This window comes from Ostrinia nubilalis, chromosome 19, assembly GCF_963855985.1.
Source record: "Ostrinia nubilalis chromosome 19, ilOstNubi1.1, whole genome shotgun sequence".
Lineage (NCBI taxonomy): Eukaryota > Metazoa > Arthropoda > Insecta > Lepidoptera > Crambidae > Ostrinia > Ostrinia nubilalis.
The window spans coordinates 7450005-7560938 of NC_087106.1; the positions used below are offsets into that span (position 1 = coordinate 7450005).

At 36.5% G+C, this 110934-nt stretch overlaps 2 protein-coding genes across 3 annotated transcripts; one reads left to right on the plus strand and one right to left on the minus strand.

Moving 5' to 3' along the window:
* Positions 1-520: 520 nt before the first annotated feature.
* On the plus strand, positions 521-79524 carry LOC135081128 (mucin-2-like). The gene is made up of 9 exons (XM_063975869.1): positions 521-602; positions 58425-58477; positions 64672-64952; positions 65543-65702; positions 68610-68783; positions 69327-69505; positions 69847-69982; positions 70096-78610; positions 78721-79524. Exons 2-9 carry the CDS (start codon positions 58445-58447, stop codon positions 78942-78944), a joined length of 9702 nt encoding a protein of 3233 aa, XP_063831939.1. The 5' UTR covers positions 521-602; positions 58425-58444; the 3' UTR covers positions 78945-79524.
* Positions 79525-80008: 484 nt separating this feature from the next.
* Positions 80009-110587, minus strand: LOC135081134 (probable cytochrome P450 49a1). 2 transcript variants are annotated; one of them, XM_063975876.1, is made up of 13 exons: positions 110493-110587; positions 105130-105251; positions 102299-102475; positions 91814-91979; positions 89516-89605; positions 89103-89219; positions 88946-89022; positions 88389-88584; positions 87570-87714; positions 86840-87003; positions 86492-86570; positions 86032-86235; positions 80009-84065 (listed from the first exon to the last, which is right to left on the minus strand). In XM_063975876.1, exons 2-13 carry the CDS (start codon positions 105236-105238, stop codon positions 83958-83960), a joined length of 1632 nt encoding a protein of 543 aa, XP_063831946.1. In that variant the 5' UTR covers positions 105239-105251; positions 110493-110587; the 3' UTR covers positions 80009-83957. The 2 variants fall into 2 exon arrangements, with proteins under 2 accessions (XP_063831946.1, XP_063831945.1); XM_063975875.1 differs by having other exon boundaries at positions 105130-105254; positions 110492-110587.
* Between the last annotated feature and the right edge of the window lie 347 nt (positions 110588-110934).

The window sequence follows — 110934 nt, forward strand, 5'->3', positions numbered from 1 at the left end:
GCCATTTATGAATGTTGATCCATTTTGCTACAGTTCAGTGATAGCTCGGCTTGGTTTTCAGTAAATGTATGATAATTGGAATAATCATACCAGATTCACAGAGTTTATGTAAAATTATTATCTGTGTTAAATGTAGCTTTGAGAATATTATTTTCAGTTGTTTTCAATTATAGTATGCCTAACAATCCAGTTTTTTCAGAGTGTTAAAAATGATAAAATTGAATAAATAATTTTAGTTCGACCTAATAATTATTATTAAGCCTTCGATTGTTATTTTAAAACAGTGTGAGTTATGTATAAAAACTTGAGAAGGCTTTCAATACTGTCATCGTGTTTAAGAAGTTCTTTGGCCAAGGGCCAATGTATACTAAGGGACTCTCCGGCAGACGCTGCGACTGCAATTCCGACCTTGACTGACTCATCCTAGCTTTCAGTTTCAATAGTTATTCAAGGGTCATCAGGACGGCCGCCCCTAAGCGCGCTGCAGAGGCTATATAAGCACTTTCTCTCTCGATGCGCACGAGTCGCGTTCGCGAGCGAACTCTAACCTCGCGTGTTACAGTGCTGTGAGACGTAGTGTCGTGTTTTTTTTCGTGCGTAAGGTGAGTTTTTTTTTTTGGAAATTTAAGGAATTGGGATGCCTTGTTTTGGTAATTATGAGAAAAATTAAAATATTTTTTTGTAAATTATTTTGAATAGTTAAAATTTTCAGTAAATATTTTGGTAAACAATAAAATTTATAAATATTTATAAATAATAATTACATAAAATATTTTAGAATCGATTACATTTTTCATAATTACCATGAAAAAACTTTTAGTAATTAATGATTTGGTTTGAAATTAAAAATTACGCAAAAATACAAATGATTATTACGAATTTAAAAACACATAATATTTTTTTTACATTTTATATTATTCTAATATTACTTTAAGTCATCGTAAATATTCTGTAAAACATTTTAAAGTCCTAAATTAAGTGTAAAACAAAATTGTACACCCATAGCAGTCCAATTTAACCGCAAACTGCGCGGGCGCATCAAAAAGACATCAACGACAATGCGTGGGAAGCGCGATGAGAACTAAGCTTGTGGGTCACCGTAGTACTACGATCATTTGATTCATTTTTAACCTTTAGGGTTCATTTTTTTACATATAAAAATTCTTTTTACATTTAGTTTTTTTATTAAAAAATATTTTTTAACTTGTTTGGTTGAATCCACCCTTAATAAATAATAGTTTTTAAATTAAGGGTGGGTTCGACCAAACAAGAGAAAATATTAATCTCAGAATAAATTGTCAGTTTAGACAAAATTCCCAAACTGAAACTGTCAATGTACCAGTTATATCAGAAGTTATTCTCGGATAAAAGTTTGGTCGAATCGGGCCTAAAGCTTCTAAACAATCTCTAAAAGCTTGGTTAAACAGTTTAATTAGTTACCTATCGTATAAAGATTACGATAAATAATAAATACATTTATATTTACAATAATGAGTATTTATATTCAATATCTAGAAATAACGATTGCATCTTACATTTGAATGTATGCAAAATATTGGAACGTCCTCTAATGGCATCGAACTTTAATATCTTTTGTTCGAACTTTGAATAAATTGCTTGGAAACCTTAACCTAAAATAAGCCCTAATACGAGGCAATAAGATAAGTTGTCAATCTTCTTGGAAACTAAATAATCGATTGGAAATAAGGTCTTATGTCGAGTGCAACAAGATGCAGCCTCTTGATGCGTTTTCCTTCTAAAGCCTCGTTCACACTTTGGATTATGTTTTAGGTTCAAGTTTGGCTTCCAATAGATAATAAAATATCAAAGCTTGTAACAATATTGGCCCCAACACTATTTATACTAGCACTTCCCCACTACCCCGACGCGATCTTAATTTCCCTTTTGTTCTAGACAAAGTGCACATTATAATTTGCAAACCAGTCGAAAAATGGTCGAAAGGCCTTATTTTGTACGGAGTTTTGATGGATTCGATTTTCGATTTGATCAAAAAGTGCAACTTGTCTAGGGGGGACAAAAATACACTATTGGCCTAAGCTACTAGAGGGTTGGGCCATGTGTGTCTCCAATGTTTGTCATAAACCGATACACACATTGGCGTATTGGCTCCAACATATCTCGGTGCAAATGTAATCAATGTATGAACACGGCTGATGTTGAACTTTACGTATCATATTCATGCCAATAGCTTGTGTACCATGAATACTAAATAGTTGTACACATACACACTAAAAGGGTTTTGCGAAATAAACACAAACACTTGCATTAAAACTGCATTAGATATCTGTTGTACAATTTTAAAATTAGTTTCGGCCGTTATTTCGTAATCACGTGAAAATTGGTTCAAGTAATCCAGGAATTCCAAATATTTAGAGACAAATTGAGCTATTGTAGCTTTCAATTGCAATTAATTACCTAAAGCATAAATCGGAATAGTAAATAAAACATCTTTATCGAAATTATTACAATTTTCGCAAATTGTCCACTATATTTTACGTAACCGTATTTATTCTCAGTTAAATGATGTCCACTAAGATTCAAGGTTAGAAGGTCAGGTTGACCTAAAAAATTAAAAGAAGACCATAGAGTGAACCTAACTGTGAGATTGTCAGATTGTCCATTACTCTACCACGCGTTATCTACATAATGAGTAGATACTTGTAACATACGAGTAAATCTTAAGTAGTCAAGCAGATCTAGAAACAATAAGTATCTAAAAACTTCATTCCCGAAAAATTTTGCTAATTTTAGAAGCGACACATCTCAACATTTGCGGGTTAGTAATGGTAGAGTCGTCAGTGAATGAGCAAGCTCAGACTTTCTATAAAACCTAAGACCGATGGCACAGCCACCGATGCCCGCCCCGAGTATCCTTAAAACCCCGAAAAATACTTAATAACATAAATATCTTTATACTAAATCATTTCTAAAAGGAGCAATAATACAAACACAGTCCAAAATGTATTCATTCTTAGTTGTTGCCAATATTTGGTAGAAATATACATGTTAGTAATCGGTAGAATCGTCAGTGAATGAGCAAGCTCAAGCAAATTCCTATAAGACCTAAGATCGATGGCACAGCCACCGAAGCCCGCCTTGTCCCTTGACCTTTAGGCCCCAGCCAGTCAGGCGCGCATCGCTTTCGATTTCTACCTCTGGAAACTTCTTCGGTTAGGTATTTATGTTATACCTAGGTTGTTTAATTGTAACCGGTCAAGTTCGAGGTATACTCGCGAGAACGGATTAGGGTGAAGTTGTTTAATTTAATGAAACCGCGAGTTGGGATTTCGTAAATTTTTGACGCATCGCAAGGTTAAATAGCGAATTGAATGCATCCTAAAATAATTTTATAGGTTTACTAAGTTTAGTTAAATTAGACTTAGGGGTCACACATAAAATTTAAGGTATTCAATTCAATTGTTTACTGCTTAAAACTAGGTATGATAAATAATATTATTATGTACTAAAGATTATTCATAAAGATTATAAACGTCATTCTATCGATAATGCTATATTACACTGGTTATAAGTTACTATAATATGTCAGTGCATTTAACATTTGAACTGCGTTTATTTATGTTTCTATTGCCTTTCGATATTGGCTTATTAACTTAAGAGACATCTGCAGATTATTATAATAATATGATTAACATAAGACTCATATTTGATGAATAGTGCAGTTAATTAGATAACTCATTAGCAAATAATATGAATACTATAGTACACCGCATTGCTAACGTAGTACATCTCTATTACTACTCGTACTACCTCATCATAACTCATTCACAGGTGCTCCATCATTCTGTGATTAACCGACCCCCTGTGGCACTCTAACTACCTTCATACACCCTATTCTAATGCCTCAAAGTCCACATTCGCGTAGCATTACTATAAAGGTAGTTCTTACTATAAACTATTGTCAGTTTTCGCTCCTTAAGTTCGAGGAAGAAGGTTGATTTTAGCGTGATTTTTGGTGTGCTACGAGGTATTGTTAACAGTATCTCGATCATACCTAATGTACGTAGCGCATCCGTAGTCGGTAGCTGGAATCCAGGCCAATCGCGTACTTAACTAGGTCTAGATTTTAGATGCTACTTACGAGTACATTCCGTCCGTTAATAAGTAAAGCACAAGTAAACAAGCATCTTGTGTAGTTGAAATAAGATCCTATTTTGCATCAAAATAATGCTGGTGTGCTGTTTGCAAGCTTTTTTTTTATTTGGGCAAAAATCTTGAGGTAATGACTGGAAAAGGCGATTTTGTTATTTGATTAATTTGATTTGCATCTGAGACTTGTATTATAAAATGACACACAAAACTGGATTCAAATTAACTTTGTAGTTGGTTGAATTTAGGTAGGTACATTTGGACAATCATAGGCTTAATAAATTGATGAGTGTATGCTTGAGATTGAATCTAGTTTTAATAAATTAATTCAAAATTAAAAGAAAATTGCAAAACGAGATAAACTCTGTAATTATCCATGTCTTCCTTTCTCTAAGTAAGAAATGGGAGGGGATGAGAAATGTAAAGGAAAACTTTAATGTATCTTTACATTCTCATTTCCCAATCCGTAGAGGGCTTATTAAAAATACTGTAAATTCTCACAGAGCGATGCATGTCTTTCATACAACAATATTTTATTGTTACGTCAAATCCGTAGGAAACATAGAAAAAACAAAACAATGTAAAAGGGCCCATTGTGATAGCTTGTTAGTTACTACCTAACTTTATTCTTACTGGGATTATTTTATTAAAATTAAATCCTAAAACATTTTGCTAGCCATTTATAATAGCCAGTTTAATGCCCGTTTTCAATATAATTTCCTATTTTTAAGTGACCCCTAAACAAAATGCCTGTTATGTGTTAACATAGGGGTCACTTAAAAATTATTGATTGATGGTGAAAACGGGCATTAGGCTCTTAAACTAAGAGAAACATGTAGGTACAGTCAAGTATTTCATAACACCCAAAGTAGCCAAAAATTTCGCAACACGTCTTTGTTACAATTTTATTGGCATAATATGGTTGTTGTCAATTTTTTGGCCACTTCGGGTGTCAAGAACTTGAAACTGACTGTACCTACTAGAAAATGAAATATCAACTATTTTTGTAAATACTTGGGTGGTTCTACTTTTAGAGTCCATCACAAAAATAAGGTTGTCCCCACAATAACGAAGGTTAATACTTAATACAAAATGAAGAAACTATCATTCATCTATACTTATAATAAATCTGTAGAGAGGTCAATTCTGTACATGAAATATATTTTCAAAATAACTATCAGGGGGTGATTAGTGATCGATACTGATGCCAAAAATGCAATCAGTAAAATTTTTGTCTGTCTGTCTGTCTGTCTGTCTGTCTGTCTGTCTGTATGTTCCTTATAGAAACAAAAACTACTTGACGGATTTTAACGAAACTTGGTACAATTATTCTTCGTACTCCTGGGCAGGTTATAGGATACTTAGGAATTCCCACGGGCACGGGAATTAGCGGGAAAATCCTTTTGTATGAAAAATCTAAACTGCTTAAGTTAGACGCTTGAAATTTGTCATGCAGGTACCTTAGTAAACTTAAAGCTTAGTTACAACAGGATATTTCAAAATTCCCACGGGAACGGGAGTTAGCGGGAAAAGACATTTGTATGAAAAATCTAAACCGGTTAAGTTAGACGCTTGAAATTTGGCGTGCAGGTACCTTAGTAAACTTAAAGCTTAGTTACAACAGGATATTGCAAAATTCCCACGGGAACGGGAGTTAGCGGGAAAAAACATTTGTATGAAAAAATCTAAACCGCGTAAGATAGATGAAGGGGTAAAACGGGATCCACGCGTACGAAGTCGCGGGCGGCCGCTAGTTTTATTTAAATAAAGTTAACAACACCTGTTTAGATTATCTAGTTACACTAAGTTTCAATTACAATTTAACTGTGTTAAAAAAATGACTTTAAACTTTTATAACAAAGCTAAAACGGCATGTCCCCATTAGGTGTTGCTTAGAACTATTACGTTTTTTAGAAATAATTTGTTGAAGCCACACAATTATTTTTAAATAAAAAGAGATATACATTGTTAAACATGGTAACTACAAAGTTTAATTTTATTTATCTGTAAAAATATATTTTTTTGGTGTGACGAAAGATTGTCCCGAAAATTGGAGTATCCATCGTCACGAAAAGTCAAATATTAAAATAAGTTCTTAAAAAATACGTGAGTAGATCACGTTTTTTAGTAAAACGAAAGGCCATAGACCATAGAGTATAGAACGAAACTCAAATCAAGTGTTTAACATAGCCAGCTTGTCACTTCTTTTACATCAAGCACGAAAACGGGCGGCGTGTGTTTATTGGGCGTATCCTTAGTCACAGCGGTTTTTGGTATTTATTTAACGAATTTTAAATTGTGTTACTGTAAACATGATTTGTTTTTATGTAATCTTTAAGATAAACTATAGTTTTCGATCCAAATTATCGTTATTTACGATTATTATTGATCTTTTTGGAAAATTGTATACTTCGTCACACGTATCCTTCGTAACAGGTGATCCTACATCTAAACGATGTGTCCTTTGTGCAGTTAGATAATATGCTAAGAATACTAAAAACACCTCAGAAAAAGGTATACGAATTTTGTATTCGTTTAGTAAAGCAGTTGAAGCAGTTTTTGAAATGATTTTTTTTTCCTTAATACTCTTAGTTTCAGTTCCTATTTGTGTAGGTTTTTGCTGATTTTCCTCATATTTTTCATTATCTATTTTAGTAATAAGCAAAGATATGCCTGTGCTTAGTGAAAAATGGCTGAGACACTCATTAGTTTTCAAGTTAGATTGATTATTAATTGTTAGATGTCTACTTCATCACATTTATGTCTCCTTCGTAACGAAGAGTTTGATCTCGTCCCCTAATAAATATTATCTCTTAAACAACAAAAATGAGAGTGTTAACTCTTTTTGTAACTCATTTTAAGTCGTGTAATACTTGGTTTTTAATGTGTAATACTACTTTTTCAATATAATTTTATAAAAGAGAAAAAATATTGATTTTTGTTAAGTTTTAAAGGTGTAAATGTGACGAAAGGGACAAACTGTTGATTTTTATGGAATTGTTACCTGATTAAATAACGATTAACTACCAATTGTCCAAGACTGATTTAAGCTGAGATTTTGTAATAATAAATGCAAATATCTATTGAAATTTCTTTTAATTTATCGAGTTTTAAACAACTGAATTTCGTGACGAAGGATACATTTTTTTCCATCTTAGTCTAGTAAAACGCAAAAAAATATAAGTTTTGATAAAAAACTGAGCTGCTGGTCTACAGATACCGAATCTATGGTAATTTTCCTACATTTGAGTCGTATGAAATGTACTAAATAGCTTTCTTTATTTTTTTTCATGGTTAAGACCTTAAAAGTAGAACGACCCACTTGCTGCAATGATAATGCTCTTAAACCAGCTTCCGCTTCCTCTAGTAAATTTGACTAAAGTTGGTATCTACAAGTACACTCTACACTTCTCTTAAAATAGTTTTTTCTTAAACCACTATTACGACATATCCGTTATAAGTTCATAGCACAAAGGAACACACTTATAAAATTAGCGAATTCTCTACCAAGTTGGAGTGCTTCTTAAAATCTCATTGAAGCATCGTAAATACCGAAGGCTGTAGAGCATAGTATTTTGAAGTAGATACTCAAAGTATTTATTTATTTATTCACGTAAATACAACTGCGGGAACTGTATAAGAATTTAAATAACATAATGTCTTGTTTTTTTTACAACGGACGAATTTTTGTATCCTTATAGGTATTAATATTTTAAATAGCACAATTTTGCTAAAAGTACATTTATTTCTAAATCGACCAAATAAGAGGTTGAGAGAAAATGTATAATGTGCTGTTGCCGTTCGCATAGCTACAATTCTAAACGAAAACGGAAAGTGTTGACATTGTACCATCAGAATGGGTAAAAATCAGCGAAACAAATGTAAATGAAACGAACAAACCGAAATTAACATTAATTTATAGTAATTTATATTCACTATTACAGAGCTATTACTGTTTTGCATACACGAGAGTTGTACATCGAAACATCCACCTTTTGACCCTACAATACAGTTTGAATTTGCATGTCTGGGTATTTGAGATCTACTGATTCGTTTGTTTTACAATTGTAGACCTTATTACAATGGAGGTTAGATTAATTATTCGTATAGTTCTATTTTGCATGCATGCATAACATGCATATGTATTTAATCGGCGAACTTTCATTGCTATCTCTGAAGAATATAAGATTTAGAGCAGAAATATAACCTCGCATAAAATAGATATCAAAATAGCTGTAATTAATTACTATAGACATAACCATAGGACCCATAACCATCATTACATAAAAATTTAATTGTACTTAACTGATTATATCTACGCACACAATACAACATAACTACTACCTAATGTTACATTATTTATAATTATTTATTATACGCGTACATAACATCACATCAAACGTAAAACTGACCTTAAGAACACCCTTTTATTTTCCATAGTTAGACCTAATTTTGCAGAGCAACTTTCAGGACTATTCCCACCTCTCGTTCCCACCGCTGCAACTCATGAGTAGTCAGGATCTACAGCTTGACCGCCATAAGAACCCAACCAGTGAAGATCAAGTAATTATGTCCCGGGGGAAAGTTAAACTGTCATTGGACCTGCAACGAAATTAATCAGAAGAACATAGGAGCAGTTCGAAGTTTTTTCTAGAGCAACTGTCACGTCTCTAGGCTAATTATATCTGACTTAAAATTTTAAAATAGTAGGTATTCGGTTTTTTGGCTCAACCGGTAAAATCCAAGCCTTATATGCTCGGTTTTTTGACTCAACCGGTAAAATCTACGCCGTATATGCCATTCATTCATACGACCTTTTCCACTGTTGACCACTGCGTAACATTGGTAACATTAAGTAACTTGCGGTCAACAGTGGTCATCCACAGTCTATCAAACATGCCCACAAAAGTGTGTCACAACCAAAAAGAGGTTTATTGATTTATCACACTCGAAGTGATGAATGTGTCAAATCTAAATACACTCAGTAGCAAAAGATAAATGAATATAAGATAGAGTTGAAAAGAGCAGGCAATGCATAAGCATCGCAGATGTTTAGTAAAAGCACAGAATAATAGTAAGTACTGTAAAAGTTTTGATTGTTATTTAATCGTGTGGTGGCAATAACGCTTAGGCTGGGTTGAACCATCTTACTTTAACTTTGAAAAACGTCAAAAATCTGTCAAACTAAAAACACCGGTTATCGTTATAGTTACGGTCAAAGTTACGTGGTGCAACTGAGCCTTAGAAAGTATACTTTCCGCAAAAAGTTTCCGAATTTTTATTATTTTTGTAAAATTTTAATCACTTGTTTTCTGCTGTACTGTACTATGCTTTACATTGTTTAGAAAGAAAAATAGAAGGCATTTCATTTCAAAATAAAATACGATACAATGTATTTGCCATATTTGCCAAACAAATAAATTAAAATTAATTTCTTCGTTCCTCTGTATACGTAGACACAATCATAGTGGTAGGTATCTAATCTAGATAGGAAATCCTCTATCTATAACAAGAACTGATCTGAAAGATCGTCAAGATTGTATCAATATTAAATTTCTAGATTAAAGACTTCTTATGTGTCCCATTATGGTAAATCATTATTAAATTTTTCATAATGATCACGACCCTGAGTATGGTGACCACGCTACATGACTAAGATATGGCTGAAAGGTGAACATAACTGCATCTTCATTCACGCATTGCAAAATCCATTGAATACCTCCGGGACTGGTTCTCGCTTGCATTTCCTTTTTCTGATAAACTTGTATGGTAAGGTAACCTTCAAAGTCTACGAAAATTACGTTTTAAACATTTTTATTTTTAGAGAAATCTTTCAAAATCTCCTAAAATTACCTATTTATTTATGACAATGCATTATGAGCATTCAGAACCGTCCACTAGGTAACAAATACATAAATAAAGAATAAACATAAAAAACTAAATAAATAAAGTTTCTAAACAAGTGACTTAGCAATGAGGGTTTTCGCGATTGAAAAATCCGCCAGATGGCAATACGTAGACGCGAGGTCCAAATGTTGCATGATTGGTTATTTTTGACATGACATTGACAGATATGTCAAAATCCACCAATTACGCAGCAGTCAGACCCCACATCCACGTCACGCCATCTGGCGGATTTTTCAATCGCGAAAACCCTCATTGTACGAAGTAGGTAATTTCTGGAACCAAAATTAACGCGGACAAGCCGCTGGCAAAAGCTAGTGTTGTATAATTCAAACAACAAAGATTAATTAACGATAACAGTCATTTAACTGCCAAAGTAATCGACCCCACTATAGTATGCGATAATATAATTTACATAACGTACATACAATCCTTCTCATTTGACTGTAAAGATTTGATAATAATTTTATATGCAAATCAATTATGATAAAATTTTAATTATTCATTCTGAAAAATAGGCTAATGATTTTATAATGGGCTTGAAGATAAAGCTATTAAAAGCTCATAAAAGTTATAACTATACAAAGGAAGTCATAATTTGCTAAATATAATTAAAAGGATATCCTTGCATTGCGATTGGGGCTAATTTTGTTTTGTTACTTGGTCAAGTTAATATAAGCACAGCCTACTTAAAGCACAAGTTCAAGTGAAAAGCTGTAAGTGGGAGCTTTTGCATTTACATGCATACAACAAGACCACACATAAAATTATTATTCATATAGAGTTCATGTCGTGACCTAGTGACGCATTTCCCCTTTTCAATCCAAAATCGAGCGTCAAGAGTCGAGAGTCGCGTTTTGACAGTTCGTTGATTCCCCTCTGACAGTTCATAAAACCTGCTAAAGATGATCTACACTGAACCGTCCCAGCTGTGACATTAACAGGAGGGCGCTACTATCGATACTGGATTTAGTTCCGGTTTTTGGGCGCTATACTATCAAACTAGGTTGTTACTTTTTGATTTTTTTTTCCACTTGACGTTTCAAAATACCTATTTTTTTAGTTATCAAATCTCTTTAACACCAATTTTCTAATTTCCTCGTCACAAAACTCTCTCATAAACACGTGTAATGGATACGCAGGCTTCATAGTAAACATGTATTGATATTGCACTACGCGTCTGATATTGGTGTTAGATAAGAAACTCCACGGTTATTACTATTCGCTAATTGAATTTATTCGCATATATTACTACTACGGACCTAGGTGTAGTAAGTAATACGATAGTAGTGGCTAGAAGATTTAATCAATTCAGGAATAGTTTATTGACAATATAAATTAATTAGAAATTATATAATATTCATATAATGTGATATCATTTTGTTTTTATGCCTTGACATTGAAAAACTAGAATATTTTTTAATTTTTTATATATGTTATTCAATAATTATAAATTATCATTTTGTATGTATCTGATGATGTTCCTTAAAATTATGCAATTTTTTTTTAAGTTTATCGTTGGTATTGCTTAAACACCATGATTAACTAAAACTAGCAACATAATAAACACATTAAAAATGAATGCTTTACAAAATTACTTAGCAGTTAACAATAACAGATTATGCTAAATGATACAACATACATCTTCAAAAATCCCATCGGCTTTAACAAAGGTATAAAATAAAGCTTTAGGGCAGAGTTTTACAATTTAAAATACATTAACGCAACTTGAGTACTTGAAAAAATATGATTGCATTTACATAATTCTCACACATTGCCCAAGAAAGGCCATGAACTAAGAGCATTTATTCTGTAAATCTCAACATTCGCGATGCTCGTGCTAATCAACGTTTACCACCTACCTGTCAATCGTGACATATCGTGACCTACAGATGATATACACATTTAGCGCAAATTAAAAAATATAGGTCAATCGGTAAGCTCAAATTGATTGATGTCGTCGTAAAATTGTGCAAATTTTGATTTACGGTGCAGTAAACGATGCTCTCTTGTTTTTTACGTTGCGATCGACTGAGTCATAAAGTTTAATTATATTACTTTTGCGATTTTTTTGCTAAAGCGTGCGTGTGAATCCAATGCGGCCCCTGCAAGGGCCCCATAATGCCCTACAGCAGAAAAGATCTGTTGTTTGGTCAAATCTCGGAAAAGGCAAACATTGGCCTAGAACTATGATAGTAAAAAAGGAAGATAACTTTTCAGATATGTGTTATGAGATAAGACATTTCAAACAACTGACAAAAACTTTAACTCTCCCTTTAAAATTCAGAACTAAGCTGAAAAAAACATTTTTAAGTGCCAAGCTTTTAGAATGGTACTTCATATCGAACCAAAACTGAACAGAACATCTTATTCCAAAGTTTTCTAACTTTCATCTACTCATCATAAAACCGTTTCATCTTTGACTGACGTCCAAAACAACCGACGCCACTTTTGCAACAAATCACAAAGCAAACACAGCTGACAAGTTAATCTAAAGAATAAATTGACTTCCTCAAAGGAAGACAAATAATTATTTCTCAATGCATCACTCATAAGGTCGCGCACCTAAGTTACTGAGCTTATGTAATGTGTCATCTACAATAACATTTTCGTATGCCCCAGCGACCATGTTGAGTTTATTTCCCAAACTTGAAGATCAGACACTATCAGTAAATGATTACATTATTTTAAGTCATTACTTACTAATGACATTACAGTGTGACACTGATTGTGTGGTTGGGAATGAAGGAATGACGGTTATAGTAAGGAATCTTTCCAGTTTTTTGAATGATCCCGTTGAGTAGTATACAGTCATGTTTTATTATTAACAATCCCTTGCGGTGTCCCGCAAAAAACGGATGCGTTTGAATTTGTAATTCCAATTTCAAACATATACTTGTAGGTATGTTCGCATGAGATGTTGAATGTTGCGAGAGATTTCGAATGACATTACCGAAAGAAGGAATGACATAGTTATAGTTCCAAAATACTGAACTGTCCTATCCATGACATTGACAGCGGGGCGCCACTGTCAATACCGGCGGATCGCTAGTTCCGATTTTTGCCATGTTGGAAACCATATAGTTGAACGATGGTAGCGCCCCCCCGCGTGGGTCATCTATGGAAGATTTGAAACGTCAAATGCAAAGATCGGAAATAGTAACCCGGCATTGATGACAGCAGCCTGCCATATAGAAAGAAAGAAAGAAACATTTATTACGATGAACATCACTTAGTTATGGACAGAGAACATATACAGAAAAAGACAGTAATAGCACATAAATAATAAAAAGTGAACTGAGCAGTGCTATCCTGTTGCAACAGCGATTCCCATCGCAATGGGACTCCACTCAGCATATGCCGTGGGCCACGGTGGGGATAGCCACGACCCTGGTTTTCAGTGTGCCCCATGATGACATATGACATTTCAGTGTTTTCCAACGTGGCAAATATCGGAACCAGCGATCCGGTATTGACGGTGGCGCCCCCTGTCAATGTCACGGGTGGGACGGTACAGTGTAGTTTATTAGTCTGGGTCGTGAAGTGACATTTTATTTGAATTTCATCACCTTAGGGTCGGTGAAAACTAGTTTGAAAAGGTCAAATGCAATCCCAATTTTAAATAAAACGCCGATCTGAATCAGTATTCTTAATTACCATTTGTTTTTTACGCATTTAGTATTCAATGAAGTTGAATTATGTAAATAAGGCTAAAAAATTCCAATAAAATGGTGTGACAACTCAATATCAAACTTAGATTTAACAAAAAATGTTCAACATAATATTTTTTTAAGAAGCACATGAAAATCTCACAAAAAAGTGTTATTTAGTGAAATATCTATAACGCAATCCTGCTTTTGAGTTATTTTTTTTTTACGGACCTACCACATTCTAATGGTAGAGGAATAATTTTGATGTTATATAAATCGTATTTAAAAACTTTCTGCATTACACTTGTTTTTTTCTACCTGTTGTCTGTCTGGAAATAATCTGACCATAAAATCGACTCTATGTATAATGCAAGTCTCTTATGCTTCATTTAAAATTTTGTGACTTTTATTGCGCAATAAAATCTTACATCTAAATCATTGCCATTATGACCTAATATACAACGACATATCAACTGAACACTAGCTCTTATTCAGTTGCAATAAGTTCTATATTGCAACAAATATGTGTAACCTGACGTGCTGTTACAGTACATCGATTTACCAGGTCATCCAAAACCATAAATTGTCTGATCTAGACAGTATCTTCTAAATAGAATTTTTAAGTGTCGCGGCATAAATCACTAGAAAAAAGGGTACTATTCTGAACGCTAGCGAATGTCAGAGGTCGAGCGACAGAAAGCGAAGACGTTACGTGGGGGTTACGTAACGTTGTGTCACGCAGAACTTTGATTACAAAGATAGACAGGTCAGTGTAGAGAGCCTATGTTTTAATTAGTTTGGTTACTGTGGTCAGTGTGTGATAGTTCTTGACTGGACTAACGACTTTTACACAAATAAATGAGAGCGAATAGTTTATAATTTGATTTTTGTCTATACGCTACAACAACATAGCCCTGTATCAGTCTCCTATCTGTTTACTGAAAATTTAGGTAAATTAGAAAGACCACATTTATAAAAAGAGGAAGAATTTAAAAAATAAATTTTAGTCGTTACGACATTATTAAAAACAATTAGTAATTGTAAGTAGATACAGTGTACCTGCCTACAAAATAATTTATGCTATCGCATTAGGTTATTGACCTGTAAAGATAGTTTAAGTTGGTGAAAATAAATAAATAAAAAATAAATAAATTAAAGATAGTCATCCACTTAAAGAATTTATTGAGGTCAATGACCTTTACTTCAGAAAAAGCTCAACGTAAATATTTCTTTTCAAATGAAAGCAGAAGATGAAATCAATAGATCTTAAATTAAAAAAAAACAGAAGAAACTGTTTCACAGTAAAATGTTTCTTATATTATTATGTCTACTAAATGCCATAACATAATGGATTTAGCTGGTGACATCAAAACCTTCTAAGTGTCACAGCGCCGTAACCTATGGGTCAGTAGGTAGACGCCCAAAACGTAGGCATTTCTAACTATCGTTTTCCACGTAACTCGTTTTGTAAGATGGTTCAAGGCTACCAACTTTGTGGAAATTCTTTGACAGACATAATGTATTGATAATGTAACGTTTCGGATCTTGAGTTACTGAGTTATTCGTTTATGAATTGTGTAATAGACGGATCTTTTTTTGAATAGAATGCGGTTGTTTTGAACTTTTACGGTTGTTGCGGTTTTAAGTTAGGCATTGTACGTTTAAAAGAAACATCTGTTTTATGCTAATCATTGTGAAAAGTTTTTTACGTGAATTTTTGCGCGCGCGCACTGCATCCTACAAATTATTAGGATGCGGTCTCATAGCTGTCAATGTCAACTAAGTGTACAGTAACCGTCAAATAGTTCCTGACATCCAAATTGGAAAAAAAGTTGATAACAAGAATAAGAATAAGAAATTTATTCATAGTGTTCATTACATGTCAAATTTTCAATATATTTTCTTATTAATAATAAACAATTGCAGTATTAATAATAACTAATAACACTACTGCAGTATTAATAACACTACGAGTATCAACTTTTTTGCTTTGGATGTCACGAACTATTTGACGCTGACCTACATAAATATTTTTATATGACTGAAAGATATTATGTGAAAAGACACCCAGACTATTTAAGAAGCTCAAACATAATTGAAGTCTGTAAAAAAATTAAAAACATCTCATTTTTGTTGCAGGTACTGCTGACATTACTGGCTACAATTTTTTGTAAGAAATAATGCGTAGGTACTAGAACTTACGCCCATATTCACAAACGATGCTTGCTTAAGTGACGCGCAGCAAATCGAACGCACAGCGTTGAATTCAGCTCTGTGATTGGTTCGTGTGTCACCCTGTGCGTCCACGCGCACTGTGAGACCTCATAGTTATGTTCGTGAATACGGACGTTAGACTCAAAGATTCGAATAGAAAAAAAAAGGAAAAAAACGATGTATGTGCTTACTCCTTTTTGATTACACCTCCCATAAATACTCATTAGGACCACACGGCTTATTAACCAACTTTATGGATGCTGTACATAAATTTACATCTGTTACTGTATATTTATTACATTCGCAACGTAACGTAATCTGGGTAACTGTGCCGAGCGAATCTTCCGTGAGAGCTCTACCAGATCCGAATGAGGCATTGTTTTTTCTATACGAGTATATTCGCTAAAATTCGGTATGTTAAGTACAAATTGGTTTCATCCGTTCTTTTTAGAAGTTGTTTAAGTACTTTAACCCTTTCGAATCGAATGGCACGCACTTGTGTCCCACGCAACTTATGAAGGAACAAAGTTTTTTGAAGTAAGATAGAAGACGGATGACTCAAACCCATTCTAGGTTATCACTTTATAAACTTCTGGATATTATATTAGCAAAATGAACTAAATGTTCTTGTAATTGAGTGGTAAATATGTATTATTATTAAATAAGTAAATTGGTAACCCTTATCGTACAAACAAAATGACATACATAAATTTCAACATTTTAATTCTTTTTAATCAATGGTGTCAAAATCCACATATCAAAATTCAATAAAAGTTAAAGATCTGACGTTACATACTGACATTTTTAATAATCTTAACCAATTTTACAAAAACATCTCTTAGTACCTATATTTTCCGATGACGCAATATTCTTTAGCTTTTTGCCGCCAAACCGTTGACATTTGATTCAAAAGCGAACAATCAATCAGTCTGCGGTCAGGATCGTTATTAACGGACTCAATTACGCCAACAATGCGCTAAGTTACTTAACGCTTCGGATCAGCTGATTCTACTCCCACGCCGCATCTTTCGTTAGACTAACCTAACTAATTCGCCATTGTCTTGTTACAAATTACAGATGGGCACACCATTTTGAATTATTGATACGGAAATGAACTTAAATAATTTAGATTTAGATACGGAAACAAATTGGTGAAGTACAATAAGGGTTATCTAAATTGTGATCGAATACGGACTTTGTTTACAAATCGCTTTGTCCGGTGCCTACAGTAACTACGTTTTAGTTGTAAGGTTATTCTTAAGTAGGTACTTACCTAAGTACATCTGTTTTTTTTTTTAAACAATTTGATGCTGACTGTACCTACCTACAAATAATCTTAGCACACAAAAGACAAATAGCTCCAAGATATTCAAAATGGCACTTGCGAGCTAAAATTGAAATTGGTTAACATTAAACGTTAACAGAAATAATTGCATTACATAGCTAATCCGGCATTTACCTGCACAATAATGAGATAAACCAAAATATTTGTTACAAAAACCCTAAATGTGAAGGTTCTTACGAAGAGTTGAGCCTCCATGATAATTATAGTTTAATCGCATGGAATAACAGAACGAAACATGTAATTTAATCGATTGAGAAATCAATCGATGTGCGTTTAATCGGTTGCGATCGTATCGATATCTTAACCTATCTATTGACACAACAGAGTAGTTATTAGGCAAATATTTGGAATGCTATCTGTCATCTTTCGAAACAAAAGGGCCACCCACCTTGATGAGCCTATATTACGATAATTTCAGTGCAGCAGAAGACTTAAAAGGCATAATTGATTACATTTAACGTCTCTTACTTACAAAAATGAATAATGATCGCGTAGATGATTCATGTTGATCATCATGAACATTTACTCTAGCTTATTCCCGTGACTCCGCCCGCTTTTTTGGCGCTTCATAGAATCTATAGCGCTCCTGAGGTCAATACTCGTACCGTAGTAAGATCTAAAGGTGATTATACCTAGTACCTACTTAGCTCTTTATTTCTCCTATTGTAAATAAATATGTTACAGCAAAACGTATACAGAATAGAGTTATATTTACTTAACCTACTAGGTATAGTAAGTAAGGATCGCATATGCAAAAATCATCAATTAGTACTTTCTTTTTAACATTCAAAGTAAAAGTAATATAAAGAAGAACGGTCACGCCCCATACAAAAAAAACCCAGACCCGACAGAAACGAGACATACCTCAGTTTTATTGTCTTGTCTTAATTAGTTAAATTATATATTTTTTATATTCAAAATCTATGTATAACACCAAAATATTACCCTTTGTATTTGTTCAGGCGATATACAAAACTAATACAAAATGCCTATTTATCACCAAAATTGGTAAATGTATGTACCTTAATGTCTATTACAGCTGCTAAGGAATGTATCTAGGTGACCTAGAGATATAGCCGGATTATACAGGGTGGTTATACATATGAAACGATAAGTGATCTCACTCGATTATTTCTAAACTATACAAGATATCAAAAACTATTTACTGATTCTGAAAGTGCTTCACGAGCTCTTTCAAATGGTACCAATAATAGGTTACAGATTATGGAAGCTGGTAACATTGAATTTTTGGATTTTGTAACTTCTCGTTTCCACCCTGTATACTCCGGCTGTATCTCCAGGTCACCTAGATACATTCCATACCAGCTGTAATAGACATTAAGGTACATACATTTACCAATTTTGGTGATAAATAGAAGAGAATGTCTCCAACTTCCTCATTGGCCCTAGAGCAATTCCAAGTATACCATCAATAAAAGCCTAATTAGAGTCATCAAACCTCTCAGTCATTCAATTAGAGCCATTAGAACTTCATAACTATGAGTTGTTTTCTATGTGTAAGCTGAGGACACGTGTCTCCAGCTGACACATCTGTATCTTCGTAAATATTTATGCTACGATAATGTATTATACCTCAAAAATTACAGTCGAATCCAAATAGTAGGCTTTCCACTTTTCAAGACTTTAGCTCAAATACTGTTAAAACCACGATCAAAAAACTATGTGCGAGCTGGAGTACCGTGTCTCCAGCTTACACATCTGTATCTTCGTAAATATTTAAGCTACATCAATGTTTTATATCTCATAAATTAAAGTCGAATAAAAAAACCCGACTTCAATTCTTTCAAAGCTTTATTTCGAACCGTTTTCGAACTACGAACCGATACGTATGTGTAAGCTGGTGACACGTAACACACGGTGAATTATTAAAACCGTATAAGTTAGAGTTGCGTTTTAAAGATCAAATAATTCGTTATAATTGAAGTACACACGAGACATAATTTCAAATCTCTAGGCCTCTTAGTTTCAGAATTAAAAGCCAAAAACTATTTTCCCGCCAAATAATTCAAATAATATGGGTCGACTGCGACGTTGCCGTTCCGTGCGTCCACTAGAGCAGTCGAATTTGAACCTAAAAACTAGTACTGTTTGAATCATTTTTATTTGTAGTTTAAATCATTTAATTTCGATTATAAGAATTTTAGACTAGGAGCCGGCTGATTTCTGTATTGAGTACTTAATAACCTATATTTTATTAATAAGAAAAAGCTAGGTAAAACAAAATTATATTTTAATATACAAGTATAATAACGAACTTGTTTTCAAAGACTCAAATATTTGTGGCGTTTCTAAACGCAACCACTTTAATTTTTATTTAAATACCGTGAAGTCCCACGATTCTGCCACGTCAAGTGGCAAAAATGGGCAACAACTATACAGGGTGGAAACGTTAAGTGATCTCACTCGATTATTTCTTAACTATACAAGATATTAAAAAACTGGTTACTGATCCTGAAAGTGCTTAATGAGCTCTTTCAAACGGTACCAATAATAAGTTACAGAATAAACTGGATCTATCTGAAAATTCAATGTTTCCAGCTTCCATACTAAATGTATGCCAGACACACAATATTAGAAGTGTAATTTTTTTAATTTAATAATAAATACTTAAAATAAACTCGTAAATTGTATTCTTATTTTAAATTATTAATGAAAAACATTGGTTTTAGGCTTTACTTGCTATAATATTGTCAAGAGATGAGTGTCATGACTGTGGTAGTACTAAATGTATGGAAGAAGGAAACATTGAATTTTTGGTTAGATCCAGTTTATTCTGTAACCTATTATTGATACCATACCATTGGATAGAGCTTGTGAAGCACTTTTAGAATCAGTAATCAGTTTTACGATATCATATGTAGTTTTTAAAATAATGTGACTTTACCAAATGTATGGAAGCTGGAAACATTGAAGTTTCGGATAGATCCAGTTTATTCTGTAACCTATTATTAATACCGTTTGAACCGTTTGATAGAGCTCATGAAGCACTTTCAGGATTTTCCAATCGCGAAAGCCCTCATTGAATTCTTCTTCTTTTGTTGAAAAAAAAAAAATTAACAATATTAACATCACAAATCACAATCACTACTAAGACATCACAAAATAGACGAAACACAGCATTTTGCACAGAATTGGCCGTAAGGATCTATATCCATAGCCGTAAAACTTGTATTAAAAAAAAAGATGACAGTTGACTGCAATATTGAGAAACAGTCAGTGTTGCCAGAAGGTTACTTTTGTAACCTTTTAGCTGATTTTTGAACTGCTTTGGTTACTTTTAGGTTACACTAATGAAAAGGTTACTTTTAGGTGATTTTTCGGAATTTGTAGAATTAACTTTTACAGGTTATTCAGTAAAAAAATATTAATAGTGTCAATTTACAAATTATTTAAATTGAAACGTGACACTCAAAATGTTGATGATTTCCAATTAATTTTAACACTTTGTATGAATTTTGGCTGATTGGTAAGATAAGAGTCGAAGATGAAAGTTGTTAGTACGAATCAGCTTTATGAATCAATATGATAATAATATCAATCGCACGTGTGAGGGTTACTTTTTTTTCTATTTCTGGTAATTTCTGACAAGACCCTACTGGCAACACTGGAAACAGTTTAAGTTTAGTTAGTAAAATATGATCTGTGGTAATTAAATAGATTAATTAGATTTACGAATCTCTGATGGATGAGTGATACCCGACCCGAGGTTTCCGCCAACTGGGACCGCAATCAACTAGGACCGCGGTCCCAATCGCCAGATCAGTAAAAATTAAATACTTTTCTGGGACCATTCATAAAGGACAATGATCAAAAATGTATGGAGTGTGGTCCAAATGTCAACCACCACCTATGTAGTAAAATAGTCTACTAAATACTGATTCATTATAACCAAACCGCAATCAAAAATATGCTGTCAGTAAAAAGTTTAAGACTGAATGAAAAGTCATGTTTTTACCTTTTCATCTGAAAATTAATGTTCTTGATATCATTCTATCCATCGCACATTTCGGATTAATCTATGCATATTATGTCATGTCGCTTAGTGTGCCGTGTTAGATTCTCGCTAAAATAAAAAAAAACTCAGAAGAAAGACAACAATATTGGAATTATGGTCGGGTGGTCGCTGCTCCGCCCCTATTGGTTGTAGGGTGATGTTATATAACCTAAAACCATCCTTGATAAATGGGCTATCCATAACAAAAAGAATTTTTCAAATCGGACCAGTAGTTCCTGAGATTAGCGCGTAAACTACTACAATTTTTCATACAGTCATAACTTTTTACTGACAGTTTATTTATTTTTCGTCCCATACTGAAAGTTAATCTCTATTTAATGGACCATAAGCCAATATAGGTCTCATTAGTGGTGGACATTTGGACCACTTTTGGTCATTGTCCTTTTAGTACGATACCGATTTTGGAATGAATAATATATTTTTTTAAGTTATCTATGAGTGAACCTAGTCGCTGGAAGAAAAATATTTAATTTTTATCGATCCAGCGACTGGGACCACTGTCCCAGTTAATTGCGGTCCCAGTAGCCGGAATCTACGGCCCGATCGCGAACGTCTTCGCTTTCGCTTCGCGAAGCCCACACTCGGCCTCGTCGGCACGCGCACCGACGATCGCCAAACGGCTAGAGTACCTTCTGTACTCGCCACTCTGCCCGGTGAAGCTGGAAAAGCTCCTCCAGCTACCAGCGCGCGTCCCTTCAAAAAAAAAAAAAAAAGCCGGAAACCTCCCCGACCCGACCGTGGATCACCAGTATTCTACTACACAGTAAAGTATAGGGTAAGGTGGGGCACAATGTTACAATGCATATTTCTCCGTCCCTTTCTATTAGTTGTATGATGTTCAGCGGCTCAGTTCAGCAGCTCTTATGAGCTTGACAAACGTGTATACCAACATCATACAACTAATAGAAAGGGACGGAGAAATATGCATTGTAACATTGTACCCCGTGTAACATTGTGCCCCACCTTACCCTACCTAGGTTATTAAAAGTTGATCGATCTGTGATAAATAATTTACCTGATTAATTAGTTTTATGAAGTAGGAATTTTATTTCATTAGTGATACCCGACAAGAACGTAGATCATCGGATTTCTAGTAAAGTGTATCTACCTTAATTATTAAAAATGTTAATTGATCTGTGATAATAATCGAGCTGAATAAAAACGTTTTTGATTGTTATTTTAGTATTTCATTCTAGCTATTATATTTCCAAGAATAACCTGGTTTTGCCATGTCTGAATACAGTTTTTTTTTCGGTTTCGGTAAAACCGGTTTTGTGACCCCCTAAATCCCACCCTTACGTTCATATAAAAAGAATGTGCGTAATCTATACGTACATAAGGCACCTAAAATAATAGAGAGGAAAGAATTGATTGTATTGAACAATGAACCGTCTCAGCTATAAAAGACCCACTAAACTGAACTGTCCCACCAAACACATTGATAGGGGGCGCCACCATTGTTCACCTGTACAAGGTTTCCCAAAAAGTACTGTCAAGCCGAAGCCCAGAGGTAGAGTATCACTAGGGCTACCCGAATACTCGATTTTTTCAAGTTATTTATAATTTTCAGATGATATGATAATGATGAAAATCTTTATCATTTTTCAAAAACTGGGATAAAATCTATCCTACGTCCTTTCCCGGGACTCAACCATTTCTATGCCAAATTTCATCAAAATCGGTTCAGTGGTTTAGGCGTGAAAGCAAGACAAAGTTACTTTCACATTTATAATATTAGTATAGATGCAATGTTTTTGCCTCGATTAAATAAAACATTGTGATCAAAATAAAAACTTATTATCAAAATATTTTATAGGTTATTAGGTACTCAATACACAAATCAGCCGGCTCCTAGTCTAAAATTCTTATAATCGAAATTAAATGATTTAAACTACAAATAAAAATGATTCAAACAGTACTAGTTTTTAGGTTCAAATTCGACTGCTCTAGTGGACGCACGGAACGGCAACGTCGCAGTCGACCCATATTATTTGAATTATTTGGCGGGATAATAGTTTTTGCCTTTTAATTCTGAAACTAAGAGGCCTAGAGATTTGAAATTATGTCTCGTGTGTACTTCAATTATAACGAATTATTTGATCTTTAAAACGCAACTCTAACTTATACGGTTTTAATAATCCACCGTGTGTTACGTGTCACCAGCTTACACATACGTATCGGTTCGTAGTTCGAAAACGGTTCGAAATAAAGCTTTGAAAGAATTGAAGTCGGGTTTTTTTATTCGACTTTAATTTATGAGATATAAAACATTGATGTAGCTTAAATATTTACGAAGATACAGATGTGTAAGCTGGAGACACGGTACTCCAGCTCGCACATAGTTTTTTGATCGTGGTTTTAACAGTATTTGAGCTAAAGTCTTGAAAAGTGGAAAGCCTACTATTTGGATTCGACTGTAATTTTTGAGGTATAATACATTATCGTAGCATAAATATTTACGAAGATACAGATGTGTCAGCTGGAGACACGTGTCCTCAGCTTACATATAGAAAACAACTCATAGTTATGAAGTTCTAATGGCTCTAATTGAATGACTGAGAGGTTTGATGACTCTAATTAGGCTTTTATTGATGGTATACTTGGAATTGCTCTAGGGCCAATGAGGAAGTTGGAGACATTCTCTTGATAAATAGGCATTTTGTATTAGTTTTTATAATATAACGCCTGAACAAAAACAAAGGGTAATATTTTGGTGTTATACATAGATTTCGAATATAAAAAATATATAATTTAACTAATTAAGACATGACAAAAAAACTGAGGTATGTCTCGTTTCTGTCGGGTCTGGGTCACAGATGACCGTTCTTCTTTAGTTTCAAATCATTTCAGATTTGTTATGCTTTCGTCGACACCGATCGTAGTTTGGAAGATTAAAATAAATCCTAGATTCAATGACTAAAAATGATGCTGCTATATCTATCCTAGGTGTGAAAGAAGTGATACAAACGGCGCCGCGAAAAAATAATATATTGTGAAGGCTATAAACATTAACATCCGTCTCGAAATACAACACTTATGTACAAAGCTTTAAATAGTTTTTTTAAAACATTTTAAGTGTGTCCTCAATATAAAATTTTGACATTTGACTTTGTTGTACTTAGCACATGCCATAAAAAGCAATCACCAATCAAATGCTAATCAATCCATCATGTGAGGATATCGATGTTGTTTAAAAATTAATTAGCTAATAAATACCAAAAGCCGCTCATTGAGTCATCAATACGCCCATACAAAGTTTTTCATTGTAGCTTTTTGTCACACCGAATAATTATAATATTGATTTCTGATTATTGATTGAGAATAAATGGTTAATAGGTCTTACACCTACTCGTACATACAATTAATATTTCGCTTATAACTACAGGAAACCATATTGAAAAACACACATCTAATTACAAAGGCTTATTTTAATTCGAAGCTTTCAAAGGCTTTTTTTTCTTCTTTTTTTCAAGGCAAGAGCTTCCTCGTTGTGGATAAAAAAAAATAGTTTCAGTATTATTGAAATGAAATATGAATAAAATTGATAACATAAAAATAAAATTCAAATTATAACGTTCTCACAGTAAATCTCATTATTGTAATCCTCAAATAGACTCAAAAACTACACGTTGCGAGTATTTACCAAAAGATGTGCCCATCAACATAATGCAATCGAAATTCTCATAATTATAGCTCTACCATAGACCAAAATGATGTTTAGACATGGCTGATTAAATAGGTCAGTAGCGACCTCTACAATTTGCCACAAAACAATCAGTGTCTTAGAAATGTCAGAATTAGTTTTAGACTTTAGTTACTAATTATACGGTATCAAATTTCATGCTAAATGCTGATCAGGAAGTCATAATTAATTAAATATTATGCAAGTTTATCATAGAAATAGATTGATTAAAATATAATTTTGATCTAATAACATTTAATAATGACAAAACCTGCAGAGAATGAGATATTTTCCACGAAATAAAAGTCATAGTGTCATTATTTTCCTTCATTCAAAGATATTTTTAATATCAGACCCATTGGAAGAAGTCGCATCCTGTTTTGGCTATTATAGCGTTTTAAGAAGGCTATTTAGTTAATGTCACTAATATGTTATATTATTGCGGTTAAATATGTACTCAGGATATTTAAAATGCAATACAAGCAAAGGTCATCTGTGTGATGATTGGAATAATAATAAGTTTCGACGCATTATGAGTGTCATAAAATTATATGCGTAGGCGTACGTTGACATAATATTCGCGATACGTAACAAAGTATTGGATTTCGTTTTGCAATATTCGGCAGTTTTTGACAATTTTATGGCGATTTGTTTTGACATGATTTATTGGAAAAGAGAGTCAATTAAATTAAGGACATCATTCATTTGAATATGGTATTGGGTCAAGATATGAATATTCAGTAAACTGGACCTTATTAGTTTGTAATTAATTGTTTTTGTTTTGATTTGTGGTACCATTTTAAATGTTAACAGTTCCAAACATAACAAGGTAAAAGATTGAGTTCTACAGCCATGAGAAATATAGCTGATATTTTGCAAACAATAAAACAGTAATGAAAGTTAATATGAAGCCATTAAGGCTAAACAATTAAGTCTATAAACAGAAAATGTCTAGTCTAGACCATCGCTATTTGGTGTTGAAACTCCAAACATTGCAGTGAGTCTCCATGTAAGAGCCAATACGCCCACACCCTTAGCTACATATGAGACAGCTTATTAATACTTCCATTTATTTTTAACTTAATAGGTTTTGAATAAACAAATATTAACACATTATACTTCGAGTATTGTTTTGCAACATCCTGAATTTACACGTCCACAAACAACCGGTAAAACTAAACAAAATAAAAGAGTTTAGCAAAATTGCAGTTGCGTGTTTATCTAAAATATTTAGTTTACTTATCAGAAAGCACGAGGTATTAATTAATATAAGAAATATTTACAATTTGATACACATCCGCAATGAGTTTAAAATTTAATTTAATTAACTAAGTGCGACAAAAAATATTACTTTCTTCTTTCTATACCGCACTATCTGACACTTAACACTTTAACAGCCGTGTCAAATCGGAGCTGCGCTTGCACATGTCTCGGTGCGTCACATAACGTCAAGTGTGTATCGTAGCCAAAACAAACATCGACAGATTCGTCTCACACTCGGCAAAAGCGAAAGTAACTACGTAACATTACCTACTAATACCTCTTGTATACATTTTGTTAAAAACGGCTAGTTTTGCATCTGTTAAAGAACTGGTAACTCTATGTTTTCGTGACTAACAAAAATTTTGCACGCAAGTCAATGTAAGTAAGTCCAAGTCAAAACTAATGTAGGTATTTAGACTGTTTAGAACTTTAGACAGTGGCTACAAATCATCAAATACTTTAAAGTTGCAGTCGCAGTTTGCAAGTCTAAAATAACCTGCTTATTCCAAATCACGAATTTCTGATTGAAACATGGTCCAGTCTTCCCCACATTTTACAGCTCTCAGATAGAAGAAGAAAATGAAAAGTTTGAATCGATTGATAATAATAAATTGGACTTAATCCTTTACTAACCAGCTCTTCAATGATCTGGTGTAATATCAATTATACCATCATCAATCATCTGTGAATCACTCTTGATGTAGTCAAAAAGTCATTAAGTACTTTTGTTGCATCATTATTTTCGCCAGTCATGATGGTTTCCATATGTTATATTGATTATTACAACTGTTTTGTTTGTGCTACCGGAAATGTACGCAAAAGTGTTAATTATTTCTTTAAACCATTCTATTTTCTACACAAATCACATTATAATATACGAGTAGTCACATAGTCCTACATATAGGACATAGTGAAAAACCATTTTCCAGATGTAGGATGTTTACAGTTACGGTCAAAGTTAGGTGGGGCAATTCAGCCTAAGCATCCAATCATATTACGTAATACTCATACTTATTGTTAATTGCTTTTCTAATAATAAACAACAATTTGATTAACACCACGTCCATCAAGCTACTGACATTTCATACGAAGGCATTAACTTATTGCAAAACTGTAGAAATACAAAACAGCTATTTATCACAAATTGCTGGCCGTACTATTGACTACTTAAACTTAACAATGAAGTTTACAAAATTACCGATTTCCAAGCGGTTTCATGGCAACAATACACATTGTATTATCACAATATGCGAAACCTATGATTGATCTTTAATAGCTTCAATTAGTATTATGGCTGTATTTTATCATTCTGAAATAAATAAACATTTATTTGCTGATTAAGTTTGTAAGCTTCACACTTCTTTTTGATCCTTTGGGCAGAAAACAGGTTAAGAAACAATTTGACAAACGATTAAAAAAGCAATCAAATATCAAGGTTTTCTTCATAATATGAGAAGTCTTACCATTTTATTTTTTCAAAATGTACGTATCTTCAGCAATATTTAAATGAATAAACACCAAAATGAAGACAACATTTGTAAATTTGTAGAACAATATTGATTATTTTTTTTTATCAACTTATAATATTTCCAAAATATCTAATCATTCTAAGCTCTATTATTTACCTTTTAGGAAAAAATGCTTTTTAAAAGTCGGATCCGCGGTTGTAAAATACAATTTAATTGCTCTATTTCATTAAATTAAGACTTAAATAAATAAATTTAGGTCGACATTTAAAGTTCAAGCGTGATTTATAAATAATACAGCAACAAAAAGTTTAAAGTTCATGCTGATTAACTAAGTAACACCAGTTCTAGTATTATTAAACAAACGATATAATTTAGTATCGCACGGGTCATGCCATTTACATAGGCCTGTATTTTATTATTAATGTATTTGCTTTAGTAAAAAAATTATAGATTTTAATAAGCTTGATCTTCTCTTCTACCTTTATTTTTTTAAGAGTAAAAATCATCGAGCGTTATTTATTTTTCAATCATCGTATTTAAAGAAAATAATGAACCGTTAGCCTTATTTATTAGCCGATCGATATATAATGTAAACCTTGACCCGCGATTAGCATAGAAATCATTTCCTGTAATTACAAAATAGCGATAATGCCACATAATGCACACAGTTTTATTATTTAATTAAATAAAGAAATAAATGTGATTATGCAAAAAAAAGTATAAATACTTATGCCTATTTTTCTCGCAATTCCTAGGGCATAAGTAGTTCATAGGTGTGCCTTCTAAAGATTTCCTAATCATAAAATGAATAATGCGATTCGTGTGAATTACACCGCATGCATATGCATTGATTGTGGGAGATTACAATCAGCACGTGCAATATGCAAATTAGTGGGACATTTTCCAAAGATAGTTGAGACAACAAGTTAGTAATATACTCCCAGCAGTCTTGTTATTAGAAGTCGCTTACCTACCTACTTAAATCTCAACTCACGGCTGTAAAAGCAGTCATTTATGACTCCCCTCATATCCTGTCATTAATTGTTAACAATAAAGCTCTTTCATACCAAAGCCTTAAGCTTGAGTCATCATCATCATAAGGTCATTTAGTCTCCCATGCAGGAGCTTGACCCTCTCTAATTTACCAGAGGCATATGAAGTATTTGGCCTACACTCCCTATGTTCACATATTTTTATCTTAGTCGCCTCTTACGACGTCCACGGGAAAAGCTTGGTGTTCCGATTCTTCTGTACCAGAAGTACACTGCTAAAGCCCCAAAACTTGAGTAAAATAAATAACACAAAGTATAGGCATTGAATCTACATTATTTATTACTGTTCACGGTAAACGGATCGCGTCCGACCTTGCAAGACCCGAGAGCGAACAGCTTCCAATTTTTGCACAATGTTTACTAAGTCCGCTTAGTGCGCTGCACACGCAACCAATTCTCGCTAGTTGGGACGGAAAATAAGTTAAATATTTGACGAACTACTGATTTGCAAATGTTACCAACTATTGGATAAGCTTTGGATGGCCTTCTTAGTACCTTCAAATCACGGAAAAGTTGTGTAAACAAGAAAAACAAAATTTTATCGGCCATTATAAAACTCGTCCGATCACGAGCGAAAAAAAAGCTAGAAAAAGCCTGAGAAACGGGAGTCGGAAAATCCTTCAATAGCTAATATACTTGCTTTAATCATGATAATTGAAATATAAGTAAGTAAATACATAGATTATTAAAATAAATTGACTAATCCTTTTATCAAATACCACGATCAGATAGCAAACCTAAATTAATTGTTCGTTTAGAAACGACAGACAGATCGTGATATTATTTTGGCAAATTATCTTTTCGCACTTCTTATGAACATTTCTTATGTCATGATGTCACCTAAAAAAGGTAAAAAAGGTAAAAAATATCTTGATGATAATAATGTTTAATACCAAAATTAGCATATTTTCGATCTACAAAATTATGCCTATAGCTCATATCACGGTCACAAGTACCGGTATAAAAATGAAGAGCCATAATGTATTGTGGTTGACCTTATGATGTTACTTTACTGGTCTTACTATGTGTCCGAAAAAAGCATGGAAGAAACCCTTTTACTACTGTAACTTTACACGTGGACTGTACTCTTTTACTTGTGAAAGAAGATTCAATTTGAACATCTAAATACTTTACGATCTATTCAAAGTGCCTAGTCTATGTATAGTAGGTATACGTACTAGGTATAAATTAATAATTATTTGTGAACGTTTATTATTCTGTGATTCAAATCCTATTTTATGGGCTATATTTTGTGTTTAAGTTAGCCAATTCACGTGGTCATTTTGTAGGTAATGTTCTTCTATGATGTATCGTTCACTAGCAATAGCTTTTAACACATACAAAAAACCTAGAGTCTTTTTAATTGATGAGTCGGTTTATCACCTACAATCTTTAGAATGCTAATTTTCAAGGTCGTCTCTTGTCCAGTATTAATGTATGGATTCTGTAATTTATTGTCTCAAACTTTAAAATATAATTTATTTTAATCTTAATTTATGCATAATATCAGATATCAGGTACATATCTAAAAAGTATAGGTATTAAATCATCATTTATTAAGATGCACAATGATCTAAACTAATATTAAAAAGCAGCACGATTTGATTGTTGTTTTTGTATTGAATAAGCTTCGGAACTACTGGACCGATTTGAAAAATTCTTTCAGTTTTAGAATCCTAAATTTTCCCTGAAGAACATAGGCTATAGAATATTTTTAAATAGGAAGTTCACTGGGTCAGTTAGTACGTAATAAAGAGAATGATAACATGAGTTGATTGATTCTGAAGACTGAACTCTCAAAGTAGCTGAAGGGCAGAATGATAAATTATACCCTGGGACCACCTTTATTGATTGGGTTTCATTAACAGTCACGCTGTACGTCCTACGGGATCTACTGTCAACAATCAACAATCCTGGATACAGGAGTTTAAGGCCAGGAGTAGACCCGTAATCCAGATGTTTTTTTGTTATAATTGGTCTTTTTACTGGTCGGAATAATATAATATTAGAATATTAGGTCATAAATCTGACTAAAACCAATACTAAAATCGTGAAAGCTTTACCGATATAACTTAGAACCGAGCATACAATCATAGTAGACAAAGTGGCTAAGTATTGTTTCAAATGAGTATTGATGTATATTATAAGTATTTCCTATCTGTCATTAGATGGATCTTACCAATCATTAGTCAGTAATCGTTGATAAGTGGAAGTGAAATATCGGAACTGCAGTGCACGATGCATCTCCACTCTTAGGGGCGATTCACAGTGAAATACATCGTTATGTTTATTGTTATCATCGTTATTAGCTGCAGTAAGCATGCTGAGACTTTGTTAAGAGCATTTAGGTATTAGGTATACAAATAATAAAGCAGACTTATTGGTTTACATACCTATGCCAAATATTGGTCTAAATTGAATAAAATAAATATATTTCATTTTTATAAGAATATCAGCATTATAGCGTGTATAAATTCATGGTTCATTGCTTTAAAATCCTTATCTCAATATGTTTACTTATCAAATACCTACGTTGACACTTACAAACGTATAAACTTGACCTTCACTGATTAGTTTATTCGCGGTCAAGCTGTAGATCCTACACAGGAGTTGCAGCGGTGAGAACAAGTTAGAGGTGAGAATAGTCCCTTTTCAAGTACGTTTTATGCATTGTAGCGTCTTCATGACTGTAGAAACACTAGCAAATAGTACTTTACACGATTTTATAATATTTTTCAACGATAACAATTCACTGTGAATCTCCCCTACACCGGTCGATCACGAGAGAGAAAGTACTTCTGTGGGAAATGGGCATTAAACCGATGTCCCATTGTTCGCGCTGCATTTGCGACATCTGTTATGTTGTATTGCGTGAGCGCAGCTTTTAGTGCATTTGTGGTTACTTCAATTTCAATAATGTAAACGGTGGGTTTGCGTAGATTTGGAAAATTGTTCGGATGGAATTTCAATTTTATCTTTATTAGTACTAAACGCTTAAACGAGTGTAACAACATATTTGAGAGAACTAATGAAACTGTAAAAGAAAACATACGGCTGCAGGATGATTTATTTATTTATTTTATTGACAAAGATCTACCAACAATTATTGGATAAATGGAGCGATTAATGGAGCATTTTTATCCAACAATACATAATTTAGGTATGTCAAAGATCATAGAAACGATTTACAAAGAATCCTACAATATTAGTTCACAATACAACCACAACCGTATTTGGCCTAAACAATTTTCTAATCGAAACATCAAAAGCTAGAAAGTTTCGAATAAAATCTGCAGACGGAATGACGTAAATATACGGATCCGATGTCTCTACACAATCTCGATTTAAAAAGATTGGCCATCGATACCTGCTGGCTCATGCACCATACCGTATTATATCATACAATAGCAACCAGTGTTCATATTGCATAACTTGATGGATGATCATCTGACAATACCAGCATTCAATAGAACAATCAGTGGTGGTCATAAGTACCATCCCACTTTCGGTTCTGACATTTGTGAGAATGTGGGCTTTAACGAATTCGGAAAGCGAGAATTTTAAGGACACAAAACTGTCAGTAATCAATAAAGTTGTGGAATTAATTAAACTGTAAGTTAAGGCAGATGCAACAGACCTGATTAACATTTTTAAGACGTAGAAGGTGCTTTATTCTTGAATATTGGAAATAGGTCAGAAGCCACAGCTGTTAATCGTCCAATCTTTGCATCGCAGACTCGTAATTATGACCTTAAAGTTTTCAAAGATTTAAAAGCTATGATCATTTAAAACATCGTGTTTAAAGCGATCACAGCAATCACGAACAATAACATCTGAATAGCTATAAATCATTTCCTGAACATTACTGTGATAATATAATGTTTAAAAATCATTTACAAAAAGTTATGAAGCTAAATTATTAAATTTTTCTAGTTAACACGCTAATGACTGTCAAGATGACACTTGGCAAAATAAATTAAACTGTTCATTGCCACCAAAACTGCAAATTGATCCAAAATAGAACTTGGTCGTTTATTGTAGCCTTAACCAGTTAGCATTTGATTTTTTATCGAAAACACACGAGCATCCTAAGTGACTTGCGGTTAGTTGAAAGATAATTTCTTAACTCTTTTGCAATGTTTACTAACACGATCTTTACGAGTACGGTGTAATTCTTAGGATCCATTTTAACAGCATCAACTTAGATTTGCAATAGTTGAAATGTTAAACTCGATTTAGAAGTTACAACATGTGCTCAACTATTTGCAGATTTGATAAACGTGATGATTCAGTTTTTATTAACGACTATTTTGTTAGAATAGATAGCTGCTTCTTCTCAGCACTGGCCCATTTATTGTCCCGAAGCAGTGGTGTACTGGGACGCGTAAAAGTGCTTTTTAAAAGCCTGTTTGCAAAAATAAATGACTTGTATGAGTTTTTAAGAGTTTTTTATTATTAAATTCTCACAAGATATTTATAACGATGAATATATTGTAATATGAGCTTGGGCAAATTTTAATAGGGCTAATCATATCATAACAAAACAAGTTTAAAATGTATTCCTAATTTAACTAAAAGGTTACAAACGATGACCTAAGCAAATGATTATAGAAATGTGGTAAAATTTAAATTTAATCAAAACTTGACGAAAGAATACCTATTATGGCCATAAATTAGTAACATAATAATATTAGCTCATCCCATAACTATCAACATCATGTAGAAATGATACCATAGAAACAACTTCATCATTAACATAATTTAATCATCAAGTTTTTCCAACCTGTTGTCACAAGTATTTACTTAGTGACCTGTCAAGGCCATACATTCTTTTGCATAAATACGACCAGTTTAAAAACGTTCTGACATGATTTTTTATTATTCTTATTTACAACGATTTGGTCACGGTTTGGCGATAATTTACCTGTTACCTGATTTTATCATTAGTGGGCATTAAATTGGGATTTTATATCTTTAAAAACCATTTGAAAAATGTATATTAAAATAAGTAGCGCATCCTTTTAGAAGATCTAATCATTATTTGCCATTATCTTACATTATTGGCCGTATTTTGTTGAAATCTTAACAAATATGTGCTTTTGCGAATTTTTATTAATAAACAGTGTAGGTACATAACGTTGTGGATTTCATCCTTTTCGTTTACTACGTCCATTTGTAAAACAAATTGGCCTCATAAAAATCAGATATACTTTTCGACCTCCAACCTCTCCGGCTATCATAGACAATGGTCGTACATTACCATCCTCGTTATATTTCAATAAACATTGTTTCCCATAGATAACATGTTGCAACATAGTTCAAAGCGTAAAATTGTTTGAAGACGCTGCCCTTTTGCGCGCGCGCATCGAATGCGGTTCGGCGAGCCGTCACTGTGTCAACGTAACGTGTGGTAACATAAACATGCTTATGTGGATGATAATTGCTAATAACGATTTAATTAACGCTTTTAAGGTTTATAACATGACATAAGTAAGTAATGACGTTATTTATTCGCGATTGATGACTTTAATCACTTTGACAATAATAATCACGTTACGCAGTCGTATAATGTAGTATTAGAAGCAGGTAGGTTCTTTATAGGGTGTAGACATCCACTAAGAACGGATTTTACGAAACTCCACCCCTAAGGGGGTAAAGCGAGGTCGAAGTCTGAACTGCTGATGGAAGACTGTTTAAGTTCTTCTTAGTTTGGGACTAAGTGATTGGTAGGATAATAATAAAAACAATTTACTTATAAATCCAACCGGACTAAGATCGTTGATTTATTATTATCAATTGTAGATTCGGATGATTTATCATTTTATAGGCCAATAAATTTTAACGCTACATTTGCATTAAAAATTTAATCAACTATTTTTTTCCAATAATCAAAATGTAATTCCTTTTTTTAAACTGAATTAGGTAGAGGTAATCCATGAATATTAACATATTATTTTTGGCATGTTTATGTTAAAAACATAGAGACTTGGCTAATCGTATGCGATATACTAGTTGACCCAACTACCCAATCCAGTTTATTGGGTATAAAGTATAGGTAATTAAATTAAATTTTTTGACCTCATCTAAAGCAATTCTATTTCTTCTCAATCGTAACATTTTGGATAGAGTTATTGTAGTCGTCATGTATTGTCTTTGGTTATTATTTTATCGCCATCTCTCTCTGTAATTAGGCTTATAGTAAACAAAACGGAAAAGGGATTAATCTCACCTCTCTTTCCCACCACTGTGCAACTCCTGTATAGCCAGAATCTACAGCTTGGCCTCCAATTAAATCCAACCAGTAAAGGTTGAGTAGTCCGAGGGTATAACTATCCACGTAATCAAAAATTTACGGATGGACCGAATAATATTGTACCTACAAGATACAACAATTTTGTAAAGCCAAGTACCAAGTGACCATAATAAAATGTCGTAAGTAACGCAAACTTTTTAGCGATACCCCGTGGGAATCCCCACCTTCTATTGTCCGAGATTTATGAAATGACACCCACAATGTTGCCCAACATCGCATTGTTTTACTCACTCAGTTATAACTTAACGCCCTTGAAACACCTAAAGTAATAATTAAAAGTCGAAATAGTCCAGTTTCTGTGAGACTGAGTTTTTTTACCCACAACGGAGAATCTCTGCCTACATCTCACTACAAGATCTCACCTGATGGAAAGTGATGATCACGCCTAAGGCTTGAAGTGACCTTCACTAGAAAACCTCAATCACAGAGGAACTGGATATCTTACCTCCAACTGCAGGAACACAACAATACTGTTAATATTGTTGCTATGGCGACAGACTTAGGTATAATAGTGGCTATTCAGTGGACTTAGATCAAGCTCTACCACCAACCAAACCTAGTAGAAAATGCCCACACTGGAAATCGAACTCGAGACTTCTAAATCCAACAGACTTCGGTAAGGTGGTGCTAGCTAGCGAGGCGGGCTTACATCAAGCCCTACCACCAACGAAACTGAGCAGAAAATTTTGCCCCATGGGAATCGAACCCGGGACCTCTGAATCTGAAGCAGGTGGATACCACTAGACCACAGAGGCGGTTTAAGACTACATTGATGATCTCTGATCTTCAGGAGCTTGTGTAATAAAATGACATTTCAAAAGAATCTCGGTCGTGAGGCTATCGCAAAAAATCGAAGAACAAACATTTGCACGCATACATATTCGGCATTGTACGATCCGATAAACAACGTAGTAAACAGATCAGTACAGATCTACAATGAGTATTGCGACAGAAATGGAGAGATATTTACTATGGCATTGCAATAAAATGTTTCATCTTGTAGCTATTTATCATATTCATGTGTTGACTTATTGCTTATCTTACTATTTTATAAGAATTTTTCAATCTTGCAAAAGTTGTGAGTACACCATAACTTACCAATAGTTTTAAGTTTTAAGTAATTTTGGACAATAATCACTTTTTACTTGACTGCCAGAAAGGAGGATCTTTTATCTTCACATTTGGCACATTGTATTGTATCCTATGTAAAAGGGTTATGTTACGATATAATTGTAAAAATATAAATGTAGGTTCTTAGGCTGAGTTGCATCAAGTAAGTTTAACCGTAACAAATAATAACTAATAACTTTAACCGTAATAATATTGTTATCAATATCGAGTGTTTTTTGTATGGTGATTGACAGACTTTTGACGTTTGTTAATAGTTAAAGTAAGATGGTGCAACCCAGCCTAAACGTTACTACGAAGCTTCTAATGGCCAACTATTGTCAATCCGGAATCATAATTTTGTGCCATAAACCTTCCTATCTCACGAATTATCAACCAAGCCCAATAATCATTGCGTCATCGAAGTATTACCATAATATCATCTGTAAGCTCAAACCTAGGCACTTATCGAAGCCATTGCGATCTTTCTTGTCTACAAAATATACCTTTACAGCTCTACAAATCACAGATCTAGAAAAATGACCTTAGAAAGAAGAACGGTCATCTGTGACCCAGACCCGACAGAAACGAGACATACCTCAGTTTTTTGTCATGTCTTAATTAGTTAAATATATATTTTTTATATTCGAAATCTATGTATAACACCAAATTATTACCCTTTGTTTTTGTTCAGGCGTCATACAAAAACTAATACAAAATGCCTATTTATCACCAAAATTGGTAAATGTATGTACCTACCTAAATAGCTGCTATGGAATGTATCTAGGTGACTTGGAGATACAGCCGGATTATACAGGGTGGAAACGAGAAGTTACAAAATCCAAAAATTCAATGTTACCAGCTTCCATAATCTGTAACCTATTATTGGTGCCGTTTGAAAGAGCTCATGAAGCACTTTCAGAATCAGTAACTAGTTTTTCGATATCTTGTATCGTTTAGAAATAATTGAGTGAGATCACTTATCGTTCCATATGTATAACCACCCTGTATAATCCGGCTGTATCTCCAGGTCACCTAGATACATTCTATAGCAGCTGTAATAGACATTTAGGTACATACATTTACCAATTTTGGTGATAAATAGGCATTTTGTATTAGTTTTTGTATAACGCCTGAACAAAAACAAAGGGTAATATTTTGGTGTTATACATAGATTTCGAATATAAAAAATATATAATTTAACTAATTAAGACATGACAAAAAAACTGAGGTATATCTCGTTTCTGTCGGGTCTGGGTTTTTTTTTGTATGGGGCGTGACCGTTCTTCTTTTACATGCAAAAAAACGGTCAAGTTCGAGTCGGATTCGCGCACGAAGGGTTCCGTACGATGCTTTTGTTGTTGTATGGGAGCTCTCCTTTAATTTTGATTTTATTTTATTTATTTTTATAATTATTTATAAGTACAATTTAATATTCTGTGAACATTTTAGTCCTGTTGCCGTTATTAATATTGAGCAAAAAACGGCAAAACATGTTTGCTGTATGGGAGCCAACAAATAATTTTATTCTGTGAATCATTTTTGAATATTTCAACTGTCTACCTATCATTGTTCATGTAATACAGTGACAGATAACGAAGTCTTAGTAATTTTAATAGGGTCCCATCACCCTTTGGGTACGGAACCGTAAAAACGATCTTAGAGTCGTTACATGCAAAAATAGATAACTTTAATGAGTCGTGAGAACTAACTTAAGAAATCCGCAATTTGTGCATCACATTTAACACTTAAACGCTATGGATATAAAGATTAAACTTGATTAATAGGGCTGGGTTTGACCGTATCATGCAAGGATGAAGCGCCGTGACCTATCCGCGGATATAATGTAGGATTCTAAATGTTATAGTGTCATGTGGTAGGGTATTTGAAAGTCTGTTTCAACGGGTAGGGACGTGACAAATAGTTTTGGAATCCACACGTGGTGTATAATAGGCTAGTTTCCTAAAAGAATTTTTTAGTCCGTCAATTTTAATATCAATAAATATTGGACACGTATATTTTTAATTAACAATCAAACAAATAATTACAAAGTTATGGTGCGTTAAAGTTCCGCGCGAAGTCACAAAGTGCTGCACTTTTAAGCACTCATTGACGTCACAGGCCTCTTCTTTTAAACTTTGGCGCGCTTTATCTCTTTATATTTTCATTAGTTTGAAAAAGTGAATTTGATAAGTTAACTGACGGATTAATTAAAACTCTTGCTTTTTACCCAGGAAACATCATATGATTTAATATTTGGTTACGGTCCCATCTATGGTATTACCTTGAGAAACTCTTTAATTACTTCTTAATAAAGCTGTGATTCTAATATAAGATTAAGTTTAGACTTTTCAGAAAAAACTCCTAAAAATAAAATTAGAGCTTTTGCATGTACGTAAATAAAGTGTCAACAAATCGATTTGTAACAAACACGACACAATCTGAAAATGCTTTACGATTAATTTTATAAATTTTTAGCACTATTTTTACACCTCGAGTGTAAAAGCTATCAATATTTAGACTACAACTTAATTATAACATTATAGATAACATTTAGTGGCTCTAAAATATTTACCCTGCCTAACTTCCTCAGCCTACAATGATATCATCAGAGAAATGATGAATACTCGTAGAGCCGGCATAACGTAATTGTTTTACGGAATACCGCCTCAGGCCTAAGCATTCTCTTAGCTCATCCCATATGGCGATCATTTATCAACGATCTTTAGCTCCTGACCGCTCGTTTGTCAGTAAAAGGTCAGATCGTCCATTCAGAACCTGATAAGAAATGTCACTACATATTTTATCACGTCATGCACGTGATTGTTCTATTTTTTTAAATTGTGTAATGCTCGTACCTACTATCTTCTTCTTCTTTTCGTGTCGACAACAAACCTACACAGTGTCAGCCCAAAACTCCGCCACACTACCTACTATGTGGGGCTTCGTTAACACTTTAAACCTAATTAAGCTTTAAATCCAAGAAAAGTTGTATTTCTAATTATAATGTAACGTAGGTACAGTTGTGCTGAGAGTAATTAAAAAAAAATAGATGTCAAATACATACTTATGTAGGTGTACAATATCGTTCTTTTTAAGCTTAAGAAACTTCCTCAAAGTTACTATTATGCTTTCGTGTTTAACCAATAAGACGATTATATTATTATCATGTAATACCTCATTAAACAACAATAACTAATGATTACATACACCTATACGGGGATTGGAGTCGTAAATACACGCCTTATAAATATTCTGCAGTTGATCCCTAACATTTGTCATCAACGGTTTGAATAATGGCATTCCGTAGTGCTTGTATCACACAATCTTTATTACTATTGAATACTACAATAAAATGTTCATTTAAAGATAGGTATTGCACAGTAAATTAGAAGTTTAATAGGTTCCCAAAACGAGGTCAAGAAAACTTTTAAAGAAGGCTTTATTCCTTTTTCGGTGATATCTAAAACTGACCGAATAAGATCCCATAATTTTACCCTTTTTTTAGCGATAAAATTCACCTAAAATCTTCCATGTTTTTCAAAGCAAAACCATAAATGAGATCCTAAAATTCTTAGTAAATGTTCAGAGATATATCTTGACGACACAGGTAGGGGGTATTATCCATTTAATACGTTTGTCCGTGCCATCATTTGCATAATTAAATGTATTATTTGAACTTGTTGAGAATTTAAAAATATCTTCTTGTCGAACTGATTTTTAGATGGAAGACCTAAGTCATAAAGCTTGCACGTAAATTAAAACACAGACTCTGCCTGTGTTACCTTTTCTAGATTTTTTAGTCCTGTGATTTTGTCGTTCTAATTGAGTTTCTTGGAATAAACAATAAAGAGTTTATAACCTTCCACTGTTTATTAAGATAATATTTTTATTCTTCCTTACTTAATCCTGCTTCAACTAATTCTATAAATATCTTACGGTAGCGTCTTCATTTCTCTCGCTCTCTCTCTGGTGTATTTTTTAAAGCAATTGTAGAGCATGCCTGTTTAATTAACCTTATTTAGGAAACCTTATCTTACCGAGTACACTTAAAATAAACTAGCAAGCTATAGTTATTAAATAACATTATATTTATAAAGACTCTACGTAAAGGCGTTAAGCTTTACCGAAGGATAAAGCAATATCCGATCCGACAATTTTTTCAATTACATCGATTTCACGGATATCTTCCGATGGAATCAATCATTCGGTAACGATTTAATCGCTCGAAAGTCGTGCTCGCTGCGGCCCTTTTCACAGCCTTGACAGATTCGTGTGTGGATTTTGGATATCGATTCGTGGTATATTATTTTTAAATAGCCACATCTTTCGGATATTTTATTATACTATTGACGATAATGACATGGAAATATAGTCACGTTTATAATCTCATAAATAATTTTAATGCCTATGATTATTTTAATAGAATTAGAAAAAAATAAAATCATTCAAATTTTAATCGTATTTTGATTCGATCGAAATGTACCTATTTTGTTTTAAAGGTTAATAAATTTAAAAAAAAGAAAAATAAACGAGATAGATTTATCGGAATTGCCTCAGATGGCTTCACTTATCTTATTATCAACTTTCTGGATTACTAACAAAATAACTCCAATAACAACATGTTAAATTGTTTAACACTAGCAAGAGTTGTAGTATTAGGAACATACCTACTACTTTTTCTTCCAACTTATGCCTATCTAAATTAAATTAAGTAATTACGCATCTAATAAAACGATCATCTCTTGTTTCAGGTACGTTTCATCTTCAGTTCCTGATTGGTTAATAGCTTAATGACCAGCAATTAACAGCTGACAGACGGAAAAGTTTGACAAGCGGATACCGTGAGCAAAACAAGCTTATTATTATAAAATAGTTTCGTATTATTAGTATTTTTTGTAATTATATTCTTGGCATTGGAATTTTTTGCATACATATTTTATTAATCATATAAAATACATATGTAAATTGTAAATGTATACAATATAAACAAAATTGAAGATCTAGACTTTCGTTTCGGGGGTCATTGCACCGACAAAATATTATGAATCATATTTCTATATACTATCAGGCTGATGTCCAGCTAGGACATTGCTATTTATTTATTTGCGAGGACATTGATATTTAGCTAAAATTTAAATATCAATGTCCTCACAAATTGATTTTATGTGCGTATTATGAAACGAAACTCAAAAAAGTCTTGATTTAGGCCTATAATAATATTGAATATTTAGACCAAAAATACAGTTTTGAATGTTGTTTTGCAACACTGACCTTAGAATTTGTGTGTCCCAACCAGGAATCGCCCGGAGAACCCCTAAGTCAAGAGTGTTCAATATTCGAGCCACTAAAATACGAGGCATTTCACAAAGTAGTACAAGAACACACTCGATAGTGTAAAAAGTTGGGACACTTTAAATTCCGAACTAGAGATTTTCAATTTTGGAACAGATAAAAAAGAAGAACTTCCGATGCTTCGAATCGGGTCTAACCTCGTTGAAAGTTGAACAAGAGATTTTAAATTCCGAATCAAGATTTAAAAATAGAACTTCCGATACTTCAAATCGTACTTATTTAACCTCATTGGAAGTCAAATGCCCGTTTTCACCATCAATCCCTAATTTTTAAGTGGCCCCTATGTAAACAAAATTCATATTATGTGTCATCATAGGGGTCACTTAAAAATTAGGGACTGATGGTGAAAACGGGCATAAGGCTCATAAAAACCCATCTATAAACGTCTTTACGACCAGCATTGTTCTGCTGTCGGTACAAACAAAGCGCTCATGAATGGAGTTGCCCAACGTCTATTAGCTGCGTTCACTATCGTTAAAAGGTGTATGTAATATGTCATAGTATAGCGCGGGTCGCGACCTCTAGCGCATCCGCATCATCTGTTCCCCATGATGGTGGTTATACTATGAGGAGGGGTAGAAGGACCAGTCTTACAACCACCTAGTCTAGGAATTGGCGTACAGGATAACTATGCCAGGGGTTGCAAATTGAAATCTAACACAATTTTTTTTTGTTCACTCCTTTGAGATTTATTGTATATTTACAAGAAGAGTATTCAAGTATGATGAATAGAAACGTTTAAACTTTGTAAATATTACAGCAAAGGTATCTATCTATCTTTTGGGAGAAGCCTAACTCTTCTGCCCGCGGCTTGCATTAAAATGTATTTATTTATTTATTTATTCATTTTTTACTATGGCATACACAACAGTAAAAACATGTAAAAAGAAAGACCCCTTAATCCTTCAAGGCCCGCGAATCTAGACACAATAGATAATCAATTGTTATGACATTAATGAATGCCGTCTGGGACTCAAGCGGTTAATAGACAATTTGTTTACAGAGTTCAGTATCAGCACAATTTTTAGCGTTAAAAGTCGCATCTCAATCTAATTTGATAATTAATAATAATCTGTTTGTTCCCCGTAAAAAAAAGTTCCCCAATTCACTCACGAAAACTTTAATTTTCACGAGAAAGTCCTATACTATCGATCTATGTAGGTATACTAAAAATTATCAAAATCAGGCTTGAAAAACAAACAATATTAGTTTCACGGTGTATTAGTGTATAGCAAGGCACTACTGTACCCATCTACCACAAAATATAACAGAAGACAAACTCCATACTAAACGCGCTCGAGCCACGCACACATAGACACCGCTCTAGCAAGACTGTCTTGGACGAATGCGAGCGCGACGTGGCGCGACAGACGTTCGCCACACGTTCGCTGTGGTTCGCTTGAGTCACGCGCCGGTCAACCGCCTGTGATATTATTTTGTTTTGCGAAATTGACGAAAATGAGTGAACAGAAAAAGTCGTATTATAATTGTTCGGTATTTGGTTGCTTAAACTCATCATTAAATACCGAATTTTCATTTTTTAAATTACCAGTTGATTCGGGGAGGTAAGTAAGTTATTTATTTGAATTTCAATTGAAATTGAAAGCCAACTCAATTATTAGGAATATCGAATTGTTTTAGAGAGGTTTAGGAATTATTGGATAACTAGCTTTTGCCCGCGGCTTCATCCGCGTGAAATTTAGTTTGTCACAGATCGTCATAAATTATAGCCTATATGTTATTCAGGGTTATAAACAATAATACTGTAAAGTTACATCAAAATCCGTTCAGTAGTTTTTGCGTGAAAGAGCAACAAACATCCAGACATCCAAACTTTCGCATTTATAATATTAGTTGGATATAATATTAGTTGGATAATAGTGTCAACCACTCAACTAAATACTACTTCCTTCTCGTGTATTTGTTTGCAAACTATTACTATAATAACGTACTAAATATAAATAAGTATACGTGGATATCTGTTATTGTCTTTCTTGCATAGTATTAAGAGTAACATTTTTCTATCATAACGAAATAAACGCAACACATGACAAGACAACCCTAGCGCGACGGCCGAGCGTGCGAGCGAGAGAGGTATGCAAAGCGAGGTACATACATGAGTTTACCTTCTGTTATATTTTGTGCATCTACAGTGTAACAGACGTCAAGAAAAGCTAGATCCGAATTACTTTCACACATTTGCACGGCGGCGAGTGCAATACGTTTTTGTTGTCATCACATCAAGCGATACTTTTGTTGTAAAATTACTTCTTTTACCACTACATAAGATATATGCCATAGTACATGATGATGAAGCTTGATGTGCCGCCGTCAGTACAATAAGGCTGGATTGCACCACCTTACTTTGACTATAACAGATGTCAAAAGTCTGTCGAATTCCATGCAAAAAACACGGGTTATGGTTAAAGTTACTGTTAATGTAAGATGGTGCAACTCAGCCTTAATACCTACGCATTTACAGCATCCCAACTAATATTATAAATGCGAAAGTAACTCTGTCTGTCTGTCTGTCTGTCTGTCTGTCTGTCTGTCTGTCGGTTACGCTTTCCCGCTTAAACCTCGCAACCGATTTGGCATAGAGATAGTTTGAGTCCCGGGAAAGAACATAGGATAGTTTTTATCCCGGTTTTTGAAACAGGGACGCGCGCGATAAAGTTTTTCTGTGACAGACAAAATTCCACGCGGGCGAAGCCGCGGGCGGAAAGCTAGTTATAATATAAAAGTATTAAGCAATGGTAGAGAATTTAAATCCAATACATTCACAGATGTCTAATATTCAAAAGAATATTATTTAACTCAAAAAGATGCATTATGGAGTAAGTCTCACTTAGCAGAAGAAATCAATGCAAAGGTAATTCATCATACTTATGTAGAGTGTGTAATGTAATCCCCCATCAATAAACCGAAACGTTTCCTAATTGACGTAAAACCATAGCTCCACCATGACCCATTAACTCTGACATTTAACACAACAATTTATTAACACTTATAACGCATTTAATTTCTTGTTAAGCTCAACTGGGCATCCGCGGGATTGTGCAAGATGGCCAAATTGCCCGATGGACGGACGGACAGAAGGGCAATTAAGGGACTGGGTTCATGCCCAAACACGCCCCTCTTTGCGCAACTGTTGAGGAAAATTCTGATTTTGTTGTAGTTTTAACGTTTATTAAGTTTTTAAATTATATTTTAGTTATGTTTATTATTTGGACTCCTCCATGGTACAGTACATTATCTACCTACTAGTACCCAAAGCACAACTATTTATTAATGTGGGACTGGATGGCGCAGTGTAAAAATGGAATGATATTTTAAGGCTGAGTTGCATCATCTTATTTTAACTTTGACAAACGTCAAAAATCTGTCAAACTCCATACAAAAAGCACCGGTTATTGTCATTGTTACGGTTAAAATAAGGTGGTGCAACTCAGCCTTAATCTATGAATGTAGCTAAACACTCAACTACAACAATCTGTGGCACAAAGTTTTACTTATAAAATAACACTATCTTAATCAGAAAATTTGATGCCGCAGCCATACACTAAAACACAAGTTACTTACATGTAACTTTGTGAACAACTGGCAATTTACTAACCCTAAACCTACAAACATTTAGTTAGACATGGGTACAAGCGTGTTGAATGCTCCTCCGAGCCTTTAATTAAGATTCTCGTTGCGAAAACCCATCAATTTTGACATTTGATTAAAATATAATTCCAGAACTTGTACATTGTATATTATAGTACCGATAAGCTTTATACCATTTTATCCAACTAAACAACCAACTTATATCAGACTCTACGTCTACACTGATAGTCTTTAATAATTATATTTAACATCATACTGCATTCATCATCATTGGTCATCATCAGGTCGTCATCAGGTCATTTAGTCTCCACTGCAGGAGCATGACTCTCTAATTACCAGATCAAGGATTGCTCATACTGCATTAGGAAAAACAATTTATTAAATTATGTACCTATTTGTCAACGTGAAATTATTGTGAGCTCAGTCAGTTTAATTAAATAACATCACGCGTAATATTGTAATTTAATAGTGGGTTAAATTAGCTTACATTGTAATTTTACTACGTCAGATTATAATCTGAAGGAATTCACAATTCTACATCTCTTTTATTGACAAAGAAAATTCGAGAGAAACTGCTTCAATAAACGTTTTAGCTCCTTATAAATAAACCTGTAACCTCCATAGCAGCATACAGAAAAAGACACAAATTATGCGACCATTTACACAATGTAACAAGTACATTATTACACAGTATCGGTCTTCTTCATGTTATCCAAACGAACCATCTACGGAGGGTCGTTCATTATCATATCCATTCGCAAATATTGTTGCCTCTCAATTCGTAAACTCAAATCTCGCAACAGCTTTCGATAGCATCAAAATGCTGATACTAAACGAAACTGTCGTGTAAATTACGATAATAAGAACACAATGGTTGGGAGTTTGCCGATCATCGCGAAGTCTGGACACTTTAAATTTCCAGTTTGGGGAAAGCCACAGTCTGTACAAAAACAGCTAACCAAGATGAGCCGATAAATCTTTAAAAGTAGCATTACTTAAACAAAAAACTAATTAAAACTTAGATACTTCCTACACTGAGTGGACTTTTAAAGCCTTAAAATTATGCATCACATTTCTAAAAAAATATTTAGGTGAAGTATTAATTGAACCACTGGTGTAACCCTTCTGTTGAAATTGTTCCTTATGAACATGACCGAGGAATCTCTGTGCAGATTCTGCCATACAGAAGAAGAAACGGCCATGCATGTTCTTTGCTCATGCTTCCCGCTTATGAGCAAAAGAAGTATCCATCTCGGGCGACACATCATGCACCCGGATGAGATAGCAGATATCACGCTCCAAAGAATCTGGAAATTTATAGACTCAACGGGACTAAGCAGTGAATTTTAAAGACAAGGGCTGCCACAATAGATCAAACCTGGTCGAGTTGGCGCAAATAAAGGCCCAAAAACCAATAATAATAACCCTTCTGTTAGATTTCGAATGCAATTCATTTCATGTGAGCGTAGGCTAAAACGGACTTCTACTGACACGCTTGCTACTCAAATTTTCCTTTCACTCAATCATATGAAGGTATAAAACGCCTGAAAACGATGGTTGATGGATCCCAGGTCTTAATTCACACCGAAATGGGCAGGCTGATCTTCCTTCACCTGTACCCAAAGCTTTACAAAACGGTGTCAACTGATCCACCGTTTATCGGCAGCAACTCATGCGCATGTAATTACAGCGTGCTGTAATAATTCCCCTCGATATTTATAGTGTGCCACATCCATATTATGTCTGTTACAGTCAAAACTCATAATCGGTCAAAACCACTTTTGACTGCAAAAAACAGTCAAAAGTGGTTTTGACTGATGCCTTTGGTCAATATCACTTTAGCCTGATTTATAATTTTATCAATCAGTCAAAATTCATACATAGTGTAAATTACTTGGAAATCATAAAAATGTGTTATAAAACCATTTTAAAGTGTAACATTTTTGTGATTTGTGCATACAAAATTATCACAAAATTATCATTTTAAGAAGTTAGGGTATTCTTATTTATTTTTATTATTTTTTTAAATCAGGCAAAAGTGATATTGACCAAGGGCATCAGTCAAAACCACTTTTGACTAATTTTTGCAGGCAAAAGTGGTTTTAACCGATTATGAGTTTTGACTGTAACATATCGATGCCCAATTCGATACTCGATGAATCAGTGAACTGCAACCACTTAATAGTGCAGGTCGAAAAGTTAATGCTTGGTTAATTTTGGTTTAAGATTATGAGACATGTAGAGGCTCCTTAAGAGCAAAATATTTGACGATTTGTAAGCACTATTTAGTAGTCTATACAAATAAAGAAATTTGAATTTGACTTTGATGAGTCAAAATAAATAGTGATGTCTCAAAATAAAACCACAGTTCAAACTTAATTACCTATAATAAAATATTTTGACATTTTTGCACTGCGCCATCTAACCCCAAACTAAGCTAAGCTTTGTGCTATGGATAACGGATAAACTTAAAAAAAAAATTGTACACTTAAATACACATTAGCACGTGAGTGTACATACATAACACATAGTAACACCCAGTCCAGTGCAAACAAATACAAACATGCGGTGCAATAAATAACAAACAAAATCAAAAATAACATAAAAATATATTTAAAACAATACAATAACGTCTCAATGTCAAAAATGGCACCTCTACACTTCTATTTTAATTCGTATTTATTTCTAACAATCCTAATATCGCCAATAAAGTTTAGGATATAAGAATAAATAACATATTTATGCATAACATCTAAGAATAAATAATAGAACCAGACTCATAAAACATTTTTTGTTGAAAAAACGTTGTATTATTATGACACCATATTATATCATTATTAAAATTAAGTTTCTTTCTGCATTATGTCAATGAACTCGCGTGGAATATTTTATTATTGCAGATTATTACTATTTAATAATTATTTTACATAACAGGTATATTCTATTTTACTATATTTCGAATATTTTACTATATATAAAAAAATACTATACAATAGAGGAAATTTGTATATTATTAACTAATAATCTGCTTCCAAACATCTGCTCTAGCGGTCTTTTTCATAATAATATGAATTCGTCATCAATGAACGTCATTCTATGTTCAGATATATTTTGCCTTCACTTTGTGCTTTTAAATAAATATATCAGTGTCGATTACAATCTCATTTCATACAGTGCTTACATAAAGCCATCTCTCTCCTTCTCCCACCTATCACCTAGTGAACCGATGATCTAGTAAAGGTTGTTAGAAGCTTCCCAATACGCCAAGCGAGAGAGAGAGCTTTTGAGAGCTCTCTCGTTCTCACCACTGCAACTCCTGTGTAGCCAGGATCTACAGCTTGACCGCCATAAAAACCCAACCAATGAAGGTCAAGTTTGTCCCGGAGGAAAGTTAAACTGTCATTGGACCCGCAACGAAATTAATCAGAAGAACATAGGAGGAGTTCGAAATTAAGGTTCGACTTCCCTCCATTGCAAAGCGGATGACAGGTGACAAACAAAGGTTTTTATTATACAGCAGTAGACTTAAAGATACTGATGATGATTATCAGGGTGTTATTATAACTTCACGATATTGTATCGTAGAACTGAGATATTTGTCTCTATATCTAGCATACCAAGGTCATGAAAAAAAACATGACAGTGACATTTAATTATGTATCATAACAATTCACGTCTTAATTCATAAATAATTCCAAAAATAAGTTGTCCTTGCGATCCACGAATCGTATAAACATAAAATATCGTCGCGGGCGCAACTAGTTTACCGTATTCTTACATAATTTCTGGGCGGATCCTCAATCGGTACAGATCACCGGTCCGACTGGTATCGTAGGGGGACCACGTTTGCCTAATCTTTACGGAATAAACAAAAAGATTATTCTTTCATTAATATTCTGCAATAAATAGTCACTAATAGGTTTGATGAAATGATATTTTTGTGGGTAGGCTATTTTGAATAATTTATACGAAATTGTTTTTTGTTGATTTTATTATCTTTTTTTTTTTTTGAAGAACACATTTTGCTTTTGAAGAAGATTTTTAATAAATTAACTCATTATTTTGTGATCTTGTCATTCGCTTAAGTCAACGGTTTATTTATCTTTCTGTTTCCAACTTAAGAGCTTTTTTTACATGCTTTTTTAGATCCGCAATACATATTTTATCTAGTGTATATGTTACGGTCAAAGTGATAAATGTGAAAATTATGAACAATCGCCGGTTATTATGAATAATTACCGCATGATTTGGTAAATGTGATTAATATGAGGTCATTTATGTGTGTATAAAACTAAATAGGCGGCTTAGGGGTGGCCCAAGGGCCACCCCCGCCGCACCTTAACCTATTTTTCACTTTAAATCAAAACATTATGTTATAGGTATCATGGAAAAGTAATATTATGCAAGAAACATTCCAAACTCATTATGCCAAATTATATTAATATATGATATCAAAACGTTCAAAAGTTTGGCTGTACACGAGCACGTACACAAGATGTTGTTCTCTTTTATGAAATTTGTTAGTACTAAGGTTGAATTATTAAATAATCACTGTTAAATGTGATACATTTATCACTTTTACCGCGACTGTCGGTAATTATTCATAATAACCGGCGATTATTCATAATTGTCACATTTATCACATTGACCGTAACATATACATACGGTTTAGATGTTCAATTGCTAAGGCCCCAAAAAACAGCAATATTTTTTCAATCTTTTTTGGGCCATGATGGGATTGAATCAGAAGCCTGGTCGCCCTACATCCAGGGCATAGGGTTTTCGGATGACGTCACAATGGCCATGGCACACATGAGGACCCGCATCGGCTAAAGTTACGCATTTAATACTGCACCTTATTGTAAGGTCGCCCAGTTAACGCGATTGGAGTAAATTAATGTCAAAAGAAGACGATGCTTGAATTCTCATTACAACTAATTCTTTATAGTATAATTATGTGTGATCGAAATGTTTGTGGTAGTCCCTAACGCAGTAGTAATTGAAACTAAGAAGATTAGCGGCCGCCCGCGACTTCGTACGCATGGATCCCGTTTTACCCCCTTAGGGGTGGAGTTTCATAAAATCTTTTCTTAGCGGATACCTACGTCATAACATCTACCTGCATGCCAAATTTTAGCCCGATCCGTCCAGTGGTTTGGGCAGTGCGTTGTTAGATCACGTCAGTCAGTCAGTCAGTCGCCTTTGAGTTATATGTCTGTGAGGTGAAAGAATATTTCAAATCGGTCCAGTAGTAGTCTCGGAGCCTGTTTAATACAAACAAACAATTAAATTATTAGTGTAGAAAGTGACAATCAGATTTTCACTGTACAGATTTAAGACTAAGTTACTTAAGTCTGGATAGTTATATAGAGAAACGCTAGGAGATTGGGCGAAGATTGGAATTGAAAGTTTTAATATCCTCTTTAATGTACAGGTTGCAGGATTCTATTACGAATAAGTTGACTTTGTTACCCAGAACAAACCATCTGCAAAGACAGACGAGCGAAAAATAGCTGTTTTTGTAGATGGGTATGATTAAGTATGGATAAAAACATTACGAGTAACTATTCCAAGAGTTATTTTAACCTCACATTCTGACCTAAAATTTCGGAAGGCACTTCACAAGTAGCATCTTACAAGTTAATTACGACCACGACTTGAGCTTAACCTTTGAATAAATTAATGAAACCTCGTGTTTTCATAGTTAATCCCCGCCCTTAGACCTTCGATCTAAAACTGTTGATTTATCATCATTTAATTGAGATTTTGTCATCAATGCTGATCTAATAAATTTATTTATTTACGGTCTACAATAAAACTCAGCAGTTTTATGATATTTATTGATTTATTTTGATTGATCGAAATGTTTCCATAGAAATATTATGTGTACGCCATATTTGAGATGCGGATCTTTTATGTCTTCATTCAAGTCTATAAATAATGCTTTTCTTGCCTAAACTTCTGAACATTAGAAATACAGAGTCCAGTCTAGAATACACGAAAAATAAGTGATGTGTGTGAATGTAAGTGAAAATGTAGGTTTACTAATCCCTGAAGATCTCAACTTTAGATCTTTTATATTGGACTTTAAGATATGATTGCTTAGTTTACGCCTGCTTAATTGAAGCGATTGTTGAAGAAACATCACATTTTACTTACTTTTGGATTGACAAACAAAGAGGCCGATAACTATGGGTTTTATTTGAGCAAAACCTTATTAACCATAGAAGCTTGCCATTATCAATGTCTATAGGCAAGAACAATGGCTTCTATGGTTGTGCATTCAATCGTGAGGGCAAAAACATGGGAAATGTGCTAAAATGCACCTCAATCTACGCAAAGATGTAATCGCTGTTCAGGTTTTTAAAAACTAATTAAAATATTTTAATTTACTTGTTTTATTTACATATTTGTTTTCCTTCTCACATTGTGCACTGTCGCATTTAGCTAGCTTGTTAAAGTGCTAGCTAGATGTTAAAGTGTTTAATTCGATCATTGATTTTTATTATCCACAACGAGGAAGCAGCTCTTGGCTTGTATCTGATCCTGATGGTTTGTGATGATCAGGCCGAAGGTGGACGCGAGCTTTACCCGGAATCCTCAACCACGGAGGAACTGGCTATCTTACCTCTAACTGTCGGATTAAACGCTAGTATGTAGGTACTTAACTACGACTCGATGCGCTTTTGTCCTTTTACAGCTGAAATTGTTAGACTACGAAAAGCTGCTTTTAATCATTCTAATGTTTCTTTAATGTATAATTAAGTTAATGATTTAAATTACTAGTAACAAGTGATACGTAAAGTTTTTAATACTTTTTAAATAATTATTGTTAAATGTAAAGTACATCCATAACAATCACTTACGAATATGTTTTATTAAAATACTTCAGTTAAACTAAACGCACCCGTTTTGTAAACTTACGTAAAGTAAGGCTGAGTTGCACCTACTTACTTTGACCGTAACTATTAACGACAACCGGTATTTTTTGTATGGATTTTGACACTTTTGACGTTTATTAAAGTCAAAGTAAGATGGTGCAACCCAGCTTAAGGATCATTAATGGTCCTCTGTCAATAGTTCACCGATAGTTAGCTGACCTTTCGATTAAATTTAGTTTATGTCCCATTGTCGTGTGTGTGCTAACGACCGCCTAAAACAAAGCATCGACGAAAGGCGGTCGCCGACTTGACCTGTCACCTTCAAGGATTTGACAATCCGTCAAGAGGACGACTCTGATGAATGGTCTACTTATGTTTAAATACAGGGTGGTACAATACAATAATGAACAGAAACAATGCATTGTCTGACGATTAAATAAGAATAACGAAATAAATAGTGTAATAATGTGTCTGTTCACACATAGCTATCATTTCGATGACACGTTTTATGAGTTTTATGACTTTCAAAAAGCCTAGCAACATTGCACTGATGGTTTGTCATTCATCGTCATCATTTCAGCCATAGGACGTCTACTTTCATTATGTACAGTCACAGAACGAAAAGGTTCGTCAGTTTTCAAATTGATTCCTTCAACGAATCGCGAGCACATATTACCTTTTGAAACTATGTTACAGAATAATCTCGAGTTAGAGAAAATAATCTTTAACTGTTCGTCAGTAAAGTTCAAAATTATTCAGATCAAAGTTGTTTGACGATTTTTCTTGTCAAGATTATTATGATTGATAAACTAAAACCTTCTTGTTGGTTCAACCTGCCATTATTATTTCTATTAAATAAAAAAACTATTAATTGTCAATTGGTCAATGTCATCATTGCATTGCACTGATGGGATAGAAAAATAAACAAGCAAAACCTTATTCGTTAGCAAACGTCATATTTATTTAAATGTTAGCAGCACTGCTTCTTGCACTGTTATGTTGGCAGATTTGACTCTTACAGTACCTAGTGCAAGCGAAAACCGACACTAAGGTGACGAACCTTTTCATTCCGCGACTGTACTTCGCTCTAAACATACAGGATATGCATTGGCCTATTCAGCTACCGGAAGTTCACTGCTGAACATTTAGCAGCTGATGGTTATAGTAACAATTAAATGAAATCCACTTGGGTGAAGCAGGTGAAGACAAAAATAGTAAAAATCTAACATTATATCTTACAACATAACTACAAAATAATTACATTTATTAATTTTGGAAGTCCAGTCATTTAAAAATTCATTTAGAAGTGGCATCTCTAATTCAATTTTAAAAAAATTGAAAAAATCCTATTCAGCCTGTATAATTTAACTTTGAAGTTTACTTCTCACGCTAATTAAGACGTGAAATAACATCATTGTGTTACGTTACAAGCGTGAGCGAGTCAGATTATGTTAAATGTCAAAAGATCGTACAACTTTACGATTATGATTATGAGATGACTGGCCCTTCGCGTAACAATTGACGAACGTTACAGTGAGCTCACTTGTTACAGTGAATTCACTTGTTTTAAATTCAACGTAAAGCTTACAGTAGAGAATGTGTGTGTGCCCTAAAATTGCAGGATTTTGTAGTACTATAATTTGTATTGCTAGAATTCAATAATTACAATTCCCTTTTCGGTGCACATTAATTTGGGTAAAATTAGTACCTCTTTTTTTAATCCGGTTTTTGTGGAAATCCTTGGGGGAGGCCTTTGTCTAGCAGTGGACGTCTTTCGGCTGAAACGAACGAACCTCTTTTCTATATTCGTAAATGTGAATGCACATAGACCCAGGAAAAATAAAGAGCAGAATGATATTTCTATCGGAAAATCAGTTTTCAAAATACGTTTATTCTCTGACTTTCAAATTCTTACCTCAGACCTTATTAGAATTGAGTTGAGGTCACTATTAGTGTCAGGCTTGATCCCTCGAAAAAACAGAACCAACTTCTTTTCAGGACGATCAGATTCATTTAAGTCTGTAAAGTCCTTTCTAAATGGCGAACAAAACTTAAATAGAGTGATTTTGAAATTGTCCATCTGAGAACTGAACTCACGGCCTCTATTATGAGAAAGCTCAACATTTGTTTCTAGACCACGGCACAGCATTATGTATTAGTATAATAGTATAATGTTACAATGCTTCCTATTAGCTACCAGTTCATCTTTTCTACGATGATTGATGAATCTCAAAATCAATTCATATAATCAATTAACGCACCGTTTTTGTAACATTGATTCATTGTACCTACCTGACCCTTATACAATACAGAGGTCAATCTCGATACGCCAAAAACCATAAATCAAAATAGTACAGTCAGCATTAAATAGTCCGTGACACCCAAAGTGGCCAAAAAGTTTAGAACACAACCTTTTATTTTAACAAAGAAGCGTGCTGCGAACTTGTGGCTACTTTGGGTGTTACGAACTATATGACGTTGACTGTACTATGTATGATAGACAAGCACACGAAGCTAAACACCAGCACCTTTAGTAGTGGTATTAAGCTCTAGTTTGCAACAAATATGCATAGTTTAATGTGCTCTGTACTCTGAATTTCCTTTTATGACGAAATCATTTTAATTGTAAGATGACACGGACCCGGAAAAGCAGGGGTCATCACCTGACCTCACGGTCCGACCTGAGGTTCTCATAAAGGTTGCCGCTCACGTGTCGAATCGGCTACGTATTAGTCATCTCGTCACCTCCTTTTTGAAATGAAAAGTGTCACGAATTGACTTTGTCTGGAGAGTCTGGTCTACGTACTTTGGGTTGTACTCCTAAAATGCATTTTGTAACAATTTATTTCTTCTTGATTCTTGGAGTAATGACAAAAATATCGCCAGAAATCGCCAAAAAGGAGACCTAATTTTTTATGCATAACAAGGCCGGTATTTGACCACAATCGCACCTGGTGTTAAGTGAGATGCGGTCTAGGATGCTGCCCTGTAAGTGCCTATTCACTTGAAAAGGCTCGGATTATAAATAATGTTTTAAATTTTAACAATATCTATACCTAAAGTAATAATAATAATAAATAAAATAAAAAATAAAAATCATTTATTTTCAGACAAAAGCAGTCCATAGTTCACATAATATCTAATACAAAATATTTTGAAAATAATCATATATTTAGAATGAAGCATTGCTATATTATTATAGCTGAACTTGAAACCCTCACGTTCGTTCGCAATAACAATTCGGCACGCTTCGAGCTCATCCGAACCTGAGTTAGTGTGCGGTAACCTTAACCGGTCGTGATCCGACATTTGGCTATCAATATTATAATGGCTAGTGTGCGTCACGCCTAATTTAGGAAGCACTTGAAAATATTTTTGTTTACATGCGTTTATCGTAGCTTTAAGCTGTGAGATTAAATCAGTTCCGAATGCAATAAAATTTATTGCCTTTTATAGCCTCGTTTTTTTTAGCATTCTGATTATGTAAGTTATTATGTGCTTTAATAAAATGTTAATATAGACGGAGAGATAGTGAATCCTTGTTTGAAGCGTAAAAATTATTTTGCTAGGCGACATCTCTGTTTACAGGTTCGTATCAAATTAATATCTAAGTGAAATGACCACGAGCGGACACACCCATAATAATAATGGGTATAGACATTATCCATAAGTATGTTTATCCAAACCCCATAGTACAAGCTTAATTTGGAGCTGCACAATTAGTGTCATAATTAGAATAATAATTTATTTACAAGATCCTATTCTGAAACTTACAAAACAAAGCCTTGTAAGAATAGTAAAATTTGCAACACAAAAAATAAGCTCTCACGTTAACCTACTTGCCTAATCCGAGTTAGTTCGTGCCCATGTAGGTTTCAAAACTGCCTGAAGCTCTTTAAAAGTCAGCTCTATCTCACGGGCTAGCTTATCCATCAAGATTTTCCTTACAGATCCACAAAAACCAATAAACATGCTAGCTCACATTTAGGACTCAAGCGCAAATTGAGTCTAGACCAAGGGCCTTTCTATTTTCTTTAGCGATAGAAAAGCGCCTGAAACTTATGAATCAAATTGGTTTTAATCTGTGATAGAATAAGGTCCGTGTTAGGTATATCTACAAGGTGATACAAGCATATTTAGCTTAGTACGAGGGGCTAACGGGACTATTAGTAATTAATTTGTGTAATATTTATCTTAAAAAAAATATTTGAAAACTCGATATAAACTCGATTAAGTTCATAATAAAAAAAAGTCTGTGAACCTCAATATTTACCTACACCAATCATAGACATAAAACTGGTCTTGAGTTTAAATTATGTTTCAGAGTCGTTTCTTGATACGATCTTGAAACATTTTGTATTCCCGGTTACAATTTCCAGTTAATCAATTCAGTTTCTATGGGACTCTGTTCGCAACATCATAGTCATTTTTAATAATTAAAAAAACTATGATGTTGCGTGAATTTCAAAAAATATGGAAACAATGCATAATTTTAGTTTTATTGTCAACAAAACAAATAAATCCTTTTTTATTAAAAGCTTTTCTCTCCATTGTGATAGAAATATACCGTGATATTTATAGAGTCGACCTCCAGATTACCCATCAGAATAATGACCCGATAAATGCCAACTAACTTAACAATGACCTGTGTCTAATCTTTAAGTTTATTTAACTGACAGCTACCAAAATAGTTTTATCATTTGTAGCATCTGTAAATACAGAATGATAATTTATTTAAAAGTTACTTGATCGAGTAGTTTTTGTACTGTATTTATATTAAATGATTTTTTTATAATATCTTTAAATGGCAGTTTTAGAATACTTAATCATGACTTATATGTATTATAATTGATTGCTTGTTTGTATTGAATAGGTTCCGAAACTACTGGACCGATTCGAAAAAATATTTCACCATTAGAATCCTATATAATTTCTGATGAAAATTGGTTTTTGGAAAATTTGCCAAGGCAGCTTGTTTTTAATATGACTGTTAAAAAATTGTAATTGAAAATACATTCTGAAAAATCCTTAAATCGTAGTTCCTATCATTAGGTACTCTAAGCTAATAAGCAATAACTATCCGCTCATCGACCCTTCACACCTTTCAAAAGGGCGTCACAACTATCACTTAAAAGCGATATTGAATATCGTTTCTATATAGTTTCCTTAGAAATCATCCAAATATTACGCCACGCTTCGCGAACGCTTGTTTACTTACACATTCGCATCTTGACACTATTGTGCTGAATATTGCGTACATTTTATCACCTTTGAGCGTTGGACACAGTTATGAAAGCATTGAACAAAAAGTGACCTTTTCATGACTGATTGAGATATTGTCATAATTGACATCTATTTCAGGTGTTATAATGAGACTAGTTTTTGCCAGCGGCTTTGTCTGCTATATTTTCAACAGAAAGTTGATATAACTTTAATTTTCTTAACTCGCGAAAACTGAAACTAATATGACAGAAGCACAAAAAATGGACTGTCAAATTTTTTCCCCTTATAGGTAAACTATTCTTTTTTTTTTGGCGAAAAGGTAGGCATTAGACTAGTGCTTGCTTATGTGAAGCAGGAAATCTAACGCACAGCGTTGAATAGAGCTCTGTGATTGGTTCGTGTGCTGGATTGTGTTACTTTTGCAACTGTAATATTGGCTGTATTGATGTACAACTTGTATGAGACAAGTGACCTTTAGGCTATAGATAATTATATCATTACAAGTTGTAATGTCTGATGAGTTGTATGATCAATAGGGATGTCTTATTATATCGATTGAATAGCTTAATATTTCATCAACATCATAATGTACATACAGTCTAACATCTGACTAATATTATCATACATTTTTATTGCAAAATTGCAGTTATGACAACTCTACATATGACTGCACGTTGTAAAAGTTTAGGTATAGGTAGAGTCAGCATCAAGGTTCGTTAAACCCAAAGTAGTCAAAAAGTTTGCAATACATCTTTGAAATGACTGTTAACTTTTTGCCCACTTTGGGTGTCACAAATTCGTTCGTTCGCCTCCCCCAAGGATTTCCACAAAGACCGGTCCTGCGCCGCTCGCATCCAGGCACCTCCCGCGAACTTCACCAGATCGTCGGTCCACCTAGTGGGAAGCCTGCCCACTGACTGATCGAATGAGAAATTAGGAGATCCGTAGGAGAACCAGAGTGACTGACATAGCCCGCAGAATCGCTACAATCAAGTGGCAGTGGGCGGGGCACATAGCTCGTAGAGCTGATGGCCGCTGGGGCAGGAAAGTTCTTGAGTGGCGACCACGAGCCGGAAGACGTCACAAATTATTTGACGATAACTGTACATAGCTTTCAGAGAAAGCATCGATTTTGATGATTGAATTATACTTTACTTAAATTTTGCTAATAAGTTTTTTTCTTTCTATTCCAGGGCCCCATGAAGCGGCTGTCATGCGCATAGCGGCACTGATCGCACTCGTGCAGGTAAACATTCACAAGTTTTTCCCGCTTTTCCACGCAGTAGCAGGTTCGAAACCCGCTAGTGGCAACAGCAACTACCATGAGCATACCCGGAGTAATGAACAGATTTAGTATCCATATCAGCTGCTATGAATTACATAATATACCTGCTAAGCGACAAACCAACATCCTAATCGTGAAGGGAAACGTCCTAAACGTAGTAAACCCTAAAATTACAAAATATTTAACTTCATTGGTCTAATTAATAACTTTTTCTTCTTATTACTAGCAGACCAATATTTAACCAGTAAGAGAACCATTTCAAATCAAATCATTTATTTGCATTACATGTGTGGTTCATGCAACTCACGAAGGCGAGTGAGCTTTACTTGTGTGTGTATGTGTACATGCACATAACGATAGTGTAGTGTCTATCAAAACTTTTGAAAAACGAACAGTAGCGAGCCACCACACATGTAAAGCTCACTCGCCTTCGTGAATTATTGCAACAACTATATTTCAAACTATTAAACAATAAATAAAATAATTGCTTCAACACATTTAAACAAAATAGTGCAACCCTCATTATTCAAAACTAACCAAATATGGTAGCAAGTGCCATAGCACTCACGTATTGAACCCGATCGTGAGGAATGATTTATCGGCGATCATCAACGCGCATGCGCCCGAGATTTATGCAGCACGTGATAGGGCTTTTAGATTGATATATCTTTGTCTTAATGCTATTTTATTGCTGCTATTACTAGGAAGATATTTGAAATCTCTAAAGTTATTTCTTAATAGTAATAAGGCTGTCTTGATAGACAGATCTTACTTTACTATCAAGATAATTAGTAAAATATCATCATCAAGTCATTTATTAACAGCAAGCATGTAGCATGAAGGCGCTGGATGCAGGCCGCTACCAACCTATGAGATACTAGCTTTTGCCCGCGGCTTCACCCGCGTGAAATTTCGTTTGTCACATATCGTCATATAGCCTATTATGTTGTTCTGGGGTATAAACAATAATACTGTAAAGTTTCATCAAAATCCGTTCAGTAGTTTTTGCGTGAAAGAGTAACAAACATCCAGACATCCACACAAACTTTCACATTTATAATATTAAGTAAGATAAGATGAGGCTTAGGAGGCCTATGTTCAGCAGTGGACGTCCTATGGCTTTTATGATGATGATTAAGTCGTTATTGTCCATGAAGCATAAACTGTTACTTAATTAATTTCGTTCGTTCGTTTCAGCCAAATGACGTCCACTGCTGGACAAAGGCCTCCTCCAAGGTTTTCCACAATGCACGGTCCTGCGCTGCCCGCATCCAGGCTCTTCCCGCGACCCTTACCAGATCTTTCTTTACTTTTTAGATATTCCTTTTCAACCCTTTCAAGATTTAGTGAAATATAATCATCAAGTCATTTATTAAAACAGCAAGCAGGTATCAGGAAGGAGCTGGATGCAGGCCGCTACAATTGGTCATTGTGGAAATTATTGGGGAAGGCCTATGTTCAGCAGTAGACGTCTTATGACTGAAATGATGATGATGAAGTCATAGCATAACAGTGTTGCCAGAAGGTTACTTTTGTATTGGATTGGTTACTTTTAGGTTACACTAATGAAAAGGTTACTTTTAGGTGATTTTTCAGAAATTGTAGAATTAACTTTTACAGGTTATTCAGTAAAAAATATTAATAGTGACAATTTAAAAATTATGTCATAAACTGCATTTAAACATGAATTTGATTTATTATTTGTTAAAAAAAATGAGTTTTACCGAATGTTTTTCGATAATAAAACGCAAATCCATGAAACGGTTTTATACGACCGGTCACTTTTCGGTCTTCATGGAATGGTCAAAATTTCGAATTTAGGTAAACGATTGATGATCAATTGTATTCATTTTTTATTCTATTCATGAACAACCTTACCTACACAATCGCTCCGCAAATATGAAGGTTACTTTTTATTCAAAAAGGTTACATTTTTTTAAATTTCTGGTAATTTCTGACAAGACCCAACTGGCAACACTGTAGCATGATCTGAAATTAATTTACCAGGTTCAAACTTCCAAAAAGGGCCCGATGTTCTCATATTTATTTTTACCTTAGTGGCCTTTTACTACATCCATGGGTAGAGTAGAGAAGCCTTCTACTCTCTCTTTCTACCTTCAGTCTGCCTGAAGTACACGGTCAGTCACTTTGGCTTGGTTGCACCATCTTATTTTAACTTTGACTAACGTCAAAAATCTGTCAAAATCCAGACAAAATACACCGGTTATCGTTATAGTCACGGTTAAAGTTAGATGGTGCAACTCAACCTTTGTAAACAAAACAAATGAAAGCTAAAATATCATAATGTTATGTTATTCAAGTAAATTTAAAAGTAGTTAACAATTTTTGCACGTTTCTTCCAACGAAAGTAACGAGTAATGTCACGATCGTAGAGATCTTGAGAAAATTATAGTTTTCATAATGATTTAAAAGTAATAATATAGTATTAAAGTAAAGAAGCAGAATGAAACGCTATTTAAGTACACATTGTATTCAGTTCCTTCTAAATTATTAACCCTGGGCTGCACCATCTAATTTTAAAACATAAAAAGTCTATCAAACTCCATTCAAAGACACGGTTAAAGTTATGGTTACGGTTAAAGTTAAGGTGATGCAACTAAGGCTTAGCCACAAAGTAGAGATTCTTTTAACAACCTAGAATCTGTGATCGTTGTTAACATTCCATTAATCCAATGGGACCTACATCGCCGACCTTTGTTCATGCTAATCGCCTAGAGCCACGTAATAATGCAGGTGAACTCCAGCCAATATGCTTATAGTACAGTCATGTACAAATATCAGATAGATACGAGAAAAACGTGAATAAAACAGTCTCAGTAAGCCCTAATGGTGGACTTTCTAATGGTCATTGGAGGAGAATGTCTGGCATTAAGTTCGCCTTTTGTACTATATACAGTGTGCAAATAAGTATTAAATAAATACTTAACACGATGATGAAAATCTATTTACTGAAATCGAAAGTGAGTAAGTATCTCGAACAATGATTAAATAATGAATTATGAGTCAATATTGGGAATGGATATAATGTTATGCTGTAATTATAATGTAAGGTAAAACGGCCCAAGGGTTTTGGCTTCGGATTCACGATTCGTAAAAACATTTATTCAGTTCCAAGTCCTCGTTGATTATGTTTAACAATCTAGAAATATTATACGCCATAAAAACTTAATTCTATTACTTATTAAAAATAAACTATTATTTCAAGTGTCAAAATGTCAAATTTCATATAATGGAACCTCAGTGACCATCTATGGTAGCCTGTAAGATCCATTGGCCCATAAAATCGCACAGCCATTATGCACTTGCCTGTACGGGCAAGGGCATGACTTATTGTTGCCATTAAACCCGCCATGTGCTTCTGCCGTGAGAATCATATTGCAAAGTGATAGATAGATGACATACGTGATTTATTGAAAGTACAGTCAACACACCAAACTACACATTTTGTTGCAAAATAACTCTTATTACAATAACATAAAATGTCACAGTGCTTTAATTGAACTTCTGTTGTCTGTAAAATTTTAATTTGTCGTAAGTTAAGTACAACATAAATTCCCGAAAAGAAGCGAAAAATTCACGAAGATAGCGCGCCTAAATGTGTGCGTTTACGAATGTAGTTAGATGTTCTAAATTCAAATTCAAATAACAGAACTTGGCTGTACCTATATCTTTTATGCCTTTGCGTTCCCCCAAGATAAGTAAAAATAAATGTGTGCGTTTTCGAATATAGTTAGATGTTCTAAATTCAAATTCTTTTATGCCTTTGCGTTTCCCCAAGATAAGTAAAAAAAGAAAAAACCATACGGCCATGTTTCTTTTCAAATAATATTATTTTTGACTTTTGAAGTTCCAAATTCAAATTGCCTATCAAATAGCAAAGTACCAGCAATGGGTGCCATCTCTAGCCGCTCCTACAGCCTTGAAGCTCACCGCCACATACCGGCACGTCTCCAAGTCAGCTCGATTTACACAATATTTTAAAGTATAGAATGTAGAAAAATAAAGAGACAATGTTAACAAAACTTAGGAACAGATTTTAATGTAAAATGTTGCTAAAACGAACCGTATGGCTTGCACTGTGAAAAAGTTATCAGAACCCATGTAGAGTCAAACTTTTAATTTTACAACTTAGACAAAATATGTGTGACATTAGCGTTTCATTTCTACCTATTAAGTATTCAAAGGCTCTCTAAGCTGATGAAATATTATGATAAAACTATAAGTAGGTACTTACTTATTTAACACTTAGCAGTTAATAATTTGAACCACAACTCAAAAAGGTGTCTAAAGAAAGAACCTTCACACACAAATAAATATGCAAAATATCTCACAATAATAGACTTAATATCCACACTATGAACTAATCAGCAATATTCCATCGTTTACATAATGTTATGTGAGCTAAAAGGCCTATAAACTTTTACTGCTTTGACGTAATCAAAATAAAACTTTGTACATGTCGGGTCAGAGTTGAATATTCTATGCATAATTAATTAATACATTTTAAGAGCTTTAGCAAAATGGACGATCAGCTAATGAAAGTAGTAACAGTATGTAATTATTACATAAATGATTGCGCGTGAGCATATGTCTAGGGCGAGGTAAAATTGGAGAATTTAAAAATTATTAAAAGCATCGATTAATATTTGGAATGCGAAAGTTGGTGAGAATGTATATTATGTATTATTAATTTACTCACCTTTACATAGAAAACAAAGTCACTCTCACTATCTGTGTGCATAAGTCTTTTAAACTGCGCAACGAATTTTCATGCAATTTGAGTGATCCAAGAGGAAGGTTTATTTCTTTAATACATTGCACCCATGCGAAGCCGGGGCGGGTTGCTAGTTTACGAATAAACTACATAAAAATGTTTGATAAAACTTTACTTTATTGTAATACATTGCACCCATGCGAAGCCGGGGCGGGTTGCCAGTTTACGAATAAATTTTTAAACAAATGTTGATAAAACTTTACTTTAAGATACATGAGACAGAAATTAGAGTTTTTAGGCTTATCTTTAACCGGAATAGCTTTAACCACTTTAACTGAGAAGACCTCAGGTTAATTGCTCAATAAGGCGATGCGTCACAAAGACCAAAGAAGTGTGGGAGGTGGTGGGAACCATCTCATAACCTGCACCATACATGGCATTACAGTAATAAATTAGAAACGATTAGCTAAACTATGAACTAAATACCAAGACCAATAGAAAAATAATAATAACAGAAGGTAGCAGGAAGGCGCTGGATGCAGGCCGCTATCAACCGTGCGATGTGGAAGTCATTAGGGGAGGTCTATGTTCAGCAGTGGACGTCCTGTGGCTGAAATGATGATGATGATGATGAATGATAACAGCCGTTTTTAAACATCCCGTTAGCCGTGACTCTCTTATCTGAATTTAGATAATTTCCCTTTCCTCACTCTATCCTCTCTTTCTTGAGGAGTAGAATTTAGTATGAATGCTAATGAAATAATTACAAATACCTGTAATATATTACTAATAATGTTGTCATTCCCCAGTTAAGTTGTAACTATTTTGTCATAGAACAATATAGAGTATGTTTCAAATTCACAAGGCCCACAGAATATAAAGTGCGTGTGAGTGGAAAAAAATCCCATTGTCTGCACCTAGAACAATAAATTATAGATATCATTAATTACCCCGTTGCCCCGATATGGGGGAAGATAAACTTGTTACTAAATCTGAACTAATTGATATGTTTTTGTGTGAAGTTCAATTAAATTACGACCGTGAATAATGGCTTAATTTAACTATGACGTAAATAATTATAGGGTGCCAAGAAAACAAGAAATACTTACTTAAATCTATTTTAAGAACACTTTTTTGTAATATTATTTTACTAACCTTGAGTTATTTTTATCGTAAATATAAATAGATTTGTTGTAGAAGTAGAAATAGCTTTATTGAAACCTAAATTAGCATTCATTCACAGTACTTATTCACTTGACTATTATTACGTAGAGCTATCTAACTCTATGCACAGCTCTATGTAAGCGCTAACAAATAACAAATCAAAGTACCTACTTACTAAAATTATGCCACACATACAATTTCTCTAACTCCTAACTCACTTCCAAACTATTGTCTCATACTCCGTTTTCCTCTGTAGCTGTCGCTAGCTACAGCTGTTTCAGATGACATCAACACGCTCACAGCTGCTGAGCTGAACCTCCAGCTCTCAGGAGAGAATGCCCTCTCTCCTTTCTTCTCCTACGAGAGCGATGAGGAGGCAGGAGTCACCTTCGTGAGGGGAGCCAGGGCGGCCAGTGCCCTTGCTCCGGAGATCGAGGTTCAATGTTCTGGAGACTTCATCGATGTGACGGTGGAGTTCCAAGACATTTACGATGGCATTATCTACAGTAAAGGATTCTTGAGTGACCCGAAGTGCAAGTAAGTTGAGCTAAGCTACCCAATACTATAAGTCTTGGCGCAGACCACCGATTTTTTGTCGGCCGATAGTTTAGTCGGGCTCGGGCAGTTAATCAGTACAAGCATGCATGGGAGTGCGCACATTGAATCGGCCGATTCTTCATACAAATTAAAATCGGGCCCAATTACTGTCGACCAACTAAAAATCGCTGGTCTGCGACTATGCTAAAAGAAACTACTCTCTTCTTTTATTATACCAGAAGTTGCTTGAATGCTCCTTCTTGAATGATCTTCTTTGTTGTGTTGTGCCCATTTGGCATTCTAGACATTTAGAGTCGAAACTTGAAAAGTTGAATACACAGAAAATGAATACAATAGGCAATTCGAAATAAAATTTTGAAACTGAAATATTTTTGCTTGCGTCTACAGCTGTAGCAATACAGCCAAAATATCAAGCTGTAAATTCTCATGTATTACCAAATAAATAACGCAAGATCCGATAACACAGTTTCAAATGAAAACGGAATTTGCGTTACATCATTATAATAGCCTTTAACCCTTAAAACGCTATTTCTTTTGCTATCTTCTTCATGAACAACATACCTTTCCAGATACGTATCCCTCGGTGGAAGCCAGTCCCGGTACTCCTTCAGGGTGCCCCTGAACGGCTGCGGGTCGCGCCCCCTCTGCAACGCTTGTGGGACCATCGACAATGTGCTCGTCTTCCAGGCTGATGACTTCGTGCAGGGCCCCTTGGACTTCGCCAGAAAGGTACTTTTAGGACACTTGAAAAAGACAAAGGCGCTGCTGTTGCGAATGTCCTGATAATTCAGCGGTCAATTTGAGCCGCCTTCTAGCTAAGTATTATGAAAATGTTTCTAGGTGCTTCCATGAAAAGTTATTTAAATACGCTATTGAGTTCAGTCTAGTCTAGTCTATTAAGCCCTTTTAAAAAGAAGATTATTCTAGAATCAAAAAGAAAACCCAATAATTTATTCTAATAATCTGATTTGATAAATAGTGCCAACATTTAAAAATATACACAGATAACTCTATTCAGAATCTCCACTGTCTACGCAATATGATTTCCCATTTTTCCTAAAATTTTCTAATTAACCCTTTTCTTGGCATTGTGCATTTAGAGATACGTTGACCAAAACAAAAATATGGGGGAGAAACCAAAAACTATCTTTAAATGTTTTTTTAATATAACGTTAGCCCAAATACTACAGATTGTATTACACAGTATAGAATCGCTACAGGCTGCACAGATTTAACAGTAATATTCAAAATGTCAGACCGTTGACAGGCGCCTACGCACCGGCTAATAATTTTAATTATTTTCGGTGTTTTTTTTAAAGAATATTGGTGATTATCTGTAGTAATATAGATAGTAAATAAAGGTTTCTTGATGATAATGCTGTTTTTTCATCCCAAAACTTGTATAATTATTCTTGTACGATGCGGATTGTCTGAATGTATCTCTAAATGCACACTGTCAGATACGTAATAATTTACATTCAATTTTGAATGTATCTTTAAAGACACATTGCCAGGTTCTCATTGAATTTATTTTATGATTTTTGTCATAGATTTTATCGCATAAAAAGGGATCATGTTATTAGTTAGTAATATTTAAAGCTGTAAATTATAAGCCGATGTGAGTTTTAATTCAAGTAATAAAAAATGTTGTTTTTTGGACAACTTTGTGCTGCAGCAACAAAATCAGGCGCGCAAAATGCTGGTTCTGGTTCCAAAATCTGGAACCAGGTCGAAAGTCAGTGGCGGTGACACTTCAGATGATGAATTAGAAGTCGCACTTAGCCTCCTGATTCTCTTGGGTGGTTATCTTCCTACTCCAAACAACCCAGATCACCCCCAAAAAGCGAGCTGCCTATTCAGGCTGCTGCATGCTTCTGGTTATAAAGCTGGTGATTGAAGAATTTCAGCCAGTTCGACTGCTGCATAGTTTCCCAGAGAGTTCTAGAGATCCATTTCCGCTATCTTGCGTTTCCACTGTAAGTTGGGTATCAAATTATCTTCAATCGAAGACGTGAACGCAGTTCGGTACCAGTTGGCGTCAATATCCCTCGTATTTTTTTAATGGTCTTGCAGGATTCCTATGTGTCCTATCTACATTTGCTTCTACTGGATGGTAAGAGGGGTGTGAGGTTCAGGAGGTACTCCAACGACGCTGATGGAGTGGTTCTCATACATCCAAATGCAGCTATACTTGCAAGGCGTTATAGACTTTAAAGTGGGTTTTTTACTTTGTTTTCAGTTTTTTGTAAAATATACTTATTTTTTATTTCTCAAATAAGGAATAGCTTAAGGTTTTGTAGTAATTTTCATTTAAATAACTATTTTTTACTAACAAATAAACCATGTTTTAATTTACTACAAAGCTGGCAATGTGCACTTAAAGATACATACTATATTTCCAAAACTACATACCTAAGATTTTTTTTCGTATTTTTTACATGATTTTTACTCGTCCTAAATCCAATATTTATAGTGTAAATCACAAATATTAACCAAAACCGTCTTTGCCAAGTATAGGGTTAAATAAGATCCATCTAAAGCTTTTGAACGCTTGCGAATAGCAATAACTATGCAGACTTCCTTCATTATTTACTCAATAACTTTATTGTGCGTATCTTTTAAGATTCTCACAATGATTACAATTTGAAATAGTTGCTGACATTATTTTGTAATAGGACAGAAAGTGTAGATCTTGCCCATTAGACGGATGGAAGGTCAAGAAGTTACGACACCAGTGTCATCGTGGATTGGTGTTTGGGGGACATGAATAATCAGGTTTATTATGATTAGTTCAGTAGTACTACCACTAGTACAGTCAGCGTCAAATAATTCGTGACACCCAAACTAGCCCAAAAGTTCGCAACACGTCTTTGTTAGAAATGGAATAAGGTGGTGTTGTCAACTTTTTGGCCACTTTGGGTGTCACGAACTATTTGATGCTGTCTGTACGCATGTTATGTTGACACAAAGTTACTAATAAAGGCGATTTCGTTATAGCCTTTTGTGTCTCTTTCACCAGCATTAGTTCTGACAAAGCGAAAAAGGCCAATAAATACATTGTTGAATCGCTTTACAGTGTTGACCTACAGATAATTAGCAAATAAAAAAAATATATTTTATAAAAATCCGTAAAACATATTCAAGTTAGGTACTCGTAATGTCACCGGAACTTTTTACGGACACAAACTTACTAACAAATGTCAGACATGACAGCCAGATAATTTACTAATAATTTGTATATTTCGAGATTTATTAAGGTTAACCGCAGGTAGGCTCGGCCTCAGCGAGCAATGAACTGGACAAATAATACTCAAGTCTTTAATTTTAATCAATTTTTAATAAAATACACAGGGGTGTGCTGGCTCTACCACAAGATTCAAAACCTCAAAATAACAAAAATGGAGATACGAGATATGTTTTTCGTAAATTCCGGAGGTTTAATATGTTAACAACTGTATTCATTAGTTACCCAGATTATTTCTAAAATTATGAAAATTACAAAATGAGGAATACCAACCTTTATCAATCTAAGAATGTAGTTGTCGTCTATCTTGCAACATGATCGTCATAACGAGATTAATACTTTGTATTATGGATCTACGAACGAGTTTTAACATTCCATACCTCTTCCCCCAGGTATCATGCGCCAGAACTTCCCTCGAGGTGTCCACAGGCGTGGGCAGACGCGAGGAGTCCCACACCCTCAAGCTGAAGCCCTTCATGGTGGACATGTTAGAAGTGGTTGCTGTGGAAGGACCAGCTGGAGGCGTGGAGTGCTGGATGGACATTCAGAAGGGTGTCTTCCCCAATGTAAGTATTTACTGGACTATTCCCACCTCTCGTTCCCACCGCTGCAACTCCTGTGTAGCCAGGATCTACAGCTTGACCGTCAATAAAAACCCAACCAGTGAAGGTCAAGTTTGTCCCGGAGGAAAGTAAAAGTGTCATTGGACCCGGAACAAAATTAATGAATTGAAAAACGTAGGTGGAGTTCGAAGATAATTTCGACTTCTATCTATTGCAAAACAAATATTTAGCAACCTTTAAGCAAAGATGCCCATCCATCATTATTGTCGTTATTCTTAACTGCAAGAATTAGACCCTCTCCAAGTTTACCAGATACCAGCGAATATAGTATTTGGCCTACACTCATCACCCAGGCCATTTTATAGACGAATAGAAGGAACATTTTACACTCCTTAATAATTATTAATATTCGTGACTACTGCTGCAGCATAGATTCACCATTACAGACCTATCTGATCCTGCAATGAAACATAAATAACAACAGCCTTCTTAATTATGAAAATACTTATTCGTCCGGTGACTTTAACCCTTTCTTCTTCGTTGCAGACTTCTCCACTGACTGGCTCTATCAAGATTGGAGAGTTCCTGACCATCCTGGTGTACCTGAAGGATTCGAGGAAACAGTTCAACCTGAAGATCCACGATTGCTGGGCGTACGACAGCGAGAATTATGACAGCCCTAGCACCAATAAGATCCAGCTTACTGACAAAGAAGGATGCCCTCAGTAAGTTGAGAAAAAACTGTTACCCTGGTTCTTCAGATCCTCGTTCTCCAAAATCGACTACACCAGCACCACCGAATTGCTATCCTGGATCCACTGATCCTCGTTGCAAAATCAACTATTCCTGCACCGCCTAACCTAAATTCGAGAGACCTTTTTGACGCATGCTGCTAAATATCTTTACATACTCGTTGCAGTTCTTTTACAATTTTATTCTTAATTTGGATCATTAGTTTATTAACAGCAACAGCAACATAAGAGAAAGCAAAGCTACTAGTAACTCATCTATTTCTTCCAAGTAAAGAGTCACTAGTTATTACTTGTAACTGTTAAAAAAATTCCAGGAAAAAGAAGCTCATCGACTTCTGGCAGAAGTCAACCAACACGGGAAAGAGTGGCGCTACATTGATTGCATACAGCAAAGTCAGCGCTTTCCGCTTCCCAGAGACTGATCAAGTGTACCTGACTTGTAACGTTGAGGTAAGCATTTACTTTACATATACTAAAACTTTTTGTGGCGGATACCATAAATTCTGCTATTTATACCGTGCTTCACTTTGATAGATTACTAAAGGCATTTAACTCTTTTTCAGTTATGTACAAATAACTGCGAAGCGAACTGCGGAACGACACAAGAGATAACGACAACATTCAGACCTAGGTGTTACCCAGGCTCAACAGACCCCAGCTGTGGGGGAGTCACAGCGCCACCACAGATTAAGTGCTACCCTGGATCTACCGACCCCAGGTGCCCGAGCGTGACAGCACCGCCTACAGCGCCTAACTGCTACCCAGGCAGTACCGACCCTCGCTGTCCACGACCCACCACCCCTTCAGCTCCCAACTGCTATCCAGGAAACACCGACCCACGCTGCCCTAGGCCTACCACGCCATCCGCACCGAACTGCTACCCTGGCAGTAATGATCCTCGCTGCCCACGGCCTACAACATCGGCTCCTAGCTGCTACCCGGGCAGTACTGACCCACGTTGTCCTCAGCCCACGACACAAGCACAGCCCAACTGCTATCCTGGCAGCACGGATCCTCGATGCCCTAAACCTACGACACCTGCACCGCCTAGGTGTTTCCCGGGCAGTAACGATCCTAGATGCCCATCACCCACTACATCTGGCCCAAGCTGTTACCCAGGGAGCACAGATCCTCGTTGCCCGAGACCTACGACACCTAAACCAGTCTGCTACCCAGGATCTCCGGACCCAAGCTGTCCTCAGCCGACACGTCAAACAACATTAACACCACCAACATATTTACCACCATCAACAGCAGCTCCGTCTTGTTACCCTGGTAGCACTGATCCTCGGTGCCCCAAACCAACTACGCCTGCGGCTGCTAACTGTTACCCTGGCAGCACAGATCCTCGTTGTCCTAAGCCGACTACGCCAGCACCACCTAACTGCTACCCTGGATCTACGGATCCTCGTTGCCCCAAACCAACGACACCTTCAGCGCCTAACTGCTACCCTGGTAGCACTGATCCTCGTTGCCCCAAACCAACAACACCTTCAGCGCCTAACTGCTACCCTGGCAGCACAGATCCTCGCTGTCCGAAGCCGACTACGCCAGCACCACCTAACTGCTATCCTGGATCCACAGATCCTCGTTGCCCCAAACCAACTACGCCTGCGCCTCCTAACTGCTACCCTGGTAGCAGTGATCCTCGTTGCCCCAAACCAACGACACCTTCAGCGCCTAACTGCTACCCTGGCAGCACAGATCCTCGCTGTCCGAAGCCGACTACGCCAGCACCACCTAACTGCTATCCTGGATCCACAGATCCTCGTTGCCCCAAACCAACTACGCCTGCGCCTCCTAACTGCTACCCTGGTAGCAGTGATCCTCGTTGCCCCAAACCAACGACACCTTCAGCGCCTAACTGCTACCCTGGCAGCACGGATCCTCGTTGCCCCAAACCAACTACGCCTGCGCCTCCTAACTGCTACCCTGGTAGCACTGATCCTCGTTGCCCCAAACCAACGACACCTTCAGCGCCTAACTGCTACCCTGGCAGCACGGATCCTCGTTGCCCTAAACCAACTACGCCTGCGCCTCCTAACTGCTACCCTGGTAGCAGTGATCCTCGTTGCCCCAAACCAACGACACCTTCAGCGCCTAACTGCTACCCTGGCAGCACGGATCCTCGTTGCCCCAAACCGACGACACCTTCAGCGCCTAATTGCTACCCTGGCAGCACGGACCCACGTTGTCCTAAACCTACTACGCCAGCACCACCTAACTGCTACCCTGGATCTACGGATCCTCGTTGCCCCAAATCAACTACGCCTGCTGCTCCTAAATGCTACCCTGGTAGCACAGACCCACGGTGTCCACGACCAACCTCGCCTAAACCAGTCTGCTATCCTGGCTCACCAGACCCTAGCTGCCCTCAACCACCTCGCCCAACAACGCTTACCCCTCCTACATATTTACCACCTTCCACTACGCCTGAAGCACCTAAATGCTACCCAGGCAGCACTGATGCACGATGCCCGAGACCAACTACACCAGCTCCGCCAAGATGTTACCCTGGAAGTACAGATCCTCGCTGCCCTCGACCAACAACACCTGAAGCTCCTAAATGCTACCCAGGTAGCAATGATGCTCGTTGTCCAAGACCAACAACACCTGCACCTCCAAACTGCTACCCTGGAAGCAATGATCCACGGTGTCCGAAACCAACTACGCCGTCAGCTCCTAACTGCTACCCTGGATCTACTGATCCTCGGTGCCCAAAACCAACTACGCCTGCACCGCCTAACTGTTACCCCGGTTCTTCAGATCCTCGTTGTCCAAAACCGACTACACCAGCACCACCGAATTGCTATCCTGGATCCACTGATCCTCGTTGCCCTAAACCAACTACTCCTGCACCGCCTAACTGTTACCCTGGCAGCACAGACCCACGCTGCCCTAAACCAACGACACCTGCGCCACCAAGATGCTTCCCAGGATCGAATGACCCACGGTGTCCTAAACCAACTACACCATCACAACCTAATTGCTATCCAGGTAGCACCGATCCTAGGTGTCCAAAGCCAACTACGCCTGCCCCACCAAATTGCTATCCTGGCAGCACTGATGCACGTTGTCCTAAACCAACAAGTCCTAAACCAGTCTGCTATCCAGGATCACCTGACCCAAGCTGTCCTCAACCACCAAGGCCAACTACCTTAACGCCTCCTACTTACTTGCCTCCATCCACAGCTACACCAAAATGCTACCCTGGTAGTACTGACCCTCGGTGTCCAAAGCCCACTACACCAGCCCCACCGAACTGCTATCCTGGAAGCAACGATCCTCGTTGCCCTAAGCCTACCACTCCTGGCCCGCCAAGGTGCTTCCCAGGCAGTACCGACCCTCGTTGCCAGAAACCTACCACACCAGCACCTCCAAACTGCTACCCTGGATCCACAGATCCTCGTTGCCCTAAACCAACCACTCCTGCACCACCAAACTGTTACCCAGGAAATACTGACCCAAGATGCCCTAAACCTACTACCCCAGCACCTCCTAACTGTTACCCCGGAAGCAATGATCCTCGTTGCCCTAAACCTACAACTCCAGCCCCACCTAGATGCTTCCCTGGCAGCACGGACCCACGTTGTCCTCAACCTACAACACCAGCTCCACCAAGGTGCTACCCTGGCAGCACTGATCCTCGTTGCCCTAAACCAACAACACCCGCTCCTCCTAACTGCTTCCCTGGCAACAACGACCCACGATGCCCTAAGCCAACGACACCGGCTCCACCAAATTGCTACCCTGGCAATAATGATCCTCGTTGTCCAAAACCTACTACTCCCGCACCGCCAAATTGTTACCCCGGAAACACAGACCAACGTTGCCCTAAACCCACTACACCTCAACCTTTGAAATGCTATCCAGGTAGCACAGACTCTAGATGTCCCCGGCCTACGACACCAGCGCCACCTAATTGTTTCCCTGGCAGCACTGATGCACGTTGTCCTAAACCAACAAGTCCTAAACCAGTCTGCTATCCAGGATCACCTGACCCAAGCTGTCCTCAACCACCAAGGCCAACTACCTTAACACCTCCTACTTACTTGCCTCCATCCACAGCTACACCAAAATGCTATCCAGGCAGCACTGACCCTCGCTGCCCCAAGCCTACTACTCCTGCACCTCCTAACTGTTACCCCGGAAGCAATGATCCTCGTTGCCCTAAACCTACAACTCCGGCCCCTCCCAGGTGCTTCCCAGGAAGTACTGACCCCCGTTGTCCCAAGCCTACTACACCAGCTCCACCAAACTGTTATCCTGGAAGCACTGATGCAAGGTGTCCCAAACCAACTACTCCTGCACCACCAAACTGCTACCCCGGTAGCAATGATCCTCGCTGCCCTAAGCCTACGACTCCAGCCCCTCCTCGTTGCTTCCCAGGCAGCACAGACCCTCGCTGCCCACAGCCAACGACCCCGGCCCCACCTAGGTGCTTCCCTGGCAGCACGGATCCTCGCTGCCCTCAACCTACTACACCAGCCCCGCCTAGATGCTACCCTGGCAGCACGGACCCCCGCTGTCCCAAGCCTACAACTCAAGCGCCTCCTAACTGTTACCCTGGTAGCAATGATCCACGATGCCCTAAGCCTACTACCCAGGCGCCTCCAAATTGCTACCCAGGCAACAATGATCCGCGTTGTCCTAGACCCACCACGCCAGCCCCACCTAAATGCTATCCCGGCTCGACAGATTCTCGCTGTCCTAAAACAACAACCCCCAAACCGGTTTGTTACCCAGGTTCGCCCGACCCTAGTTGCCCTCAACCACCAAGGCCAACTACCTTAACACCTCCTACTTACTTGCCTCCATCCACAGCTACACCAAAATGCTACCCTGGTAGTACTGATCCTCGTTGTCCAAAACCAACGACACCGTCCCAGCCAAACTGCTATCCTGGAAGCTCAGACCCTCGATGCCCCAAACCAACCACTCCGGCTCCACCTAGATGCTTCCCTGGCAGCACAGATCCTCGTTGCCCTCAGCCTACGACACCAGCTCCACCTAGGTGCTTCCCTGGATCTACTGACCCTCGCTGTCCCAAACCAACTACTCCTGCGCCTCCTAACTGCTTCCCTGGTAGTACGGACCCACGTTGCCCCAAACCTACAACGCCCGCGCCTCCTAACTGTTTCCCAGGAAATAATGACCCTCGTTGCCCCAAGCCCACAACTCCCGCGCCTCCTAACTGTTATCCAGGAAACAATGATCCTAGATGTCCCAAACCAACAACCCCCGCACCACCAAGATGTTATCCTGGCAGCAAAGATTCCCGCTGCCCAAAACCAACTACTCCAGCTCCACCGAACTGCTATCCTGGAAACACTGACCCCAGATGCCCAAAACCGACAACGCCTGCCCCACCCAATTGTTTCCCAGGAAATAACGACCCACGTTGCCCAAGGCCTACGACACCTGCGCCCCCGAATTGTTTCCCTGGAAGCACAGACCCTCGCTGCCCTAAGCCTACAACTCCTGCTCCACCAAGGTGCTACCCAGGCAGCACGGACCCACGTTGTCCGAAACCTACAACTCCTCAGCCGACAAAACCAGTCTGCTACCCAGGCTCACCTGATCCCAGCTGTCCCCAACCACCAAGACCCACAACTTTGACTCCTCCCACATACCTACCACCTTCGACAGCTTCACCTAAGTGCTTCCCAGGTAGCACAGACCCTCGCTGTCCAAAGCCTACGACACCAGCACCACCAAATTGCTACCCTGGCAACACAGATCCTCGATGCCCAAAACCAACTACTCCAGCTCCGCCTAGATGCTTCCCTGGCAGCACAGATCCTCGCTGCCCTCAGCCTACCACTCCTGCTCCACCCAGGTGCTTCCCTGGATCTACTGACCCTCGTTGTCCCAAACCAACTACTCCTGCGCCTCCTAACTGTTACCCAGGCAACACCGATCCCCGTTGTCCTAAACCCACTACTCCATCTGCACCAAACTGTTACCCAGGCAACACTGATCCGCGGTGCCCCAAGCCTACTACTCCTGCGCCTCCTAACTGCTTCCCTGGTAACAACGACCCTAGATGTCCAAAGCCTACCACACCGGCTGCTCCTAATTGTTACCCAGGCAACACCGATCCTCGTTGCCCCAAACCAACAACCCCCGCACCACCAAGATGCTATCCTGGCAGCACAGATTCACGATGCCCCAAGCCTACTACCCCGGCTCCACCTAAATGCTTCCCTGGGTCAACAGATCCACGTTGTCCTAAACCAACTACTCCTAAACCCGTCTGCTATCCAGGCTCACCTGACCCTAACTGTCCTCAACCACCAAGGCCTACCACATTGACACCTCCAACATATTTGCCACCGTCTACGGCTACACCAAAATGCTTCCCTGGTAGTACGGACCCACGTTGCCCCAAGCCTACAACGCCCGCGCCTCCTAACTGTTTCCCAGGAAATAATGACCCTCGTTGCCCCAAGCCTACAACTCCAGCTCCCCCTAACTGTTATCCAGGAAACAATGATCCTAGATGTCCAAAACCAACGACACCAGCTCCACCCAGATGCTACCCAGGTTCTACTGATCCTCGCTGCCCTAAACCAACAACCCCTGCACCTCCTAACTGCTTCCCCGGTAATAATGACCCTCGTTGCCCCAAGCCTATAACACCCGCGCCTCCTAACTGTTATCCAGGAAGCAATGATCCTCGTTGTCCAAAACCAACGACACCAGCTCCACCCAGATGCTACCCAGGTTCTACTGATCCTCGCTGCCCTAAACCAACAACCCCTGCACCTCCTAACTGCTTCCCCGGTAATAATGACCCTCGTTGCCCCAAGCCTACAACGCCCGCGCCTCCTAACTGTTATCCAGGAAGCAATGATCCTCGTTGTCCAAAACCAACGACACCAGCTCCACCCAGATGCTACCCAGGATCTACTGATCCTCGTTGCCCCAAACCAACAACCCCTGCACCTCCTAACTGCTTCCCCGGTAATAATGACCCCAGATGCCCCAAACCAACGACTCCAGCACCACCAAGGTGTTATCCAGGATCAAGTGACCCACGCTGTCCGAAACCTACAACTCCTCAGCCGACAAAACCAGTCTGCTACCCAGGTTCACCTGACCCCAACTGCCCACAACCTTCAAGACCAACTACATTGACACCTCCCACTTACTTACCACCTGCGTCTCCTGAGCCTAAATGCTACCCTGGCAGCAATGATCCTCGTTGCCCCAAACCCACTACACAAGCTCCTCCTAGATGCTACCCTGGATCTACAGATCCTCGTTGCCCGAAAGTAACTACACAAGCACCACCTAACTGCTACCCAGGAAGCACTGATCCTCGTTGTCCTAAACCAACAACGCAAGCCCCACCTAGATGCTACCCTGGCTCAGACGATCCTCGTTGTCCAAAACCGACAACCCAGGCTCCACCTAACTGCTACCCCGGTAGCAATGACCCACGGTGCCCCCGGCCAACCACCCAGGCACCACCTAACTGCTACCCAGGAAGCACAGATCCTCGTTGCCCGAAACCAACTACACAAGCGCCACCTAACTGCTACCCCGGCAGCAACGACCCTCGATGCCCCAGGCCTACCACTCAGGCCCCGCCTAACTGCTACCCTGGCAGCAATGACCCTCGATGCCCCAGGCCTACCACTCAAGCCCCGCCTAGATGCTACCCAGGAAGCACAGATCCTCGTTGTCCTAAACCAACAACGCAAGCCCCACCTAGATGCTACCCTGGTTCAGACGATCCTCGCTGTCCAAAACCGACAACCCAGGCTCCACCTAACTGCTACCCCGGAAGCAATGACCCACGGTGCCCCCGGCCAACCACCCAGGCACCACCTAACTGCTACCCAGGAAGCACAGACCCTCGTTGTCCAAAACCGACAACCCAGGCTCCACCTAACTGCTACCCAGGTAGCAATGACCCACGGTGCCCCCGGCCAACCACCCAGGCACCACCTAACTGCTACCCAGGAAGCACAGATCCTCGTTGCCCGAAACCAACTACACAAGCGCCACCTAACTGCTACCCCGGTAGCAATGACCCTCGCTGTCCCAAGCCCACTACCCAGGCCCCGCCTAGATGCTATCCAGGCTCAACTGACCCACGTTGTCCTAAACCCACAACACCTCAACCAACTAAACCCGTCTGCTACCCAGGTTCACCTAACCCTAACTGTCCTCAACCATCAAGACCAACTACATTAACTCCTCCCACTTACTTGCCACCTGCATCTCCTGAGCCTAAATGCTATCCAGGAAGCACAGATCCTCGTTGCCCGAAACCAACTACACAAGCTCCTCCTAGATGCTACCCTGGCTCTAACGATCCTCGCTGTCCAAAACCGACAACCCAGGCCTCACCTAACTGCTACCCCGGCAGCAATGATCCTCGATGCCCCAGGCCTACCACTCAAGCTCCTCCTAACTGCTACCCAGGCAGTAATGACCCTAGGTGCCCCAGGCCAACAACTCAGGCCCCACCTAACTGCTACCCTGGCAGCAATGACCCACGATGCCCCAGGCCAACCACTCAGGCCCCACCTAACTGCTACCCCGGCAGTAATGACCCTCGGTGCCCCAGGCCAACCACTCAGGCCCCACCTAACTGCTACCCCGGCAGCAATGACCCTAGGTGCCCAAGGCCAACCACTCAGGCCCCACCTAACTGCTACCCCGGCAGCAATGATCCTCGATGCCCCAGGCCTACCACTCAAGCTCCTCCTAACTGCTACCCAGGCAGTAATGACCCTAGGTGCCCCAGGCCAACAACTCAGGCCCCACCTAACTGCTACCCTGGCAGCAATGACCCACGATGCCCCAGGCCAACCACTCAGGCACCTCCAAGGTGTTACCCTGGCTCCACTGACCCTCGCTGTCCAAAACCGACAACACCTAGCTCTTGTTACCCAGGCTCTAAAGACCCTAAATGCCCACAGCCCTACGCTCCTAGCAGTACAAATCCACCTTCCACCTATCTGCCACCGTTCCCCGTTGATAACGAGATAAGGTCGTCTAGAACTGGCAGATTAGCTTCCAATGATGTAGATTTCTATGAAGATGGCGCTCAAACTGACGCAGGTACGTTGTTTTCATTTTTGCATTCCAACTAAGTTTGAAACACACATTTTGTTTTTTCGCCAGTATCTTTTACATATGAAATCATACTAAATTATCGCTTTCTTTTTCAGACAACTTTGAATTCGCCAGAACTAAGCCCAGAAGTAGAAAAGCGAGAGACGTCAGTCATCTCAGCAACGACATTGCACAGCCTGCCAGTGGGTCGTCAGTCGTCTACCTGACTGTTGGCTCAGCAGTCTTCATGATGCTAGCAGTATCCCTTGCCATTTACGCATTCAACAAACGCAGGCATATGTCAGTCAAACCAGCTGTCAACGCTCAAACTCTTTGTTAAATATTTGTACAGTAACGTTAAGGTTATGGTTAATATTGTGATATTATAATAATGAACCTTTTATTTGCAATACATGCTTGCAAACTTTTTTGTGAAAAGGTTTACTATCACTGCCTTATTAGCTTTATAAATCCAGGCGCTTTTTATTCGCATGCCTATTTTATATATGTATAAAATAGTGCCATAATATAACTTGATGCAGTCTCGAAATTATATTGATATGTAATTATATTCCCTAGTCAAAATAAATATTTATGTACATATAAACAGAAATGTATAAACCTGTATTCGGTGAATAATATGTATAAATCATACTTGTTTGTGATATTTTTGTAAATATATTTGCCAGTACGCTATGTGGCCATTCAATGACTAGAGTTACTATGTAATGACGTGAATTATATTCGTTTTGTTTTGTTACAATGATATTTTTAAAGATACGTTTTATATTTTAGTATGCCTATCGTGTAGTTACCATACAAAACAGAACGTGTATAATGGGTCACTTTGAATTTTGACTTATGTATGTTAGTAAGATTGCTTGTGGAGTCAATCTAAGTAAAACATTCTATGAATGTCACTCGTTGTTTCATTTATTTCATAAGATAAGTTATTACTTACTATACCTACCTAGTTCATAAGATCCCAAAATCTTAAAAAAAATAATTCAATATTCAGAATTATTGTTCACATTAAAAACAGTTAACTGCTTATTACACAGATTACCAGATAATTGATACTTAATACACCTACCTACACATTACACAGGTGATTCTCTACCTCTGGGCTTCGGCTTGACACAATTTTTTGGGACACTCTGTACATAGGACCTACACAATATTTTTACCACTCTATTGCCTTTATGGTACAGTAATTCAGAGTTTTAATCGATTCCTACAATTATCTAGAGCTATAAATACCTAGTAAGTACGTAGAATATTGTAGATTTTCAGTAGCTAATATTTAACAACTGTAATGTACTGAGTTGGTTGTAAACCAGTAACATAATTACGTTTTAAGCTTTCGGAATAAATAAAAATCACCTTTATAAAATACACCATATTTAATTCACACAAGTAAAAATATTTCTTAAATAATTTTACACAGAAATATTTTACTTATTCATTAAAATAAAGATAGGTACGTCTGCAGTTCTTGTCTCAAAATATGATATCTTGTACAAAGACTGTATTAACGCTATTTTTACATTATTATTGAAATATGTAGTTACAGTAAAATTATTTTTAGTAACTAATTAGGTACAAGTTGAAAAACTGTAAATATATTAAATCAGATACTTTTAGAAAACTTATATTTCTGTACCCCCAGTGAAAAGGGAGCTAAGTCGAAAATGGTGATTTTTGGGAAATCGCATTTGAAGTTAAAAAAAATCCTGCTTCGTCGCTATTAGAGATAACTGGGTGAAATATTTTTTAGGTGAAAGGTAATATTAGATATGATTAGGCAGTGTGCCAGTTTGGGAAATATAGCATGTGGTTTTTTCGTAATTAAATAAAAACCTAGTTATATCACCATGCACGACAACTTTACATTCGTGTAAAGTGATATAATGGGACATAAATCATTTTACACCACACTGAAATGACCACTCGCTAACAAGTGTAAAGTGATACATTTTACGCCATTTCTGTTGATATTTTTTTGTTTCTTCAATTTTAGAAAAAGTTGTAAAACAAACATAAGTAATTACACTATGAGGAATCATTATTTCAGGTCATTTAGGGTAAATAGTCCAAAAAACATTACTTATATCAATAAACACCAATTTTGTGGTGAGAAATAAAAGTGTAAACTGATCTAACTTACATAATAGCGATCTAAGTATCCTAATAATTTTGTGTAAAGTGATATAAGTGGCGACTGTAAAGGAATAAGGCTAGAATTTGAGACTGAATTCTAATTATTTACTCCTTAAATGTTTATTCTGATCTGAAACTACTATTTTATTAATTATTACACCATATACCATGAATGATATCGGCCTAAATCACATACATTATCTCCTATTTTAAAGTAAGTATAGCTGAAGCAATTGTGTAGTAAAGACCAGAAACAACAATGGTTTCACATCAACTAATTAGACAGGAGACAGAGAAAAGTTTGTTTTCTACAATTACCCTAATAAGAATCAAACCCTGGACCAGAGATGGTGATGTCAAGCAATATTGATTGCCTTTTGGCTACAGAAGGATAATATAAAAGTAAAGTCATAAAATGCATTTGTTTTCAACAAAGAGGCTTTTAAAAAGCCCTTTAACACGTCCTAGTATAACTTGAACCCTACAATTATTTTGGGACATAAATTTAGCCACCCTTGTCAGCCTATTCTTAAATCATAAATAACTTGAAAATATCGAACTGCCTACGGCGGGAATCTTCTTAAATCAATAGAGACATGAATTAACAAGACATGTTATACTTGCGAACTAAGCAGATAAAGTCCAGCAACACATGCCATTTACATAATTATTTACTTTATACATAGTATCCATTCATAAGGACTTTCGTAGTTAGTTTTTCAGGGCAATCGAATATTGCACTTAGCCTCTTGATTAGACCATTGTGCGCTATTTGTAGTTTATCTTCCTATTCCAACCGCTCCAGATCCCTCCAGGTAGCAGCAGCCTATCTAGGTCGCTACAGGCCTTCTGCAGCAACCCTGGTGATTGGAGAATTTGAGCCTGTTGATTGCTACGCTTGTGCACTCCTTGTGCACGTGCTGCGGTTTTTCTTCTGCCTCCATGCATCTTCTGCACAGTAGACTGTCTGTAACAGCTATATTGTGTAGGTGTTTGTTTAACATACCTGTTATTACACTTAGGACCTTGCGGATGTTGTCCATGTTTAGTTTTATGAGGCTGCGGGAAAACTTTTTCGATATATCTGCATCTTTTGTTTGCCTGCATCTTTCACAATCTTTCCATTCTGTGAGGTGTTATTTTTCTATTTTGGAGCGCAGCCAGGTCTTGATCTGTGCTTATGGTATCGGCATTATAATTGTTCCGGACCAAATACCGTCCTGTACGATCCCCTTCTGGCCAGTTCATCTGCTGCGTCGTTGCTCAAGGAGTTACTGTGCCCTTTGATCCACTTCAGGAGTGCAGGGTAACGCCATTTGCGTCTGCAATAACTTAGAAGCGCGTCATGGCATTCCAATATAAGTATTATAATGTAGTATATTAAGTTGCTTTGTATTGCTTGCACTATCTGAGATTATTTTTATATTCAGACCTCGGATATCTATGGTTGCAATCGCCTGTGCTGCTCTGATTGCATTCTGCTTGGAAAATTGTATTGTGTGTATCTAGTGTTGTAGATATTCTTAGTATATTTAGGTAATTCGAGAAGACACCAGCTCCCGTACCTTTTTGGGTTTTGGAGCCGTCAGTGTATATCCTAACTTCATTGATTCCAGAGCAATCTTGCGTTTCCGTTGTAAGCTGGATATTATATCTCCAGTCGAAGATGTGAACACAGGGAATTCTGTCGATGGGTGCCTCGGTGAGAGGTATTTCTTTTATTAGGGTTTTGTGCAGGATCGTGGAATGTCCTGTCTCCTTGTTTTGCTTTTATATGCCGTTCTTACCTTTAAGTCTTAGGGCGGCTGCTTGCGCTTCCTCCTGAATAAAGAGGTCTAAAGATCTAAGATTCAGAAGGTACTCAAGTGATGTCGATGGAGTGGTTCTCATACAACTAGTGCCCGCTATGCTTACTAGGCGTTGCAGGTTTTGGAGTTTTGATCTTGCTGTGGATAGTTGTGTTCTGTGCCACCACACAAGTGATCCATAATAATATGTGTAAGAGGGCCATACAATGAGTCTCTTGCACTGATGGAATGCTATACAGGCCATTTTTATTTTGTTCTCGACATGACTCGCCCAGTTCAATTTGTTGTCAAAGGTGATGAGTTTTGTTTATAAAGATTTCTGTTAGTTGGAGCTCTTGTAAATTCGATAATGCACTTATTAAGTACTTTTATTGACAACGTTAGGCACTATGAATTCAATTATATGTTTTACTAGTAGATTTATTAAAACTATTAACTAAAGTTCTTTGATTTATAAACTACGACATTATTTTTTCCTTTAATCTGACGTTTGGGCTAAGTTGTATCATTTTACACCAAATAATTAACCAAATTATTAGTTGCGATTTTCAAATGTTTTTGATCTAAGTAACTTACAACATTTTACACGTCATCTTATATTGTTAATCACAAATTCAATCTGCACAACTTCAATCGTGTAAAAAGTAGTAACACGAGTCATACCTCTTGACACAACAAAAAAGTGAAAGAAGCCTCCGGTACACTTTGTTAAAAGTAGACATGTATCAATATACACGAAAGAAAAGTTCACAAAGCCTTACTTGTATCATTTGGCACAAAATTATTTTCTTTTCTATACGTCGTAGAAACATACCGATTAGATACAAAAATAGCTAATTTTTCAGAGATTCACATTATGTTATAAAGTCGATTTTGATCTAAGTCGAGTTAGATCCCTTTTCACTGGGGGTACAGATTTCAACTAATTAATTAATTATACTAAAGTACAATGGTAGAGGCATAGATTCAAAAACAAATAGTAAAATAAAAACTAACTCCTTAATCGGAAATCAGTGAATTTTCCCAAAAAAACACAAGATTTTCACACGTTAAATTTTTTGTAATTAAAATTTAACAACATCTCATTTTAAGAAAAAAAAAATATTAACCAAGTCACTGAACTCGGTAATTTAACACCACTCTGGCACTACGAAATCATTCATGTCTGTGATGTACATTATATTTTATAGGTACCTACGACCATACATCGGAATAGATAGATAAGTAAATATTAAATAATGTAGAGCTTTTATAGTAAAACATCCCCCATCGGGATTCAAACCCGCGACTAAGCTACAAAGAGCTTTAAATAATTATGAAAACACAAACCCTCTACCTATTCTGACCTGCGGTCATAATATTGTTAAAGTTATGAGTAATTAATTTTATCGTTCAATCAGCTTCAACCGTATCGGGCCGTTGGGTGTGTACATGGGGTGAATGTGGTACTCCAGAGGCTCGTGGTGGTACTCCATCTTGAAGGCTTGCACCATCTGCAGACAAGAAACAGAATTACAAATTATTATGGCAATATAATGAAGAAGGGGGAGGCCTTTGTCCAGCAGTGAACGTCTTTCGGCTGAAACGAACGAACGAACGAATGAAGAATGAAATAACAATTAGAGCATCAAAGTTTAAGAGTCATTCATAAGGAGCTCGGTATTACTCAGCGTTTGACCGCCGCTGTACATTTGCGCATACTACAATACTTAGACGTTTGCCTCAACTCCATAGGGCAACTGGTCGTACCGGGAACAAGGTACTAGCATCGCGCTACAGGTCATCTATGCGCTGGACTGATCCAGTGAAATCCAAGCGTCTGCCACCAGGAGAGATGGCAGGAGATCGTGCAGAGCTGTAGCCGCCTCTACCATCTACTAAAGAAGACGCCTCAACGTGGTCACCACCGTTCTGGCAAAGAAAGAGGAAAAAGGACAGAGAAGAAGACCCTTACCTTGCAAATAATAGTATGTATCTCCAACTCAGCGAAGCGCCTGCCGAGACACATGCGCTTTCCAAACCCGAACGGCAGCGACGCGAAGGCGCTGTGCGTCTGACCAGGCGTCCGCCGCAGCCAGCGCTCCGGTATGAAGTCGGACGCGTGTGAGAAGTGGTATCTTGATTGAAATTATTGGTTGTTGCTGTCAACTACCCTTACCTTACTCTTGTTTCACCATTTTTCAACAGAGAGAGACGTGGACAATACACGAAAAAGAAAGATACTTAGATGGACGGAGTTCCGAACCAATGTGTCCATACTCCAGGAGCTCGGCATCACGCAGCGTTTATCATCTGAACAGTCGTGGACTGATCCAGTGAAATCCGGATGGAAAACCGAGTCTGACTACGCGAAGCAGTCTGCCACCAGGGAAAGTTGGCGGGAGATCGTGCAGAGATGTATCCTCTACCACCTAGTTAAGTAGACTCCTCAACGTGGTCACCACCGTTCTGGCAAAGAAAGAGGAAAAAGGACAGAGAAGAAGACCATTACCTTGCAAATAATAGTATGTATCTCCAACTCAGCGAAGCGCCTGCCGAGACACATGCGCTTTCCAAACCCGAACGGCAGCGACGCGAAGGCGCTGTGCGGCAGACCAGGCGTCCGCCGCAGCCAGCGCTCCGGTATGAAGTCGGACGCATGGGTGAAGTTGTGACTTGATTGAATTAATGGTTGTTGCCATCAACTACCCTTACCTTACGCTTGTAATCCCCATTTTTGTTTACACAACAGAGAGAGACGTGGACAATATATGAATAAGTAAGAAAAAAGAACAAGAGTTCAGAACCAATGTGTCCATACTCCAGAAGCTAGCCATCACGCAGCATTTGTCAGCTGCAGAATAGACTGATCCAGTGAAATCCGGAGAAATGGCGGGAGATCGTGCAAAGCTGTATCCGCCTCTACCGTCTACTTTAGTAGACGCCTCGACGTTATCACCACCGTTCTGGCAAAGAAAGAGAAAAAAGGACAGAGAAGAAGACTCTTATCTTGCAAATAATAGTATGTATGTATCTCGAGCTCAGCGAAGTGCCTGCCGAGACACATGCGCTTTCCGAACCCGAACGCGCGTCTGACCAGGCGTCCGCCGCAGCCAGCACTCCGGCATGAAGCTTACCTTACCTTACGCTTGTATTCCCCATTTTTCTTTACGCAACAGAGAGAGACGTGGACAATACACGAAAAAGAAAGATACTTAGATGGACGGAGTTCCAAACCAATGTGTCCATACTCCAGGAGCTCGGCATCACACAGCGTTTATCATCTGAACAGTCATAGACTGATCCACTGAAATCCGGAGTGGGAAACCGAGTCTGACTGCGCGAAGCGTCTGCTACCAGGGAAAGTTGGCGGGAGATCGTGCAGAGATGTATCCTCTACCACCTAGTTAAGTAGACTCCTCAACGTGGTCACCACCGTTCTGGCAAAGAAAGAGGAAAAAGGACAGAGAAGATCATTACCTTGCATATAATAGTATGTATCTCGAGCTCAGCGAAGCGCCTGCCGAGACACATGCGCTTCCCAAACCCGAACGGCAGCGACGCGAAGGCGCTGTGCGTCTGACCAGGCGTCCGCCGCATCCAGCGCTCGGGCATGAAATCGGACGCGCGGGTGAAGTTCTCGTCGCTGTTGCCCATGACGTAGTGTTGGAATATCACTTGGGTCTGGAACGGATGAAAAAGACTTTATATTCTTTCATTTTTAGCTGTCTGTTATATAAAAATATCGCAAAAGGCGGCTAAAGGACAAATTATGTGAGGGGAGGTGGCCCAACCCGTCTGACCAGGGTAGGGGCGTGGACTTTATTTCTCTTTAATTTACCTCGCTCGTTGCAGGCTTGTTTATCTACAATATAAAACTAATGCATACTGTTAACTAATATGTAAGTATCAGGATAATAACTAGGTATCAAATACTTACGCCTTTTGGTATGTTGTAGCCACAAATAACTGTATCTTTGGTGAGTTGCCGACCATTTCCAATTACAACTGGATACATTCTGAAATTAAGAGTAGTTTTAAACTTTACATGACTACATTGTGAAATTTTTAAGATTGATAGAGATTATGTAGAGAGAGAAAGATAAATTATATAGATGCTGTAGTTACGATGTTTATCACATAAGCAGCGCCTAAAAATCATTGCCAAAGACACCCTCAAGATCGAGTGTGTCTTGCTCGATCAACATTCATACTTCAATCTTTATTTCTAGAACCTTTGATTTTGCTTGGGTCTATGGTGAAGGAAGTTGGTTTATTTATTATCTACCTTAAAACCTCTTTAACACAAGCCTTCAGGTAAGGCATCTGGTTAATGTCTCCAGGTTTCATGGGCCTGCCCTGCAGAGCCTTGGTGACTTCCTCGTGGATTCTGTCCTGGACTTCCGGCCTTAATGCCAGCTGGTATAACGTTGAAGCCACCGCATTGGATGTCTGGAAATGAAAAATTGATTGTTATTAAAATTGTTGAACAATTGAATTATTTAAAAACAATAAATGAGGTAAGTAAACTAATTTTTTTTCAGTCTCAATGAAATGAACTAAGTTTAATTCTAGCTGGTTTTATGGGTAGGTACCTCAATAAAGTTTTTTTTCTGTATCGATTCTTGAACCTACAATAAAAACTAGTTTTTACCAGTAACTAAACTATGTATGTAATTATGTAGAAATATATTTTCTAGGTCTTAACAAAAGTCCAGCGCAAGTAACATTGACTATGAAAACTTCTACAGGCGCGTATATCAAGCAACTAATCCTAATAACTTCCCTTATACTTGAATCATTGGACATTATTATTGGTCTCTAACTATAAGAAGTAACTTGTATGTTCGTGTTATAAGAACCTTCAACTTTCAAGTAAGTAAGATACAACACTTCTAATCAATCCCTAATTTTTAAGTGACCCCTATGACAACAAAATTCCTGTTATGTGTTACCATAGGGGCCACTTAAAAAAAATTAGGGATTGATGGTGAAAACGGGCATTAGTGTGTCATTACCGTGTCAATTCCCACAAGGAACATGTCGAGAGCAGCCACGGCAGCCACCTTGGGCCCGGCGGCCGCGACCAGATCCTGCAGTAGCGACTTGTTGGTGGCGGTCTTCAGCTCCTCCAGCGCCCTCTCCACGTGTCTCAGAGTTACACTGGAAAAGAAGATGCAAATGCTGCTTAAACCATTGTATCTTCTTTGTATTAAGCGTTAGGGCACACTTAAAATCTGCAACTGTGCGACACCTCGCGGCATGTTGCAGAGTGAATACCGTTTGGTGATACGCACATTTCTTGATTTTCTTGATGTCGTTTTATGACGATGAATAAAACATTTCATTTTCATTTTTCGAATAGCTATTTAAGACCTTGGTTTCTGAAATTACTCTAAAAGACTAGTGTGAAATTTGTTCTAGGTACGGTGTCCATCAGTATAAACTCTCAGTGGATTTGACAGTGGCAGAAGTTAACAAAGCTACTTTTCTTATAGATCTACAACAATCTCAATCTGAATGTTTTATTTACTGAAATGATTGTTAGAATGTTGAACTATTCTGATAGAAGCATCTGAATGAGCCATTGTCATTAAGCATAAATTACATTAGCAAACATTTAAACACAATCCCATAGAGGAGAAGAAGAAGAAGCACTAACGTAAACTATAAACCGACCGACGATCTGGTGAAGGTCGCGGGAGGTGCCTGGATGCGGGCGGCGCAGGACCGGTCTTTGTGGAAATCCTTGGGGGAGGCCTTTGTCCAGCAATGGACGTCTTTCGGCTTAAACGAACGAACGAACGAAACGATAAACACCTATAGTCAAAAATTACCTGAGGATGGTGTCCAAAGCAGCGATGTATCTCCTAAACATAGCAGTGGGGTATATCCTCCACCACGGGGCTCTTAGCTCCAGCTCTCCCACGCACAGAAAGAACGTGTTGACAGCATCTATTAACTGCTGACTCTCCGAGCCAGAACGAGCTTCGAAGCAGCCTAGTCTTGTGTCAAGAGCTATTAAGCTTAGAGCTGAAATAATAAAATGGTGTTTTTTTATTATTTAGGGACCTGGGACAGCCATGAAAGTTTCATTTTGGATCTAATTCAAAAGAGTCTCTAATTCAAGAGAGAGACAAGGGGAGAGTGATTCAGCTTTTGAAGAATTATGGTTTTAATACACTGGTTGGCTACTTGATTTGCCTAATAACTCTAGAAGCAAGATAAGATAGAAAACATGTTTATTCAGTATCACACATACATAGTTTACAACAATTTAGAGTAGTATACACTGATACTGAAAAGATAAATTCAAATCGCGTGAAAACCAATAGCTTTAACTACGTTAACTCAGTTAAATAATGGTTTGTCAGAAGTAACAACGACTACTTACACTCTAGAGACCATTTGTGAATTTCATTCAAAAAGTCGTCTGGAGTTTCCAAATTTTTGTTTCTAATTTTTCGTACTCTGAAACGTAAACGTCAAATATGAAGAAAGGAAATAACTCCAAATACTTTATAAATAAAAGTTTTAAATCGAAGATATACCTATCGATAAAGGCATCTGCCACCTGTGCCACAGGTTCTGTGTACTGTGCTGCAGCCACTGTGCTCAGCGCCACTCGGGACACTTTAGTTCTGAAAGCTGACCAGGAGTCACCATGTCTGGAATTTGAAACAATTCATCGGTTTTGTCATCATTTATATTATTCACTAGCGGCCGCCCGCGACTTCGTACGCGTGTATCCCGTTTTATCACCTTAGTGGTTGAATTTTGCAAAATCGCGTCTCAGTGAGCACCTACGTTCTAAAAGGAACCCCCATGCAAAATTTGAGACTCCTAGCACTTGTAGTTTCTGAGATTTTGTGAAGAGTGAGTGAGTCAGTCAGTCAGTCAATCAGTGACCTAGTTCGCTTTTATAAATTAATATTGATTAGATATATTATTGTTCAAAACTTACACCGCTATAACGCCTGCGCAATTCTCTTCGGCACCAAAGAAATCTTTCCTCAAGACGTGTTTGTAGTAGTTCAGAGACGGCATTGATGGTCTGCAAGTTAAAATTGTTTTCAGTCAACTGTTTTACTAACAAAGAACAAAACGCATCTATTTTGTTAAGAAAAAGATCAATAATTATTAATTCTAGCTACAAAGTTGAAGAAATATGTAAATTAAATAATCTTTTAAGTAAAAACTTCCAGATGGGGCCATACGAAACTGAAACTTCGCAAATTACTAAAACTCACTCGTAAACCTTTGCCTTTGGAGCAGAAAAGTTCTCGAGTGGCGACCATTTAATAGAAAACGTAGTACAGACTTACTCGGCGGACCGACGATTTGGTTTAGGTAGCGAAGTTTAAAAGTTTCGGGCAGCCTCAGACCGGTCGTAATGGAAATCCTTAAAGAGGTCTTTGTCCAGCAGTGGACGTCTTACGGTTTTTTTTGTCTTCAGCACTTTTGCGATTTTGGTTAAAGTATTTATTTATTTATTTATACTTCAATGCCAAAAATATTAACATTAGGCGTACTTAATGTCATAAGGCAATCTCATCCAGTTTACCTTCGGGTTATGCAGAAAAATTAGTTACCTATAAAGTACCTAATAATGTGCTCACAGTTTATTGAACTTCGAAAATTCTGAGCTCAAAGGGCGTCTGGTTGCAGTCTGCTAATGGATACAGTCTGCTACCAAACGTGAAAAAAGAAAGATCCAACAATACGTAGCTTACAAGCTATGTTTTGTTGATCCCCTTGATAGTCCAGTCAATGAATGCCTTAACGACGGTGTAGAGAGAAATCCGTGGAACACAATTTCTGACCTCGGGACTTTATTTAGCCTAGTTAGGTGGTGAACATAGCAAAAGTCCCCGCCCTTAGCCCTTGAGCCGGCGGGGAGAGGGGGGTTTAAAGGTACCACTTTTCGGTTTTTCGCTTAATCCTCGGAAACTATGCGTCCTAGTGACATGACTACTATGAACCAAAAAAAGCTTATTCAATTTGCTACAGGTGAGACAGTCAAGTTTTTCTATATCTTGTATAGTTTTTGCGGCATCTGCTCTAGAAGGTCTGTAAAATTGGAAATTTTATTTTTGTCTTACATGTTCCCATCAGGAGAAAATCGACTAAATCAACATTGAGCAAACACTATAGACATGCGGGAGCATGTTAAGCTTAGTTCCATGGAGGGGACTGCACCGTGCGTATATTTAGACGAACCAATTAGAGCCACTTTTGACTCCTCATCATTCAAAAACTACTGTGCATTAACACTTCAAATTTGGCTCATGTATTGAGACTTGCAAGATATACATCAGCTTCAAATTTCATAAATATACCTCAAACGGTTATTTAGGTATTGACGTTCAAAAATCGATATTTAGAGCACTACTATCTATCTATCACATGTGAAATGTTAAAATTTACTGGTTTTTTATTTGTTCCTTTGTATTTACATAACTACCTTTCTGGATGCCAAATTTGAACCTTCGAGGTCATCTGGAAGTGGTTAGAATTTGGTCTATAGGTCAGACATGTAGATTTTTGGACGTCAATATCTAAAGAACCGTTTGAGGCATATTTATGAAATTTGAAACTGATGCATATCTTGCAAGTCTCAACACATGAGCCAAATTTGAAGTGTTAATGCACAGTAGTTTTTGAGTGATGAGGAGTCAAAAGTGGCTCAAAGTGATTCGTCTAAATATACGCACGGTGTAGTCCCCTCGCTGGAACTAGGCTTAACATGCTCCTGCATGTCTAGAATGATTGCTCAATGTTGATTTAGTCGATTTTCTCCTGATGGGAACAAGTAAGACAAAAATAAAATTTCCAATATTACAGACCTTCTAGAGCAGATGCCGCAAAAACTATACAATTCATAGAAAAACTTGTCTATCTCATCTGTAGCAAATTGAATATGCTTTTTTTGGTTCAAAGTAGTCATGTCACTAGGTCGCATAGTTTCCGAGGATTAAGCGAAAAACCGAAAAGTGGCACCTTTAAACCCCCCTCTCCCCGCCGGCTCAAGGGCTAAGGGCGGGGACTTGTGCTATGTTCACCTCCTAACTAGTCTAAATAAAGTCCTGAAGTCAGAAATTGTGTTCTACAGTTTTCCATCTATAATGCTTTATTGACTGGACTATGAGTTGATGGACTATTGAGTTGATGGCTATGAATGAGACGATTGGTTGGGATTTAGTTATGTGGTTTATAGGGGTCAATCCGTAAATTGTTGCATGTCATCTCGTGGAATTGTTACCTGTGAGGGGCAGCATCCTCTCCCCTGAAGACTCTCTCCACCTCTCCCGCGTCGAACACAAACAGCATGTCAGGCCGGCCTAACAGGCCAGCTACCTTCACGCACTTGCCGTACTGCTCTCGCAACGATAGGCACACCTTATCAATGTGTTCTACGGAGTAGTTACCTGGAAATTAAAACGGAGACGATTAGATTTACTTTTTAACAGGGTTCGAAAGGATAATAATTATCAATGATAATTATCACGATAATTATCATGACAATTATCTTGATAATAACACATGGATAATTATCGGTTGATAATAACAAAAAATGCACTCGTGAAAATGAACCGTATTCAAGGTTTTCGAATGTGTATTTCCGCACTTGCGTCTAGTGGTGGGTGTTAATCAACATAGATAGTTACAAAACCTATCTATTTAGCTCCACAATGATCACTAGTTATCTAGCGTCAAAATATTTATTTATTTTCCAAGTTTTATGCGACTAGCGATGGATAACTTGACAACAATCAGCAACTAAAAACATAAAGCAACATTCGCAATCAGAATTTCTTATGAAACAATATGACAAATGTATCTTATACTGTTGATAATTATCATGAAGCGTAATTATCTTGATAATTTCGAACCCTCCTTTTTAAAGGCGGTGTTTTAGCGTTATTTTTTTATCAGGGTCCAAAAACAATGAAATTTACTTTAAAATGGTATACGCTCGTTAAACTGTTTGATCTGATCATGTCTACAACTTGCAAAAGTCAACTTGGTCTTGGTAACTGAAAGAAATCATCATTATCATTTCAGCCATAGGACGTCCACTGCTGAATATAGGCCTCCCCCAATGCTTTCCATGTTGATCGATTGGTAGCAGCCTGCGTCCAGCGCTTCCCTACTACCTTTACGATGTCGTCGGTCCACCTTGTAGGTGGACTGAAAGAAATGCGCTATCCAAACTCTAACCCACAACGTAAGTCGCTTTTGGGTTGTATTTAGCCCGCATTGGGCAAATGACAATATATGTGTGCTTTACTGCATAGTAAAAAAAAATTATACAATATCATTGGGCGTAATCTGACCCGGTTTTCTTTTTTATCTTGATGTGCCTAAACCTCATACGATTTATCATTTACAATGTGGCTTACAAAGTACCTTAGCGGTTTTAAAACAAACGTCACCAGGGATTCTTCATCGCAATCGGTATAACTTGCAGTAAGGCCTACGCTTTCGATACTGACGCCCGTATTCACAAACATTACTATGAGGTCTGCCAGTGCACGTAAACGCACAGGGTGACCAATCACAGAGCTCTATTCGACGCTGTGCGTTCAATTTGCTGCTTCACTTAAGCAAACATCATTTGTGAATACGGGCGTAAATTTAATTAAAACTAAATAGGCAAAGAATTTTCGAAACCGGCGCCTACTCAAATGCCTCTGGGCTCTGCCTATCTTGCCATCTCGAAGGTAGAGACGGTACATCAAGCTAAACACTGTGGCATCTTACGTAGTGGTAATAAGGCATAATTTGGAACGAAAATGTATAGTCTAATGTGCTGTTTGCACTAGGCCGCTTTCATCGGTCACGACACGACACCATGATCTTTCCTATGAAAGTGAGAGGTAGTTTGTGGTCCCTTGATGAGGGATTAGGGTTATAATGCTGTAGTTATAGTCAGAGTATCAAAACACATAGGCTGTTAAACACATTACCACTCCTTTGCGTCGCGCAATCGGGTAAATAGGTATCAAATAAGTAGAACTTTCTACTGAAACTGTGAACCTTCACAGGAAGATTTTTTGACAGTACTAATCTCGTTTCAAAAAAAGGTCATCAATAGATGCCACCCGCATTAAGTAGTGACTTCGACTGAGCATCAATAAATGCCTTCCGTACAGAATAGTGTGATGATTTAATTTTCAGTTACACCATTTATAACTCGAGAACGACTGGATCGATTTCAATGATCTCCGATTTGTTAGATTAAGATTTTCGCAATCCGGATCTTACTTTTCATTTCTAAATTCCAAAATCGCTTACGCAATAATGATATTAGATGGTTGAATGTCACGCATAACTCAAAAACCAAGATCAAAACAGCTTGCAAAAGCTTTACATTCTTATCATAAAGCAACAAGGTACAAAGTCCTTTGAATCTGTAATCTGAGCTTCTATTTCAAAATGAAAGGCATCGCATATTTTGCTGATTTTTTGTGACCTTACATCATCACAAATAGTATCACAGGTGAAATACGATTTTAATGATTAAAATAATTATAAGTAATATAAATATTAAATGTAGTTAATAATTGAACTACTACAATATTTACTAGTACAACAACATTAATAAAATAAATTGTTTCGCTCTTACTGATTTCTTGTTTATTTGCTATCCAATGCAAGCATACTAAAAATTTCAATTCCAATTTTTTGTAGTAACTTATTACAAAACAATCTAACTTTTCTTTGCAACTTATTTTATTGTATCTTAATTCGTGTTCTTGCTGGTTGTCCTAACAAATAAAATAAAAATAAATAAAGGGTAGACTTAGGCTGAGTTGCAACATCTAACTTTAACAGTAAATATAACGTTAACCGGTGTTTTTTGTATGGAGTTTGACAGACTTTTGACGTTTGTCAGTTAGAGTAAGATGGTGTAATCTACCCTTAGATTTCAATCTATGAATCAAGATTTAACATAGTTTTTGCCAGAAAAGACAGAAGCCAAGGTAATTCAACGGAAATTGCTTATGCACACAGCAAGCTTTCCCTACGTCAATGTCATCATGCAGCTGCAGCATAGAGTCATTATGGCAGTCATTTCCTTCAAAAAATCTTTTCTAACTCATCGCATAGTTTGTGGCTTTCTGTCTTTTTATCTTAGGAGTCTACAAATAAAATATGTACTCTATTTGATACTTTTAAACTATTTTAAACCTCAGATATTTTTCACGTTCAGCTAATGAGTGATAATGAACACAAAGTTATGACACGGCGCCTATTTTGACTATTCGCTGTTTGGTAATTTTGCGACAATACATCATACTCTCAAAATTGTAGAACTACATTGTGTCGAAAATTTTGCTCGTCTTTTAGGACTCTTGCACCCCGTTACTATGACGTCGACGTTATAGACGTTGTTTTTAAAGTATTTCATAGTGTTTGTATCCGTATCGTAAGTGCTGTTAAACTGACGTTATAATACGGCACTGTAAGTAGGTACTAGTACTATTACTATGCTCTTACTTAATTGAGCGTCAGTCATGTTAGTTTAAAAAAATATCTGCGTCAGAACATCGTGATACTCGTATGGCATGGTGTTCACTTGAACGTGTTAATTGGGGCGAATTTAGACCAAAAAATAGCCTACGACGTTACTATAACTAAATTACCCCCAATACAAGCAGACCCAGTTTTCGGCGTTGCGTGTGTTTACTCGGGCGATGCGCGCACGCAACACGTTTCCTAGTGACGTAACGCTGCAGCGGCGGTGCATGCGGTGACAATGTCGGAAGAAAATGTCGGACATTTTCTTTCTTTTTAATTTGATTTGGGACGTGTCGGACGTCTTTAATGTAAAGTGTGACGGCTGGGCATTAGAACACGAAAAGGAGCAAATATTACAAATATGTTTTTCCGTCAGGAAACGATTTATCAACACATAAGAAGTTGCGAATAAGGCTTGCGAAATCGTATAAAGGATTGTTAAGCTTATTCTAATTTTACAGCGTTCACATACTAGCTCTATTATTACTTACTCTCTATGAATGCATTTTATGAGTTCTAATCTTAAGGCTAAGTTAAGTACTTTCAGTTTTTTTTAACCATAACCTAAATTTTAAGACTTGAAAATGATGGTCACCCTGCAAACCACTACATACTTGCAGTTCGTTAGGAAATCGATCAAATGGGTTTCCTACAGGCGTGTTTCCTTTTAAATGATAGTTTTGCTAATTGACTACGATACAACGAGTACCTATTAACGATAATAATATCGTGCAAATTAATAACATAAACACTGGCTTTTAGCTATACGTAATATAATGCCGAAATAAGCCTGTTTATTTATTACTTCAAGCCGCAGCACAGCCGAACGCACAGCGTTGAATAAAGCCTCAAATCAAATCAAATCAAATCATTTATTTTGCGAAAATGGGTTTACATCAGTAGGTGTTACAATTTTTCAAGTAGGTATCTCCATCTTCCACCTTTAGGCATGCAAAATTATTACTGTTATTGTCACTTACATTCATTAATAAAATATAATTCACATTTATAATAACTAATGTCAGACAACTCAGGGTCAATAATTACATTAATGTCAATTCAAAAATAATAAAATAAAAATACTCAAATTACATAATGTCTCATTGATAAAGGAAGAATAAAATTTAAAAATTACATACTTATGATAAGGGCATCGGTCCATCAGGTATCAGATACGCTTGGCAAGCCGGCGAGCCTTCAAGGTTATTCGGCCAGTCACCGGTAGTATGACTTCCGCCATTCATAATTTATGTTGAGTTTTTACTGTTAGGAGAGAGTTTTTCGCAATAAATAACTCTTCCCCTTTATCGAATTAATCTTTATTAATATTTAAAGGCTGTATTTTTATCCCCAAAGTGTCTGGCCAGCAGGCGAAATCATCCTTTTACCGCCTCTGTGGTCTAGTGGTAAGACCACCTTCTTCAGACGCAGAGGTCCCGGGTTCGATTCCCTGTGGGGGCAGATTTTTCTATTCGGTTTGGTTGGTGGTAGCCTTGTTCTAAGTCCGCCTGGCTAGCTACCACCATCTTACCTAAGTCTGTCGCCATAACAACAATGTTAACAGCATTGTTGTGTTCCGGCAGTTAAGAGGTAAGATAGCCAGTTCCTCCGTGGTTGAGGATTCCGGGTTAAGCTCGCTTCCACCTTCGGCCTGATCATCCCTTACCATCAGGTGAGATACAGGCCAAGGGCTTCCTCGTTGTGGATAAAAAAAACCTTTTGAATCTGGTAAGAGGATCGTGCTAATGAGTCTAATGACCCGTTGATGATGATGATGATGATGATCGTAATTTGACGGTTAAATGTTTCTTCAATTTAAGTTTAGTCGAGGTTTATGTGTAGTTCTGGAATTGCTTTATGCGCTATAAAATAAATGACACAACTCTAACTATAGTTGGAAAATTTCGAAATACTGTTATTTTAGTGCTTTGTATAACTATTAATCATTAAATGGCTGGCTATTTATGGCTCTAAATAAGTAAATCTAAGTTTATATTTCACTAGTTGACCCGGCGAACTTTGTTCCGCCTTAATGGCAATAAATAAGCAGACTTTTTTTAAAATTTCGAACGGGATAAAAAGTATCCTATGTCCTTCTCCTGGCTCTAAACTACCTCCCTGACAATTTTCAGCTAAATCGGTTCAGCCGTTCTTGAGTTATAAGTGGAGTAACTAACACGACTTTTTTTATATATATAGATTTTAAAGCCCTTCTACTGATTTATTCATGATTGTGACACTAACGACTCTACATAATTTTCGTCTTATCTTCAGTGTTTTTTAATTATTTAACTAATTAGTCATTAAGTTGCTAATTCGTGGCGTCAAATAAATTTTAGTTTTGTGACATTTGAAAGCCCTTCGAAAAATTTCTTCATAATTTTGTCACAAAGACTTTACATTATTCATGATTATGTTAATCCAACTTAATAAATCTTGTGTTCTATTATGGCAACACATGACTATTTCTTAGGCTGAGTTGCACCACCTAACTTTGACCGTAACTTTAAAGCTATCCGGTGTTTTTTTGTATGGAGTTTGACAGATTTGTTTTAGATAGACTTAATCTTGGCCCTTGTAACTTCGTATATTAATGTCTATTACTTAATTCATTGTTCAAATTAAATGGAAGAAACTTTTCATAATATCGTAAGACATTATGACGTACCAACATAATAATAAAATAGTCACATAATACGACTACCTACATAGTCGTAACATCTCAATTAAGGCCATAAATTGCTATTTCATGTGCAAAACACTAAGATAACCTTGCATGATTAATATGCAACATCATTTTTCAAAACCACGGCACTGAAAAGATTTGTAAGAGCAATCTGACAACTCAAGGTTTTTGGCATCTAAGGCCGGGTTGCACAATCTTACTTTAACTTTGACAAACGTCAAAAATCTGTCAAACTCCATACAAAAAACACCGGTTATCGTTATAGTTACGGTCAAAGTTAGGTGGTGCAACTCAGCCTTAAACTTGATGGTCGTCCAATTCATGATCACATCATCTCAATTTAACAATGGCTAAGAAAAACACTTGTGTTACTCCACGATACGTTTTGCATACGAATTTAAATTTGGGCAATGTGACCCATGGACAAGTGACCAGCGGCGGGCATTCTTTGAATCGAAATTATTAATTTTATATAGTTTATTTTATTTTTATAGACTTATGTATAGGTAAAATATTTAAACAAGCCCACCCACTACTCTCAATTGTCTCTCTCTCCCTATAACGCCTCAATCATTATGAATGAGTTGTAAAACAGGTAGGTAATTAAATTCGTTGACGATTGATTGATATTGACAATCAAAAAATTTCACCAGAATAACATATGAAGTGAAAACTAAGTTCAATATTGTGGCATTTCTTTACTTCTGTGTAGAAGCAAGATGTTAGTACAAACAGATAACTTTAGTGCAAGCATCGTTAATATGCAGGTTCAGAGCAATTTCTCGCAAATTCAGTATTAATTTCTCAAAATACTTAGCACCCAATCTTTAACATAATAAACTCTACAATAATTTACTGACACCGGTATTCACAAACGATGCTTGCTTAAGTGAAGCAGCAAATCGAACGCACAGCGTTGAATAGAGCTCTGTGATTGGTTTGTGTGTTGTTACCCTGTGCGTCCACGCGCACTGTGAGACCTCATAGTAATGTTTGTAAATACGGGCGTGAGCAGTTTTCTTCACCGCATCTTATAAACTCGCCCTTATGTCCTCGTGCTAGAGTACTTTCGTAACCAGGAGATGGCATCAAACGAATTAGTATGCGCTGGTTGTACAGAGATAGGTCTGCGGATAAAAATGTACTAACGATCGACGTTGTAGCATTTGTAGTTCTAATAGAGACGCGACCTGTAATTAAAGTAACTACGAGGCTTACCCCCGTATTTACAAACGATACTTGCTTAAGGCGTTTAGAGTCCTCAATCCGCGTCAAATGGACATTTTGTAAAGCCTACTCCTCTTTTACTGCTGGACAGAAATAGTTGAAAAAAATATATGTTATACAACAGTTCAAGGACTACATTTGTGACGTTTCATCAATTCAAGTTTAAAATAATAGGCAGTAATGTCATGAAAAAAGAGCTTCTATTCTGTATCTACCTATGCCCGTGTAATTTTGATCGGTATCAAATCGGAGTTTTCGTGCGAGGTGCGCGGGTGTTTCGCGCGACGTGAAGGTCAAACGCCCAAGGTCATTGAGGACTCTAATCGCCTTAAGTGAAGCAGCAAATCGAACGCACAGCGTTGAATAGAGCTCTGTAATTGGTTCGTGTGTCACCCTGTACGTCCACGCGCACTGTGTAGCTGTGAGACCTCAGAGTAATGTTTGTGAATACGGGTGTTAGCTTGGTATTATGAAAATAAATGAAACTTGATTATTGTGACTAATATTATATTCAAAGTTATAACCAATCTCAAAATGTAAAAAAAGTTTGAGTGGAGATTTTTGAGACTAAAAATAATTTAAAATGCAAAAATCCAAATAAAGATTTGTTATAATACGGTTCATTATAAACTTTCACATAAAGAAACCACCAAAATTATACGAAATATCAAATTTCTTCGCCAACACTTAGGTACTTTGAGACTTCCTCGACTCGGAACTCTACCTAATTATTCCTACCAAAATCATCTATACCTATTAATATTATAAAGAGGTAAAGTTTGTGTGTTTGTATATTAAATAAATTGTAACGGGTAATCTCGGGATCTACTGAACCGTAAGTTCATCTATGGTACCTACATCACTTTCTTTTCCAAATTGACCCAAAAAATATAACATGTTACTAAACAGATGTGAATTTGCCCACGCATTATTATAATACACCATCAGTCATTGTGTATTCGTGAATTGGTAATAGGCAGTTTCTTTTTTGTAGCTGTCATATTTTAAAATGAAAATGATATGCGCGCGGTAGGTACAGTCATCGTCAAATATACTCAACATCAAATCAACCGCACCTTCCGCGACGAGAACTTTAAAGTTTTTTTTCTGACACAATCATGGTGCCCTAACAATATTGGTGTTATTTGAAAGCCCAATAAATATCCTTTAAGAAAAACACATTTAATTTCTTAATAATGGATTAACGTATATCATAAATGTGACTTGAAAAAAGACCTCACTTTGGGCTCACCTCTGGGATCAATTAGACCAATTTTTATGGTTATAAAACCAAATAATGATCGCACGTGCCCTTTTTAACAGATGGATAGCGATTAATCCCAACTTAACAGTTTTATAGCCATAAAAGTTGGCTCAAGCGTAACTACCAATTTTTTGAAGAAGTGACTTTGGAATTTGGATCCTTCTAAAGACACATTTTTGGGGTAAACCTTTCCTTTAATGAAATGAAGTGTAGAACTAGGCTTTTAAATGGTGCCAATATTGGTGGGAAGTGGGGATGCATATGTTTGAAAGTGCTTGTCGCGGGAGGTGCGATTTATTTGATGTCGAGTGTAGTTCGTGACACCAAAAGTAGCCAAAAAGTTGACAACACAACCTTATTCCAATTGTAACAAAGACGCGCTGTGAACTTTTGGCTACTTTGTGTCCCGAACATTTTGACGCTGACTGTACGTACCTACAGCCACGCCTTTTTGACATTTTTAGTGATTCAAAATCCGGTTGTACGAGTATTAGCCAACCAATAGAAAAATAAATCACTTGAGATTGAGAACGACTTGAGATATTGTATTCAAATCTTTTGTTTTCTCACCGCGATTTTAAGTTAAATGACAAGTAAGTAACAGGTCTCTACACTCGCTTGAATCAATAGAATAGCAATCAAAATATTAAAAATAAAACGGTTAAAAAGTAGTTAAGCACTACCTAACTAAAAATAACTCCATCAATTAGTACATAGTTGCTCATAAAATTAATCAAAATACATCTTACTTGTTAATTGTAGTCTTAAGTGATCTATAAATCAAATCAAATTATTTTTAATATTCTATTTATTTCTATAGATCTTACCTTTATTAAAAATTATTCTAATGTATCTGTACTGTGTACATCTCAAAACTGCATACATAACATAAGAATACAATGCACAACTTAACCATTTTGACTTCCATGGTTAGATGAAGCAATGTCACCATAGCTACGGTGTTTCGGCAACTCCATGGGTGCAATGCAAGAGTTAGTATGGCGGTCACGGAGTGAATCCAAATGGCGTAAAGGCCTCATTAAAGATGTCACATTAAAACAATGTTGCTAAATTATAGTGTGCTACAAGGAACATTAATAGTGCCTTGGGGTATGTCTCCTAGGTTTTTAGAATTTAGAAAATACTTATAATTTGTTCAAAGGGAATAGTCAACTAAATAATAATGTCGAATTGTAATTGCTTTTAGTCACTCATAAAATACTCTTTAAACTGTAGTCATCATCATCACCATCATCTCAGCCATAGGACGTCCACTGCTGAACATAGGCCTCCCCCAATGCTTTCCATGTTGCCCGGTTGGTAGCGGCCTGCGTCTAGCGCCTTCCTGCTACCTTTATGAACCTTTATATGTATACTACCTTTTAAACTGTAAGAAACGAGAAAATCTCGTTTTATCTAAAACCACTAATTAAATACTAATTAAGCAGCATCCGACATTATTACTTTATAAGTACAAATTAATGTCGAACATTATTAAGTACTTATTTCATAAATCGGAAATAATTAAAATTTGTTAATAAGGTTAGGGTTATTAATCAAGATAATTATTACACAGGCAAGATTTGCATACAAAAGCAGTTAAGTGTAAGAATCTATTCATTACATCGAAGATTTATAAGATTATACGAGTAAATTACTGCATAAGTATTACTATGGCCAATTTAGTTTCGAAAGAGTATACCTAATTGATCGTCTCTACCTGTAGATTTCATAAAAGGCGAGTGTGACTAAAGGAGAAATATGCAAATATCAGGTCTCCCTAACCCATCGGGCCAGCATGAAGACTGAAAGTATAGGTTAAAATCCTCCATTTTCTTCTGGTAAATTAGAGGGTCGTGCTCTTCATTAAGAACTAAATTACTGATATTAAGAGCTCAGATATCAGGCATAAACATTTGAAACATGGACCTAGTTATACGGACCTAGTTAGTTCGGAGTGAATTTAAGATTTTAGAATTACAACTTTGTCTAGAGAAGCTGCAGTACAATGTCTGCTGAAATGATAAAACTAAACTTAAACTTACCAATATACGGGGCGAATCGCCAAGTGTTCCCCAGTAGAGGCAATGGTTTTGGCCCCGGCACCTCCTCCCAGGATTTCACAGCCGGGGATATGGTCTCGAACACCGAGGTGTCCAGTGCAGCGTGAGTGGACCGGAACCTCTGCCCGTGGACAGGGCAGGTTCGAGTCTTGGCAGCATCTGATCAAAATGTTATGAATATTGAACCTTACTGCTTTGATAAAACGGACGACTATCAAGCTTTGGATTAAAAATGTACATCTAGAAATCGGATATCATCAATATGGAACTAATACATATTATCTGTGCTAATAGTAAAATATCTAAGATCTCTGGTAATATTTTACATAATTTCGAATACGAAACCATGAATATGTAATAAATTACGAAACTTTTTAAAAATGCCTAATGTGTACACTATTTTGAATTAGAAAACGTATAATGTTGAAATCAATCAAGAGAAAAATTATATCTCCACTATTTTATTTAAAATACTAGCTTTTGCCCGCGGCTTCACCCGCTTTTAATTTATTTCTGTCACAGATCGTCATAAATTATAGCCTATAAGTATGTTATTCTGGGTTATAAACAATAATACTGTTAAGTTTCATCAAAATCCGTTCAGCAGTTTTCGCGTGAAAGAGTAACAAACATCCTGACATCCAGACATCCAGACATCCAGACATCCAGACATCCAGACATCCAGACATCCAAACTTTCGCATTTATAATATTAAGTAGGATATTAGTAGGAAGTATGATTTATAAAGAAACCTGGAAAATAAATGTAAACACCTACTCGTATTGATAAAAATATACGGATGATCAAAGTACTAATGAAAATATAACTCAGTCTCTTAACAAAGATAATAACTTAAACGTGTATTTATCGCTTAAAAACAATTAAAAATGTTGTTAACAGTTATTACCAATTTCTAAAAGATTTTTTTCATGCGTGCTGAGCCATTCGCAAAAGTCATCTATTCGTAAAAGTTACAACTAGGTGTTACATAACAAGACAAAAGTTTTAACATTGTATCTAACTACATATAAAACAATGAAACGAAATACTACCTGTCATCTCTGTGAAGTTAACTAGACCATACTAAACTAAGTAAACAAACTAAGTGCGAATTCGCCAAAAAATATAGCATGGAATCTTTGCGCATTTAACACATCAATAGGTATTAGGTATTTATGATGTCACGATGACAAGACACTTTAATGTATGACTATCAATATCAATAAATAAGCATTGTAAGTATACAAGTAAGTAAGGAATACCAAAGAAGTCAAATTAAAAATTTTGGTTTAGTTAACTAGAGCGAGTAGTTGTAACGGTAACTATAATAAAAAATAATACACTGGGCAAAACTTTTTTTAAAGTGTAGTATAGCTAAATTACAATATTCCCGTTAACCACATAAATGTAAATTGTGTTAGGAGAGGCTTCACGGGAATAAAATTAGTATTCCTAGTATCTCGAAGTCCATTTAGTTCCATAAATAAAATATAAACTGCCAATAAATGTTAAAAAGTTAACTAATTTACTATGTAGGGGAAAGTAGTACGAGTTGATCCTCTGGGGTAAGATGATCTTTCGCGATTGTGCTGAAACCACTAACGTCATTTAGTTTCTTTCACTGGTAAAACATAGCTCTGGACACATCCCTGCCTCAGTTAAATCGTAATGGTGGCGTGAGCGATACATCGAATTTGACGAGAAAAAAGAAAAATTGTGTACTTCTGATCTAAAATAGGCATGACTTTGAGCTTATGTTACTTTTATTCAAACAATGTTAAATGTAATTACTGTTGTCGTTAGGCTTTCTATTATTTTTAATTTTAATATTTTGGCCATAAAAACGTAGCTGCGTACTTGTAGATTATTTTAGCAAATATTTAACAAAAAGTGGGACTTGGGTCAAGATGATCCCTTCCTATAGTATGTACGAGATGATCCCTGGGAATTAAAACAAAAAAGTCAATGGAGTAGGTAAAGGGAAGTGAAATAAAAGAAAGAGAACTTCATATAACTTACCTGAGTCTGAAGGAGATGATACTGAGTGGCTGTACTGAACAGAAAAGTTTTCAAGCGATACCAAGGGTGAAGGATGGATAAAATGTTATGCATGTGGAAAATGGGGCCATAAAGCATGTGCTGGGGTAGAGGGTGATGAAGCAGGTGAATTTATTTGTGATATATTCAACACAGCTCCAGCCAAAAAGCGTTTCAATTATTTAAACGCTTTTTAGCAAGTACTAAGAAAGAATCAGTTATTTTCGTTATTTAATTCGTAAATGTTTTTCTTTTCTAACTTTTTAACGATTTGTTCGCATAATTAGGTACTCCGAAAGGAATATAACCAGAAAAGAATAGATCATAGAACAGAATCATAGGGATCATCTTACCCCTACCTGGGGGATCATCTTACCCACAGGGGTGTACAAGATGATCACTTTGTAAGGTTTTGCAAAAAATGAAATATTTTAATGAAACCTCAATTAATTTCTGGTTTTGAGTATAAGGAAAGTTGGATAGATAAATATGCTAGTAGTAATCGTCTTTATTTTTGGTTTACCTTGAAAAATATGTATTTTACAGCGATTCCCGCTTAAGGGGATCATCTCGTACTACTTTCCCCTACCTACTTTAAAACGCCAAGCATTTAAGGGTATACATGCCTAGTTGCCAAAGCCATGATCACCCAAACGCTGACAAACTTTCAGCTTTTATAAAATAACGAAGTTCTGGGGTTTACGGGCTCTTACTCTATTTAAGTACAAAGAGTAATAAGTAGTCCAAGTAGGTACTTATTCTGTGATAATACTTACCAAACTCAAGTCCATTTTCAGACGCCTGGTGACATTGCGTGGTTGTGGTCAGATACCGAACTGGCCCCCCATTCACGGGCCACTTCAGCTTGCATAGTCGATGCCTCATGTTCTTCGGTAGACTGCCGGTCATGTAAACACCAAAAATTTCTTATTTTACATAGAATATGGAGTAAATGCTCAAAGCTTTATATTTATCATACTATGTAGAGTCAGATCATCAAATTAAAAAAAGCACCTAATTATGATACAAGTTACAACTAAAATAACATAGTGTTTAGATTTATGTGCCATCTAGCGAAGGTATTATTAAGTATTTGTTTATTTCATTTTAGTATCTAGCCAGGCGTTATTTTATTTCTTAGATGTTTTGCGAAGAAAAACCATTGTTAGTTCCTCGATGGAAATAAGTAAGTGTATAAAATATGTATGGACCTCATATTTTTGTATGTAAATTAACTTCGCAAGGTGTCTTCAGCTTCTATTTAACTTTTAAAATTGAAAACCAGTATTTTTTATGGCTAAATTCACCTTGACAACAGTATAGTATTATATTCAACTTCGCGTAGTATCATCGCCACAGCGTAACCTCTTACGCCTCTTCCTTATGGCGTCACTTGACACATTCTACACATAAATTATTATGTGTTTAAAATTTCTTAAAAAAAAATTCGAAGAGAATTTAATTTTTAGTAATAAACTTTAAGACCGGCCAAATACAAAACATTGTAAGTATGTTTAATAACAACAAGTAGGTACCTAACTGGACATAGGTAATTAAGTTTCAAGTTTGCAACAATTTACAAGTAGAAAGCACGTGTTTTTATAAAACTTAATGAACAAAGTAAATGAATGAGAAATAAAATATACGAGTAGGAGTTCGCGTAATTTATTTTTAACATTTTAACTCTCAAATGTGGCTAATACGCCGGTATATTATACTTACCAGGTTTTATACCGGGACCGTCCCGGTATAAAGCCGGGTAAAGCCGATATATATAAAAAATCTGCCACATAGAAATAATTAATTAACTGGAGACTCATTGCAGTATTAACTATTGCTAAGATCTAACTTTCACTGGAGCATTCCCTTTTTTAAATCCGCCTTTCAAAATATTTGCTTTAATTATGACCTTTCACTAGAATAAGAACCGATTCAAACGTTATTGACGTCAAGGTCAAAATTTGGTCTAAACCTAATCCTTTCAAAAATGGCTTTATTATTATTGTATCTAGTTTTTTGAGCATTCATTGACTGGACTATTGGTATACTTAGGTCTAGTGTTCTTAAGTCATAAAATTGTAACCGTTAAGTTTATACCTCAGACCTTTTTAAGATGTTTTAAGCTTAGTCGTGTAAACTGATACCTAAAAAATACTAAACTACCTAAAGCCCACAATATTAATATTCAAAGTAGCCACACCGGTTTGTCTCATCGGCACATCGGTGTAATCGTAATCGTAGTCACGATAGCAAAAAAATATCTTGACTTAAATCCTAGGATAAAATTTTGTAGCTTTTGAGCTTTTTCAGGGAGTTCAACTATTTATTGTAAAGTATGACATTATGTATTTTAAGATAATTTTGTATTTATAAACGCATATTATCAATGAAAAAGAATACCAACCGATAGCAAACGATGTTTGCCATTTTAAAACTGGTTTTCGTGCACAAAAAATGTAAGTAAAGCACCTGCTTATACCGCTTCTACGCGTGAGTTTTGGTTTGGCACAGGCCAGGAAGTGCTTTTTAAAACGCGACCTTCAATCACAATAACAGTCATAAAACGTAAACAGGCACTTTTTATTAAAAAAAAGTGATTTATTTTCTACAAATAGGCTTTTAAAAGGCGCTTTATTAATTTAACCACGGATCTGTAACCCTATCACTGCTGGGGGCAATAAATGGATTGAAATTGACAGATTGATAGATCTCTCAAGTATTTTTATAGCAAAATGCACTCAAAGTGTAAAACGTATAAAAACAAACAAAAGACAATCACATTCGCATTTATAGCAGTTATTATTATAATCATGATCTTTTATAAAACTAAGGCCATAAGCAATATTTATAACAGTGACATAATAAAATGCCATTAATTAGTCAAACATTTATTCTAGATGCCTCAATAAAACTTATTAGAATCATGGTCTTTTATAAAACTGAGGTCTTATGCAATATTTATAAGTGTCATCAATGTATTTTAGATGCTACAATAAAAATAGTGGTCTCATAACTTCAAAATCCGTGAGGGCCATATTATGTCGGCTCAGGTACCCTGTTAATTACCGAACTGGTTCCATCGACAGATACTCGCATGGCAACACAGGTTCAGATTTTGCACGAGAGAGGGCAATCGTTTTAACAATGTTACCATATTTCACATCCTGATTCGCATGTACTTGACATTCATTCAAGGTGAGCGCTCGGTGCTTTTAAAGATACATTTTATTAATCTTTTATTATTATGTTTCTATAATATGAAACACTAGCTTTTGCACGTGGTTTCACCTGCGTTTGGTCTATCACAGACAATTACGCGCGTGTTTCTAGTTAAAAAACACAATTATTATCACCAGTTAAATAAATAAAAAATAATAATAATGTGTTCCTTAACGATTACCATAAGCAATTTTATAAGTTAACAAATTTTCAACCCCTAATTACATTCTAGAATGTAGAAGATATATTTTGGGAAGGTAGGTAGCCTATTAAAATATCCTTGGTTCTACCGACTCTAGGTATACTAAAATCAAAATTGGCTAATGCGTAGAAATCAGTGTTACATAGAAAGCACTTATTATATTTTTGATACTCGAGATAATTTGAATAAAATGCTCATTTTTATAAATTCATGAGAAAAGTTAAAAATTAATCAATTGCCACGCCTAATATATTCGCTATGGGTTTTTTAAACTATCATGCTTAAATACTACGGATTTCGAACTCTATTTAAGTAGAGTAGATATGTAAAACATGTTTTGGAGGCCTAACAAAAATATTTTATTAGAGTTGATCATCGATTAACGCAACTGATGCTGTTATCTGAGTTCTGTTAATAAAAAAAATAATTAAAATAGCAAACTAATTAGGTAGGTACTTATAAAAAAAATCTAGTGAATAATTATTAACATCTATTGTTATTGTCATTTAATTTTTCTCAATAATTGAATGACTATAATAACAATAAAGTTCATTCGTTACAATTCTAACCACGATAATTAAAAGCTAATTATTGCAATTAATTTAATATGAGTAAAAATACATAAATTATTACAATTTTCTCTTGTTATTAAACGTGCTGGATGTAATTCGGGAAGTGTTAATATACGTAATATCAACGTGTTGACATCTTTTAAATTGCCAGTTTATTAAACAAAAGAAAGTTAAATATAATTTTATATTATCGCATAATCGCATAACGTAGCATACGCACCACTAAATTACCTATTACGACTTACAACCGGGTTGGTTATGGGGAAAGCGGAATTTTGCCATTTTTAAACTAATTTCACAGTCATTAAATGACTTTGACACCTTTAAAAAGACTTCCTTACGTGTTTGGAGCATTTTTATAACCTCCGTCTGACTTTTCAAGTGTTAATAACAAAGCTATCTTTGTTAATCACGCAAATAAGTTGTACTTTTGGCGTGATGTATTCGTAAAAACCGGTTTTAGGGATTTATTTTTGGATCCCATGTTGGTGATTTTAAAGAACCTGTTTTAATTAACTCAAGTCCAAAATGTATTTCGCATATCAATATTTATTTCTATGTTAATGTGCGTCATTAGTCATCGATGTTTTCCAAAATATTTTTTTTCACATGTGTATAGTAATATTTTATAACGGCCTCGCAATTCATATAAATCTGTGAACATTTTTATAGGAAATTTTTAGAGGTCGATGACTACCATAAATTATTAGTGTTAAACAGCTTGTGTATGGTTTTTTTTTATAGGAATGTCAAATATCTTAAATTTTGAGTAGACTCTCGGGAATTCAGGATACTGAAGACTCTATTTAAGAACAAAATAACTTACTTGTTAACTATTTTGCTAATGTGTAAATTGTTAGATTTTGATGGCGAGAAGTTCGTCAGAATTTTCTACGAACAGACCGAATACCGGATACCTACTAAATATTTGTATAATATATTTTAGTTAATGTCCTTACGTGTTTGAAAATGTAAAGTTTCCATTTAAGTTAAGTGCTTATAAATAGCAAAGGTTATTGTTTAATTTAATTTTATGTGATAATTTAATGACTTCTATAATACAGGGTGTGTGGTACGAATGACGGCACATCAAGTTAAACATTTCAAAACGTTACATTTATCTAAATACTAGGAATGTGAATGGTTCATGGGCGCTCTACATAAGTACCTACTAATAAGGTTCAAATTCAAAAACTAAGCCACCAAAGTTTAAAACTGCTTATAAAACGCATCCCACTCGTTCCCACCGCTGAAATCCTGTAAAGCCAGGATCTACAGCTTGAACACAATAAAACCTAACTAGTAAAAGTTAAGCTAGTCTGTGTGAAAATTAAAGTAACTAATCTTACGCGTAAGAAAATCAATCAGAAGAAAATACTTACTGGGAGTTCTAAGCTGAAGTTCGACTTCCTTCTAATGAAAAGCGGATGACAGACGTTTTCTTATTATGAACAAAAATGAGTTTTATACGAACACATGTTCGTTGTAGTAAAGTTGTATTAGTAGAGAGAGTATTCTATTCTAATTTGGACAGGATTATCACAGGATAGTATACGAATACAGACTTATTTTATTGCAGAAACCAATATTAGCACTAAAAGCTATAAAGATGTATGTCTTAGGTAAACGTTACAAGAATGATATGTTTGTATGACTTGTTATTCAAATATTTGTTCAATCAATTTGGAGAAGAAGTTTTATGACTGATATGTAATACGTGAACTATTTTAATAGTTATGACACATTCGATTCGTTACAATACTTAGTTATAGTAAACTAGATAGGTATTACCCGTAGTTAAGTTTGTATCCGGGTTGTGGTACATGTCACAAAGTAGGTATAGTCCTTCTGAACTTCTTCTAAATCCCTCTTAACTTATGTTACCGGGATACATTGTAGCTTGAAGCCCAGGCCCAGGCCCAAGCCTTATAATGTATTTTTTTTTTAAATAAACTATAGTTTCAGAGATAACAACTTGTGAAACATGCGAAAAAAATGTTTTTGTAAAATTGAATAAATTAAAGTACAAATATACTTACTGGCAAATATTTGTATTGCTTTACAAAAATTTGTATTTTTTTTTCACACATTACATTTCCATATTTTTTAAACAAAAAAACAAATTTTTTATAAAAAAAATACCAACCCTCACAAAAAACACAGTTTCACAGCACTAGACAAAGCACATCACATAAACAAAGAAGTCGGCAAAAATGCGGGCCCTTGTAGCGCGCCCTCATGAAGCCACGGAGTGACTGAACGCGGGATCTTTTGCGAGGAGTGACTGCGTAAACGCGCGTTTCCATTGTCGTCGCACGATATCACCATTAGTTTTTTAACACGCTTTTATTCGGTCGTCGTGTATGTAACTAACTGTGTAATGGAATATAAGAATCTGAATTACACGCACTTCTAATTCTTGTATCATCTTATGTAAATTAGATGACAATACAATTACTTTTTTTTTTTTAATTATTAATTACTAATTTATTATGGTACCATCAATCTGGTCTGATGATGGGACTGGAAGGTGGCCATAGGGACTCCTAAACGGAAAGGCGAAATCGCATCGAAATTGGGTTCGTTGG

Bases quoted from the DNA above. Each gene is read 5' to 3' on its own strand.
- LOC135081128 (XM_063975869.1), top strand. From the start codon at position 58,445: ATGCGCATAGCGGCACTGATCGCACTCGTGCAG. The intron at 69,506-69,846 runs GTAAGTTGAGAA...AAAAAATTCCAG, and splicing joins GACAAAGAAGGATGCCCTCA to GAAAAAGAAGCTCATCGACT. The intron at 69,983-70,095 runs GTAAGCATTTAC...ACTCTTTTTCAG, and splicing joins ACCTGACTTGTAACGTTGAG to TTATGTACAAATAACTGCGA.
- LOC135081134 (XM_063975876.1), bottom strand. From the start codon at position 105,238: ATGAGGCATCGACTATGCAAGCTGAAGTGGCCCGTGAATGGGGGGCCA. The intron at 87,715-88,388 runs GTAATTTTTGAC...CTTCTTTTCCAG, and splicing joins GCTTTGGACACCATCCTCAG to TGTAACTCTGAGACACGTGG. The intron at 87,004-87,569 runs GTAATGACACAC...TTTCATTTCCAG, and splicing joins TCCTTGTGGGAATTGACACG to ACATCCAATGCGGTGGCTTC.